Source organism: Sinohyriopsis cumingii, chromosome 10, assembly GCF_028554795.1.
Source record: "Sinohyriopsis cumingii isolate HCF-2022 chromosome 10, ASM2855479v2, whole genome shotgun sequence".
Lineage (NCBI taxonomy): Eukaryota > Metazoa > Mollusca > Bivalvia > Unionida > Unionidae > Sinohyriopsis > Sinohyriopsis cumingii.
This window is the reverse complement of record NC_142970.1, coordinates 93,541,957-93,686,135: the sequence shown is the minus strand read 5'-3', so window position 1 is coordinate 93,686,135 and position 144,179 is coordinate 93,541,957. Positions and strand designations below refer to the sequence as shown.

The window sequence follows — 144,179 nt, the reverse complement described above, 5'->3', positions numbered from 1 at the left end:
TGTGTGTGTGTGTGTGTGTGTGTGTGTGTGCGTGTGTGTGTGTCTATATAGTGGTCAGAAGCATGGTGCTGGAGAGCACTAATATTTCCCGTACATACATATAATGTTTTCAGTATGGAAACATACTTAAACTATCACACTGTTAACATTACTATTCCCATAAGACCTGTCAGGCCTAGGGTAGTTCTTTTTTTTTTTTGGGGGGGGGCGGGGTTTGTTGATAACTGGGCAATACGTGCATCTCGTAGGTCGCTTGCGGCGAGATACCCATATAGCACGATGTGCGCGGGTACTTTACCCCTGGTCGTGTACATGTTTATTTGTCTGTATTTATAGTCCGTTGCAACACCGTGATATGAATTCCGAACTCTGAATAAGAGCCGTATACACTGAAATGTGTTTACGAGGACTAATGGTTGTGTGAATCATAGTTATTTTAATTTGTATCATATGGTTGTGCGAACCATACTTATTTTTCTTTGTATCAGCAGGTTGTCTGTCGATGTAAACCTTCATCTATTGTAGCAGAACGTGAATCAACCTGTACATATACAAGGTGTGGCCTGCATGAATTACCTGTATTAGTGTTCTTAGACGGATGGATGTAGGACGTTTGCTTACAGTCCCGAGAGACTCATGAATAGCTACAATCGTCGTGACCGTCTGAGAGCTATTTATTTTTATTTAATCCATGACATCTTCATTGTAAAAAATAGTTGATAAATTAACTTAGGACATTTCAATCTTTTCAGATTTAATTAATGATTATGAAATTTTCCATTATCGTTATCTTGGTATTCGGTGGATAGAAAAAATGATATTTCCATGTTGGGTATAAAATTGTCTAAAAACAGGACGGACTCGAAAATGGTTAGATGATAATTTTATTGCCGGAGTTCTCATAGATTCTATTTTACATTAAACGTTCACAATTAAGAAAATGTTAAGTTCATCAAGATCAATATGGTCGAATTTGTGTCTAACACTTTGCACTCAGTATTGCTATCATTCATAATGACGATCATTAAAATGGGTGATTTTATGTCCTCTTGTCTAACACTTTGCACTCAGTATTACTATCATTCATAATGACAATCATTAATATGGGTGATTTTGTTTGTTCTTTGTTATCCTTAATCATGGCTATCTTATATTAGTGTCATTCATCGAGAGGGCCATTCCGTCCGGGCAAATGCGTGTGTTATGGAACTAAAATTACAACTTATATTACTAGCACTCATCTAGACTACCCCCGGCCAATTTGTGTGATCCGGTTCCACAATTTATTCCACATGCTCTCGTCTAGATGGTAATTTATCAGTTCTAGTTTGCGCGTTCTATATTTATGATTTATTTTTCATGTTACTATTACAATATATAATACTTGCATTGAAGAGAGTAATTTGTACATTTTTAAAATGCTACTCACTCGATATAATTACAAGTGTATGCACGGATTGAGAAATGGATAGGTCTCTGACACGCATATTGGAACTGCAGATACGTCTTGCTGCTTGCTAGTCTTAACATCAGTGGCGATCTTATTTCTCTTTTAGTTGTTGCCCTGAGGTATTATAACAGGTTAACTTTGATCCATTACGTCAGCAAATACAAGTCCTGTAGCAAAGTGAAGCAACATATTCTGTCTTTTGATGTTGGTTTTTCAATCGAATTTTTTTTAAAGAAATCAATGCAAAAAATAGTGTACAAGGACAACATACATACAAAGGGTCACCATATTTATTATTGACATATCATATTCCTATTTGTTTCGTTATCGTCCTATACAGATGGTAAGCGAACATAATAATAGACTGTATGTCTCTGATTTTTCAACAATAGAATAATGATGATACAGTGCTTTTATTTTCAGCCAATTAAAACATCTTTTGGGAAAATTTTGCAACAACATTAGGAATATGGTACCAATTAGATACGAAATATAAAACTAATATAGTCAACAAATCGGTCAACCGATATATATATATATATATATATATATATATATATATATATATATATATATATATATATATATATATAGTCTCAGAGGAGTGTACGGAGAATCATGTATATTAAATCAATATAAGAGAAAGATTTGCCTTACAAAAGAGTAATTCGTTTAAAATCTTTTCAATCAATAACTAGAATCAAGGTTAGTATAGTCGTTTGCCACAAACCTGTATAACCTAATATGGGAATTCCTTCTCAATGATCCCTATGCCTAAATAACAACCCCTACCTGCAATGATACTGGTATTTTAGGTGAAAATCTCACCTATTTATTAAAACATGTCAATATTTGCAGACACTTTCGTTTTCATACCTCGCTGTATATTCTATAAAATTATCGGAATTTGTCGCGGCTCTTGAGGTACCGTCTGCAATCAGTATCAACACATATTTAAATGTTTGATTTATCATATTATTTAATCCCAAAATAGACCAATCTTAAAAGTCCAGCAAACAAATTATTTTTGACCAGAGGATTTCCGTCTATATGTAAAACGTTGTATGCACGAAGGGAAGGGAAAATAAGCACTTTCGCCGAAACAAATTAAAAACATTAAATGTTATGCAAGCACAACATATGGTTAATAAGCCAGTGTTCATCTTTACCAAGTCCCAAAGAACCAAGTCTAAGTCATCAGTATTCAACTATTGCGTATGTCTGATTTGCATTTTGTTTGCTTGTTGCCCAATGTTATTTTCGTATCGAACATAAGAGTATATGATCATTTCAATAGCAAAACATATGACTAAACTGAATAACGTCGCGCAGTTCCTTTTTCCTCTGTTCATTAATCCCAATGAATTAACTAACGCACATTTATGTAGGCGTCATCGTAAATATTAGAAACAAACGTGATATACCGCTGTAACTTAATTTTATTTTTCTTCCATTATAATAACAGCGATTTAACCTGAAACTCAAACGACACAGAGTGTAGCTTCTTTACTGTTTTCTCTTTCTTTCTAGAATCAATGATAGATAAATAGAGAATTTTCGGTGTATATTTTGGGATTGATGGAAGAGAAGAAGCTACTAATTTACAATGTTTACTATCTACTCTTTTTACTACGTATTACAGTTGAAAAATATAATTTTACATGTGTTATTCCTACATATTAAGATTGAATACTTTACGGTTTTAATTCTGCAAGTAGTGGTGTTTCTGTTTCTATGATTGATTGATATACAAGGGGTTGAATTATAGATATATATAACCAAGATTTGGCCGGGGAAGCCACACCCTACATCCATCTGATTATTGCAGCTAGAAATTGCCATTGGTTGGCATCATATCTAAATATGTACAAGATTTAATAGGTCGTTACCATGTCAGAAATATTGCTATAAGATTTAAGTTGATACATATTAGTTCTGTATCGAAAGTTAATATTGCAGTGGATATTACCAAGACACAAATCATATTTACCAAACAAACTGAATTCCAGATACAATGTGTAGTTGAATTTATGTCTATTCTTCGGTAATTTTAAGCAAAGCCATTTATCCTCCTTGCGTGCCAAGAAATATAAACCTCCCTCATGCAGAACTTTCGCAAAGAGTGAGGTTATATGCACAGTTAAGGTTTCATAGTCTTTCGAAAGAAGAATGGTTAAAACAAGGCAGAAACGTAAAAATAATAGGTGTTTATAAAGTCCGATAATACTGTAATTGTACAAACAAGGCTTAAACGTAAAAAAAACAACATATAAGGCATGACAATACTGTAAGATATGATTATTTTGTCAGAGAAAATTGTAATATATTTATGATGTTCAAAAATATTTTAATTGACATAATTTAAATGATAAATTTATTCGAAAAGAAAACTATTGAATACTTGGAATCGTTCTGTCACGAAGTGAATCAATAGTTGTAATGCTTTCATCTTTGAAACTTAAGACAACGGTTTTGTAATTGTTTGTAAAAAATAATCCCGTACTGTATTAATACATAGATAAGACACTAGACGGTTGATTCCTGGATACCTTAATCAGCCATAGCTCATTGTATACTAGTAATATGCCGCGTCACTGTCAAAAAGCATATAGGAGGGGTATTTGTATGGTTCTGAATATTTTATTATTGTACGTTCATTTTTGTCTCCATTAATTTTACGTTGTCAGAATCGTGCAGTATTTTACGATACTGAACACCTTCATACTGCACGCACATACACGATACGTGTGCCTAATGAAAGTATAGTGTATTAGGATCTACTTTGTAAACAAACTATGTACATTCGTGTAGTAGACGCTTTATGTTTTGGTTGGCTAAATTTGTTTGTGAAACAACTAAACAGCTGTTTCGTCCATTTGAAAGTATAGATGATAAAGTTAACGATAGGGATGAGTTCACTGAATCATAAACTAAACTTGTTAAGACTATGACGAGTGCACTCTAGGATCTAAAATCATAGTACATAAAAGCATATAGATGCCAAGAGTTATTGCACATCTACCAGAGACTTGCCATTTTAAAATCTTTCAAATACTAAATTAGAGAAAAAATAGTATGAAACTAAGAGCCTCATAGATAATAATCCAAGGCGACCAAAAGGCATTATCTTCGCTGGGTAAATGGAATGTCACACAAGAGCTGCTTTTCAATTTTCCCCTTGTAACTATTTTGATACAATGTTAGGCTAGCGATATAACACACTGTTTGATACAGGTCATAGCTGGGGTCCCTCAGCAGAGATATGCAAGTGACAGGACATAAGTATATTTTCTGTAGCTGGTAATAAAAAAGAGAATAAAAATAGTTACATTTATGCATCTTCAACTTCCTCAAATTGTACTTTCTTAGTTAGTTCTTCAAATCCGACATACATGTCCTGCAAAACCTGATACGCACAGAAGCTGTACTGGAATGTCGAGTACCCTACAATTCCAGCTGAAATCCATTCACCTTACTGCACGGAGTTGACCCAATAATATAGCCCCTCATAATCAGAAAACAGAATTGAGTTGGATCGAAACAGCAGCAAAATCCATGCGCATTCATTCACAATATGACTCTAAATTTCAATTACAAGCAGACCAAAACGACAATTCATTTTGAAACTGATGTAGAGCATGCGACACAATTAAAAGGTCGCTGGAAGGAACTTTGTGCACATGAATAATGTTATTTGATATTGATAAATCTACAGTTGTGAACTTATTTTGTAAGGCAATACTCTCTCTTTTGCTATCAAGCCGTAGGTAATTAAACAAAATGAGCATATAATAAAAAGGTAACTCTATTTGACTGGGAGAATATGAACTCGTTTTTTGTCTGAAAACTACTTCACTGCGCAAGGTTGTAAAGTATTTTTCAGAAGAAAAAAAATTATTTCATGTTTTCTGATACAAATGCAGTAACCTATAAGTATAATTATTGTGTCTAGTTGTTTTTAGACTGTCAATACATGTAATGCCGATCGATAGTCATACTAGAGTCCCATAAAATGATCGGCAAGTGCATGTGAGAAACACCATAAATGCAGATTTATGAGTGCGGTGTAAATTACTGCCTAAAAAATCTCTGTTGAAAGTGCACTTCTCCCACTGTGCAAAAAGCATACCTCGGATGCATGGCAGACTTATGGTACATCTATGTTGAACTGGAAGTTTGCCTATGCAATTCTGTATTATATAAAAATTTGAGATAATTTCTTCAATATACAGATGACCAACAATCCATGAAAGATGTACCATATTCGGATTGAATTCGACCAACAGCTACTCCCCAAATATAAAGAGACTGGGAAGAGACGTTTGAATGAGATTATCACAGGTGATGAAACATAAATTTGGAACCAGTCTAAATACAAAATAATATCATTTTGAGCTGAGACAATGACAATAAATCGTTCGACGTAGTCGGACAGTCAGGGGAGTTCTATACGCATTATTGTTCAATGTAAAGTCCCATTTATCCAACTACCTGTGACTGACTCCATTAGTATCGTTGGATATTTTGAATCGGCAATGCTTTTACAAAGGAATTGGAATAATACGAAATACCCCTCTGCAAACCGTTAACTGAGTTATCCAGCTACTCCATGACATCAAGACAGGTGCATAATTCCGCCATCGTGAGAGGCTTTCAAAACTTTGTTACATCCTCCACACCACACTGATACTGCTACAAGTGAGATTTGGGGTGAGAGTTCTTTGAGTGGACGCACTATAGGTTGTGCTTTGAGAAGATGCACCATAGGGTGTGCTTTGAGAGGATGCAATATAGGTGTGCTTTGAAAGGATGCACTATCTGGTGTGCTTTGAGAGGATGTACTATATTGTGTGCTTTAATAGGATGCAGTGGCGTACTGTGTACTAATAAATAGCATTATATTAAAGGATGCTAAGATTCAGGACATTTTAAACACCTCTCGTAAGTGTCCAGCCGTGTCTCTCTGAGTTTAATGGTTGCTCTTATAATACCATCGCTCATTACTCCACTATCATCTACGTATTTCTATTAGCTTTGTTAAACGTTTAAGACATTGCATAAACTATAATACAAGTCACACAGGTCATGAAGGCACCGACTATTTCTGTAATAAGTGTAGTTTTGTTTTAGAATTTGATTCTGAATACCTTTAAGTGGCACGTATTCGCTTCATTGTGATTCCTATGCATCCACATTCCTTTGGAAGGTCATTATTTAGACACTCCGAAAGTGCGTACGTCAAAAATTAATGTTAAGGTACGTATACATTTTTCGAAGAAATGAATCTAATGATGTGATCCAGTAAAATCCTATTCGAATGCTGCGCATTGTAATGTCACAATGAAAGCTACGTGTTTTGATAAATAAATTTGTACTACTCTATATTGTGACGATTGCACTCGAGGTGCTTTTTTGTAGACCGAAGTTTAGTATATGGCCACCATTGTCAAAGTCAATAAAAATCGAAAATTTCGTCTGGAAAATTTTTGATGAGTTAAGGTGCAGATCATTCAATAATCAGGAGTTGGTTAAGGAAAATTAGCGTTGAATTTTGAAATAACAATTAATATTTATTTTAAAGTGAGTAAATGCACATACATGAGCAATGTGACATTTACTATAGCCAGCAACAACTACACGGCGAGCTTGAGAAAATAGCTCCTTACACGGTTACTTTACTGTAAAAAGACAAATAAACGGCAAAGTATAGAATAATGCATGTGCGATGAATGAAAGCGAGGACACAAAGCAATAAATACATGTTTTCTATCTTTGCAAACTGCTAATAGTGACCTCATTCATGGCAATATTACAGTTGGTCACTGGTCTCGGTGTCATTTCCGAAAATTGAAAATCTTTTTTGAAACTGCGAACTTCACTGTTTGGTTGTTAAACAGCAATCAGTTTTACGGATAACCTTTAATAACACATTTGTACAAAACGTTTGATATTTTACACATTCCGTGTGACTTTTCAAAACAGAAGATTTATATGACTGTATCAGAGAAACCGACCATGAAGCCTCTCCGTGGCACTTGCGCTCGTTATTTTTAAAATCATATGTACATACATGTTCTATGCTGAACTAATTCAAGTGACGTAGTTTTAGCATAATTTTCAAATCTTTTTGCACCAGACTTTGTATGAGTGAAGTACAGACGATATCATATTCTAGAAGTGTAGATAACCATGAAGGATTTTTTGTTTACGTCAGATAATGCTATAATTCACCATCCTGAAGACTCTTTATACGTTGTTCAAAATAAGCGTTCAAGAAGACCTCAGAACTGTGAGAAAAAAGTTTGTTTCAAAGAACGGGTTCACGGGAAGGGTGATCTACACTCAAAAGTAGATCCTCACGTCTGTGATGGATACCGAATACCTTTAAAGGTTTAGAGTAATAGGAAATCGAAAGAAGATAAAAGGAGAACAAAACCTTCCGAACGTATACTCTATACGCTAAAGAGACTTGGCAAAAATCATACGTTAAACATAATGCATCTTCGAGACAAAAACATCTGATGAATATGACAGAGAGGTATTTTTGGTTAACGGTAATGAAAAAGATGTAAAATTTGAGAAATAAAATGAGTAAACACGTACTTATGAATAACGTATTCTAAACGTCAAAGGAATATTTTATCAGTATTAGGTAGCATAGGTAAGTAAGCGTGAAAGGCCCATTTTGGTGGCTCTACAGTGCTTCAGGTAAGAACGTCGCTGACGAATGACTTTTATCGCAACAATCTAATGAACATACATGGTCATAAACTTACGTCGATAATGACTGATGTATTCTCTTCGCATTAGTGTCTAAAAAAATGTATCCCTTAGACGTAGAACGTACTGGAAGAGAAATATACGGTTTAACGAAACAACCTATTACCTAAACGATGAATCGTATGGAAGTCCAATGACAAAGAAAGAGGGGCAATGAATAGTTCACATATTTAATGAATGGAGTGCTAAGACCAGACCGTGTGGCCTTAGGAATAAGCTATATGCTTTATGTACTCATATGAAAGAAAAAATTATATTCAAGACTATTAATAAACCTTTCGCCATCAACGTTATTTAAAATTAGAGAAGGAAACAATACTGCTTATTTAAAAAACAATACTCATAGCGAAATGACTATTTATAGGTTACTGCATTTGTATGGGAACACATGAACGAGTTTTTTGGATGGAATATTGCACGACCTTGAGAGTGCAGTATATCCATCCCACAAAACGAGTTCGTATTTTCCCATACAAATTCAGTAACCTTTTTTATTATATGCTCATTTCCTTAATCTACCTAAGGCTTAATTATATAAACAAAAATCACTACAATTAACAACGTAAATGAATGTATGCCGTATTCCACACTAAATACACAAGCGCATATTGATCATTACACAACAACAACATTATTAATGCGCACATAACTCCGCCCAGATAAATTTGAATTTGTCGCGCGCTAGACATAAGTTTCGGAGAAAATGGCGTTTTTGTCTACTTAAAATTGAAATTTAAGTCATATTGTGTATGAATGCGCATTGCAACAATTTTTCCATTTGATCTGGAATGAATAGATTTTTGTATTTTTATCGAGTCTACGAAACGTTGTGATTATTGACTGGATTCATTTGTGCAAATTGTGCATGAAATACATCGGATTGAAACAGCGCAGGAGAAGCGTGTTTACATCTGCAAGTGTGTTTGTTCTGTCATTGTCTATTTGAAATTATAATGTGGGAAATATATGAAGTGTTTCGATTGCAATTATCAAAAAGACGCTATTGAATTTAATGTTTATTTCATTTGAGTGCAGTAAAGAGGATGTAATTGCACTTGGAATATAGTCGAAATTACAGTACAATTTCGAAATGTGTAATCAAGCTTGAGATATCTCGACATGACTCATGTAATTCGGATTTGCAGAACTAAGAAAGTACATTTTGAGGAAATTCATAATGTAAAACTATGTTTGCCATTCTTATTATCAGCTAAAGGAGACAGTTTATGCCTTTATAACTTGCATGTTAGTTGTAGGTAAATAGCAAGGTTATGAAATCTGGCGTCTATCACCAAAATCCGAAACATTGTATCAAAAAAAAATGTTAATGCGACATGCATCGAAGCAGCTGATATGTGGCAGTCCACGAAGCATTTGCTTTAGTTCATTCTGAATCAAATTTAATCAACCAAAACGTAAAGCATCTGCTACGCGAGAGTACATAATTTGTTTACAAAGTAGTTCCTAATAGATTATTGGGCACACGTGTCCTGCGCGTGAGTGCAATATGAAGGTGTGAAATATCGTAAAATACTGAACGATTCTGACCATGTAAAGTTAACAGAGAAATAAACGAGCATATAATAAAATTAGATTATACCATCACTGATAAACAAGGTCACAAAATATAATTCTGACATTTCTCCCTACGATGATAATCGCTGTTTAGTTAATAGCAAGAAAACTTCACCAATCAACTATTCACTCTCTGAAAGCATTGTGCATAATGCATGGTTCCAACCTAAACAAAAGCAGCATTTATGATGCTCTTTGTTAAATAATCAACTATTTAATCTATAATAGAATCTGGTGCACCATTTGCATTCAAAATATTTTCAATTGATAATTTTACTTTTTTGGAAAACGACAACGAGCTAACCACAGGGTATTATCAGAGAGTGTTAAATGTATGTTAAACGCATTATCGAAATGCGGACCATTAAATAAAATTGCAATAGCACAAGCGTCCGAGAGAGATACAGACAGACAGACTTACAGTCAGAAACAGATTAGTGATGGCGTCATATAATACTTCTGTAACAAAAAATATTTGATTCATGAAAATAGTTTTAACGGATTGTACATACTGTATTAAAATACATGAAAAATGACCTTTCAAGGTTTTGGTCTTTTTTAATTGAGTCTTAGACAACATAAAAATGAATGCGGAATGACGTTTTAATTGTAGGCATCAGTTTACACAAGTATAAATGTTGGCAACAGTTTAGAAGAAGCAACATAATCGTTTAATATGTTAATATGGAAAATGTTTACGATGAAAATAATGCAGTACGTGTGGGAAATATGAACCAAATAGTCGAGAGTAGGAAAAAAAGGAATGAAGTCATGATGAAATTTAAATATCGGTTAAATTGAAGATGGGCGAATAATGACCATTTGAAAGTGTCTTTATGTCATCCACTTGATATAATTTCTGTATCATTGCATGCATCAAAAGCATAACACAATTTAAAATTATTATATTTTATGTTACTTACTTTTTGTGTGAAACTGAATATGTTTGTTTCGATCGTTGCAAAAACTGTCTCTAACATGCAACGTATCTGTGTATGTCGACAAATGGTTCGTTGTATCTCCGTCCTGCTATTTGAGTTTGGAATAGCAACTTACAAACTATTGTTGTTGTTGTTGTTGCTGCTGTTGTTGTTGTAGGGTTTAACGCCGTTTTCAGCACACGATAGGCTATACATTTCGGCCAGTATTAATGGTGGAGGAAGAACCCGGGACAACCCCGAAAAGAACCACTGGCCCACGAGAAGTTACTGGCAAGCTTTCTCACGTACCCACATTGGCCGAATCCGAGACTCGAACCCACGCAGACAGAGGTGAGGTGGCAGTAATCCGTAACGGAAAAAGCTTTAGACCACTCGGCCACTCAGGGCCCCACTTATAAACTATAAAACCACCAATAAAGACAAATGAGTCCTTGGACAAACATGGATCAATTAATGAATTGGCCAAACATATATATTTGTACCACTTTTCAAGCAATGTTTAGCGGCTAGTTTGTTTCAAATTTGCATCCTTGGAAGTTAATTCATTATTAATCTAGGCAATAACTGTATATGTTTTGGAGTTATTTGGGATGAAAAAAATATCTAAAGTTGGTTATAAGATGAAACAATACAAAAGCTACTCCAAAACGTAAAGACATCAAAGTCCCCGTCGGCATTAAAAATGTATGAAAATATCAAATACTTTATTTCTGGCTCACAGTCGTCAACATGACTTCCGTTCAATCTCATCTTTCAGCCAACTGATTTGTGCAATTCAGGACATCGGTCATGACAAAAATAAACAGCCTTATCACAACTGGCAGATTCGAAAATCCATACTCAAAAAGAGTTGAGGGAAAGATATATTATTCTTTTTTATTCTTTTTTTCACCACAGAGAATCCCGAAACCAAAGCCAGCTTGTGGAATGTTTTCATTTCATTTTCTTTAAAACACACGTGGAAGTAATTTAGTTACGTCTTATGGTGCTTGGCCGAAGCTCACCAGCAATCTTGCCGTCGGAGAATCGGGTACTTCTCCGAAGAGGTCACTCCCAACAACGAAGTGGTCGTGTTTGATTGCTTTTTTGTTACGTCGCCTACTACCCCAATAAACGTGTAAATTCAATACTATGAGATGGTCTGCGCATTGTAAAAATGTAATGAAACCTTCGACAAAGGTTATCAACCGAACTGGACAACTGAGTTATTTAATATCGATGGCCGTCATCCTCCCATCTATAAATTGAAGGACATGAACGGGCAAATATTAAAAGGAACTTTTTATTTGCCCTAGTTAAACTGAGTGACCCAAACAAGAATACAACGTGTACTACAGGACATGCATCCCACGCAAGTCTTGAACATTTACCAACATCAAAACACTTTTTTAGTCGAAATCCTCAACGAACTGGTGCAAGATATGCTGGACACAAACGATCCTCAGGTATATGATTCCAAAGTACCATCATCGCACAATCCTATATCTGCTGGTCTATGCTTTCAAAATTCTCGTTGGGTATTATTTTAATGTTCAATATCTGATGCAGGTGATCTCGGCCATGTTCAAAAACATAATAGCAAATCCCTCGCCAAACTTGGCAAAATTAACAAAATCGTGTACCACACAGATTCTCATAGTTTTCACATGCCAACATTATCCCCATTGCTTATTGTCCTACTTTGTAATCAGTTTTGGGTGGTATCCCTAGTATTACACCAAATAAAGAAATCCAGAGCAACGTGCAATTTTTTAAGTATTTTCGTGAACTAAACGAAGAAATGAATTTGATGTTTGTGAACTCCGATGTGGTGGAGTACACCGTGGTGGGAAACACAGCCGCACCGTTATTGAGTCATTCCTTTCAAAGTGGACATATTCGCCCATGCTTAGGTTGACAGTGGAAATACCTATAACATTCAAATTGGATTTGTAAATCCTCACTGTTTGCCTGTCAGTAAGGCGTATTTCGACAGTGTCAACATTTGTATTAAACGGGACAAAATATTCCATTCTCGAATGGAAAAATAACGGTCAAACTACATTTTTGAAAGCGATCCTTTAGCAGGTTGTAGGTCAATTATCCTATGTACCAAGTAGCTGTTAGACAAAGAGGACGTGGTTTAGGATATGTGTTCAAATCAGCGTTTTGTATAGTTGCCCCATCTTGAAGCGGATGGTGATATAAAGATAGCATTCTTTGAAAAATGCCGGTTCATCGCAAGGATGCTTCCTTGATAACGAAACCTGACATGTTGGAAACGTTCATCGATACAGCCGTGACAGAATATGGCATATCTTCAAATGTAATATTTAACTACCATTGATAACAAACACCAATTGATGATTGCAACACAAGTATCTGTTGAACGGAGAGGATATCGGCCTGAAACTAAATCGAATCAGTACAGTTATCCGTTTGACAGTCGGTGCTAATGCGTACAAAACCATCTCCCAAGAAACGCGACTTTACGAGTTTTACGCAGAGTAGGAAACATCAGTCACACTTATTGTTGAATGTTTCCCAAGTATCCGAAACGACGACTGGAAGTAAAAACCTTCACCGTTGCATCTGAACTCCGATCCAATATTAAAGATCATCTGTTCCAAGCACTGTACGAAACTTTTACTCATTGGTATCGAAGCCAACAATCAAGCCATCACATAACATCTGTTCCAGTTTAATAACTACAAGCGTACAAGAAATGTCAGTCTAGATGGCCAGGTTTTATGTGCCAGACACTTCGAACATACTTTCGCCGAGAAAACAATTAATTGATATCTTAATGGTGCCTTGTATGAAACCAGATTAGGGACCATTACCAGCCATGGCATTTTGTAGAATGATTATGCTTCATGATATGTTCTGTGGACTTTTAATTTCACTCCAGACCAGAGCAGCAGCATGAGGCATTTCGACGTTATAACATCGAGTGGAACTTCAGTTTGCAGAAGCTGAACGGCCTCTTAAATGCCGAATTTGACAATACCCTGAAAATCAACAGCTTGAGAGGCGTGAGTTTGAACTATTCGATGATATGCAAGAATACAAGTAATTATTAGAAGTAGGTGACGATGATGTGCTTGAGCCAAACCAAGATGAACAAATATAGCCAAGAAAGACAGAGACCGTCACGATGCCAATGCTGTATCATGAATATGACGAAATTTTTGTCTCCTGTTTGCTAACGCCCTGGGAGACACCATTAGATTCCCCATCGTTAACAACATTATATGCAAATAGAGTGAATATAATTCGAGATAGAAGATGATTTGTCACGAAGACAGGTTGCTAATGTATCTAGTTGCCATTGGTGTTTCATCTCGGAAATTGCTATCACGAAATTCCTGACGTTCTAAACCTTCCATTGAGCCACCAGGAGATATAAAGCGGTGCGCACGCCAGTTTGTCCGAAGACTTACTGATCGCCGACATTCTGCTGCAAAAGGGAACAGCTTTTCTCACCAGGACAAAGATGGCACCTCCAGAAACATCTTTATTATATCTAATAAACCTAACTAGGTTGAACAAAAATCAAATGTCTCTTTTACCCAACTAGATTCTTTTATTTTTATCTTTTTCATTTGGGGGTACACTTAGTCCTCCAATTTACAAAGTAAATAAAGTAGAAACATTTCTGACAAAGCTCGTGGATCTAATTATAATGCTGGCAAACACCAAATTGGCAATATATTTCAATCATAAAGAGTACGTTGCCAAATTGGACTTAATTACACTCAGCATTTCGGAAGCATGTTGGTCGATGTATGTGTCTCCCAGCTGGTTTTCTTTCCCAGATAGGACAGCCAATGATGAGTTTATGAGACGATTCCCACTCTTCTAGTAAACAGATAACCAGTTGAATGTTTATGACTGGAACTGGGGTGGATTCTTGAGTGGGGTACTAATCCTCACCGAACGTCTTAATGTGTCGCAAACTGCATCATAATGAGTATGCGCGTTTCTACTTTCACGCATCTTATGTCTCGTAAAAACCATACTTATTATGCATAAACGACTGCAGTAAGTGGCTTTGATTCCCATCACACTATCGATTAAGAAGACAACCATGTGGACATAAGCTAGTCGCACATGACTTTAGTGGCGCTAGCAATTTAAACCAAATACAGAAAGAAATATACCAGTTTGCCTATCCATCTTTGACTCGTCCTCCAGTAAAGACGTCTGCAAAGTTGACCAAGATGGATGAGGCGTATGCGTGTTTTGACGAAACCTTAGCAGGAAGCCAGCAGAACTGGAGAATTCGAATATACTAAACGTGGACAAAGACCTCATCGATGAGGTCGATAGAGAAATAATAAAGAAGGATAGAGAAATAGAGAGAGGCTTTGTAGACTGTAGAGTGGACAGTAAGAATTTCTCCTTCCGCAGAAGTAGGCCTTATCCCGTAGGAAAGTCTGCGACGAGACGAGGCCGTCTCAGAGAAGTTAAGGAGGAAGAATTGCTGAAATAAATAGCCCGTTCTCGGGGCTATCCAGATCTATAGAAACGAGATACTTATATATTATCCTTGTTTGTGCGTTTTCATGTGCGCGTGTGTGTGAGTGTATGTGTGTGCGTGTGTGTCAGTGTGGATCTTGAGAGTTGATGTATATGTTTGCTTTGTCATTAAAAACATTCTCAATCCTGGAAAGTGTTTGTATGGGCTATATTGTTTACGTTTGTAATAGCGTGTTTCCACGCAAAACGTGAATTTCCTATTCCATCTTAGGGACTTGAATGTTGTGTGTATTGTAGTTTGTGTGAGGAAATTCTCCAGTTTACCTACCGATTGTTGACGGAGCCACGATCCGAAAATCAACAGAGCACAAAAGATCTTCTAATTTCAGGTGCACCTAGAGCATAGAGCATGCTCGTCGCCTCCTGGACGAACAAGCACGGGAAGCTTTAGTACTAGAAGCTGCCTTTCAAGAGAAGAATGACATTTCTTCATCTTTTTCTTAGTCAATTATGTCGAGGTGGCACCAACATCAACTCCAAAGCGCTTAAATATACTATAAACTACAAACAGTGACCTGGCGCGGAGGCAGCAGCCACATCCAGTGGAGCAACAAGTCCACAACAAGCTTCATAGTTTTTTTAGATAGACATTTGAGACTCTGTAGCCACCCAACCTTGTCTGCACTCCCCATATTTGATATTGTATTAGATAATTACTGAAATTGTCAGTATGTGTGTGGTACTTGTCCTCGCAAGTACGGAAACAAGGTACTCTGCAGCATATCTTTCCAAAAACAACAAAAAACCTTTTTAAGTATTAAACATGTGTGTTTCTATGTGAGGGTTTAGTGTTTTGTCTATAACAACTTACTAACGTGATTGAGTAATAATGTGCGTTTGTGTTTGTAGGGTTTGGTGTATGGAAATGTTTGGGTTTTTTTGGTTAAACGTTATTTGTTCTCGAATGTGTTATTATGGAGTATATCGTGTTTGTAATTGAGTTTTTATATTTAAAAGTGTGTTTGTATGTAAACAAGTGGATAGAGCTTGTTTTATGTCCGCGCGATGCCTTGTCTTTTTGGTGTTAAAGTTATGTATATGATATGTACTTTGTGTGAGTGATGTTATCATTCACCTTCTTGCTTCAGGCATATAGAACGACGCACTCGCCCGTGGTATGATCCATCGTCAATCAAACAAAATGATAATATGGTAGAAATGTTTAAAAAAGTGGTCGACATAATGTTGGACGTTGAGCAGCTACTGGAGCAAGTAGCAGCCCATTCGTATGAGTTAAGTAGAGTGAAATGGAATGTGACTGCTCTCAAACGAGAAAAGAGCATGATGAATAAATGACGGAAGATAAAAATGAGAATCATAAGACTAAGCGAACAAATGAAAGAATAAAAGGAGAGAAGAACACGAAACGTGAATACTTTAACCGTTAAAATTTAAACTGGATGAAAGTCAGGATACATTTAGAACCATGAGTCATCCTGGAGGGATACCAGAATAAGTTGTTGTTGTTGTAGGGTTTAACGCCATTTTTCAGCACACGATAGGCTATACATGGCGGCCAGTATTAATGGTGGAGGAAGAACCCGGGACAACCCCGAAAAGAACCACCGACCCTCGAGAAGCTACTGGCAAGCTTTCTCACATACCCACATTGGCCGAATCCGAGACTCGAACCTACGCAGACAGAGGTGAGATGGCAGTGATCCGTAACGGAGAGCGCTTTAGACCACTCGGCCACTCGCGGCCCCACCAGAATAAGAGAAAAAGATAATAAATATAGACTTCCCAGGATCCATATGCAGATAGTGCTAGAATTTGACGTCATGGATAAAAATGGATCAAGGGTCCTTTTCAGGACCACTCACATGCCTTGAAAAGATACTCCTTCAGTCTTGAGAACAAACTATCTTGATGACTTTGAGTGTGTGTATGTTTGTGCATGTTCGTGTATGCTTTGTTTTAACTTTACCATACAAGCTTTACCTGTCCCCATCAACCACTTTTATCCATCAAATATCCCCGCATGTTAACTGTATGGAGAAATTTAACATAGGATTTCCCTTGTCCCCCAAGTGCCATGTGTTTTAATATTAATATACTCTTCCCCCCAAATGTCGTTCCGAATTTACATTGGATTCCCACCAAGTGCCATTCCCATGTAAAATTTCCTTTGTCCATCAAATATCTATATGATAATTTCCCCTTGTCCTCCAAATACCAACTCCATGTTAATTTATCCCTGTCCCCCAAGTGTTATATTTATTCCTCAAGTAACTCCTGCACGTTAACCTTATAGACTCATTTAACGTTGGATGTTATTATTAGAAGAAAATGGTATGAAGTAAAATAAATGATGCAACACACCAAATAAACTACCCAACACCCCATCATATAAAAAAATTAGTCGTCGAGTTCTTGATAGTAATACCAAACTAATAAAACTTGAAGATGGCGGGACAAGTAAAATTCACAACTGTTGCAGCCAATCAATAATTAGAATACTGCATGCGAATGTCATCTTTTTATTTGGTCCAATCAGATTCACACTAAGTGATATGCTGATATGCTGACATAAAAAATGTTAAACTACATATGCAAACAATCTGATAAATATTAATAGATCTTGCTTGAAAGAAACATTCGGTATCCACTAAAGTCACGGTTTAATGAAAGAAAGAGGAACTCAGACATATCTCATTGTAAGGGAGACAACTCGGCTTTGGTAGCAGTAAACCTGTACAGGGTTGTGTACTACATCGTGAAGCCGCTAAATCAATAATCGGAAACTTAAAGTACTGCACAGAAGGTTTCCTGTGCTTTGTTCATATAAGCCTCCAGCCAGGATATCCTCATAAATGTAGCACACTTTTAATCAATTTAAAATGTGGATTGCTATTGTTGATTTTAAAATAAAACATGGAAAGGAACTCGACTTAAAGCTTAGCTATATGCTATATAAATAATGTGAATGTATGAAATAATAATAATAATAATAATAATAATAATACAATAATAACAATAATAACAATAATAGTAATAATAATAATAATAATAATAATAATAATAATAATCATAATCATAAAAAGAAGAAGAACAAAAACAAGAACAAAAAGACGAATAACAATACGGCATTTTCCTAGTGTTCCTGAAATATTTTGGCATAGTCAATTTATTTCCATCTTAGCAGTTCTTTTTTGTGTCCTCCTGATATCGTTACTTTAGTTGTCTCGCTTGTTACTAAAATTAGGTACCAGTTATTTTGGAATAATTCGTCTTGTTGAAATTCCTTTGGTGATTTGGGACATCCTACATCTTTCCAAGGACTTCATGAAACTTATTTGTCATAGATCTTTCATGTCTTTCTTTACTTCCACAAGTCTGGCACAATATCAGTGATACGCAAATTAAAAAATCTAAGCATGTCGAAAGTTTTTTGGTCTGTGAAGTGAAATTCCATATCTAATTCATCATCTTCTTTGCAGCAAAACATGCAGGCAAATTTCATGATGTCCTTAGAGATATTTGCTATTTCCTATAAGGTTATTACATAGTGAAAGTTTTACACTGTTTGTGTTCGATTTACTTGTCAATAATTTTCACACATGATCTCACATTCCACGAAAAACTCATGGGATGTGACAGAAGGCTTTTCCAATATCTCATCACTTATAACAGACAGTAAAACAGCATTTTGCGGAAGAAAAAAAACCACGCAGATATATATCTCATATGAGCAGCAACCATTGTCTTATATCGTGGTCATTCAATCTGAATGACCAACAGCGTGGATATAATTTTACCTCATACCAAAAGTGAATAGCAAATGACCAAAATTTATTATTCAACGATGGCGTGGAACAGATGGACACTTAGAGAAAACAAACGAAAAAAATGCTATGATATGTAGTAGAGAAAGGAAATACATTAAACTTTAAAGACTGTTTCACTTGAAAAGAAAACAGTGATTATAAAAAGATTGTATATTGTCAGTTTAAAAAACTAGTAAAAAATAAGAAGATAAAACAATAAATAATGATGGCTTTATAGTACCATAAGTAGCAATGTTGATTATGTTTGTCATTAACTATAATACAGCTCTAATACGATGATGGTGATAAAAGAAACATTCGACAGAGACTTTAACTTGAAATGTTTCCTAACATATTTTGCAGAAATTTATTCCGTCCTGAAAATTCCAAATCCGGTAAGTTATTAATAAAGTGTCTCGATTGGCGGCCTGTCACCATTCAGATGTAACTGTGCGTTCTATGAATATATATCCATTCCAAAAACATTTGGGGCCGATTACCAAACAAAATATTGCATTGGTCCTATGGTTCTATAATCCATTACAATTTTAGCAACTTGATTCATTGATTTACGCATAAACTGATAGCTGTATACAAAACTTTGATCTTTTCACAAACACTGCGCTGCCCCCTTCTCAAAATCTCCCATAAATCTGTCACGGAATAACGTAAGAATATAACCTGGTAGTGCCTTAAAACAACTCTGAGTAAATGCGTTATTTTGACGCGTACAATATTACCTAAGGTAGTTTTTGTTTTCTTGTCTTCTAATCGCGACTGAATAATACATGTATCTCGTCGTTGGTCGCATATATCACGACGTGCAAAGGAGCAATACGCCTGTTTTTATTATAGTATTTATCGGAGGCATATGGACATAAGGAGGCAAAGTGATCGCCTAGATCTGGTCAGGGAGTGACTATATTAGTCTGCTTACAACAGTCATAGTTGCACGTAGTAGATCACAAGAGTCAAATTTTCATTATTGAATCTGTGTTTAAAATGCTTCGTATCGATATACCGCTTTTACCTTGCCTTCTTGATTTTAAGAATTCTGGAAAATTTCACATTGTGTGGGAGTAGAAAATCATCAATTTGAAGTTATTCACCGTTATGGATTTATATTGACGTAGACAGTTGATGATATCATGCAATGAACCACTCCTGTCGGCCTAGTGGTTAGAGCGTCCGCCTCGGAAGCGGAAGGTCGTGGGTTCAATCCCCGACCATGTCATACCAAAGACTTACAAAAATGGTACTAACAGTTGCCTCGCTTTGGCGCTCAGCATTAATAGATTAGTTTAGGACTGGTCGGTCTGGATAATGTGACTGGGTGGGACAGGATGCTACATGTCTGCGGCATGATGCCCCAGTGCTAGACATCACTATAAACTGTCACACTGCAGAAATCGTAGCAATATGACTGAAAAATTGTTAAAGCTACGTTAAAAGAATCCAAATCACACACACATATCATGCATTGTTTTAGTTGTTTGGAATGTTTAGTGCGTTTTTATATGATGGCTATAATGTAGAAGACATTTGATATTGTTAGAGTTTATTCAGTATAATATGATGACCAGCTTCATCTATCAAGAGCTGGAAGGGCAGTAAGGGCTGCAACTAAAACTGAAAGTTCTGGCAGCGTGGCATAATATAATGATAGGTCTGGCAACGTGGCAGTATAAACCTGATAGTTATGCAGTGTGGCAGCATATAGCTGATAATATGATAACATGACTGTACAAAAGGACAGTGAACAGTAACTTTTTATTATAATGACGTATGATTGTATGGACCAAATTGGTTTCTTTAAATCGTATGGCTGTATGAACCATGTTCATTTCCTTAAAGCATATAGTGCGCCATATTCATTGTACATCATAATTACGTGAATCATATGCATCATTTTTATATAATACATGAATCGTGCTGATATATTGATTACATATTCAGTGAATTAGTTCCATATCATTTCACGAATATTCATGTTTATTAACCTTACGAGGATTTAATTGCTACTGCGCACGGTAAATGTTTAGGATATAGGAGCTTGTTGTCTTATATTTATTATTTCATTGAATAACATATTTCATTGGCGCACATTGTGAATAGTATTTTCATTCGAAACAAAATCCATTAGGTTTTAATCCTGTCACAAACTCTTAGCAAACGAGATATAGTTTTCATAGTTATTTCGTTATATCGAAACGTCTTCATCAGGGTATTATTTTATTAAAACTTTGATAATCATATTGGAATCGTATCCAAATCAATTATAAATAGTGGAAATTCTTTTGGATATGTATCAATTAAATTACACGGTAGATGTAAAGGACACCTGCATTTTCCAGTTAAATGATCTCTTAAAATGTAGGTATTAATGGATTAACGGTTTCCTCGTCATAGGTCTGACATCTATTATTGCAATTATAATGTTTATTGTGTATATGTGTTAGGGAATATCGTTCAGCTGCGTTAATTGTTCATAATTCATAAAACAGTTAACCTATGCTACTATGGCTATTGTAACAAGATAACCGGGTGGGATTTTTCGGATTCACAACAGAACACTTTTGACGATGATCTAAATACAATGTTTAATAATGAATGACTTGACTGGGCAACTAATTATGAAACTGTGCGTGTATGTATAATCCAAATATTGGATTTAATTAACATAAGAACGTACAGACTTAATCAAAAATACAAATAAATTAATTTAGCAAATATAAAGACAAGGGGTGAATGGTTCACAACGATTTGACAATGAAACGATTGATATAGTTCACTCAGGTAGTAAACGATGTAAAATTTTACTCATGTAGTAAAATGCATTCACTCAGGTAATGAAATTATGGTGATAAAATGAGGGACATATATACAACTTATCTTTACAGTCCCGAAAAATACACTGGGTTTGACGAACCCCAAAATTAGCCCACGGCTAACAAATTACATGTACGGAGATACACTCCGTCATCAGTACACTGTTTCAGTTCTACAGCTGCTACAATTCAGCTTCACAGCTGCTACAGACTCCGGACACTCGGAACACTTCGAAACACTCGGAACACTCCGAACATTAGACCCTTAGGACATTAGATACTCCGGACATTCCGGGCATTAGACACTCTGGTCACTCCATACACAGACACTCTGGTCACAGACAGACACTCCGGTCACAGACATTAGACATTCCGGACACCATGGACATTAGACAGTAGACCCTCCGGACACTCCGGACACTCCGGACACTGGACATTAGACATTCCGGACATCCTGGACATCCCGATCACAGACACTAGACAGCTCTACAGCTGAAGATGTTCAAGTCCTTGAGGCAGACTGCCCGCTGACAAGACCATTTCGTATTGTAAAGAAATGTACATACGGTGAGGTATTTATACACAGTCTGTGCAATATAGGCATTCGGTTCGTCCCATCGAGAGCACTTCGCACGTGCGTCATGTGATGAACCGAACTCACTATTTCGAAATACGACACAATATACATAAATGACCCTCGGGTGTCGTTGTACACAAGAAACGAAACCCGAGTCCATGTATACAATAAATAAAAGAGTTTAATTCCGTAATAATACCTCCCCCCTAAAAAAAAAAAGTGATAACACTTTTAGAAAAATCACGGAATGTGGACATACACCATTGTTAAAACTTCCAAATTGAATACTGAACGAAAATGATCTGCTAATTACACCCTACTTATAAAAACAGCACCCATATTTTCTGATCCTCGAATTGCCTCGATCCGTAAACTATACGGTTGCAAAGACAACACCCAATGCATCAATCTTGCATTGGCGACATTTGCGTTGTTCAAGTATAAGAGCGGCTGATGGTCCGTTTGTAAGGTATACTCCCTCCCGAAAAGGTACGTAAGGAATTTTTCTATCCCCCATACTAAGACTTGGCACTCCTCAATCACGGAGTAGTTTTGCTCCCTAGGGAGCAATTTCCTACTTGCATAAGCAATGGGCAATTTCATCCCCTCTTGCACCTGTAGTAAAACATCCCCAAGACCCGTATCGGACGCATCAGTCCTCAGCACAAAAGTTGTGTTCAATTCTGGCAACTTTAAGATTGGTGCACTTACCAGTTTATGTTTTAAAGCGTTAAATGCTTTTTCCTGGCATACACTATAGGGAACTTTATTCGGTTGCCCTTTCCTAGTCAAGTCTGTTAATGGGCTGGCAATAGCAGCAAAATTGGGGACAAATTTCCTGTAAAACCCAATCAAATCTAGGAAAGATCTTACTTGTTTTTTTAGTTTTTGGTCTAGGTGCATCGCTGATTGCTCCTATTTTATCTGGGTGAAGTTTCAACTGACCTCGTCCACTTACGAGATGTCCCAAACACTCTAGGCCAGAGGTGGACAAACTTTCCAGTGCAAGTGCCGCATACACAAATTTACACCTCGTCGCGAGCCGTATAGTTCATTAAGTAAAAAAATTAATATTTGAAATAGAAAAATCAAAAGGTTTTTCTAAATAACATCTTAATTAATTTTCAGTTGTTAATATGTTGTTAATATTTGAAAACTTAAACTTAAACTTCAAAAGAAGCACATTTATTTGATAAACAGAGTAACATAAACAGAGTCAGTGCGAATGATGACTTGTTCCTAGGCCGCATGAAAACCCTTGGCGGGCCGCATGCGGCCTGTAGGCCGTTGTTTGCCCACCCCTGCTCTAGGCTTTTAAAATACCCTATACTACATTTGGTGGGCTTAGCTGTAAGATTTGCAGTGTGAAGTCTGTCGAACAGATCCCGTAATGCCATAACGTGTAACGTCCCATGTATGTGTATAAACAAAGATATCATCTACAAAGCTGTCAACGTTTTCCATACCATTTAACAGTTTGCGCATGAGACGAACGCACGACGCACCGGCTTTGACTAAACCGAAAGGCATAACTCTAAATTGATAAAGACCTTTGGAAGTCGCGAATTCCGCTAACTCGCGAGCATTATCAGCGATTGGTATATGCCAATATCCCTTGGTAAGGTCTAATTTGGAAATATATTTATGACCTGCCAACTTTGAAAATAGACTTTCCATGTCTGGCATTGGTTCTGCGTCGAACACGGTGATTTTGTTCAATTGCCGCAAGTCAATGCAAAAACGGTTCGCCCCGTCTTTCTTTCTGACTAACACAACGGGGGACGAGTACGGGGAACTGGAAGGTTCGATCACTTCCTGGTCAAACATTTTCCCCACTTCTTCGTTAATCGTCTCCCGTGCATTAAAGGGTATTGGATATCCTGTAATCCTGATGGTCTCAGATATTCAACTTGATCTTGTGTTGAATCAATCTAATACGGCCGGGTTTGTCCGTAAACACGTCAGGATATTTGGACAAAACCTCCAAGATCTGTCTACGCTGACCCACTGATAAATCCGGGCATACACTGACCTGGTCAATACCTTCTTTTCCTACGTCAATGGGGTATTCATGGGGCATTTCTGTACTAGGAACGAATTCCGATTCGTCACACGACTTATCCTATATCACCGCTACGCATACTACATTCAAGACCTGTTTATCAATTGTTTATCTAGGTCTTTCTATGCGATTTTCAGCATACAGGACCTACCTTCCATGTCATTGACAAAGTTCAATTTCTTTGAGACAGTCTTCTGACAAGCCTTGTACGAACGACACAATCATGCTATGTCACTGTTAATCTTGGGCCAATAACATTCCTGTAATACTTTAACCGTTGTTTTATTCATACTCAAATGGCCGGCCGTACTCGACTCGTGCGCCACCTTGAGTACATGTGACTTAAATTTCTGGGGAATAACTAGCTGAAAGAACTTCCTACCATCAGGCGCAGTATATTCTCTATACATGAAACCATTGCGATGTAGAAATCTAGAGGACCCCCGTTCTTATACTTCCTCATGGTACCCGATAATGCTTTCTCCGCGGTTGCACATAGAGACGCGTCACGTTTTTGCTCATTCTGAAATTCTTCGCGGGAGATATCAGTAATGGCTTCCGGTACATTTAATTTACGTAAAGGTTTGTTATCTTCCTTTACCTGAGCCCTAGTTTGCACTGCTTGGATGATTGGGAATCGGAAGTCTGACATGGTCGGGAGTCTAGATCCTTGTACATTGCCAATCGTAAGTTTATATATTGAGTTGGCTATGCACAAAGCTTCCACGGTTCCGGTCAAGAAAGGTGTTTCGACAACTATCCTTGCGACCGGAACGAGGTCAATTGTTTCGTCTAGTAGCATACAAGGCGATTTAAACCCAAGCAATATATCATCGCAGGCTAGGCTCCGTTTCACGACTACAGTAGTGTACCCTGTGTCTCGCAAAACAGCCACTTCCTGTCCGTCGACAGTGCCATTTGCCGTCGGTACCCGTGCCTCTGGGAAAATACACGTGCCGATCGATTGGATCGCATCGCGACCGATTTTTGCACGCAACACTACTTCCCGCTTACCTTGCTGACAAACATCGATTTTTCCATTTACGAACCGTCTGCCTTCAATGTCTACCGCAACTCTCTGGACTGGTCCCTTCCGCTTAGGACAATTGGGGGATATATGACCCCACTCCTTGAAAGTGAAACATTGCTTGTCCTTGTGCCTTCCCTGGTTATCCCTACCAGGTTTTCCAGGTTCCCTGGGTTTCTGGTCCTTGACCTGATTCCCACCTTTGTTGTCTCGCGTAATGACTTTCTGCGAACCTCCCCGAGCTTCAGCGAATAAATCCGCCTGTGTGGCCATGTCATTTATATTCGTGAAGGATTTTCCCTCAAGAACAAATATAACTCCTTGCCACAAATTACCAATAGTTGGTCTCGAGCAAGAAATCGATAAGACCCTCAAATGTCTTAACGACTTTACCACATTCCACAAATCGCTGCAAGTAATTGCACGTCCTACTGACGAACTGGGTAAATGTCTTGCCTCTCTCGGGTTTTTTTTTTATACTTAAACTTCTTGCAAAACTCTTGCTCGGTTAGCTCGTATTGCTTCAGAAATGCATCTTTCAACGCAAGATTATTCAGCGAATCGGCCACGGATAAACGCGAATACACGTCTAACCCTCTACCTTTCAGCAACGCGCTAAGATGAAGCGACCAATCTTTTTTCTTCCATTTTTGTACCGTGGCGTACTTTTCCAACCTGTTTAGATAACTATCCATGTTATCTTTATTATCTTGAAACAGGGGCAATTTTGGACCTCTGTGTTTAACATCATGTTCCCCTTATGTTTTACTTTGCAATAGCTCAGAATTTCTTTGATATTCCCTCTGCCTATTTCTATCTTCCATCCCCAAAGTTTCTAACCTTACTTGTTTTTCCCTTTCTAAATTCTGATCTTCTATTTCTTTACGCAGTTCTATCTTCTCTCTTTCAAAAGCCCGTTTCTTTTCTTCGGCCTCTATTTCTATCTCTAGTTTCTCCCTTTCTGCTTGTTTTTCTTATTATAAGTAGTGAATGGGGTCACCCTAGGGACAATGGGAATTACCATTAAAAACACCCTTGGGTCACTCTGGGGACTATGTAAATTTAACATTACCCACCCTGGGTCACTCTAGGGACAATGGAAATTTAACATGGGCAAAAAACCCTGGGTCACTCTAGGGACAATGGGAATTTAACATGGGGAATAGAGTTTGGGTCTGTCTAGGGACAAAGGGAATTGAACATGGGGAATAGAGTTTGGGTCTGTCTAGGGACAAGGGGAATTGAACATGGGAATAGAGTTTGGGCTTGTCTAGGGACAATGGGAATTGAACATGGGAATAGAGTTTGGGTTTGTCTAGGGACAAGGGGAATTGAACATGTTAGGAAAAAAAAATATCTATTCTAGGGACAAGGGGAATTGAACATGGGATTTGTTTTTTTTGTTTTTAAAAAAAAATTTAAAAAGGGGTAGGCAATGGAAAGTCAATCTCTTTTCGAGAAATAGAGTGTCCCTGAAAAGGGCCTTTGGTTTCATCATCATCTTCTTCTTTTATTTCCTCCACTTCTGTAGCCATCTTCTAACTTTTGCCATCATTCCTTTCTTCTTCTTTTCTGTTTCCGGTATCCAGTCCGGGTGACCCATGGCTCGGAACTTGGCCTCTATCTTCATCCAGTTGTTATTCAATCTTTCAAACTCTATTTTTTTTCTTCTTATTCTCTTCTTCCTTTCTCTCTTTGCTCCATTTTTCTTTTATCTTCATCACTTCTACTTTCGTTACCTCTCTAATTAGTTCTTCTGCTTTTATCAACTGGTTACAACCCCACTTTACGTACCACCAGTCAGTCCAATGAAAGCTATTTTCTAGGAAGCTCCTGACTTCTGTGATATGATCCAAGGCTTCCTTTAAAGTACCTACTCTCACGTAAGGTGGGTCAATGAATCCTCTGATTCTTTCTACTTCTTCCTCAATCATTCCCCCTATTTGATCTTTTGCTACTCCAAGATTCTTCACAATGTTCAGGCTACCTTCAAATCTTCCTTCCTTATTCAATCTTTCTACTACATAAGTTCCATCCATGATCCAAAAATAGCTATGTCTCAAATCGTTAAATAATTTTGTCACCTCCATCTTCTTTGTTTATTCCTTAGAATGGTTTGAACGACGAATACTGTGGGTTCTTATAGTGAAAGCGCGGACGTGAAGGAAAACATCCCCCTACTTTTCTCATTTCACATAATATACTATCCACATAAGTGAAGCAACATTTAACAAACCCCAAATCTACTATTTACACGCGCAAATCATTAAAACAAAATCCATAATCTACTATCCACACAATCGTACGTGAGCGGTTACAAAACCCAAACTATACTCTCCACATACGCTAAGAAACAATAAACAAACCCATAATCTACTATTCACACAAACTTACGTGAGCGCTTACAAACACAAACACACAAACACATACACTCACACTATAAAAAAAGAGTCAGTGTTTATATTCACACTACTCTACCTACACACATTGGCAAATCGATTGTTATTTCTTTTCTAGAGTATTGGGTAGCCCTGAAACGGGCTGTTTGTTTTTAACTCCAGATGCACCTATCTAATGCTGGCACCTTCTTGGCCTGGCGCCACACACACATCTTCTTCCCAAGTCTCTTTTCACTCTTTTTTGGGGGAGAGCAGAGGCGGGATAAGTGGCTTCAGAATCCCAATTTTCTGTCTCTGGGATTCTGAAATTTCTTCTCTCCTTTTCCTCCTATTCTTTTTTTCTTCTTTCCTCCTCCTCTCCCATCCTTCCCTCTTCGACAATGGCCTCCGCGGCCAGTTCATTCAACAGGCGCCTGGCATATTCCAGGTGCATCTGGAGTTCTAGAAGCTTTACAATTCTGGTATTCATTCTCTTCATCAATCAACAAGGGTAGCTAGACTGCCCAGCGAGTTTCAATTTATAGTAAAAGCGCGGACGTGAAGGAAAACATCCCCTAAAACAAAATTGAAATTACCTATATCATAACCAAAACAACGCGCGGACCTAAAAGAAACACTCACTTTTTTTATACTACCCATCACTATTCTAAAAAAATTTCATTAATCACTTCAATATACTATTCACATACGCAAAGCAATCCAATCCATCCCCAAATCTACTCTCCCCACACCTCAAACAGCAAAAAAAACATGATCTTAATCTACTATCCACACCAACGTACGTGAGCACTTACAAACACACAATCCTATACACAAACACATACCTTCACACTATAAAAAAGAGTCAGTGTTTATATTCACACTCCTCTACCTACACACATTGGCAAATCGATTGTTATTTCTATTCTAGAGTATTGGGTAGCCCTGAAAAGGGCTGTTTGTTTTTGTTTGCTATGGCAATCTTTTAGTTTCTAAGAATGCGACGTCCTCTGAGGATAGACTTTCTGACGATAGGTCTGCTTCTTCGGAAAGAGAAGAAGAACTCGTTGGTGTCGATACGACAATCGACAAAGCCTCTGTCAGGTTCAGGTTCCTGCTGCTGTTGCTGCTGTCTCTGAAGTCTGTACTTCTCTGTCCATTCTTCTTTCTCCCTGTTCATTTCTTCTCTGAAGAGCTCTTCTATCAGGTCTTCAGTGACTTTTAACATTCTCACATTCTCTATCTCTTCTGGCTTCGGTATCAGACTGTGTCTGACCCAATGAAAATTCACGTAGGCTTCGCTTAGCTTAGCTAGTTTGGAGCACATCTTCGTAGGAGGATGAGTCGACAATGGATGGTTAGACTGGAAACTACCCTGGTCAAAGCGCGGACGTGAAGGAAAACATCCCTCTACGGTTTTCGAGCCGCAACGTTCAATGAGTGTCATGAGAGGGATAGTAAGAAGTCAAAGAGCATGAATCAACATTCTTATAGCCAAACAAAAGACAAAGGCATTTTTTTTTCAAAACACAACATTTGTTATTCAAAATCACTTAACACTAACCAACAACTCTAACATTTTTAACAATAATCCAACAATATAACATCAAACATTTTTTTCAAATCACAAACATTTTTTTCAATTCACACTCTACTTTAAACAGGGTTGACAACGTTGTGAATGAAATTGTGATTTCCACTGTTGGAAGTCATTAGGCCATTGATGGACACTACGTTTCCTAGCTTGAGACAAAAGATAAGCATAATGGTCACAAAACCATCGATCTACTTTCACATCGTTTCTTGAAGAAGAACGAGGATCAAAATGAGTCACTAAATGTTCTAAGGAATAGCCCAGGCTGCGATGATGCAGAAAATACACACAGTACTGTCCACACACCAAGGAATCTGTGCCTTGTAATTTCACATTATTGAATCGGGTGGTCTGAGCATTTCTTCTCATAAAGTCAAAGATATCGTCTTCCAAAGGGGGCAATCCGTACGAATCGAAATATTCCACACATCCTTCTTGAGGAAAGTAGACGGCTACCCAGTGGGTTCCTGGGAGATGACTGTCGTCCGTGTTGATGACATAAGCTAGATGGTCTTGAGGTTTGCGATGAGGGAGTTCATCTTTAGCACAGACGACAGGATACCAAGAAGCCGTGTACGAGCTGTGGTTCAAAAGGTAATAAAGTTCCCAGGTATCCATGGTTTTTTTTTTTTGGTTTTTTTTTTCTTCTTCACAGGTAATAATAAGTCATCAATTCGATCCTGACATTTTGCTTGAAAATGTCTGACAAATAACCGTTTCTTCGTTTCGTCTCCCCACTCTGATTCAGGACAGCTTCGATACGATGAATCTCTTGAGTGGTTAATGGTGGACAAGAATGTTCACGCAAGTCTTTATACCACTGATGCAACAGGACTGCGTCCGAGATGAGACTCCAAGCTTCGTCCAGATACTCATCCAATTTTTCTTCTTGACTCAGCATCAGGCATTTATCGTGTTGAATTTGACTGGGATGATCGTTTTGACATCCATAGCACTCTTTCTTGATCAATTCCGTCATTCTTTCGATCAAGTGTTTGGCAAAACAGGAGACTAAATGGGCTTCTTGTTCTGGCCATCTTGACTTCATTAAACTTCATCGTCTTTGTCATGGGATTCTCCTTCCACGGTCTCCTCACATTCCACCTCCAAAGTTTCTCCACTAGGTAAAGCGGGATAATAGTCTTCCATGGCTTCTAATAGTCTAGAATGACTTCTCTCAAACTGTTGATTTCTATGGTATTGTCGAATTCGGCATACAGGAGGACGTTCACCGTCTCTGTTAGATTTGTAGTAAACTGAATTTCCACACGAATCTGGCCAGATTTTATAGGGTGGAAATGTCCCTCGTCGTTGCCTTGGTCTGGAGTGAAATCAAAAGCCCACAAAGCGTAGCCTCCTGCGTAATCCTCGTACGTAATGCCGTGACTGGGTTGATTCCTAACTGACCAGTGGCTTCGTACAGGGACAAGTACGACCTCAAGTAATTCTTCTTGTCAAAGTTAGGTTCGAAAGGTCGGGTACACAAGGTCTTGCCATCGCGACTGACTTCGATCTTGGACACGTCAAAGTGTTTAAAGTGGAAAGGATTTTTAGCCAATGCTCCGTTGAAGGCTGCATTCTCGACGATACCAAGGATCAAACGTTTGGGTAACTGTCCTTGGAACAGATGATCTTCGATCATGGATCGCAGCCCCGTAGGAATGGTGAAGGTTTTCACTTCCACGCGTCGTATGGGATACTTGGCGGTCGTTCTGCTCAACGTCTGACTGATGTCGTTACCCACTTTAGGTAACACTTCCACGCGTCGTACGTAGAGCCTGGCTTCCTCGATGACAGTTTTGCAAGCACTAGTACCTATCAAATGAAAAGCGGCACTACTACGATTCAGTCTCAGGCGGAGATTCACTCCGTTCAGCAAATACTTTTCTTGTAACCACATGTCCAAATGCAAACGATCCATCAGTTCTAAACTATCTCCACTTTTGATTCTGTCTCTTCGTTCTACAAATCCCGCATTGTGTTCTTTGGTTGTACTAATTTCGAATTCTTCAAACTGGCCTGCATCGTCAGCTTCCCATACCACACAGGCATTGAGATGAGTGTTCTTGGCGTCTATTCCGTACGTCAAGAGATTTTCCAGGTACGCTCGATAAGGGTAAGTATCCATGCTGCTACTAACTAGTTTGTTATTCAAGTACAAGTCCACTCCACTGAACAAGGAATGCATGAAATTGTTGACGGGAGCTATTACCTCATCACCATCTAGGGGCGTATTATCCTCATCGACAACTTTGACTTTCAGGTACAAGTAACTGCTATTCAGATCGATGTAATCTTCGGGCTGTCCTTTGATTTCAAACTCGATGGGAGCTGAGGCTGTCAAAGAGGAGACGGGGTGAAATTCCACCCACTGGGATTCTTGCATGGTCGTCATGGTGTGGGGCATGGCAAACAGATCCAGTTCCGACTTGGAACAAGCGCAAGATTCTCGGTGCACCATTTTGTTCTTTCTCAAAAATCGAAAACGTCTAAGTCTCGAACGGTTCTTGTTTTCTTTGCCTTTCTAGCTTTAGACGTGTCAAGTCTGGTGAAAGGGTGTTTTCTTCGTCGTCTCTTTCTGCCTTGTCCTTGCTGAATGCCTGACTCGGTAGCGTGCAGAGCATTTATAGGTGTTTCTCGTCGGCCCAAAAGGTCTTTGCCCGTTTGCAGCAAGACATTTTTGCCCGCCCTCATGAAGGCTTCTTTAGGGTTTTGTTTGTCGATGATGACATTTTGGAGAAATTCTTTGCCTTGTGTCAGTGCCGCATCTTTCAAGGCGTGCAATCCGCGTGTCACCATCGGTTTCAAGACTGGGGCCACCGAACGAAAGGCCGATTTCAGCATATCTCCTAAACCGTGTCCTCGCTGTCGAGCAACCCCTCGGTACACTGGATACATGACTTACGAGTCGTGAGAGAACCGTTTTCGAAAATGGAGTGTCACCGTGACTTTTCCTTTGGTGAATGGAATATTTTGTCCCAAATCTCCTTTTATAGCAATGTTGACCGTGTCCAAATAAGACTTACTGACAGGCAAATAGTGAGGATGGACAAATTCGCGGTGAACGTGGTAAGTGTTTCCACCTTCCTCGTCAGCGTTCGTGGCAGAATCCACTTTGAAAGGAATGACACGCAGTAACGGTACGGAGGTGTGTCCCACCACGTTGTACTCCACCACATCGGAGTACACAAACATCAAATTCAGTCCTTGGTTCAGTTCTACCGGGGCACGAAACAACTTGCTCAAAGACTCGTTGTCGTAAACGATTGGTAATTTGTTTTTCTTGATCATGGCCATTCTCATGTCCATGTCTCCGCCCAACATGTCAAACAATTCAGGACAAAATAAAATGGACAGGATTTTAATCCCGTCAAATTTCATCAAAAAGCGACGACCTGCTTTGTGGTATTCCATGGTGACACTTTTTTGACACTTTCCAAAGCTTTCAGAAACACGACATTAAACCTGGAGGTAATGGTGCTCACCAAATGTTGACCACTAAAATAATAGCCTGGGGGAATGAACAAGTGATAGGTGGTGTACTTTTGATTTCTTGTGCCAGGGGTTTTCTTGTCATATTTGCCATGGGTATCCAAGTACTGTTGCAATTGTTCGTCATAAACTTCCACATCAAAAAAGTTTTGATTGGGAAGGACATTGAGGACTTGGGTCGGGTGAATGATTTCCACTAAAGCCACTTCCCAATGGGCTTCGTGATCTAATGGGATGGCCTGAGGTTATTTGGCCGTGTAACAGCACAACGTGTTCTTGGGAAACACCTCCATGGAACTGTCACTGCGTAAGGTTAAGTAAAATTGGTTTTGGTGACTCATAATTCCAGAGTTCTGTGGCTGTCCGAGGGGTTACTGGACGTCAGAGGCGTGTCTCCGCCCAAAATGGGGTTCTGATTGTGGTTGTTATTAGAGTGGTGACTGGCACTGGCACTGGACACAAGGTTCCCGTGGTTCCCGTTCGAGGAGAATTTCAGGGAGGGATTGGGAAGCAGGTAACCGATGCAACTGCTCAATAAAATGGTCCACAATTGTTTGTCTCCTTGTTGCAAACTCAATTTGGCGATGGCTGCCCCGATGACACAATACACCACGAAGATTTGGCAGAAAAAGACGATTTGCGTTTTAGGCACACGTTCTCCACATCACACCCACAAGGGTTGTTTTTGCAAATCTTGCAGAGAAGAACTGGGTGAAGGAGTGGTCGACGTAGCTGCGTCTCTGTGAAAGGGCATGATGGTCACTTCTTTTTATAGTCGATGACTTGCGAAGCGTCGATCCAAGAATCAAAACTGGGTGGATATCCTTTCCAACGTACTTTGACTTCTTTGACACGTCGTTTGCGCACTTTACGGGTTCTGCGTTCGAGAATGCTTTCGATGTCGTACACGTCTTCTTTTTTGGTGACACGTTGTAACTCGGGCAAATAAAACGTTCCTTTGAGCACTTCTCCGTTCATGTCTTCCAATTTATAGACGACAAGATGACGGCCATGCACTCGTTCAGTGACACGAAACAATTCGGTCGTCCAGTTAGGTAAGTAACCTTTGTCGAAAGTGCGTTTGGTTTTGCCAATGCGTACCCAATCTCCTACGGCCAACACTCCACTTTTCTTGGGGACAGCCCTCGTCGGGGACGTACCAAACAGGCGCTCAAACACCAACACTTCGTTCTCGGGAGTCACTTCTTGCGGGGCACGTCCGATGCTTCGATGGTAATATTGGTTGTACGCTTGCACCAGGTGCGGTAAGATGTCGATGTACTTCAGAGTGTGGTGATGCGTAAAATATTTCCACATGCGTTCTTTCAAAGTGCGTTGAAAACGTTCCACGATGCTGGCTTTGGTTTCAGGATTCTCGGTGGTAAAAAAATGAATGTCACGTTTCTTTAATTCTTTTTGGAAAGCTTGGTTCAGAAATTCGGTGCCTTTGTCCGTTTGCCATCGAAGAGGGTGACGACCACTTTGTTTCAACACTCGTTGCAGGGCTCGCACTAACTCGCTGCTCGATTTGGAAGTCAAGGGCACGACCCAGGCAAATTTGGAAAAGACGTCGATGCCACAAAACAAATATTTGTAGCCACGATTGTAGCTGGCCAAATGAGAGACATCGGCTAAATCGGCTTGCCATTGATGATCGATGCCTTCCACTCGCGTGCGACTTCTGGCAAACTTGCGTCGAATGGGTTTGTGTAAAGTGTAGGTAGCTTGTTCTTGTAACCATCGTTGCACTTGAGGTAAACGGAGACTTTTCAGTCGAGTTTTGGCAGCACGATACAATTTTTGAACTGCTGGCTAAGACTTTTTCCATTTTTTTGTGTTTGTGTGTTAATAAGACACCCACTCTTGGAGGATGCTACTCTTTTTCTCTTGGGGTACTTTCTTGGATTGCAATGCTTTGCGTGTGCGACCGGCAATAGGTATTGAAGAGGAGGATGTCTGAGCGGGGGATATCGGTTCTTGTTTCACTTCTGTCTTCACTTCTGTCTTCACTTTCTTTTTCTCTTGTGATGAAGAAGGGGTGGCCATCATCTTTTTAATCCATCCAATTCTAGAGGTAGGTGGTGTTGTTAACTTGCGTACTTTTTCTGGTGGAGTTTGAAACCCTTCTTCTTCTCCTTTTTCTGTCTTGGTCACTGGTAGTGGTGGTACTGGTACTGGTGATGGTGCTGGACTTTTCATCAAGGTCTTAAAATCTTTCAGAGTGGGTAGAGCTGTTTCGTCTAAAGATTTCTGGTGAAAGAGTTGCAGTCGTTGCAAGAGTTGACCGTGCTTTTGCGATTTTTCTGTTTCGGATAAATCTTGGCGATCCATCAAGGACTGCAATTCGTGTTGTAACTGGGACATGTCGTTCAAATGGGGATTGGGAGGTAAATGCGGGGTGCGTTGTTCTTGCCAACGATGGTATTCCATCCATCGTTTGTAAGGCACTAAAGCTAGTTTTCGTCCTTCCATGGGGTTGTCAAGGGTCGATTCTGAGATCTTGGGACTTCCGAGGGCCTTTTTATCTTGCTCCCACCAGTCCTCCCAACATGGTTCCCAAGACTCCTTTCAGTAAGGAGCCTAACAAGAGTGGTACAATGCCTCCACGTTGGACCAACATCTTCTTCTTTTGACGAATGGGAATTTTCTTTTGAACCATTTGGCGAAGAACGTGACGATGTTTGCCTAAGCATTGTTTCTGGTGTTTGGACAAAGGGATCGTGCCTTTCAAGACGTTCAAACAACATTCGCACACGGTATCGATGACCTCTTTGGAGGCTTATTGAATGAGTGTTTTTCGTAGAGGTTCAGAAGCTTTGGACAGGACAGATAACATGTTCCCATGTTTGACTAAACGTGGAGGTAGTCCTTTTCTTTTCTTTCCTTGGGGCTGTTTAGAAGAGGGATGTTTTCTGGAGGGTGACATCTTTGAGTCTTCAGGAGCACCAAAAAACACTGATACCCCGACTTGGTCACAGGCCTTTTTTATACTGGAACGCGTCGCCACTGATTGTCTTTACGTCGTATCAGTTTGAGGACAGGCATGACACGTCGTGCAGGGGTACGTAACGGACTAAATCGAGCCAGTTCTTGCTTGGACAAATCCAGTAAACTTTGTAACATGCCCGATCTTTCTTGAACTTTGATTTTGGGAGAAGGTACTTTGTGAGCAGCAGCCACTGCCACTAAATTGAAGGGTCCTGCCACTGGGGAAGTTCTTTTTGGGGTCATCAACGGAGAAGTTTTTGGTGTGATCAACGTCTCCAAGTACTCTTCAGTTCTTGGTGTCATCAACGGAGAAGTGGATTAACTTGAGGCTGCCGAAGACGCAGTCACCGCCGTGGCAGGTCGTGGTTTGCGAGTGTAAAGTTGCGTCCTGGTCGAATTGCATCTCTTGCGACTAGTTTTCTTCTGTGGACTTTTCTTTTTCTGGAGGCTTCTTTTCTTTTTCCGGGGTGGCGTCTGGTAAGAGGAGGGTCCCGCCACTGGAGAAGTTCTCCTTGGGGACCTGGTCTTTTTCTTCTTCTTGGAGCTTCGTTTGACTTTTTTCTTGGGGAGAAGTTTGGGGGCATTAGGATCCCATCTTAAGAGAGAGCGAATGATGACCCCTCCTAGAGTACCGCTCCCTCCATGTTTCAAAATGATTTGTTTTTTGGTTTGAGTGTCGATGCGGGGATCGGCCAGTTGGTTCAAAGCGACTTTGTTTCGATCAAAAAAGCGTTTGGTTTGATGAGGAATCTGAATGATTCCTTGGAGTAATTGACGTGCCGTCACCGTGAACCATCGTAAGACTTCTTTGAGACTAGCTTCTAAGACACGAGCTCGTGTTTTTGGATTTTTTTCTCGACTGATGCCATACAAGGCACGAATCAATTTGACGGGAAGATGCGACTGAAGGGACGTCATGTTCAAAATGTGTGTGAGACAGACGAAAAGGGTCTGAGGTTTTTATAGATTTTTTTTGTGGAGTGAAATTAAGTAGAGGACGGAGACGTGTACAGGACAGGCCCTCCGTCTTGGCCCCAGTGGTGAAACAAGTGGGTACGAAATCGCAAATCCTCGGGGGTCGTAGGTTTCAAATCGACGACTAAATAGGCGTGTGGAGTTTGAGTGGCATCGTCGTACGCCTGAGTCAGCCAAGGCGTCCCTAACTGTTTGGCTAAGACTTGCACTTGCGATTTATCTCGAGGGCTTTTAAACAAGACCACGTAATGCGCATTGAGACTGATGGTGCGATGAGCTTTACTTTGTTGAAACAAATTTTGGGTGATGTAAACGACACTGGCATTACGGTGATGCCCTTTGCGCGTGAACCACAATTTAATTTCTTCTTCGTCTTCTCCTAACATGTCGTCAAAAATGACCAAATGGGTTTGACGGGAGTCAGAGACGATGCCGTCGTCTTCTTTAGGAATGCCTTCCACAAACACGATGGAATCGCCTTGACTTTCTCGCAAGAGGCTGTACGCCGATTGCCACTCTTTGTAACACCACACGATCCGCTGAGGTGGTCGATCGATCAAATGATGTTTATGTTCGATCAAACGTTTGACGAATTCGGTTTTGCCTGAACCGCTAGGTCCGGCAATGAGCATGTTAAAGGGATGACGAAGATACAAAGCCTCCCAACTGGCACGATCTAAGTGTTCGTCGATGACTTTGACAGTGGAGGAAGAGGGAGCAGAGACAGCAGAGGTAGCCATAGTGTTAGGAATGTCACTTGTGACACAAAAACAAACAAGACGAGAGTTTATATACTTTTTTCCAGAACACGTTTATTGAATGTTTTAAACATGAATACGAAAGACAAAATAATGCATAAAAGCCAAAGGCTTAAGTACAACGATAAAAGGCACATGATAACCATCAACATGGAATAAACACAAGTGTCTGTACAACATGTTTTGGGTAATGTTCTGACCAGTTCTATAGAGGGGTAAGGTCACACAAGTGTCCTCCCGAAAGGGTCTTTCAGGGATGTCCACGACAGTCCTGTCCTGGGTGACGGGTTCTTCTGGTACTGTCACTAACACAGGTTGAAAAGTCGCAAGGCTCACAGTCGCATTCCACTTCAGAAGCCCCACACTTGAATTGTGCCTTTCTAAACTTGTTTTGTGTTTCTCTGAAACTATTCATCTTGTTCACTTGGTCTTGGTAGTCACAATGAACTATCGATCTTGCCTAGGGTTCCTTTTTATATACAGACCAATACCGATGTGTCCATACGGTAAGGTGAAATGATTGGGAAGTCGCACTCGCTTCTGGTACACGATTTGATAGACTTTTTCCAAGGGTCGACTGACGATGTGGTGAGTGGATAAACGTACAATCTTGTTCGGTTGATAGGTGGTCACTTGATTGAAAGTGTTCATCCTCTCCGGATTGCAAGGCTTCTTTCAATACCCCAAAGTTCACCACTCGACTGGTACAATAATTCAGACTCAATCCGTTCACTTTGCACGTCGTGTGCACTTCTCCTTGTGGGTCCCGGTATTCGTAGCCGTAATTTTTTGGACCGCCACTGACGAAACTTAGAATCTTGTCGTCGGGATGCTCGTCTGTCCAGGCTCCTAAACGGTCTCCTTCGATGTCAGGGTGCTGTTGACTCGGGTGATGGATGTAAATGCAACTGTCTGTGTCAAAGTACAGGACACGTTCCCCTAACAGTTCTAAAGATTCGTACAATTTTAAGCGAGCATGAGCTGTCACGTAAGCCGCAATGATGACATTTCCAAAGGGGTCGTCTTGTACAAAGTCCAGATCTTCTTCGTAATTGACCAAGATCAAATCCTCGCGAACGACGTCCACGTGTTTCATGTATTTGGTTTTGTTGTGAATCATCTGAAAGTAGCGGGAAGGTTCTGTCAAATATTCCGTCTTGGGTAAACACGGTCGTTGTGCCATTTTACCCCACAAGCAATTTAACATCACTTTGGCAAACGATAGCCTGCCTTCGTTTTTCTCGATGTGGTCTAAAGAGATTCCTTCTTGTTCATAGTATTTCTCTTTGAATGTCTTTTCGTCTTCGGAAGTGTGACACCAGGAAGGATAGCCGCTGGCTTCTTGTTTCAGTTTCAAAAAGGCATCCACGTAGTCTGCGAAAATGCCTTTCTGACTGGGGTCACCCTTGTGGTATTGTTGTGTCTTGGGAAAGTGGCAAATTTCGTACACTTCTAACAGTTGGTATCCCATGTTCATAGCTTTGAACAATTCTACGCTGACCCACGTCCCCGTCAAGGCCCGTTCTTCCTGGGTGTGCTGACAAGGTTGGTCTTGGTTGCACGTTTCGGCACAAGTACGGCACAAAGGAAACATCAGTTTGCCTTGGCAATGGTGAGGTAGCACGGGATGGTATAGGTTCGTGGGAGGCAAAACTTTACACTTGATCAAGCCTTCGTATTGTCGAATGTTTTACAGGTCGATGTGTTCCGTCAGCAATTGCGGGTGCCCTGCAGGAAAGCGACAATATTTGCACACGTAGGGATACAGCGAACACACGTCCAAGTATTTGATTTCTTCTCCTTTCTCTTCGTCGGCTTGGTACAGCAAACAGGTGGCATTGGTCCTTCCTCCGTACAAACTATCTCTCGGGTTCAGCGGGTCCATGAACTGGTAACTTTCCACGAGGCGTTTAAATTCGGGATCGGTTTTCATACGGTGATCGTGCTCGTGTTCCCACATTTCCACCACTTGGTATCCTTCCTGTTCCAACTTTAGGCGTCGCTGACAAGTGGCCTGGTACAGGTCTTCCATGGTTCGTTGTAAAAACTGATTTTAGTGCCACGGTCAGGATAACAGACGGGACATCCGTGAAATAAGCAACCGTTAAACTCGTACACGATCTTGGGGTTTTCTAAGTCCCAACCATCGACCGAATACGTTCCGATGGTCTTTTCACCCCATCCGTTGCGGGCATGCTCAATCCACTTGTCTTCCTTGTCGCACAAGTAATGTAACCAACGTAGGGCTTTGACCGAGTATTGACCTTTGACAAAGTTGGTCGTTTAAGGACTGATGACAGCTACGGTGTTTTCAGGCATGAATCGTTGTCGATACACTAAGGAACACGCTTTGGCAATGGTGCAAGCTTCTTTCAAAGGATCGACCCCTCCGTGTTCCATGAACAGTTCTCGAAATTTTCCACAGCAACGTCGTAAAATATCCACGTCGGAACGACAATACTTTAACATTTCTTCCTGAAAGTCGAAAGGGTCGGAGGCGTGAGCCTGGTACCAAGCGTAGAAAGCTTCTCGTTGTTCGGTACGCATGTTGTCAGGGTCGTAATAGTGAGCCTCAGGTAAATGGGGTAGAACGGCATGTTTATTGGCTTCCGTATTGAAAAAGTGTGGAAAGTACCCTTTAGCCATTTCTGTCATTCCAAACGTTTTAGGCATTCGACTCAAAGGCATGGCCAAATAGCTCATCGAATCTTTAAACTGCACTTGTCCCACTTGCATGAAAATTATTTTGGCTCCGTTCAAAGTGACTTTAGGATGCTCGGTGCCTTGTTCCGTATAATACCTCAAAAGAAACTGTCCATCGTATCCGGAGAAATTGTGAGCCATCACTGTGGCATGACGATGACATTCTCCGTAACGTTCGATGTCCTCTTGGCTCCACATCTTGTCGATGGGGTCTATGACCCATTGGGCAAAATCGGCTAACGTGTTCGATCCTCGAAAGATTTTTTCACGTCCTCCAGGAATCTTGCTCAAGTGAGGGCAATGACTGAAGATAGGTTCTTGAATGCACTTCTCGCACGCTCGATGAGCCACGCAGAAATTAGGAACGTGAATGCCAGTCTCTTGCATGCATTCGAAATCGAAAAAGATGAAATTGCCTTTCTTCTTGTGACCGTCCTCTTTCTCTGGTGGGGGTTGGTATTTTTGCACGTAGCATTGATGATCCAAGTCCACGATGTGATGACAAATGTGACATTTTTTTCCTGAACATACGTGTGTCTTGGTATTGTTGGTACGTAGGCCTTGTCCACACGTAGGGCGCAATCTCAGCAGTTGACAAGCACATTTCTGCTGTGAACCTTGCGTCTTCTGATGTTGTTGGTAACAGGCAGGGCTGACAAACGTGCGCAGACAAGCAGGACAATGTACTCTTTCGTGTCCTTCGCTCAGACATGGTGGGGAGGCCAAACATCCTGAGCATTTCCATCAACAATGTTTGTGTTGTTCTCGATTTTTATGGCCATAGTCACATTTCTCACAATAATAAACATATCCCAGGAATCCGGTGATACTGGTAATGGTATCGAAATGGTCATCATGATAATAGACATGAATGTATTTTCCATCCTTAAAGTCTTTCCCTCGAAACAACAGAGGTCCGCGCATTTCTTGAGGGTGCACTTTCAAGGTGTATCGTGGAGCTAGGACATCTTGCAATTTTTGCATCTCAGGAATGCCACAGGGTGTGTCTTTGGACAGTCCGGCTTGTTGTAACAGGAGTTCTGCTTCATTTCGTTGTTTGGCTCGGTCCGATTTTCGAATATTCTCCCAGGCTCTTCTCCATTCTACCGTGTCGTTCTTGTTGGCATAGGTTCGTCCCACCACGATGGCTCGGGCTAAACACATCTGGTCTTGAGGGTTGTTAATTCGGACGAGACTTGTTTTGGTGTTGCGAAGGTCGTCCACCAATAAGACCTTTTTGCGTCCAGTCCCTTGAGGAGGAGAGTCGTGGGCCATTTTCAGTGTGGCTTTACCATCGGTGATGTCAAACTGATCATTAGATTGTTGTACGTGTTGAATCTTGTCCATGACTTTGGAAGGGGTTAGTTCTGCGGGTCTGCTAAACTCGATCCAAACAGGGGATTTCAAGCTGTCGTGATCTATGGATAGTGTCAAGCGATCGTCTTCTTTGGGTTGACATTGTCGCTTGAGTGCGGTGAGCAAAGAATCCCACATCTCGGTGATAAACCCTTCTGCTTTCTCCAATGGTACGTCGGACTTGAAATCTTTAAACTTCACTGTGTAGGTGTAAGCCGTGGTTCTAAATTTTCTAGAGGAGCGCTTTTCCGTCTCTCGAATGGAATAGTACTTTTCAGGGTCGACTAAGGCTGGTGAACTTTGTTTAGAGGGTTCAGATTCTGGTTCACTCATGTCCTCTTCAAAATCACTGGCATGAATTTGTGCCAAGACTTCAGCTCTGGTACGAGGCGATAGATCACGTTTCTGCCTCTTACTTTCTTCTTCTTTCTTCTCGAATGAATAGGATCGTTTCATCTTGAGTGCAAAACGTCAAATGACTCAAGTTTAAACACCATAGACTAATTTATAGTCATGGCAAACCAGCGTATATAAAAGGGTGTGTGTCTTGTCCTTTCACTATTCATTTCACTCTCAAACCGAGCACAACGATGGAAGAGACTAGCCAAATCGAACGTTTCATCAGAGCTTTGCGAGGGGTCATTAGAAAATTCTCTTCAGACCAGCCGACGGACTACTCTCCTTCCTTTCGAGATAAATGTCAAGATACTTGCTATATCTGTCAGAAGAAAGGGCATTGGTCTTCAGAGTGTCCAGACCGTCAAAAAAGAAAAAAAACAGGGGCTAGAAAAGACAAAAGTCAAGATACCTGTTATTATTGTCAAGAAAAAGGACATTGGTCTCCAGATTGCCCAAAAAAGAAACAAGAGGAGTCAGAAGAAAAGAGGGATTCTTCAGAAGAAGAGACAGATTCTTCAGAGGAAGAAAGCAGCCAGGTGAAGAAAAAGAAAGAGGAGAAGAAAAGAAGAAGGGAAGAAAGTGAGGAGGAAGAGGAGGAAAAGACTGTGACGGTGAAGAAATTGAAAAAAAAAGAGAGAGTAAAAAAAGAAACAGAAGAAGTGAATGTAATTTATAAAGTGTTCTGTTGTGAATTGTGAATTGGATTGTAACTATGGAGAAAAGAATACATTAATTATATAAGGTAAGTGTCTTTGAGTTTTGATTTTAAATAAGAAGCTACACTCACGCACTCATACACAGACACGTACTATAAGGGTAAAATGTTTTTGTTTTTTTTGCTGATTTTTGAGTTATTGGCAAATTGAAAGGCTATCTCTTTTCGAGAGAAGTGGGTGGCCCTAAAAAGGGCCTTTTTTCGGTGTAGGGTGAGTTTAAGCAATCAACTTTAACTGCCTTAAGCCTTTGCCACGGCCGAGGCCTACTTCTGATGATGATGATTGGGTTGAAATCACTAAGGGTGGTACGGTAGGCTTAGTCACAGGGTTGGCGTGTTTAGCTCGGTAAGGTCGTATTCTCTTCGGTCGTGATAAAGAAGTCTGATACATTTGTTTCAGACTTCTTAACTCCGCTAAAATGTCCAACAGTACCGTGACCGTTTGATTTCACCCTCTTGTTTCTTTGCTGCTACTTCTTCTTCTTCTTGTTTTTTTCTTACATCTTCTTGTTGCTGTTGCTGTTGCTGTAGGAGAAAAGCTTGTTCCGCTTCCTTTTGTCGTTGTATAAATTTCTCCAGTTCTTCTTTCTGTCTCTGTCTAAAATTCTCCACTTGCGGTAATGAAGAATGAGACGAAGGTACCGGAACAAATTCTTGCGAGGTAAGAAAATCCACAAAATCCCAATGTACCTCTTCTGAAAGTAAGTCCGGGTTCCCTTGGGCGGTCTCCACTGCTGATGCACCCCAGTGAATCGTTTTCTGAGTTTCCGTCATGTTGAATCACTGTCGCATAGATTGACTGCACACAGCCGCTAGCGAATCTATATAGACCACGTGACGTCACAGACTGCTCTCTTCGGATTGGATGCGGGGCTGACTGAATTTTTTCACGCGTGTTTGGATTAGTCAATGAACTCAATCCGTTTCAATCCTTCCTCTCGCTCACCTGTTCTCGGAGCCTCAAGATGTGGACCGACGTTCAATCTTCCACCCTTGTGTCAACAATGATGTTCAGGACGGACATACCCATGTATGTCCGGTCCAAGTGGACTGTTGTCGATAGGACAGATACTAGTCTATGGATGAGAAGAGTTTACATAGAAAGACAAGGATGCCTCAAGAGGGTACTTGTGTATGGACCTACAGTTAGAAGGAGTTTAAGAAGAAGAAGATGTGACAGATGCCGTCTATGTTAATATTAACATAAAACCAAAGGCCCTTTTCAGGGCCACTCCTATTTCTCGAAAAGAGATTGACTTTCCATTGCCTACCCCTTTTTTAAAAAGAAATTTTTAAAAACAAAAAAAAACAAATCCCATGTTCAATTCCCCTTGTCCCTAGAATAGATTTTTTTTTCTAACATGTTCAATTCCCCTTGTCCCTATACAAACCCAAACTCTATTCCCATGTTAAATTCCCATTGTCCCTAGACAAGCCCAAACTCTATTCCCATGTTCAATTCCCCTTGTCGCTAGACAGACCCAAACTCTATTCCCCATGTTCAATTCCCCTTGTCCCTAGACAGACCCAAACTCTATTCCCCATGTTAAATTCCCATTGTCCCTAGAGTGACCCAGGATTTTTTGCCCATGTTAAATTTCCATTGTCCCTAGAGTGACCCAGGGTGGTTAATGTTAAATTTACATAGTCCCCAGAGTGACCCAAGGGTGTTTTTAATGGTAATTCCCATTGTCTCTAGGGTGACCCCATTCACTACTATTATATCTTCTCCATCTCTGCTTCCCTTTCCCATTCTACCCTTTCCTTTTCGGCCTGTTTTTTTTCTTCTTCTAATTCTATCTTCTTCCTCTCTGCTTCCCTTTCCCATTCTAACCTTTCCTTTTCGGCCTGTTTTTTCTAACTTTATTTTCCCCTTCTCTAATTATATCATCTCCTTCTTGGTTCCCCTTTCTATCTCTCTCTCCTTTAACTTTTGATCCCTTTCCCTAGCCTGTTCTTCACGAAAAAAAATCTAAGGGAACTCCCCTCATAGCCAAACTGTTTCCCCAGTTTTACAAGTTCTTTCATTGACGACATTTCAAACGTTTGGTGTGAACAACTTAAAGTGCAGTGTTATGCAAAAATGCGTAATTATTAAAACAAACCGTGTTTTCCTTCTAGAAAGGCAACAAAAATATGAAAAGTATACAAAAAATAAATTAATGTTATGTGTCTACTCAGCCTCACGTTCTTGTCAGGAGCCTTTGAAACACACACAAAAAAGCATACTAATATAAAGAAGCAATATTAGTGTTCCGTTAAATTCGAAATGATCCCACTTCTGACACGATTTGTAACATGATAACCGGGTGGGATTTTTCGGATTCACAACAGAATACTTTTGACGATGATATAAACACAATGTTTAATAATGAATGACTTGAATAGGCAACTAATTATGAAAATATGCGTGTATATATAATTCAAATATTGGATTTAATTAACATAAGAACGTACAGACTTAATAATGAAAAATACAAAAAAATTAATTTAGCAAATATAAAGACAAGGGATGAATACGATTTGACAATGAAAGGATGGATATAGTTCACTCAGGTAGTAAACGATGTAAACTTTTACTCATGTGGTAAAATGCATTCACTCAGGTATGGTGATAAAAATGAGGGACAGATATACAACTTATCTTTACAGTCCCGAAAGATACACTGGGTTTGACGAACCCCAAAATTAGCTCACAGCTAACAAATTACATGTACGGAGATACACTCCGTCATCAGTACACTGTTTCAGCTCTACGGCTGCTACAATTCAGCTTCACAGCTGCTACAGACTCCGGACACTCGGAACACTTTGAAACACTCGGAACAATCCGAACATTAGACGATTCGGACATTAGACAATCCAGACATTCCGGGCATTAGACACTCTGGTCACTTCAGACACAGACAATCTGGTCACTCCAGACACAGACACCGACAGAGACACTTTGGTCACTCCAGCTGAAGATGTGCAAATCCTTGAAGCAGACTGCCTGCTGACAAGACTATTTTGTATTGTAAAGAAATGTACATACGGTGAGGTATTTATACACAGGCAGTCTGTGCAGTGTAGGCATTCGATTCGTCCCATCGAGGGCACTTCGCAAGTGCTGCATGGGATGAACCGAACTCGCTATTTCGAAATACGACACAATATACATAAATCAACCTCGGTTATCGTTGTACACAAAAAACGAAACCCGAGTCCACGTATACAATAAATAAACGAATTTAATTCCGTGACAGCTATGCTGTTGTATCTCTGGATCATACACCTTGTGAGTCGATTTATGATAAGGACAAAATCCACACCGTACCTGTTTTGCTATTTTGTTTTACCGAGTGGTTAAAGAACATGGGTGTAATATGAGTTGTCTTTTATTACCCTTTCTGTCTTTAATGTGTGGTTATGTGTGTTATGTGAGGTCATGTGTGGTTATGTGTGGTTATTAACAGCCAAGTAGACGTAGCCCCCTTTTTTATTTTACATAATTATGTACGTCTCTAGGTTACAACTTCCAACTTTTCTGTCGGGGCCCCGAGTGGCCGAGTGGTCTAAAGCGCTGTCCGTTACGGATCACTACCATCTCACCTCTATCTGCGTGGGTTCGAGTCTCGGATTCAGCCAACGTGGGTATGTGAGAAAGCTTGCCAGTAGCTTCTCGTGGGTCGGTGGTTCTTTCCGGGGTTTCCCCGGGTTCTTCCTCCACCATTAATACTGGCCGCCATGTATAGCCTATCGTGTGCTGAAAAATGGCGTTAAACCCTACAACAACAACAACCAACTTTTCTGTCCACAATTTGTCTTCTATGCATATTCGGTAATTTGAAGAAAACATATTTTATTACATAGGATGGAGAGCAAACATCGATTTTTATTACGAAATTTTAACATATAACAGGCATTGTATATTGAAAGAAATAGAAAAGGGTAAGGCATGGAGAGTAAAGTGACAAATACCATCGTCTTGTACTGGCAGACACGCGGTTAAGGTCATTACTAATTTTCTGCCCAGGAGAATCCCTACACCAGTTTGCACCAGTAATGGAGACTGAAAATTAGAAATAAACTATTTTTTTTAAAGTGTACATATCTGGCCTTTATGAAGCCACATACCAATTATCTGACTGAAATCTGCGTTTTGCAGAACCAATCTTTCATCTAAATTGTTCAAATAATCTCGATATAGTTCTTTAAGAACTTTTTATATGGCCTTTCTCTGCCCTTTAACCTATATACTGTTATTCTGATTAATCGAGTTTCATATCATTGCCAATCATAGAAGCAAGAGCCTGGATACATATTTTAAAACAGGGGTCTCAAACTCAAAGCACTTGATGGCCGCATGAGGGCATTTTCAACATCACCAAATTTGTTATCTCTCATGACACCTTGTGGCGCCAATCATTTTGTGGGCCACAGGATACGGCTTGGCGGGCCGAGTGCTTGAGACCCCTGGATTAGATTATGGTTCGTTTTCAAAATGATTGGGTTGTAAAAAATAATAAGTACTTGATAGTAGTGTAGGTATCATCTTCATACACTGCCTCTAAGTTCTGTTTACAAACATTCGTATTAAGCATTAAAATAAATACAAACGCACTGGTCAAATATAAAAAAGGAACTATAATGACAATATACATGTATTCAGTATTAAAACTCTAAGTGATGACTTCTCTTAGACATGAAACGAAATGCTTACTAGGCAAACGTTGTATGGTACTTATGATGCGACATAAGCTGCTTAGAGCCGACTAATCAGAACGATATGCAATAGTTGCAACACACCATATAGACTACCATAAAAGTCGGGACCAACTTCAAATTGCACAAACCCAGATGTGCCGGCCCATAATGTGCTGGAAGATCTTGGTCTATGCAGCTTGTTAAGATTAATCGTTATAAAGAAACAACACAGATCTGTATCAGTCAGTGCAGTATGCGACGCTATAACAGTGTCTATGCCGGTAACATTTGGATTCGATATCCGAGTAAGCATATACTGTAGCACAAGTATAGAATTAATGTATGTCATGTGGAGGGATCTTTAGAGCATACCTTACAAATCTCGCCGGACGATTTTTGTTAATGAATTTTGATAATTTCAGGAGAGAGAGAGAGAGAGAGAGAGAACAGAAATCACATTACATAATTAGATTTCCGATATTTAGGTCATATTGTCATATTCATGTATGAGAAGCACACACCCATGTTAGAAGATGAGCCATATATGAAGTAGTCTTATTACCGCTACATGATATTTGCTTTTAAGCTTATCAGTACTTGTGTCAAACTAATAGATTTGCGCGTTTCGAAGAGTGGACTGGCTTCTTAAACAATATATTTACATGTTTGTATTAGTAGACTGGCTTAACAATCAGTACATTTATAGGTTTTGATACGTATATTGGATTCTAGACCAGTAGATTTACACGTTTACATTAGTAGATTGACCTCATAAACCAATAGATTTTTTACTGCTACAGAAAAACTATTTATTCTTATTCAGTTTCAACCTATATTATATGCATTTATAGGGCGATAGATGATAATGATGGAGATGACACACGTTACGAGCAAAAATGAAAGCAGTAATGCTTTAAGTGTTGCATATTGAGACGAAAGAAAACAAAACTCGTTGTATAACAAATCTTTGTGAACCGATTTAGTAGTATTAAGTTAGGATGTTTTATATAAATTCTCGAAAATGAGATTTTGGAAATACTGAGTGTATCTGGAATCACTTTCTCTTCTATTTTTATCATACTATTTTAAATGTTTATGATTTGTTGATCGTAAGAAAAAATACTGGTACATATTTTGCAATAACATAGACATAACACATTCATATCAACACATTTTCGTGTTCAAACGAAAAGAACCGAAAAAAAGTGCTTAAAGATTCTCACATTGGTTTTATGCAGAACTTCTTCAACGATCGCTCCATCCCTATTTACAAATACAGGCATGTTAATATAAATATCATAACTCCTGTGTAACAGTAATTCCACTAAGGTATGGTCTACTGTAAATCGGACACCCATCTTATCAGGAAAACAGTCATTCGATCGATGATGTCGAAATGATGCTGATTGTTCCAATGACAGTATCTCCGCTGACGCACTCCTTCAAAAAGAAAACTTCAGTGAACTTAGTCTGTAGAAAGAAATCCATTGGATCGTTAAGTTGCGTCCATTGTGATGTATGTACTTATCTAGAGGTAAAAACGATGCAATTGAAACTATTAGCAGATGGCATAAAGATGTACGTGTTCTATTTTGTCACAAATTCAAGGCTGCTTAAGTAATCCAACCCCTCTCAGAAACCTACTGCATTAATGCTTGCATTGTCCTTTCCGTTCGCAAGTTTTATATGCAGAATGCTGGAAGTTTAGAAAAGAATTATGGTGGGTCGGGTAGGGAAATTGTGCCACGTACTAAATGCAGTTATCCGGGAAGGTTTTACCGGGACGGGTTTCTAATCTCCCATTTTCACAACACCCCTCTCTCGCAGCTATTTTTTAACATAAAACAACGGCAATTTTGTTTTATTACCGACACCCAGAAAGTTGGGGAGAGGATCCAACTGTTCAAGATCAAATATGTTCTTAAAACCCGAGAAGATACAGGAACACCATACACAGGTTTGATTAATTAATTTTGAGCAATTAGTAATGCATGCTCGGAAGACAGCCACAATGTTTGTCTAGTCCTATAACAGAAAAAAATCTCTTACACGTTTTCGTGTCATTTTTTAAAATCAGTTTTATGTGTAAATTAAACAACTATGCTTTGAAATTTAGCTAGAAATAAATCTTGAATAAATGGTGTAATTATTAAGCAATTATTACATTTCTGCAGTCACCTTCATTTCTGTATTTTTGAGTCAAGAGTGAATTTTTAGTTAAGAGTGTTCTTCGGTTTTCGATAACCACCACCATACCTTCACGCTCGTAACGAAAGGTCATAAATTTCTTTCAATAACTGCGCCTTGGAGAGTATTTTCTAAAAAGCATTCGTATAACCCGTCACTTTACGGGAAACGTTCGTTATGTGCACTATGTGATTAATGCTAATCAATATGATAATAACGTAAAGCAGATATTATTTCGGGATTCTAGTAAATATCAAATGGCAATTATCATTTAGTAATTATCGACAGATTCAGAAAATGCAGTACACAAATTTATACAAATGCAAATACTAAAACATTAAATTCCCCGAAGATTTCTAGAAGTGTGGTAATAATAATACAAATTTCAGAAATGAGCAGATTAAAACGACTTGGTGTTACATTTTTCTGAGTGAAATTCTTAACGTTTTACACCAGTTTCATCTTTCTTTTTTTATGTTTTTCTGTGTGTCCTTGCGATGCTTATGTATAAATAAAACACGATCTTAAAAACAAGACCCATATTACTTTCTTTGGTCAGTTTGGTCCAATATCCCTGGAAATGGAAAAGCCTATATATAAAGAAATGCAACCCGCAATGTGTCTTGGAAACATGTAAAACAGATGCAAATTCAGTCGCATTGTACTTATTTTATATATATATATATGTGTGTGTGTGTGTGTGTGTGTGTGTGTGTGTACTTATTATATATATATATATATATATATATATATATATATATATATATATATATATATATATATATATATACATTCAAGATTTCGTTTATATTGGGGTGTAGATCATATACTTTTATTTTGTTGATCGGTGATAGGACACAATTCACATTTGTTTGAAATTCCATTTGTTAAATTCATGTTTAAGTTTTTTCTCGGTTGAGTTGATTGTTGTTGATAGTTCCATGTTAAGAACTTTATAATTTTCCTTATTTTTTTCATAAAATGGTGTCAGATTTGTTAATATTTATTTTGCCTTTATAAATAAACATATTGTAAACGCTGTTGCTTTTGGTGTCTTCCCTAATCCAGTCCCAACTCTACTTTATCCTGTGACATACATTTTAAATTCAACTGGTTTAGATCAAGTAAGAAATATATCAATCGTTTATATTCCTTAGACATTCCAATAAATAACGCTTCTCCTTATGCAAGGATAGAGGTGTCGCTTAAACCAGCTCTATAGAGATATCACAGCGATATTCAATTATTACTCAGCATTGCGTCTACAATCCATAGTTTATTACCATATTATCAATATGTTTTTGAAAACATTAAGTCTGGAAGCAAGTATCCTTTAAACTCTCCTGGTGATGTAATCCCACCTATATCATTAGAAAGATTATTCCACAAACATATATGGCTTAACGCAGTAGTAATGGGAATAATGTGGTTACAAATATGTCAGTATTGCCGTACGAGAAATTGAACACTAGACTTACATTTGGGATGGGTCCTAAACTATGATGGGTACTACTGGAGTTTAATATTTTTTATATTGAGTTAACAGTATTGCATTATATGGGTCCAAAGGGACTGGTACTGTTGCAACTTAACACGAGACTTTCCCTCGACCTACTTATGGATACACGTATGTATGTATGTATGTGTAACACGACATAACGTTTGATCATGAGTAAATAGTAACAGCCATAAAAGTATCTGGAGCGGGCCTGGAAGCACATTCTAGAGGAATATATCTTGAAACAGTGGTACAAATACTTAAATGACTGTTTCCTATCTCCGTTAAGTTCTTTTCAATGAAAGAGTCAGTGTGATATTAATATACCCTTATTACTTTTTGGCCTTCATTTTCTACACAGGTTTCTGGAATATAGTTCAGCGTGATAAAGATGAATTTCTGCATCGGAAAAGTAAACACTTTAGAGCTTATGTTCTGAACGCGCACGATAGTTGTCAACCGTGAACCTATTTTCGGGGTGGGCAGCCCTGTAACCAATCGCAACAAGTGGAAAATTTGCCATGAAAGATTGGTTCTATTTTCGCATGGTTTGGCTAACTTCACTTCTCATTAGCCACATCTGTGGCTACATTGAAAAACAGGTTGCCCACCTAGGACCTATTGGGTAACCGTTGACATTCCTAAAAACCAGATCGTGGAATATTTTCACTCATAGATTAGCCCCTATCAAACACGATATCATAGTCTGTACGGGAAGAAAGGGTGTATCATCTTAAATAATTAAGGTGGTATTAATCAGATGTAATAGTGTGTAGCAGATGCTGTGTACTTTTCTCACCAGCGCAGCTTTGGATTCCAATTAGAACTTCTATTGACTTGTTTTGGATTCCTCTAGACAAGATACGAAATAAAAATGTGGTCTTGTGACCATATCTATTTTTTTCTTTAGCTCTTAATATGCAATGTCCATCGATGGCAAAATGACACCGTTCTAGATCATTTTGATGTGTACTGTTACTTCACAATTTTGTCCACCTTGCAACTATGTTCATATTTAATATTTGTTTATATATATATATATATATATATATATATATATATATATATATATATATATATATATATATATACATATATATATATATATATATATACATATATATATATATATATATATATATATATATATATATATATATATATATATATATATATATATATATATATATATATATATATATATATATATATATATATCAGTTGTACACGAAGAAGAAGGGACTAGCTTGGATCTAATTTATGACGTTGGGGTTAAAGTGGTTTAAGAAAAACTGAGAAAAACAATTCCCTCAAAAAGATGTTGATTTTGAAAACTTGGTGTTGGCAATTCTCCCCTCTCCCTATTTTTAATTTTTTTCTTCAAATGGATGGATTTTACTTCACGTGTGGTGTGGCTCCACCTTATGAAATTATTATTTTTACGTCTGTGTCTCTAGTATCGAAGCAGTGCGCTCACTAGTCTTGCCATTAACCTTCGACTCGATAACAAGTAAATTATCTGCAGTATAATCGGAAAACTAAAAGATCTCTTGTCGTATTTGAAAAGGTTGTAGCACTTTTTGGACCGGTTAGAAGATATAATTTATGTGAGAGAACAACGAACATAAACCAATTCTTGGAACGGGTAAAAGAACCCTTAACGAGTTGCCGAAGAAATAAATGGAGAAAGAAGAGAGAACACGAACAGATGAAAACTGAATAAACCTGCAACAGCAAAACAGGAACTGCAGTAAGCCCGATAGTAACAGTGGCAGTCGTTCAAACAATGACCTGAGCGACATGAACGGCATCAGCGTAAAGAAGAGAACGAATCCCTCATCCTAAGGAAGTAGAACTACAACAGTTACGTTAATCGTCCACACTGTGAGCCATATGTGCCCATTAATCGCATGATTGGAGACAGAAAGAGCCAGGGACTTGATGCATGTGGAACCCGATTTGCGACATGAGGGTCTAAAGAAGAGTGCGTCTGAAAACAAAAGCAATTCGAAACATCCCTTTTCAGAGCCATACAGGTTTCTTAGAACAGAAATAATATTAAGTTATTACCGATCAGCTATGTTTCTATGCGTATAAGTATTTGTTTTCCACATTAACTAAAACCTCGTACCACTCTTATATCCTGGGCTATTGTTTTTCGATGTGAATCATGATAGGTTTATATGAAAAGTCTGGCTCTTTGAATCTGAATATCACGTAACTATCTTTCGCCGTTCAAATTTAATAGTAATGCCATACTCCATCCTACATTCGGATAGTTTGATATGAAACACATTATGGCTGGAATCTCCAATCAGTTTCTACCCGCATTTAGACTAGAGTTATGCTTGTCTCGCGTTGAATTCATTGTCATTTCATCAAGGTGGCGGAACACTGCAATGTGGGCAAGTCGGACGAGGCCTTGAGATTATTTCCGAGAGTATAGCATCTCCTGAACAAAGTGAATAAAAAAGGACAGCGCATAGATTCAATAAAGTAATGAGGGTGAAGAAAAGGAAAATAACGTGTTATCGGGATAACAATAAGAAAGAGAACAAAATTAAAGAGCTAACCAAAACTGTGTCAAATTTCAGCAGCCGTTTAGGGGCTGGTACAGAATAACTGGGTTTGGGAGATACTATGCGGTTTTCAAGGTCTCCGGTTTTACGTGTCACCAAACTATACTAAAGTTTTAAATTTATCAATGTTTCAAGTTTTAATGTCATATGAGCAACAATATTTCCTATACTGTTTTACATTAATTAAGGAAATTACATAATATTTTCATAGAAACATTGTTTTTTTTTCTTCAAATATATCCGGCTGTATTACAAAGAAGAAATGGGCTCTTTGGCTTTCTGTTTAGCCGTTTTTACTTTCTTTTATATACATTTGTGTGGCACGAATTATCACAGATTTTACATCATATCTTTTGTGTCATAAATATTTAGACTTCCAACATTATCTTATTGGTGTCATTTTCATATTATCAGGCCTCCACCTTGTGATCCAGTGATAGCACTTTTTGCTCTATCTGGATGTGTTTTTCTGGGCTGGTCAAATTTATTTTCAACGATTTGACCAGGATGGTTATTTTTTTGAAAAGTCGATTGTTCTACCTGCATTTTCACTTGTCCCAAAATGTCAGTCTCTTGGCTAGGTGTGACGAGATTGATGATCAATATTGAAAACAAAAGAAACAATGAACAACATGTTTATTTCTTCAAAGTGCTTAATACTTCTTTGGGGTTGCTGTCATTTTATGATACCACCAGTTCTTCCGTCATCACGAAATAGAAATTAGTTTACTAGAATTCAGTTCTTTTCTAACCCTTTCGCTTTAGATTTGATCAATGGAAAGAACAAGGTCTCTTCCCCAGAGCCTGTTCTCATACTCAGCACCAAGTTTACGACCTTCAAATGGAGTATATAGGACATTTCCGGATCAGGAAATGGTTTTCCATATTGAGCTGGGGTGCATGTAGTCCTTCAATGTCAGGGGTCCATCTTGATATTTATGTTGTGGGTCGATACTTCCTTCCAAGTTAAATTGTCTTGGAGCGCATATGAAATGTTTATCATTAGAAAATGTTTAGTAGGAAACCCTTGAACGCTGAGAAAAAGAAAATAAGCCGTTGTGGAGAGAACTGATCAGAAGCGAAAGAAGGATGAAATCGTGCCACCCAGACACTGTTCCGAATCAGCAACAGCAAATGATTGCAATTATGTCTGACAGTGCAATGAGTCATCTGCAGGTAAGTACCCACAATAATTCAAACTAGTATCAGTACTAAAAAAAATCCTCAGCTAGTATATATTCCACCGCCTAACTATCATCTACAGTCTCATTTACACTCACCCACCCGTGGATATCTATCAAGAGCATCACTAGGATTTTACACATGTGGAAACACTAACACAAGGTTAGCAGTAATCCACTTGAATAGAATTTACAGAAATCATCTAGTATGGCAGACAAAATAAAGACACCAGACTTATAGTGGGGTAAAGGTTGACGGAATCGAAACTAATGTTTCTGTACAGTTAACGTCACTAAGGAAACGGTTAAACACATCACTAGCAACCATAATTAAGTCCATCAAGCAGATCAAAACATACAATAGTGTGTTAAGCCGTCAGGTGACTGATATCTAGTGTAGGTCAATGTTAGATCATGTGTTGTCGTTTTGATGCTCCAGAAAGAATGAGTAATACTGGTTGTGTGATAAACAGTTCAGGACTAATGCGAATTAAATTAAAATGTCAAAAATGCAAACACAAATACAATGACTAGGAAAATTCACTTGATAATTTTTCATACTTTTCGGAAAAGAAAAAGTGAGAAAAAGCACGCTCGTCACCTGAAGAATACACGTTTAGGATTAAGTGAACAGTTTCACAAAAGAGTGCGTGAAGCAAGAAAATATTTTTTTCCTGATTTAAGAAAAACAAAATAGGTGGAAAATAGTTGGTTCTGATGTTGGATAAACGTTTCCTAAATGGAAAACACGTAAACGGTCAGGCGGTTGAAACGTGTGAAAGGAAACAGTAGCAACAAGACAAAAGCAACCACAGCCAAACTAAAGTTGCATTTATGTGATTTAAATCTGAATGTCAAAAATGAAGAAGAAAAAAAATGCTTGGAAAAATTCACACCAAGAAAGATGCATCCGAATATAGAAGTCTGCATACTTTCCGAATAGAAAAAAAAAAGTTTTTAAAAAAATGCTAGTCATGTGAAGGATAGACAGATCGCATTAAGTAAGCATTTACACTATTGTCTGTAAACGACAATAAAACTAATGCAGATACAGTAAAAATTATTACCATGCTGACCATGACTCGGTTATCAAAAATATGCATTCAGATTAGCCGAACGAAAAGAGAATCGGTTTGCTGAAGATATTGATACGCAGTGTAGAAGGACTTACGGGAGGAAAAAAAATGCTTAATGAATTCATCTCGAAATTTGTCTAATTTACTTGCTAGAAACACAGAATAAACAAAGTGTTCAACATATTTTTATGGATACCATTTATTTCATTTACTCAGAATATTAGTTAATAAGAAAGCAATTGGGCCAATGTAAGTATTGTATTATAGACAAACAAAAGTCTAGCGAAATGTATACCAGTTGTACAAGTCATTTTGACTGCATTTTTGATTACGAAAAGACAATTGCTATTTTAATTTAGCTTATATTCCACATTCAGTGACGCATAACATTTCTAATTTCGATTTTGTATTACACTACAAATGAAAATCAATTATTACACCCATTAGGGAACAGTTATAGAAGCGACTTATCTGAACAAAAGTACAAGTAAAAATGCAGAAAATAACCCTAGATTCATAATGCATAAATGCTGAACTCCAAGTTAATCATGGTACAAACATTATCAATTTGGGAAATCACTTACACAACCAACTTAAGAGAACGGTAAACGTAATATTAGGTGTCGAAGCAGACAAGAGTCAGTACACGTGTTTCACAAGAAATGCAGAAAGTACAATTGATTAAGTGCTGACTCGTAAAAATAATTAGAAACCTTCACAGTACAGAGATAGCTTTACAGAATTTTAAATCAAAGTATGTTGTCTTTCTCGTTAATCACCCGAATTGTATGAAATTTACAATTCAACAACATAAATCGAATCCAAATTTCAATTGGAAGAACACGTGTTGTGGTAGTACTATTAGACTTATAGTCGAAAATTCAATCGGGAAAAAATTTAAGTAATGCTGCTTTTTACTACGCAATGATGCAAATCAGTATTTAAAAAAAATAGCGCATTTTCATGATGAGAAATTAAATGTTTGCATTAAATATAATTATGATCGGTTTAATGATGAATGTAGAAGAAACGAGTTTAATTATAAGAAAGCGCTTTGATTAATTACAATTTCTTCAATTCGGATGCGAATATAAAAAAAGCACACAATGAAGACAAAAGAATACAAAAGTTATGTTCAACCCGTAAGTTATTCTACAATACAGCAAGATTGCATAATTGTATGATTTAAGAAAAAGAAATCTACTTGATGGTTTGAAATGGTTGCAAGAGTCATAAATGTCTTAAGAATAATTCTGATGATTGCTGTCATTTTGTATGAAATAAATCATCAACGTTTGAGGAATACGATTCTGCCATATTTCTTTGAGACTGGAAAATATTGGGATGAGAGTGTTCATTACCTGTTATTTGCTTTTGGAGAATCAATTCAAGAATCTTTCTATCTTATTCTTTTGAAGTAGTGTTTGGGCATACTTTATGTGGACTGTTTCAGTTATTAAAATATAAATTTCTTTCAAATAAAGATTCCAAGATTAATCTTTTTATGGTTCTCTGTTACAAGTGTAGGTTGCCAAAAGATTGTGAAGTAGCAAGTACTAATCTTCACTCTACTCAGTGAAAAATCAAATTAAAGTATATTACATATAGAAAGGAAAGGAATTTTTATCCTAGCCCTTATCCACGTCGATCTAAATGTTATGATCTGTGTACAATTAGAAAGAAATCAAATGCCTTAAATAAAATTATTATTACTCCTGGGAAGTATACAAATACAACTTTGTTATATAATCATGTTCAAGTTCTATTTTGATACAGATAGAATATATCATCTTTCAACTTAATTAATTATTGCACCTGTCCACAGGATGCAATCGACTGATTAAAATCTAAGGCTATTGTGGGTTTAGTTTAACAAGTCTTTAGCATTTACAAATATTAAACAATATGGACCAGACATTTTCACAGCTGCATCCAAAATAAAGAGATAACTAAAATATATCATATCGTTGAGATTGTAGTCTCTACAGCTGTGAAACATCATTACAAGACGCATGAATGCTTTCAACCATGAATGTTTGAGAAAGAAAATGCAATATTACTGGAGAAAGATGTTATAGAACCAAGTAAAAGTGATTGGAATCCAAACTTTTTTATTGTGCCTTAACCAGTTAATGCATTCCGCATGTGTACGGACTATACAAAAATCAATAGTTCACCACAACAGATTCGTTATTAACGCCACAAGAATGTCAATCGGAAATGATAAATATTTCCAGGTTCGATCTTTTAAAAAGATTCTGGACGATTCCACACACTAAAAATGAAAATAAATTTCGGCATTTGCAATTCCAGAATATTATTAACATTATATGATTCCATTTGATATAAACAATTTTCCGTCAACATTTCTTCGTTTAATAAACATGGAATCATTAACAAAAGTAGATGGCAAGATCATTTTAGAACATTCTTGGATATACTCAGTGGTGCTAACGTAACAATTGATTTCGGAAAAGTGAGTATCACAGTGTTGGTGTTACATGCTAGTACACGGTCAAGTTATTCCTATTGAAGTTATGATCAGTAGTATCATTTAAGTACTAGAGCTTATTAATATAAAAAGATACTTCAATTTTTGGATATCGTTGGATATTATCGGAAAATTCGTTCAAATGTCTCCATAAGTGCCGAACCCGTGACAGATATTTTGAGCAACAAATACAAGTTTGATTCGTGTGACAAATGAAAGGAGGCTTTCGATAAATTAAAGACCATACTTGAAAATGAACTAGTGCCGGACAACAACATTGAAATTCGGCACATCAAGTGTCAATCATGATCTGATTACAGATGCATTTGTATTTGTATATAATGATTATATCGATGTATGTACATTTTGACTCATTCATAAGATTTTTTTTTGTTAGTATAATATCATATGTATATGTAACTTTGGATAATATGTAAATTATATTCTAATTTATGGATCAATATTTTTTATAAGGGGATATGTTATGTATTTTTTATTGTGTTAACCTTTGTCTATGATTGTAGAGTGTAACTGACATTTGTAAACATATTATGATTGTGAATTATACTTATAGATAATGACCTCTTGTCAGCAGAATGTTTACTTGGATTGAATTCAATACATTGGTTTTCCCCGTGGAAAAGAACACGGTTCTATTGATTTTCATTTTTCCTTGTAAAACCAACTCCAGCATCGACGTCTCCTCAGTTATTAAGGGTCACATTATTTCCGGTAGTTGGACTCAAACAGGTAACGTTGCTATCGGTAGTATTACGCCTTAGTTCTCTCGACCACTAACATTCCTTAACATGTAAATTAAAACGCATGGCGTAAACTTAGAGTCTGATATGTGTAATAATTTGCATTCTATTTTTAAATTTTTTAAAAATATTTATCTATTGATTGTATTCAGATGATTTATTCTTATATCATTTAATCTTCCATGGAAGGAAATAAAGATGATGATGATGAGTATCAATTTTAAGCTGGCTCCTGTAGGAACAGGAATAAAAGCTTAAAAAATTTGATTAGGACAAATAGTGATGCAAACGTTTTTAACCTCACAGCGTTTTGTGTTTTATGTTTGTCTTGCCCGTGTTTTGTATTTGCCTTTGAAAAAGACTCATTTAGAGGCAAAATCGCTCAGGCGAGCTAGATACTAGTTTTGCACTAGTTGTTGTCAGTGTATTGGATGCGCATACATACACACATACATAGATACATAGATAGATTAGATAGATAGATAGATAGATAGATAGATAGATAGATAGATAGAAAGATAGATAGATGGATGGATGGATGGATGGATGGATGGATGGATAGATAGATAGATAGATAGATAGATAGATAGATAGATAGATAGATTCGAACTTAAGTGGGCTTTCAATCTTGGAAGATATATTTTTCCAATTAATAGGTAGTTAACTTTTTTATATTTCAAAGGTTTAATCCACAATTACGATATATATATAAAATATTAAGTAACATATGTTTTCCATCATATTCCTTTGTTTGGGTCGCTTTCGACATGACATCTTGAGTAGATACGCACATTGATTATGTGGCCACCTTTTGAAGAAGTGTGATTTAAACAGACAGGAAGTTTTTCTTAAAATGTTATATAGTTTGTTGTGGGCCAGAAAGTCTAGCAAGATCTGATAAATCGAAGGAATATTTTACAGGATTTTTTTTTTGTCCATTGATCTCTTATAACATGAGACTAATAAACTTCATCTGCATGAGTATTGGATTGTTTTTTATCCAATCCACAGCAATGCTCTGAATAAAGTTAAGATCTAATTGTTTTTGAGCAATTTTTGATATGCTAATTCTTTTGTAATACAGTCAGAATGTATACCCACTTCCGTGTAATTGCAAATGGTACTTAATTTATTGACTAGCCTTGCTCTGGTGATTATATGAATGATGATTTGTCTCTAAATATGGTGGCAAACCTTTGTAATCTTTTAAACACCTCTTGTTCTGGTGGGGCGATGACTCAATGTTCATCAGCAAATTTTGATTGTTTCTCAGAAATGTTTCATATTTGCATCATCATTTTTGAATAAAGGAGGGGTGATGATAGGTAAAACCTTTGTCAACGTCGTCACCAAATATTTGTACGTCCAAAACGGCATATCTCAAGTGTGAGTCTACATTAGAATCATTTAAAGATATGTATTAAATAAATATAATGGATTTTTCGGAGTCGGGTACTATCGGCCTCGTACCTTAATCAAATAAGGTCGCGGCCAGTAACTTGGGACATTGATCGTAACATCACATTAGTTATCATCATACCGTGTTATAAAACCCTCATTGCAATGGTTTTCATGCTATCTCAGTATTGGATTACATGCTGTCAGTTACAGATATACAGAACATTCCCATGGTAAGTATCACAGGGATCAATTCAAAGCCTTATCTCGCTCATTGTATGTATACAAGATTTAACAAAAAGTAAAAAAAAACTTCAATAGCGTCGATCTATGCAAGTAATAGCTCTCAATATGTTAATGATAAAGCTGTTAGTGTTGCTGAGAGCAAGCTAAACGAATATGTACAATGTGCTAAGAAATGAATGTTTGACAATAAAAACTTACATTTACAACCCAGTTAATGCGTATCAGGAAAGCACAATTAACAACTACCTGTAGAGAATTGTACGTGAAATTAAACGGTACAAAACTTAACTCGTAAATGCGAGAAACGTTTTGTTAGCTTCACTGATAAAACTCTCTCATGGTCCGACCACTTTGAAACACATGTATATAGCTATCTAAGAAAATATACATTAGAACTAGGTTTAAAGGCTTTATGTAGGATTAATCCTGAATGGATATAATCAGGGTGTTTTGTTACATTGAATGTACAGTCGTAATGTGTAGGGAAAATTCTTCTTACCTGCAGCATATACAGCTTAGAGAAAACAGGGTGATTTTAAAAGCCAAAGATATTTCAACATCTGAATCATCTCATCTCAACATGACGAAATCGATGCCTAATTTTAGAAAAGCTCCTCTAACTTTCAATTTCTTTTAAAGTTTAGGGAAAAGCGACACCACTGAGTGAAAACAATGATTTATACAATCCAAATGTTTGGACATTTAAAAGAAATTTTTTGCTTTCGACAATTTTATGAAATATATTGCACCATGATATTTAAAAATGTTTAAGCATTACAGAATTATACTTCGTCAAATATCTTAATCTGATTTGTTGACCGCATGCTATATTTTCTTGGTAGCAGTTAAAATCTATATGGTAACTATATCCCAATCTTGTATAATTTCATCAAGCCTCTATTAGTTTTGTATTATTTAATGCGGTTGATTTATTTTAATTGTGTTTATATAATGAAATCTAGCTATTAGTTCTTTAGGTCACTATACATAAGAACAGCATATATGTATTATCATAATTTTTCATCATTATCATCATCATCTTCTTGATTTTTTCCTCCTCCTCCTCTTGTTGTTGCTGTTTTTGCGTTTCTTATTCTTCATCTTCTTTTAATTCTTCTTCTTGTTTTTCTTCATCTTTTTCTTCTTTTCTTCTTCTTCTTCTTCTTCTTCTTCTTCTTTCTTCTTAAGTCTTTCTTCTTTCTTCCTTATTTTTCTTTCTTTCTTTCTTTTCTGTCTTTCTTTCTTTTTCTTCTTCTCTTTCTTCATTTTTCATCTTCTTTTTCTTTCTTCTTTCTTTCGTTTTCTTCTTTTTCTTCGTTTACTTTCGTTTTCCTTCTTTCTTTCTTTTCTTTCTTTTTCTCTCTTTTTCTTTCTTTCTTTCTGTTTCTTTCTTTATCTTTCTTTTCATTTCTTTCTTTTTCTTTCTTTTTTCTTTCTTTCTTTTTCTTCTTTTTTTCCTCTTTTTCTTTCTTTTTCTTTTTCCTTTCTTTTCCTTCTTTCTTTTTCTCTCTTTCTTTCTTTTTCTTTCTTTCTTTTTCTTTCTTTCTTTTTCTTCTTGTTTTCTTTCTTTTTCTTCTATTTTTCTTTATTTATTTTTATTCTTCTATATTTTTCTTCTTCCATTTTTCCTTATTCTAATTTTTTCTTCTTGTTTTCTTTTGTCTTTCTTTTCTTCTTATTTTTTCTTCTTTTTTTCTTCTTTTTTCTTCTTTTATTGTCTTTTTTCTTCTTTTTTTCTAATTTTTTTTCTTCTTTCTTAATCTTTTATTCTTTCTTCTTTTTCTACTTTCTTCTTTTTCTTCTTTTTTGTCTTCATCTTTTTGTTCTTTTTCTTTTTCTTTTTTCTTCTTCTTCTTTTTTCTTCTTCTTCTTCTTTTTTTCTTTTTCTTCCATTTAATTTTTTCTTCTATTATTTAATTTTCTTCTATTATTTAATTTTCTTCTATTTCTTAATGTTCTTCATTTTCTTATTTTTCTTCTTATTTTCTTTTTCTTCTATTTCCTTTTCTTCTATTTCTTTTTCTTCTATTTCTTTTTCTTCTATTTTATTTTCTTCTTTTTCTTATTTATCCTATTGTTATTTTTCATATTTTTCTTCATTTTTTCTTTCTTCATTTTTTTCTTCTTATTTTTCCAATTTTTCTTATTCCTCGTATTTTTCTTATTTTATATTTCTTCTTCTTCTTCATTTTCTTCTTTTTCTTCTTATTTGTATTCGTCTTTTATTTCTTCTTTTTCTTATACGTTTGTTCAGTTGTTTCTTTTTAAATTTATTTCTTCTTTATAGTCGTTTTTATTCATCTTTTTGTTCACCTTTTAATAATTTACCTTGTTATATTTTTTATTTATCTATTTCTTCATGTTCTATTTCATTTTAATTTTTTTCTTTGTTTTATTTTTTATAATATTTTTTTATTTTTTATTTTTCTTATTTTTTTTAATTTTTTTTAAAAATTCTATTTCTTGTTAAAATCACTAATAATACTAGCAATTATTTTATGAGTCGTATTTATAGGTATAGGAAATTTAGAGTGACACTGCACAGTAGCAATGTTCTGATTGGATGGCAAACATTCAATAGCCATGCGCATTCTGATTGGCTAAACGTTTGCACACCAGTCTACAGCACCTGGAGAGTCGCAAATTGTGTGAACAATACACACTGAGTGAAAGTGTCTGTCAGACATTACCGACTTTGTGAGGACTTTCACAATAACGGGTAATTCATCTCTTATGATCATTCTCAACCGTTTGCCGACGAAACATTTCGAGGACTGGTGTGTAAGTCCTCACAGTGTCCTGAAGATGTTGGTGTGCATTCAAACTCAGGTCCTCGCTAGTATACCAACCCTCCATATATATATATTTGAACTTTAGTGGGCTTTCAATCTTGGAAGATCTCTTCTATTCCAAATTATAGCTAGTTAACTGTATTTTTATAAAATGTGTAACACAGAAGTACGATATATATATATATATATATATATATATATATATATATATATATATATATATATATATATATATATATATATATATATATATAAGTAACATATGTTTTCCTTCATGTTCCTTTTTTTCGGTTTGCCATCGACATTACATCTGGAGTAAATCCGCATCTTGATTATTTATGTGGCCACCTTTTGAAGAAATGTGAATTAAACTGACAGGATTTTTTTCCTAAAATGTCAGTTAGTCTGCTGTGGGCCAGAAAGTGCAGCAGAATCTGAAAAATCAAAGTAATATTTTCCAGCATTATTTTTTTTGTCCATTGATCTCATATAATATGAGACTAATAAACTTTATCTGCATGAGTACTGAAATTTTTTTTTATCCAATCCACGGCAATGCTCTGAATAAAGTTATGATCTAATTGTTTTTGAGCAATTTCTGATATGCTATTTCTTAAGTAACAAAGTCAATATGCATACCCATTTCCGTATAATGGCAAACTGTAATTATTTTTATTGACTAGCCTTGCTCTGGTGGCTCAATGGCTGATGATTTATCTCCAAATATAGTGGAAATCCTTTGTACTCTTTTCATCACCTCATGCTCTGGTGGGGCAACGACTCAATGTTCATCAGCAAATTTTGATTGTTTCGCAGAAAGGTCTTGCTCTTAAGCTCCAATGTTTCATATTTGCATCCTCATTTTTAAATAAAGGAGGGGTGGTGATAGGTAAACCTTTGTCAAATTCGTCACCAAAACTTTGTACATCCAACCCGGCATATCTCAAGTGTGAGTCTATATTACAAATCACTTAAAGATATGTATTAAATAAATATAATGGATTTTTCTGAGTCGGATGCTATCGGTCTCGTACCTTAGTCAAATAAGGTCGCGGACAGTGACTTGGAACGTTAATATCAAAATCACACCAGCACAATTCTCCTAAATAACAGTCGCTGTCACCAGAGTGTAAACTAGTGAATGTCATGCTTAAGTTTGATTGTTTGGCTAGTATATACAGCTTAAACAAATCTCTCCAGCTGGGCCAATTAGCATATTCTTGGACTGTAGAAACCCTGTTTTTCTTCTACTTCAATGCACAGCTATTTTAATGGTTTTATAATTTGGACGATGTAGGAACATACAGGGATATCCAAAATTGCCACCACCATCACCACTGTCGATACAACGGCGATAATAATAATAATAATAATAATAATAATCATTGGCGACGCAGTCTCGAAAGACCATGCGAATAGCGCCCTTGGGGTATTGTCTGTCTCTGTTGGCATCGTCTGCTGTGGCTGTGCAGGCCTATACGTGAGTGACAGTCCCTACTGCAGTTGGTGCAGACATGCTGGGAAGTCAGCATTACTGTGGTTGCTGCCGCGTTCTTCTTTCTCTTACGTTTCTCTGCCGCCAAATGGCCTCTCCTTGCATCAGCGACTGATATGCCATTGTTTACCGTCAGTCTCCAGGTGTCTCGGTCCTCGGCCAGCTCTTCCCAGCCATCGGGTGAAACGTTGCATGCCTTCATGTCCCTTCTGCATACATCCTTGAAACGGAGTGAGGGGCGTCCGACTTTTCTCATGCCAGTGGCCAGTTGTCCATATAGTATGTCCTTTGGCAGCCTTCCATCCTCCATGCGTCGGACGTGTTCTAGCCATCGAAGGCGGCGTTTGCTCAGCAGGGAGTACATGCTGGGGGTACTTGCACGCTGCAGGATCTCGCTGTGAGGAACACGGTCTTGCCAGCTGATTTTCAGGATGCGTTTTAGGCACCGTATATAGAAGGAGTTGAGCCGGCGTTCTTGCCTCATGTAGGTACTCCAGGTCTCACTTCCATATAGAAGGGTGCTGAGAACGCAGGCCTGGTAGACTCGGACCTTGGTGTGCTCTGTCAGCGCGTTGTTTTCCCACACCCTCTTCGTTAATCGAGCCATGATGGTGTTTGCCTTTCCAAGCCTTCTGTCCATCTCCATATAAATCGAGAGAGTGTTGCTGATGGTTGACCCTAGGTAGGTAAAGTTGTTGACTGCTTCCAGGGTGACACCGTTGATTTTGATGGAAGGGGCAATGGTGGTATCTTGTACGCTGACATTTGTTTTTTCCAAGCTGATGGTGAGACAAAACTGCATGCAGGCATCAGCAAAACGGTCTTCCAGTCTCTGGAGAGCTTCCTCGGTGTGGGTCACAAGAGCTGCGTCATCTGCAGAAAGCATCTCCCTGATGAGCACAGCTCTCACTTTGGTCTTTGAGCGCAGTAGTGCCAGATTGAGAAGCCTCCCGTCGGACCTGGTGTGTAGATATATGGCATCGGTGGACGTGTCGAAGGCGTAGGACAGGAGCAGGGAGAAGAAGATCCCAAAAAGTGTTGGTGCTAGCACGCAGCCCTGCTTCACGCCGCTGTTAATTGGGAAGGAGGTTGAGGAGGATCCATCATACAAGATTGTTCCCTTCATATCTGCATGGAAAGAAATTATCATGCTGAGAAGTTTTGGGGGCAACCGATCTTACTCAACCGATGCAACGGCGACAATAATAATAATAATAATAATATAGTAAAATCTATCCAGTCACCTTTACTTAACGGCCACCTGTTCCCAACACCCACTATGACCCTCCATCTGATTTCCTATATAACTTTTTTGTATATAACGGTCCTGTGACCAGGTGTGTCCTAAATCAAATTATGGTTTCTCTCTGCCTTTTGCGGTAACTGGATCGTATCTGCAGTGAACGTTCAGCTTATCCAAAGTGGATGTTTACTACACGAGGAAGGCATTGTTGTGATAAAAAATATGTGATATTGTTTTTACTCGTAATTCAAATCATCATGACAGAGTAAATCCAAGGTGTCAACATGTCACACTAAAACGGGAAGCAACTTTTTATTATCAGTGTAAAGGTTCAAAGACATTCGTTTGCTGAATGGTTGCGAAAGAGTCGTATTATAGCAGCGGAAATGTATCAGTGTGATCAGGTTGGTTTGATATCTTCATATATTTGCCTGTGAATTAAAGATACCTCGGAAGAAAACTCACATCTTTGAAAAGAGCACGAGTTAATCCCCATTTAATTAGAGTCAGAGGTCTTTCGATATTTAAAACGTAGATGTTTTATAAAGTCACAAACAATAGTTTCCATGATTTCCAATTCCTCACTGGTTTTTCACATAAGCTGAGAGCCTTTACTGTTGGTGAGTTCTGCAGAAAGTTTATCCAGATATTATGGTTCCATCATTAAAATACATGTTTTCAAGTGAATCTTACACACGTTGTCACACAAATAAATCCTCTGATTTACTGTCATTTGTAAACTCTATGTCAGTAGTGAAAATATTGTTTTGTCGTGCTTTACAAAATAAAGATTGGTGATTTTTTAAATAAGTGATGATTTAATTTATAGGGTTGAAATGTTAGTTTATTAAATGGAATAACGTCAGCAAATTAAATAATCTTATGTGGAATATAAATTCGGGGGAGAACATATTTGAATATTGTATGATTTTATTGATAACATAATACTAATAATGACAATAATATTACTAACGATGATATTGTGTGCATAGTATTTGTTGAAAAATAATTTCTTAAATGCTAACATGTATACAACAGACACCCGTGTACAGCAGCGAGTTTAGATCTTCCAAATAATAATAATAATAATGACGATAATGATACTTTTGTTCCTTGTACTTGTTCAAGAACGAATTTTGAAATTTACTAACAAACGTTGCCTCTACCAATGGATGGAATATTTTGACGGTTTAATAATAATAATAATAATAATAATAATAATAATGATAATAATAATAAACAGTAATCTACTAAGAAAATGTCTATCATCTGAACAGTAATGTTCTTGTACAGAAAGAAGAACTAGTGTTAGATATGTATCATTCTAGCATTCGTCTAATCCAATTAAATATGTGAAATCCAATAATTTTATTTAAATTGTTCTAGCTCTTTAGAAGGGTTCTCCTACGTTTGTCGAGAAGCAAGAAACGTGTATCTGCTAAGATTTATCTTGCGAAGTAGGTCAGTATATATCTCGTGACGAGTACAACTGGAAGTATTCCCACGATCCAGACCAATGGTGACATTTGAGACCATACAATTCCGCTAATCAGCTATACAGTTGGCGACTCTCACAATAATGTGGCAGCTTATTCTTCTGGTAAGTTTCGTTTTGTTTCGCTGGAAATATTACGGTATTATGAGAGGCTAGGCAGTCTAACATAGATGGTCTAAGAAAGAGCTTATTATTGCAATCTCAATCGGTGTGTAAGCGACAGAGTAATATACATTGTTTAGTCTTTCATGCAACCAGGTGTGATGTCTGGCTATTTCTAAATTTCTAGAGATAATGCAAATGTATTTGACAGGACACCAATACAATCGTCTGGTATAAGATAATTATTCCATTGTTATGGTACTCTGAGATATTTCACATTTTGTATGATGTTTGGTGGAAGGCCACTATCTTTCGGAACGTATATAATCTGTAGAGACCTAAGTATTGTACCAGTTGTAGCAAGATTTACGCAAGGTGATGACTTCAAACTTCAAACTTCAGACTTGAACGGCATTAAAAAATCTATACCAGTATATAGAGTACGTATCAGTAGAATCTTTCCGTTTTTAATGGTAACCTTCCATAACTTATTCCAAGAATAAAACACGTGTTAACTCCAGCAGTGAGTTTGAAGTCTCTGCATTAAAAATTTGGGTCGAAAATATTTGTTTCATTTCCATTAATTTGACATACTGACACAATACAGAGTCAGTTGTGACATGTTCTATTGGACATTATTTCAGTTCACACACAGACATAGAGCCATATATATATATATATATATATATATATATATATATATATATATATATATATATATATATATATATATATATATATATATATATATATATATATATATATATATATATATATATATATATATATATATATATATATATATATATATATATATGTGTGTGTGTGTGTGTGTGTGTGTGTGTGTGTGTGTATGTGTCTGTGTGGTTCCATTAAATTACGTATTTGCACGTTTTAAGGTAAAGTTCTTGTCCACTGAATCAGAAAATTTGATAACAGAGCACACACGATGGATACAAATCACATCTTATGGTCAATGATATATAAACGATATCATTCCGACCATCGCATGATCAGTTTCCACAGCAGTATTTTATTTGGATCCAGCCATAGCAAGGAACAGCGTGCAACCCGACTTCCGAAATACGTCGCTGTGCTTGAGTGGTCGCTGCAGAGAAATCAAAGATGGAGTTATGGTGTCAACAACACGTTGTGAAAAACATTGTTGTTATGAGTATTGTGCAACCCTCCTCCTTTTCCCCCTTCAAGGCCACGATTCTGCAATCCGAGTTTTGTAAAAATATTGATTTCGTTGTTGTCAAACACTAACATGAACTATGTTTGTAAGCCTAGTTGGCAAGTTGAAATGGTCACAACAAGAGTTAAGACCTAGGTGTGATCTCGTGATGCATAGAATATAATTAATGAGCAAAAGTAGATGACTACGCCAAGCTGAATGATGCTTTATGTACTATTGCATGTGTAATTGTTATAATGCAAGATGAGTTTATGAGTTTCAATCTGTATTATTCTGATTTAATTTGTAATGAGGCACACACCCCATATTAGTGCATTCACTAAATACTGTACACTACTATATATACACCAGAATTTTATTTTTTATTATACCGTTTTGTGCAGCTGAATTAATTATACCATCTGCTACAAGCTTCACCTAATCTATATGAATATCAACAAAAAGAATTTCTGCAGCGGTCATTGATTGCAATTATTCGCCTGTCAGCAAATTAAAAGATTTATCTAACGGCGCATTTTTGTTTGTTTTCCTGTTCTTCCCCGTTTACTATTTTCGCTCGGTGTAGTATCTTGAATATTTCCTAGATGATTATCGAGTCTATCCAAATTGATATGGTTAATAACAAACCATTATTGATTCAGCCGTTCAAGCATTCATTTAAAAAATCTGTGTGAGAGATATATTGTCTCTCCTACACCGAGCATGATGTAACCCGTATTAATGACAGCGCCGCCCGGTCGACGCAGTTGACAATGTCTAATCATACTTTTTCTCCTATTAATAAGATTATTTTTCAATCATGCAAAAGCAACTGATTTAATCTTTGGCATCTTATTTTTTGACACCACCTACTTCATTTCGTAGTTCATAGTATCTTTTTAGATCTCTATTTTCTTCCACCACAAAAAAAATACAGAGTTTAGATATTCTTCTAACGCTGATCCCACATTTTACACACGGTTTTGACCCTACACGTCCTCGCCGGAAACTAGCTAAATTATATGTACAATACTCATAACAGCAAGTTTTTCACGACGGTTTGTTGAGCTCATCGCTTACAATTATCTTTGCTCCTGAATTTATTATATAATATTCCGGGATAATATTCAGTTAGAAACAACCTTGGCCTAATTATATAATGGGTAGGCGGACTGTAGAAAAACAATTGCAAGAACAACATTATGATCTCACCGGTGTTAGACTGACCCTTGTTAAGTCAAAACTTGGCCAAGTATATGTATGAAATAAGATTAGCGCGATCACAACTACGAGAGAAGAGCTTGCAAGGTTATCTATGATTCAAGCAGCCACGGCCAGGTTTGATTCTGATAGAGCAACTGATTAAAAAAAACGTCCACCGATATAATTACAATTACACGAATATATCAGAATGGCTAAGGAGGATTTTAGGCGCGACGGTGCAGCTCACGTTTGGTCAAAGTTCCGGATAGATCACGACGGTATTTTCAGTGATGCTACGGTGAATGGCAAACTGTTTTGGATGATTAGTGAGTGTCTGGTGGCAGCCAGGATGGTCAGGATGGCCCAACTCGACGCTGCTAAAGAATCAGGTGGACGGCGTGTTGTTACCGTCGACAATACTTCTGCACTGGGAATGCTGACGGAAATTGACAGGCCATATTGAACTTGCCTATCCTGTAGCTGATGATGTTTATGCACTTTATCATTTAAACGAGCCTGATATTAATGATCTTCAAACGATACGAACCGGTGTCTCATAGGATCATGGATCATTTTTTGAACGCCCGACAAGAAAAAAGAAAAACAATATAACGAATAAAAAAACAACCGAATGAGCAGAGCGTTTCAGAAACAAGAGACCCCTCATTGAAAGTCACTGTAGTGCTGGAAAAGCGATTATAGTTTCCGCTAGTAGTAAAACAATTACCCACGGGTGTTTGTTCAATACCTAGCATATATGCAACATGAGGCGAACCTGTAGTTATAATAAATCATAACGCTCATGTGTGGACGGCATGAGAAAAAACTAATAGATTTTATAACTGCAATAGTTTTGAGGGCATTTATAATATTAGTAACTGGGACCCTATATCGATCTGGCTGTTTCAAAGTAATCCCTGAACCGACGGTGTATTATCGTTTGATTGGTTTGTGCTACCGTCGAGTAAACTTTATAGAGAAAAATCTATCCATACTAAGATGAAAAAAGTACCGTTACAAATACAACAGAGACGAATAGAAGAATAGATCATTAAATATTCTATAATCTCGTCTGTGCTTTCACATGTCGCCGGACAAAAACAATTCATGGTGTCAAACACCAAGGAAATTTGATAATGATATATCGCGTTCACGATTTGAATTTGGACATGGTGGCTTTGAAAAACAAAATATAATCTCATTGATTAGCTTCAGTTGATATGATAGCTTTGTTACCTAGCTAGTTTTCTTGGTGAATGTTTGGTCATCCAAGACACGAAATGGCCCGAGTTTCAATAAAAGGTCCTCTGCCAGAGACTGGCCGTGGAAATCTCATCGGTCTAACTGGATGTGCCGAGATTCAATCATCTGAATTTACAGGAAACGTCCATCTGGTTATTTTTACATGGTTTGTTTGTCATTTTAATAAACCAGACACCAATTTTAATATGAATGGTTGTTGCGCAAATTATGAACGTGGTTGGGCTACAATAGTGCTATTAAGATATATGCTGGATACAATGATACTGACATTATTGACAGTGAGTCCTTCGATAAATTTATATTGGCCACAATAAGACAATAAGAAGTCTATCTTCCAAATGACTGATGATGCTACTTTTTTAAAAGATATAAGTCGATCATTATTGGCTAATTTACCGAGGTTAATATAATTGCGGATACGGCAGAAATGGATGTTTTAATCTCCAAAATTACTAAATGTAGCCATGATCGGCACCATCGTCAGCTACTGCAACAGTGATTCACCTCAATGTACTCATCTTAGATCTTTAATCCTTGCGTATGCTTCAATAAACCGAGTTCCAAATGACGTTGTTAGAGTCGACACTGACTCATTTTATGCAATTAGATCAAGCATGGAACTTCGAAACATCTTTCGATCATCTATTATGTTCCATGTGGTCATTGAAGAATGTAAGGGGGGGGATTTTTCTGGGGGTGACTTTTGCTGGGTGCTCCGCTTGACTTTGGTTTCGTTATCTAGGGGTTGACCGCCCTCGATATTATTGCCCGGTTCGAGTAAATATAAATATAAGTGGTGAAACTTACAGATGAAATATATACAGATCTGATCAGGTATATAGGACTAACCAACACGAGCCCCCGTGCATGTAAACAAACAATTTAATAAATTACATAAAACAACCGTGAAAATTCATTCCATCAGGAATATACTCCGCTTTTAGACATAAAATTTTCACCGAATTACAAAGAAAACGCAAACAGATTTAAATAGAAAAGCCGATCTGTTTACTGATATATTTAGTTCATCATATGATCGAGTGAACAATCGAAGTCAACGTCTTGCACGATTGCATAACCTGCTCGTCCTCAGTTTTTTCTGCTTCCACTGTAGCAGTTCAGACCCTTGGATCTCAGGATGATACCTTCCACCATCCGTCTCAGGATACTTCCATAATACGTTTCAGAAATTAATACGCCGCAGGATTACGTCAGTGGATTGTACGTCCCACTGCACTTCTCTCTATACTTCTCGGTGTGCGTCTCAGAATAACGTCACATCACACGTCCCAGGATAATACGTGTCAGGAGCTATTTTCCCCGTTTTAAATAAATATAAATAGAGACAACCTAAATTTCCTGTTATTTATGATACAGGGGATTTTTGCATTATTCTCCCTCGTTATCAGATTTTACTATCAGTGTTAGACAGATGATATGGCTATCAATCGACTCCACATGTCCTATAATGACCCTAGTTAGTCAAATGGCTAATGGCTAATTCGTTACGCCTTGACCTTACACATTAGCGCACCATACGAGGTCTGGGGTCCTGAGCCAGCCTCAATTTTTACAGCGAATAAATGGGATACGTTACATCAATTACCACATCATTTCAGTCAATGCACACTTCATCTTAATCATACGTGAAATCTTCTAAATTCGGTGAATTCACACGATGTCGCAATTTTAAAACCAAGAATATTTTGTGTGGGAAATACGCCCCTTATTTAACGTAACTAATCAGAATTAAATATCTCTGCCACCTTTTTCAGAGGCGCCAAAGTAGGGGTCAGCTTGACCTGGTAGTTTGAGTAACAGTGTGTCTGCGATTTCTCAATTGTGACAACTTTACCCTGAAAATGAAGTTTACTGTGCCCCTAATAGTCCGTCTGGCTGCTGTATAAAAAAACGCTTAATTACGAACAAAATTCTCCCTCTAAAGGACATTACCGGAGATGGTAGTATGGCGATATGCTACGCGCCTGTCTCCATGAATCTAATTAATGGTACTCTGGTCTCAACTAAGGTATTCTTGTCAGATCGCCAGAAATTTGCCCCTTCACAAAGAATAAGACATAAACGAATACGTAATTATTCTCAAATTTGCAGATTATAAACCAATCAGCACTTATTATTGCATTAATAAATTGTCACAGCCAATATCAGCACCATCAATAAATGATCCATGCACACGACACATGATTTATCTCAATGGTCGTGGTCGTTCAGGTAAAACAATGCGTGTGAAAAATGTATTAAAACATTTAGACATGATTGTATTAACAACAACTCACCGACGTGCCAGGACGATGAGAGAGAAAAAACGACGATAAGTCATGCACGTAACACATATCCAGTTTATTTCGTTGGAGTGTTGATGTGTAGACTCCCGAGCGAATGAGTGAGAAATATATTCCGAAAATCCTCATTTGGGACGAAATATGTACGTCGTTAGCTGGCATTCAGTGAGATCATAACAATAAAATAAACGCGAGTTTGACCTTGATGCTGAATTTATCATAACCTGAAGCAACGACAAAATAATCACTGCGCCTGCTGTAACACAATAATGCTGTGGAAGTATTTTTCTAATGACGTAGGAGAATTTAGCCTGAACAGAATCGATAAAGTCTAGGCCACACGCACAAACATATCATACTGTCATGTCTTGAATGTACAGCTGTCGAGTAGCTAGTGTACTTTGCTGGCGCGAATCCAGTCTGGAAGTAATTGTTTATTTTCAGGAATCACTTGTACTTGTTCACTGACAAATTGACGTTTAAGAGCTGTTGAATCTAGCCTAAAAATTGTGGGCATGCCCGTAGATCTTTCCACGTTGAAAATTTTATTGGCGGTTACATTCCAGACAAGATCGGTTGTTCTTTTTGCACCACATACAAATTTACCAGGCTATATAAATACCTGACTGTCACGATGCTGCCCAGCACTTACCTCTGTGATAACTTCACCCGCAAGTCGCACCGCTTAACCGGGATCTTTTCCTTCGCGATTACATCGACGGGTTTCACAGCAATTTTACGCACGACTTCGTTGTTTAACGCGGCTATTACGTGCAGTGGTCCTGCAACCCATTTTGTCCTTGCCCAGTAATTCTTGGGAGCACCGGTATAAAAAATAGTCGCTCAGAAAGTGTTCGATTACAGCAATTGCCAGATCACTATGTAACGCTGTGTATCCACGTCTGATTTTAACGTTACGTTAACACCAAAAACTCATTTGACAGGATCAGCCTGTAGCAACTGTAGTCATTATAAAGGTCCACGCGAATAAATTCGTTCAAATGCGTATGCGCCTTCATTTGTTGTTATAGTCGAGAGCGGTTCCGCTTCCTTGTATTTTGCAAGGCATGTGCGCCGTTTACGTGATGTGCCAGTGACGTCATGTGGTGCAAACAAGATATCTGCCTGATAAACTTTATTGGGAGTGCTAATATCAAACCGGTTATGCTGAATCGTTTTAGGACGCGGTAATAAAATTGCCATATTGCCTGTCGAGACTCCCAATCTGCGGAACCATTAAGCGCGAAACCTGCTGCATCGGCAAGTTTGCTGACTGCTGCTGTAAATTTCATGCATCCTCTTGGATTATAATAAATCGACTCCATTAGTATAATTATGAGTCAATTAATTGCCCGTTCCCACAGCTAACTGAAGACTCATAGCCGATCTTATCAGTTAGTTGGAAAGTGTAGCCCTCATATTTGTTTATAGACTTCAGCGTGTGAATCAACTTGATATCAGCGATATGTCGTTGTTGCAGATCTTTATTTTATGCGCGACATCATGAATATGACACGCCTTATCAATCGCATTTACTGAAAACGCTCCTGGGTTTGGTATAAAGTTTTCGTCAGGTCTTACATCAAGTCAATTTCCAGGGTCAGGAAGGTGTTTTTCGCCTGGATACTTAGCCCATGGAGTTCCAGGCATTTTCCCAAATGTCGTGACGTATATATCACCGACTGCAATGCTAGCATTGCTGCTCAGAAACGTATATTTTTATTCCCCATTTTACACATTTGCCTGTAGGTGCTCGCCTGTCCGGCTTTCGTCAAACACAATATAAAGTCATGATTATGAATATTACTGTATTCTTACAAAACGAACATAATTGACTATTCAGCGACACACGAGCTTGCACCGGTCAACCATCATCCAGTATTACCAAATTATATTCGAGCCATTATCATTGGTCTGTCTGGGTAAGGTAAAACTCGGTTGTTGCTGATAATGAAATGGTTCAAATGGGACAACTTAATTTGGTAGCACCATCAGCAGACGACCAGTGATGTTATGATGTCCTCAAGGAATTCAGTGAAGCTGCAAATGATTCCCTTCATCTGATGCAGCTGTTGTTGAATGATTAACTGACATCAATGATGCACCGTCCTTCGATGATCTTGATGGTGACGTAAAGACTCTTGTTGTTTCAGTGATGTCATGCTTTGAATAACAAACAAATCCAGACAGAATATTTTCACGAGGCAGACATAAAGGCACGAAAGACATTTACGTTACAAAGAGGTACGCTCAGATCCCAAAGTAATCAGACATAACTTTACTATTTTGGTTTTCTTTAACAGCGTTGATATACGTACCCTGCAAAATATTCATCAGACTTGGTGTCCAAGCGACACGGACATAAATAATTTCAGAGAACTCTACGTGGATTTATTAAAATCAGTTTACACGATCCAGTAACATGATGCCATATTGGTCTAGATAAAATATGTGGTTGACCTCCTCCTCCGGAACCCCTTGTGAAATGCTTCGCATTCAGCTAACAACAGTGACATATCCGTAGGTCAATGACCTACACAGCTAACAGTAACACAGCCTACGTTGAACAATATACCTGTTCACACGCTGTTTGTTTTAAAGCACTTATAACACCTATCACTAACAGCCTGGATGCAAATTTGTATTTAAAGCCTTATCGCCTGTGCAGGCTTGCGATCCAGGTATTACAAATGATAGTATTATTTTCCCCCTGAACAGAGCTATGTTCGAATTATGGTCAGTTAGTAGAAGACATGTACATCATAGAGTGACTGTTGATATTCTAACTGTTAAACAGACGGGGTGGGGGGGGGTGATCACGCAATATACACAAGACTCATCAAGTGTGATTTCTGTTTTAATTGCGTGGATAATAATATAATTATAAATTCTCTCTCTGTCTGTTTAATCTTTCACTCTGAGAAATTACAAATTCTTTGCATGTCAGTTTAATGTTACAATGTGAGGAATTATAAATTCTCGGTTTAATCTTACACTGCGTGGAATTGTAAATTCGGCCTGTACGTCTGTGTGTTTAGTCTATAATAAATTCTCTCCGTCTGTTTAGTCTATTACATATTCCATCTCTGTCTATCATTTGATGTAAATAACACCGCTGTAATACTATATATATATATATATATATATATATATATATATATATATATATATATATATATATATATATATATATATATATATATATATATATATATATATATATATATATATATATATATATATATATATATATATATATACTTCCAGACATATTCTTTGAGCGGCGTGTTAGCGAAGAAGTTAGATTGGACGACAATATTCGTTCCATGGTCGCATTGTGAAACTTCGTTGTGGTACGAATCCATTAGACGGACAAATCTATTTGCGTTTGTAAATATGTATTACAAGTGTGTGGGGGAGCGCCTGGATCAAAAGTCAGCAGAATATGTAATAATCATTGATAAATCGCTCCTCATCACGTTGAGCCCTGTAATGGTCGTTGCTTTTGCATCCCAAGGGTTCACCTGAGGGGAGATGTGCAAAGATTATGAATGATCAGTAGATATCCTGTTGACCGTTGAGCGCATGTGCGGTGATAGAATTATGGCCTAAACTGCTCTCAAAGATTTGGTTTGGCATAAGATTTATATTGTTGCTGATGTCTAATATATGACAATCATGACGGGAGCCATCTCTCCTAATATAACTGACAAAACTAAAGTTAGTAAAAATAGCTATTGTGGAAAAATAGTTTCATTGAAGGGAAACCCATGACAGGAATCTATGAAATGGCAGTGAAATCTGGCAAACAAATCAAAACCTCATTAAAGTGTACCTTATGAAACGACTCCAAGAAGGCAGTGAAAATCTGGCAAAATATGCAAAACAATACCAGTTAGACATATATTTCGCCCGTTAAAATGGGCGTCTATTGAACATAATTATCTATTGTATAATGAACCAAGAGAATATTTCTGAGATTGGGCAATTACAAGAAGATAGTTTCGCTGGTTCAACTTGATGTTGAAAAACATCAATGATAATTTTGAAATGAGACAGCCACGACTGAAAGAAGGTAGATATACACTAACGGCAGAGTATATTTTTATCAAATTACTACAACGCTTTTAGTTAACGATGAACGTGACACAAATAAATTTGTTACAATGGCAAGACCCACAGAGAAATTTAGATCAGACCTGTCTCGCCAATATGAAACTTGTACGGCTGTAGGTCTGCATGCTAAAAATCTTGTGATAGATCGGGTACAACGTTGAGGAATCCTGTTGAGATATCTGGAAGCCGTGTCGACATCCTGAACATACCCAATGAATCTCATTACACTATGATATGCCCGTGCAACGTTGTTTTGTATTCAGATGGTTCTTGATGGACATTTATCCTCAGCGAAATCATTGACACTGCTAATCTGTCAAATACCATTAGATTTGGTGTCCGGTCATTTTACCTGGTGGCACTCTGAAATGCAAAGATTATATATTGTGGTGCTGAAATACCTTGCTGTGATGCAATCTGCCAAGAAATTATTTCCATTGTGCCTTGGGCTGTGTCGGTGATCATTGTCAGCTAAGACGACGTTGATTTACAACCACTGTCCATGAATAATACTAATCGTTGTTCTTCTGTCAACAACGGAGTCATTGTTGGTATTCATAAAACCCGGTTTGTTAGTGTTACTTTATCAGCAGCACCCCCAACAATCCCAGTGCATCAGATTGCATCACGGTATGTGCCCTTTCGAACCAGTACAACTGTATGTTTTGCTCCGAAGATAACTTTTCTATCATGTATACAGAATCCAAAGATATATGATAACGCTATCACACATGAAAGTCCACCATCTTCGTACTGCAAATCCCAGGTTCGATTATGATTTAATATTATACAGTATCTCAAAATTAGCGCGGTGTAGCGCTATCATTCCACCTCGATGTGAATCAACATAGCTAGCCTGTGTTAAGTGTACCATGAGATAAAGCCTATCATCAGCGTTGTCAATAACGTCCTTGGTGAACACCGTCGACTGGCTTGCGGTCCGTGAATATTCATCGCTGTATTGAGCTAGCCCGACAATTGTCTCAGCAACATCAAGGTTTTTGAGACATTACTCTATTTCTCTACCATCGATGATATATATGGCACTGTTAAATACCATTGTTATCGAATCCACATTGTTCATTTACTTCATATGCAGTATCATCATTTTTCACAACTTTACCCGGAATTTCAGTGAACGAATCGGAGTGCAAGAAATAGAAAGATGTATGATGGACATGTATTTCGATTCCAACACGTTGATTTGGTTCGTAGATGCTCCACTGATGATTTCGTGGGAATCGTTGTCGGCTCGTCTTCCACCAATCAAAAGTTCGAGTCGGTCAACATCAGCTAGGATATTATTGGGACAAAATATCTCTTCAATCGTCGACAATTCAGGGATTACATAACCACCTTGTTTTTACGACCACGATGTATTTGTGCATCACAAGTTATCCCCTCTCCTGTTTTCTTCACTCTACTAGGGAGCCTTTGACGTAGCATTTCCTTTTTCCTTACGTGTTTCACATCTAGTTTTTACACCCGATTTTCTTCTTCCTTCGTTTCGCTTTTTCAAGTTGGCGCTTCATCTATTCACGTTTTATTTCCCCTTCCCCTCCTACTCTTGTAACATGTTCCTACCCTATTTGATTAAACATTTCAAAATCATGGTCGTGGCTTCTGACTTTAGAGCAAGAGTAATAGTAGTAGTAGTCTTTGTAGTAGCAATATAAGTATATCTTTGACCCAATCGGCGGATTTTTTTACTGTAAACATATTCGGACTTCCTAGAAACAAGGAATCACCGAAGCGTACCCGCACGTTTAAGTGAAGATTCCATCAGGGACAATCCGCTGCTTGGTGTCCAGCACAGACAAACTTACCTTGGTGCAACGATAAACGCCGATATTTCTTCCCTGGCCGAACAAGCTTTTCTGCATGTGTGAAGTCATGTCTCTGTTAATGACACGCCACCTTCTTGTTGTGCTTGACTACCAACCACCGAACTACTTTAACTTTCGCAACATACTTACCAGATTCAACCACGGTCTTATATTTTAGGGTCGCAATCTCACAAACTCCACAATAGATTTGCCCACGAACTTGTATTTCTATTTTCACACTACGTTCTTGTTGGCATTGCTGAAAAGTGGATGGTCCATGGTGTCAGACTTGCCCAAGAATTGCCCGATGTCCGCGAAGAAGTCATTGGTGGAGACGTACATCAGAAATGAGTACGCATCAATGTACGCCATCTTGATGTCGTCGAAGTACTGCGGTCGGACTTAATCGTTGTAGATCTCGCACATGACTGATTTTGAATGATCAAACAAGTGTTGATGCCAATGGGTTAATTAAATTGTAGAGCAAATATCTTGATATGTACAATAATTATCCGCCATTAAATATGTTTCGTGAATTGAATGTCTTGTCGACAATCAACCTGTGAACGTTTCATTGATCACTACCCTTGATAGGTATGGCGCTAATTATGCATGTTTGTTTTTCGAAGAAAGTTTTGTTAATGAGCTTGAAGAAGTCCCCAAATTCGTTCGTTGCGTCCTTTTGCAGATAAATATTCATCTGAATGTGAAGGTCCATCCAATGTACATCTCCACAAATGACGTCTACGCGGACATCGGACAATACTCGGACGAGTCTGACACCAAGGACCATCTACATGGCACACTTAGCGCCAACCTCACACGCTTCTGCTGGTTTTCTACGTAAAGATGTGCACCAGAAACGAATCTGCATCCATTTACGCCATGTTAATGTTCTCACAGTACCGCGGCGTGACTGAATAAGTGCAAATCGCAGATGCTACTGCAGGTTTCGTACATGGACGACGTCATTCAGCTTTTGGTGGAAATTTCGAGCCAGGTTTTAGAATTCGACGAAATTCTTACCGGAATCCTCCATAATGGCACACTAGCAAGGTGATAACCACTCACTGGCAATCAACAACTCAGCCGATGCGAGTGAATAACAATTGTAGTTTTGGCGAAGCTGGGTATCCGAATTCGACTTCGAAAACGTATCATTGGTCGCTGGTCACGCGAGTAGGACTGGCCCGTGTAAACTACTTTACGGCCATCGTTTGCATCATAACCGTATTTGACGTAACTGTTTGGGAAGGTTGTATCATACGTGTCCTTGCGCCTGTTGACTCACCATTGAAATCCCACCATGAACACTACGTTTGATAAACAAATATTGGTTAATCCCAGTGATCGGCTCTAACTCAAACTGGTTTGCCTCGGTACAGCATTGGTGGCTCAGTTGTACTGTTTCAGCAAAAAGCGGTGTAACAGACCTGCATATCATTAGTTCTGCACATTCTGTCTTTTTTAACGAAAGGTGGTGTGGGGAGGGGATGAAGACTACCCGAGTAATGTATGGAAATCCCACATAAACAAACTATGGGATATTCAATTTTAATTGCACAGATATGGATTTCAGAATGTTCCTGCCGGGTTCTGACAATATTTTACTTTGCGGATTTTGATAAGTCGACGTGTTCCTCTTCGGCGACCAACTTTGCGATTTCATACCGTGTAGCCCATGAATAAATATTGATAAACAGCTACGAGAACGATGCTAACTACGGTCAACTGTGGCTCATCTGGAGGAAGTCCTAATAATGCAAGTATATGTACATTTCTTCCTCTATATTAGTAGGCTTTTTCTATTAACTTGACCATGCAAACGTAGTTACTATCGATACAGCTCCGACAAGAAATATCGGATTGGTGTGCTTATGACAGTCGCGTAAACACAAATGCCGCCAAACTAGGGATGTTGCGGTAGCAGTCTAAATATTGTTTTCGTGACAACACACAGCGTTTGCATTTTACGAGTGCGACTTTTTCACTGGAGGTTTCATCTAGTACCTGTTGATCCATTTCAATTATATGTTCTCTATTTGGTAGCTCACGTCGGTAGCTTTGAGTGATCATCACAGTTCCTGTATTATAATTGTCACCGCATAGTATAACTGTCATAAAAGATGGAATTGTTCAGATGTAACACAAATATGTGCTTAACTTGAACAACTCTCCATCGATTGTAAACAAAAGTCTTTGTGTAACATTTATGTATCCGTCGTGCCACCTCGTTCACCTAGAACTACGACGTTCATGCCATACCCTTTTGCCGCAAACGAATTCGCAATCGGTCCTTGTTTGACATTAGTTTGGATCTTTCTCAGCCGGTCTTTTTAATGTTAGCTCTAAAATCATATAGGAACATTTTTATCGTTGTGGATTTATTGGTGAATATCACTTCGTCGTTTTAGAAACAATCCCGCGGGATGTTACACGTCCTACGATGACGTAGTTTCCATGGCACTTTGGCGTTCTAATGTGATGGTTTCAAGCTGGTCTCCAGTACATTGGTACATCAGAGAGCTTACTATGGTCGGTTTCTATTTGGACCTAATTTAGATTTTGTGTGACTGTATAGAGGGGTATCTCATCTTCATTTACGCGCAAATATTAGTGGACAAACGGCATAAAATCGTCATTAATGTTGCAATGCAGCCTGATCGATGATACCATCGTTAACAAATACAGAGACCGCCTCGTCCGCAAAGTACACAAGCTTTTCTATTTTCATCACGGCGATACGGCGACAAACAGCTAGAATATTTCCCGCGACTTAGCGACGTTCGCATTTTTCTGTTTCGAACGTTTGCAACTTCGTCAGTGTCAACACAGTGGGATGGTTCTAGATTGCGTATCCGTGGGAAGATTCATGTTAACTTTGAGTTGAAAGTGACTCAATGTGACAAATTTAAGTCGTTGCGGCTTTTTGTTGAAAAACGTTACAGGTTCAGTTAGAACTGCTACGAATTTCCCACAGTTGCATGAGGATTATCCTCATTTGTCCAAATGAATCTTCCAATAATACTGCCTTCCATATGCATTTGTAACTGGTGCCGGAAACAACAGTAATGCATGCTTTAAAGTGCACGTACTATCCGAATAGGTCCTGATGTTCCAACGAATAAAAAAATCGGGTAAAGCAGAGAAGGTATGATGGGAAAAGTTCAGGCCCGTGTCCTAATTGGTTTAATATCATTACACTACTGGTCTGTTAACCGAACATAGATCAATGCAATGGAACATTATGTACAGGTTTTTGCAGATACCATGTTGCGTAATTATTTGTTATGGAAATGCTGAAAGATGTTTGCCATCGAGTCTTTGGTGACCTTGATAAATGATAACATTATTGTTGCTCCAGACTCAAATGGCACCAACCACGTTTCTATGACCAATCATGGAGTCATCGCAATCATCTACAATGTCAATTTTACGGAGACAAATCGACCAAAAGGAATGGAATCGACATGCCAAATTGCTTCGTTGTCATTGCACTTTCGAGTTAGCAGGAAGTGTGAGTTTGGCACCGAAATCAATCTAGAGGACATCTCTACAAAACACCTCTGAGTGAATACGGCGGTCAAATTGTCATATGGAGTCAGCGGTGCCGCGAATAAAAAGTATGTCATTCTTACCAGTATGTTGTGGGTCAACGAAAGCATTCCACAAAGTTGATAATTGTTATGTTCGATATAATCTACATCCCAGTCAAACATCATTGCATAATCGGTGCTGCGTGACTATCAATACCGTCATGGCAACATTGCCGTTTCCCAAACTTACCTCGATTTATTCCACAAATCTAGCCTTCACATTGGTGTTGTAACTGTTGCCGTTATTGGTACCTACAAGTTTTCCCTCCATTTTCAAAATGGTATCACACGTGTCCTGCACTTTTTATTCTCTTTGTCCACGCTGATTGAGTTAGTATGGAACAAATAATACCAATACTCTGGGACAGTGTGATCTTGCAAGAGATTATCCATTTGAGATCCGATACATATTTTAGTTTTGTCACGGCGAGACTTCAGCTTCGATATTTTTCATATTCGGTCTAAATTAATTCCTTTTGCGCCGCTACTTATTGGCAGATTTGCAATCATCAAATTCGCATTGATCTGAGCCAAATTAAGTAGACATCGTTGAACAGCTTCATTGATCGCTTTACAAACAGGGAATGGCACTCTCTTGATGAAGATTTTGCACCCGATGTACCAACCGTCGTAGCCGATCTTGAATGTGATTGAGCTAATCGTCATACCACATTTTGTAACCAATTAACAGCTAATATTGAAACTTGTCGAGCCATCAATGCAGAACACGAGATCAGACCTGCGAGAACCAAGGACACTAATGTGATTATCCCCTTACGAACAATTTAACTGTCAAAATTCTAAATTAGCAAGAAATAATATTAAAACAAACAGTTAATACATTATCATATTTGTATAATTATAATCCCCATTTCTAGCCTAAGTTTGTGATACAATGAATGATGCCAATTCATTAAACAGTTTTTGCTGCGATATTATTTCAAAATCGGTTAGTTTATTCAAAGTTACATCCTTATCATTATTACAAAGTTCGCTTCTCTTTTGGATCCTTAATATTGTTTGGATCTTCTCTACTTCATCATAATTTGAACTCTGAACCCTACTCGGAGATCTAATGATACAAAAATGAATGCCGTAAATTTAGTTATATATACTCTTATTTCATTGTAATTAGGAAATAATGTATCGCAACCGACTTTACAAATAAAATTAATCTGTGTTTTACTAATGATTTTATCATTAAACATGATATAATCTAAAATCAGCAGCAATAAATGAAATGGAAATGTAATTTAAATGTCTTATATGCATCTGGAATATTGAATGATACACTAAATAACCAACTGACGTATTATTTGTTCATTCTAATGTCAGTGGAGACGATTATCATTAGTACCAAGTCAAAACCAGTCGCTAGTATGTGATTAAATTTTAGGATTTTAATGAAGAAATCTTACCGCCCCAAAAAGAAGCTGCACTGTCTGACTTGATTGTAAGTATATCCTTGGGAAACATTATAATATAATAAGATATATTCAATTTTATATTAACAAATTAGATATAGAGATGCATATGAAAAATGAAAAACGGTTTTGAAATAACGTCGTTCATATCCACATGTGTTTTGGCCACTGAATAGTTTTAAATTATACCCAATATTTCTGTCGAGTATATTGATTTTAAAAATATAAATATCAGTATTTTGACACTATTAATGTAAACGTGTTTCCTACACTTACAAAGGTTTACGTAAGATTCTTGGAAGTGATGCATTACATTTATTTTGATATGCAGTTATTTTTAGCGAAGTTCTAGATCTTTTAACCTCCTCCCTAATGCACACTATATTGTACAAGACTATTTTGCAGAAAGAGGGTGATACTGTATTAGAGTTTCTATCTTTCGATCATTTTATACATATACCTCTCTATCCGCAATTATTTCTAGTAGATAATTCAGAAATAAATTGTTTCTAATATATGGACGAAGTTTGGTATACTCATATATTATCATATAAAAGTGACAAATATTGTAAATCTCTATCCGCAATGAGAAGATAAATGATCGATATTAAATCGTAAGCTACACATTCCTTTCTGCACTATAAGACTGAACCCCTTGAAACTATTGAAAATGTACGAAACGTTCATATTCCTAACTCGATACAAATACATTTCTGTACAGTTGATTTTGTTGTGATAATAAGGATGTAATTTTTAATTTGATTTTAAACAAATATCAAAGACAAAGTTTGACCAGGGTGATTTCTGTCATCTTGAAAAACGGGTCCCATGTTGTAATGGGATCTCGTCGTAGACTACCTTAGATTGGGGTGGGGTGCTCCCAGTATTTTCTTAAATTATTACAGAAAACCCACCTTGGCTCGTTTTGGTTATAAATTGAAGTAGTGATAGAGGTGCAAAACTCCGAGCCCCCAATCAGAGACGCCGACCGTTAAATTACTGAATACACAAAAGGTGAAATTCAAATAAACAACAAATGTAATGTCATTCAATTACAGATAGTCATTCTTCAAATGAAACTCAATATTCAAAACCCTATCACTCGTCTTTCACTTGAACAAGTGACGGCCTATTTCATCATCTCACTTAGTGTGATAGATTTTCCTCCTGTCCCGTGTTTCTATTCATCTGTAGTATTTATTGACTTGTAACCAGTACTCCTTCAGTCCGACAACCACGTCCTTCAACCTTCCACTTCATCCACTTCCATTCTCTACTTCTCTTGTCTCTCAGAGAATCGGAACCAACTGTACCAGGGTATTTCCCTTCTCTGTCTCCTACAGCTCATCCGGTCCTTAAAAGCTTCCTGTCCGAACACACACAAGAACATTAGTATATTCCTCTAGCTATCTAGCCTCACACGTAAACAACAATCTGTCATCAGATAAGCCATTACATTCTTTGGTCACACATTCGTGCACATCGAAATACCCATACTTTCTGGTTTGGTATAAACGGTATCAACTGCTTATCATGCATATATCAATAGATTCCATCACATCAGTATATATAGATTCTCAATCTTATAATGCAGAACAATATTACATAATCATACGCATTTATGTACATTACACTTAGACAAAGTGTACACAGATATCCACATATCCATGCGCTGATATATCCTTACACATTATACTCCTACAAAGTATACACAAATAGTCAAATACTCATATTAACTAATGTTGCACACTGCAACCATTATACAAAGTTATAATTCAATTCAACATTTGCAAATCTAGAATATCACATGAATAAATGCACGAGGTTATTATGAATTACCCAAATAGCGAATTGCAACATTAATTCTTTATATAAACATTGCTCATATCTCAAAATATGTATGTAGATCAAGCACTACAAATGAATCAAACCCTACAAATGGTAATTCTACGTACTAACGATTCTAGTAATGAAGTATACATACTGCACATAATTAAAGTACAATTATCTTGCCGTAATAGATTGTGACAATCGAGCAAATAAGTCACTGACCTTTCCAAAGCTCCTTTATAATTCCCAGAATAACAATGTTTCCCGCCAATTTCGAATGACGTCGGAGTAGCTTAGAACTTCCTTATGTAATTCCTGCAAGTTGGTAAGGCGACTACTGACGTTTAGTTTCAAGACACTAGAATTAAATTTGCAATTCCAACGGTGGCCACGCCTTGCTCACTTCCGAGTGTACGTCGATTCACCCATGGTCTACATAATTAGCAGACATTGCCCCCTCCACGGCACTCTGCCAAGGGTGGATTTACGACCCTCATTTGATGTTCTTTTGAGCACACCGGCAATTCATGCCATTTACCTGTGAACCGCACTCAGAATATGGCGCCAGTAAGAAGTTCCTATGGCCATGTTATACACAACTGGCTTCCCATCCGTCATTTTATGTCGGCTTACACTCGCAACATTTATGAAGCGAATAATTAGCCTCAGGGTCTAGCATATACATGCTGCAATCTGGCTATTGTTCATTACTTATGACGTGACACATGTAAATAAAACATATACTTGGTTTGCTTATCATCATTCCTTTTATCATATTTGGATATTTGGAAATCAGTCAACCATACACAACACCAATATCATGCAGAACAATTTAATACTGAAACAGTTTAAACTTTCGTTATGCGTTTACAAAACGACGCATGCTGATCCACACGAAATTTAATGAAGTGTAATATTTCATGATAAAGGCAGAATGACGTGTATTGTGTTCTTTTTTAACCATATTAATTAATGTACGCAAATATTTGACATAAGCATGATCCGTATGGTTATAGCCACGATTAAGCTACGTAAAAGAAAGAAGTAAAGCCAACATATTTTGTAAAACTTAACAAATAATTTGATTACCTAAGGTATAGAACGTAAATATAAGAGGAACTGACAATATTAACAAAATACAAAATTATCCAACAAGTTCTATAACAAGACTCAGATAATCGGGTTCCGAATGAATTTCAGTACTTGAATGTGCTAATGGGCCAATTATCTTAAATGTACTGATGTGGGAACATTCGGCTTTATCACAATAATGTAATCTAGAGGAATACAATAATTCTAAAATAGAAGTTTGGTCCAATATCAATCAGCACATTGTAATTTCAATGAAAACGTTAAATAAATAAATCAATTAGTTTTCTCAAATTACAGATGCAGACAACTAAAAGACTGATATCAAAATAAAAACAAGATTGGAATAGAAATAAGTGTTCACTACTGTCATTATATGCATCTCCACGACTCTATTACGATTCAATGCTGCAATTCATCCGCACGTGACATGCATTGCAATTCATCCAGACATGGTATATACCAGATTACATCATCACCTGGCATCCCATAGGAAACTTACTTCAAAACTGTAAACAGGTTCATTTTATATAACCAAATTAAACATCCTATTTACAATTCGTTATCTTAAAACAAAATCTATAATCGTGGAAAACATTTGATATATATTATCTTGGTTATAAATGATTCATTACAATCTACAGTCACTGACGGAAAGTGAAGTTAATGATGCAAGATAGATACATACATACATACATACATACATACATACATACATACATACATACATACATACATACATACATACATACATACATACATAGTTAGATAGATACATAGAAAGATGTGTCAACGTCAGAGATGGATAAACATAAGTATTGCTAGTAAAACTATATCAAATGTATTATGGGCTAGGCAAAGTTAATATGTGCAAAATGATAATTTGAGATTATTGGTGTATTAATACAATTTGATGAATCGTAGCCATTGCATACAATAGGTAGAACTATTACTGTGCTATACCATATTATTATATGCATGCCGTTCAGTTCAATTATTGTCTTTTTCTCTAACTTATTCACATCAATATATCTGTTGAGACATTTTCTAAAAAGTTTAAATGTAGGCTTGTCTCATGGCACACACACACTTATATATATATATATATATATATATATATATATATATATATATATATATATATATATATATATATATATATATATATATATATATATATATATATATATATATTACTTCCAAAATACTAATTTAAATCATTCCAGAGCTTTTTCAATATATCAGTCCCAGACTAGATTGCTATTGTTTCTGTTGTAATTATGGAAAGAGAACGTTTACTGTTACTTGATAGTCGAGTTTGTGTATATTACATTAATTTGTATGCAGTAATTTATATTGTAAAAACGTTAGATTCGACTCCTTTGTAAATGCATCCAATGAAACTTGTTCGGTAGATTTAGATGTATTTTCCATTTAGTTATTGTTTTAGTTTCTAGTATTTAGGCATCTTTCAACAAGATGATATGAACGTGTTTGCACCTTTTGTCAGTTTATAATAATACATTATTTGCAATCCATAGGTGTTATTAGGTTTTAATATATTCATAAAGAATCTCACTTAGATAACGAATACTGAATATTTCATAATGCTGTTCGCACCATTATATATTTAATTTACTTTATGTCATGAAAGAAATTATGTTATACTGGGCAATATCATTAATAATAATAAACCTTTATCCAACCATTTAGATCATCCAAAGTTGATATAGATCTAGTAAGAACCTCTGATAACGTTTTTGAATAAACGTTTAGGACTATAATTCCTCAGCTTGCACAAATCTAATAATATTAAATAAACCAGAAGAATCTAGAAATGTAGGAGTGCCCGGTATGCATAGTACATACGAGGAACTAGAATATATGCATTATATTTAGTCAGGTATTCTCTTACAACTCTATGGTCTTAACCTAAGTAACAGGAAGAAGCGGAGCCAACGATTTCTGTAGTATTCAACAAACAATTTATATCTAGAAGATGCAAAGTCAAAATTCAAAAGGCGCTTGCAGTATTGTAAACTACTTCCCAAATAATAATAAATGTTCTATCACCCGTCCAAAAGAATAGATATTTCCTAATTAATTCAAATAATCTTGAATATTCTGATGAACCGCGAGTTTTAAATCTCTCTTCGCTTGAAGATGTTGATAAAGCAATATATCATCCATAATGTCATTTAAATGAATTGATAACAATCCCAAAGTAGTGTTTAAGTCCAAAATGACGGTGAGCACTTTGTAATTCCAAAAGTACGTTAAATAAATGATTCCTCTCAAATTATATCAGAACACACCTAACAACTCTGATGATAAAGTCCCAAACACTGCAGTAAAATATATGAATATTTATTTACTATATCTTCTTTATATATAAACTCTCGCCTCACGTATGGCTCAACATAATTTTATGGAAAACTAAAAATATCTAACGGCGAAATTTAACTAATTCATAAAAAGATCAGGCCTTGAACTCTTAAATTTCCGTAATTATTTTGTTTACCAGTTATATATCAGACAGATATTACGTAGCAATAATCAGGTAGGCGAAATTTACATTCCACAAAAACGGACAATATGAAATACACAATATAAATTAAAAATACACAACACTTCTCCACGTAAATAAAAAGAAAGATTTAAACAAATTTTGTATTAGTCAAATATACATATTATGCTATAATAATAAATTTTGCATAGGAGTGTCAGATGACTATCTCAAAATAAAGCAGTGTAGTATTTCTATATTCATGAAAGTATGTGTACAATAAGATTATATCCTCCCTCGATTTGCCCAATTTCAATATTGTATTCCTACAATATCAAACTAACAACATCTTAGCAAACGTCCAATTTGGCTTTTCATTTGCATTTTATTAACGAAAGTAAGTTGCTTGTGATCACTGAAAAATATAGCCAGAAAAGTAGATGAACAAATGTGCACTTCATATAAAATCAAAACAGAATTTTCCCTTAAGGAATAATTTCTCTGGTGCCTGTTTAGTTTATCAGAATAATAACACATTAGAAAATCCAGCATGTTTTGTCTCCTTGAATCAATTTTCTAACATCCTCTACTTCACTTGCTCCAACATAGACTTTAATTATTGAAATATCAAGCTGAAACAACCCTTGCACTCTAAAGCAACATTGCCATACATTTAACAAAAGCCTCCTTACATTTGTAAAAACAATGAGACTTCCATTTCTTATTTAACAGAGTTATCAGTGGTTCAGCAATTAGGGAAAAAAGGTGAGCAAACTTTCCGATGGTATTTGTTAGCTTAACTCAACATGTTCAATTAGACAGTGACCTCCGTAAATAAAATAAAAACGTTAAACACGCACGGCAAAACTCACCTTTACCACCTAGAATCGTCAGAATTCCGTCACTAAGTCCATACAAATTTACGAATTGTTTTCAAACTAACTTTCCACGTATCGTTGTAGATTATGATTGATGCATGCATCACAAATATCTCGACAATATATTATCATGTTAAATTAGACGCTGGAATGCTAGCAGAATTTTTCGTACCAGGCGGCATCAGTCGCAATTGTCAAAATTTATTTTTCCCTTTCCGTGAGAGGAATTTCCCAAAAATCCTTTTAAAAGAACAACCTTGGTGAAAGATTTTGCATTTTCAATTTTGTAAATAAAGGAATATAATTAGCATTATTAATGAATATGTTTTGGTCACACTATTGACTTTCGTATGGTCAGTAGACATACAGGATGTATGGTCTAGATTAAGTATAAGATAAAAGGTGAAATCAAGTTACTTTACCTGGTTCTATAAAATCCGTCTCCAGAAAATACTAAATTTTGTTTTAAACATTCCTGCTTGTGACGTCTCATCCTGTAAATAGATGAAGTAAACGATAAAATGCAATCCGACTGTAGTGACTTAAGTTAAAACAACCTTGACCAGAAACTTCCGCATCTATGACCACAGGAAAAGAGGGAACTCAGAAAGATATTAAGTTAATATGAGCACATGTTTCCTGATGCTCCTACATGAGTAAATACAAATATTCATGATGTTGAGATTGTATACTCTAAACATGTGATACAGTACTCTTACATGATGAATTATCTCAACAGGAATGATTAATAACAGAAGTTTAATATGTAATGGAGAATGATTCATAGAACCGAGTAACGTTACCGGAGTTCACCATTTGTTCGTGATGGAAACTTTCAGCCACACAATTAGACCTTTGATCAGACTGGACAGATTGGGAAGGCCATCAACCTTAAATAAATTTTTATGACAGCTTTTACTATGGTTTTTGTATTATTTTTTTCTCAGTGGAATTATCTCTGAAAATCTTGGAGGCGAAAAAAGGTATGTTCAGCAAGTATTGTTTGCCTGACTGACTTGGTCTTAGATAAGGAACTAACACAGGCTACCATTATTCTGCTTAATTATTCGTTAACTGCAATAACAGGTTGCAGGTGAGACTTAGATATATTATGACTGGGATTTCCTACCATTTGACATGTGATAATATGTACAATATTTAGAACAAAAATTTTAAGTTCAAGCAGTAAAAATGACTCGATCTATTATGATAAGTGTTACTGGCTGAAAAATTACAAACCAATGACATTTTATGTGTCACTGAGAACGAAAATGATGATTAAAATTTTTTATTTCCCTAGTTTTACAAATATGATAATGGTTCAGTATATGCCACTCTTTACTTGGGAATGGCTCAGGATATGAGAAATGACTAAATTACATCTTTGACTGGATCTATGAAAAAACCTATGACTGGGTTTAGACAGTACTTGCTTTTTAGGCAAAACAATGAATGATGCATTATGAAGCTGGTATTGCGTCATACGTGATAGTTGCATCATGTTATCCCTAGAAGTCATGGATGATGCAATCATAACTATGCTTACATCACTCTGCTAAACAAATTCATCTATATCAGCTCTAGATATCATAAAGTGTTGTGCTCTCTTATATGTCAGTGTTTTACTTTGCAAAGAGACACATTTCTGTCTAGCCAAAGTGAGAAGAAATGCCTCATATTTGTGTGAACAATGCAGATAACTTTAGCTATTTTTGAGGTGAGGTGACTTTTGCATCACAAAAGCGCAGTGTAACAACTATGGTTAAGAAAGTCTATCACCACTAGTTTGGCTGCAAAATTAGAGATCATGACAAGAGGCTGGCCATACACATTTGCAACACTTGCACAAAAAATCTTCGCCAGTGGTTGAACAGGAAAAGGAAATGTATGCCCTTTGTAGTGTCAATGATTTGCAGAGAGCCAACATATATCAGCTATTGTTACTTCTCTATGGTGCCTCCAGTTGGGAATGGAGTGTCAAAGAAGAACAAGTGGATTGTGCATTATCCAAACATTCCATAAGCTATACGCCCAGTACCGAACGGAGAAGGACTGCCAGTTACTGATGCACCAGAATTATTCTCAGTTGAGTTAGACGAGGAAGACGGAGAGGATGAAGATTATAGTCCTGAACCACCAATGTCACATGACCCATATGTTCGCCCATCTTCCTCCTCTCTACCATACTTTATAAGACAAGGTGAACAGAATACCCTTGTCAGGGATTTAGAACTATCCAAGAGTAAGACAGGGCTGTTAGGCTCCAGATTACAGCGGTGGCATCTCCTGGCAGGTAATATTGCGGTTTTTAAGTTCCGTGACCATCAAATGGATCTTGTTTATTCTTCTTCAAGGAAGGTGATCTTGTAACCTGCACGAACATCGATGGTGTGATGACAGCCATCAACATCGTTCATGATCCAGATGAATGGAAGCTGTTCATTGATTCACAGAAGAAGACTGTTAAAACTGTTTTGCTGCATTATGACAATATTTTGCCATCAATTCAAGTTGGTCATGGAGTCCACATGAACGAAACCTATGAAAACATGAAACAACTTTTGATGTGCATACACTATGACCAACATCTATGGCAGCCTGTTCGCTATTTGAAGGTTCTCGCTATCTTGTTTGGTCTGCGGAATGGATACACAAAGTACTGCTGTTTTCTCTGCGAATGTGATTGTCGTGTCAGAGATTCCAAATAAATCAAGAGACATTGGCTGCTCCGACAACCATCGGAGCCTGAGAGAAAAAGTATTCAGCATCCACAATTGTTGAATCAAGAAAGATTTTGTTATCACCCATGCACATCAATCTGGGTCTTGTCAAGGTCATGGATAAAACACAAGCACCTTTCGTGTACCAACGTAGAAAAGGTGCAAGGTTAAGTGAAGCTAAGATAACGGAAGGACTTTTTGTTGGTCCTAAGCTTCATGAACATCTTCGAGATGATGCATTAGATAGTGCACAGCTTGGCAAGGAAAAGACTTAAGGAAAGCCTTCCAGTTAGTGGTAACACATTATTTAGCAAACAACGAGGCATACAACGACAGAGTGTTGGTGGAAATCTCCTCAAGGCGTACAACAGCCTTGGTTGCAGCAAGTCACTAAAGATACATTGTTTGCACTCGCATCTAGATCTTTCCACCGAACTTCGAAACAGTGAGCGGTGAGTACGGCGACCTATTTCACCAGGACATCTCAACAATGGAAAACGCTATCAGGAGAAATGGAGCCCATCAATGCTTGCAGACTATTGTTGGACGGTAACAAGAGATGTTCCAGTTAATGAATACTGAAGAAAATCCAAGAAACGCCAAGTAGACACTCAATAAGGACTAAACTATGCACATATATATATATATATATATATATATATATATATATATATATATATATATATATATATATATATATATATATATATATATATATATATATATATATATATATATATATATATATATATATATATATAGAACATTAGTGCTATTTTTTAAAGTGTTACATAAACAGGGCAAGTGAATTTTATCATGTAAAACAACCATAAACACAAGAAAAGACCTAGGTTTACAATTTATGATTAAAATTATACTATATACACAATATATATAGACGTAAAGTCTAAAAACTTATATATCTTTGAAACAGGACCAACCAGTTGTTTTAATTGTCCTAACTGAATTCAGCACATCAAAATCCGTAATAAAAAAAATAGCAAATGTTATCTCTGATGCAGACGACTTCTAAACAAATTTTAGACTAGTAGTATGACCTGCGGTCAAGTTAGAGGACTATATAATGCTGTTTATCTTTTAATTTTTCGTTCACGGTGCAAGATCTAAGCATAATCAGTTGTAGTATAGTTGTGGCCAGTATTTCATTTGGGCTTTAATTTATTTGTTAAATTTATTTAATGCTTGCTATCCGTCTCTGGAAATACAAATAGTTCAAAAATAAATTTATTGGAAGTAAAGACATGGATTTATAGTGAAATTCAAAGCAGGACGTATTCATGAATAGTATTATAGTGAATCAACAAAAGACCGTTGCCATACCATTACTATTTAGGCCATCACAGGCACATCAGCACCTTGAATTTGTTTTGGAATAACACTAAAGTTTATTCAGACTTTAATCATTAGGAGTTGTGTTAGTGATTCGATGATTATTTCTGATTTATTCGCAATACTGTTGGTTTTTTGTTTACATTTTCACTTTGTATTTAAGGAAAATAAAATATTTGTTGAATGTTACAAAATGTGTTTATTTTCGTTCTTTTCTGTTACTTTGTTGAGACCATAGAGTCCTAATAACCCTGAGGAGCGCATATTTCCTTTGCAGTTTGAATAGGGACTGGCTTAGTTGAATCACCAATAAGCGAACGTTTAGACATGAATAGTTCATAATGGTCCATGATACAGTCACACTAGAGATCATTTGACCCAACCAATGTTTTGGTTTCAGTTCAAGATTGTGACCTAGTCCTCTTTGAAAAAAGAGTGTTCGCAAAAGCTCTTTCTCTTGTTTCTTATTTTTCTAACTGACAGCAATCAAACATATATCGTGCCCTTTCTTTTTAAAATTAGTGCCATTAGGAAGAGGTGAAGGTTGGAGATCAATTTTATAAGAAGTTTGATTTTTAAAAGCTGTGCCAGTTTGAGATTATTCGTATGTGACAGAGATTATTAGCAGCAAGCTTAGATCAAGATATATTGACAAATGAAACTTTATGCTCAAAGAATAATCATCAGTTGTGCGAGCAGCATTTTCTTAAGTTTCCAGCTTGTTACTCATCAAGTTAGGTCTTGACACCACTAATGATACAATTCTTGAACTCTTGATGTAATGTTATCAGTGTGGAGATATCATAGTCGTGATGAAACTTCATAGTTGAACACAACTTATGAAATCTTTGATCTTTTTCACTTGACAATTTGACTACGGTCTGTCCGGGGTCTTTTCTACAATTCCTAAACCTGTCGATATCCCTCACATACCAACTAAAAACCCTTCCAGGTACATTCCTTAAGCACAGCACACGATACTCAGCACTTTGTTGTTCAAACAGTGAAGTACAGTCTTCACGAACGTTAACAATATGTACTCTTGTTCCAATAAAGTCGAATGCTCTCGTCGCCATTTCAGATTTGCAGTAATGATCTAGAATGATGAAAGTATTTATCTACGTCTTTAATTGTGGGTACTAACATAATATCTCTGGTAAAATAGAGACCTGAAATTTTGTTTTAAAGATTAAAGAGTGTGCTCAACCTGCCAGATCTTATTCTTTTAATCTATCCTAAATATCCCTTTCTTTTTCTATTTATTTCTGCATGTCCCTCTATTCTCTCAGCATCTGTGATTCGCTTATCTTCTATTTTGTGCCTATTCTAATCTTATCTCTCCAACTGTATTGAAAACTGCATCCAGTAATTAGAATGAACCAATAGTGTGATGAACTCAGATTGTGGTGGAAAAACGATTGGCAGTTATAAACTCTAACCACTCATGGAGTTTGCTGAACTACAATGCGGAGACCTTTATATATTATGGGCCCAATGACTTCAAGCTTTACAGTCTTTTTCTTTATCCTTAATGAAAACCGTTCACAAAGTGTGATTACTGTGGGGAGAAAATATATTAGTTCTTAATCGGAAACCCTAAACTTGCTAAAGTTATATGGACGGACGAATATATCGAAAACATCTCCGCCCTATGTCATAAGTATACAATATACTGTTTATATCTAAAGAGCCCCAGTCCCTATTCATATCCCGACATTTCAGTGTGTGCCTACAATGGTCTTGGAAACGAGTTGCTACGATAGTTGTTGGTACACATCAACGTGTCTTGTTATTTAAATTAACGTACCCAAGACAAGTTCTAGGGTTGTTTCCTAGCGTTTTCTTAAAGTTAATACTATGTACTGCACCTGTTGATTCCGTTATGTTCATTTTACTAGCTTTAGCATTGGTACATTATTGGGGAAAACACAATATATCTGATAGAGCCAGTGATGCAAAAAGCGAAACTGTTTTCATTCATTGCATATTTTTCTTTCAGCTTTTGCTTTCAAAAGATGTTTTTGCAGACTGGAAGCATGACAGTTCATGCAAAGAAACGCTCACAAGTAAGTGGAAGCAGCACTCAGTTTAAATTTTAAATGAAAGAAAATTGTTAATTTTTTAAAGTGGCAAAAAGTTTTGACTCACCTGTAGTAAAGTTAAAAATCTAAGAAGCCTATATGTTGCTCTGCTCCTCTTGAATCAAGAACTGGCATTTAAGTACATATCAACTGTATTAACTCACAAGAAAATAAGTAATATAGTCGCCGAGTTTTATTCAGTAGCTGGATTGAAATTATAATTTTATAATTGTACCGCTCCAGTGGAATATTTAATGTGTTATTAGTTGTGTATTCATTCACAATATAAGTTTTGAAACATTATCCTTTGCTTGACAAATTATTAATACACTTGACATATTTACTAATTTATATTGATGTGGTTTCATACAAGTTGTTTGGATGCCACACCAGTTGAAAAAGTATATTTCGTTTGAATACAACAGTGCGCTTGTTATACATTAGCCAATTGAAAAAAGTCTTCTGAAAATCTAACAAAAAGTTTCCTCAGTCAATGATTTTGAAAGATGTCTTGAACAAATGAATACGTGTCCCTCTAAGTGATACGTTTGCTCTTAAAAATGAAAACCTAGCATATATATATATATATATATATATATATATATATATATATATATATATATATATATATATATATATATATATATATATATATATATATATATATATATATATATATATATACTGCTTTACATTTATTGCAGGTAACAAAGGATCCGAATTTATTTTAGCGTTTCCAAGACTGTGGTCAAGTTCAGACCGCGCAGATGTAAAACTGTTTGCTTCATCAAGTAATTACGTGTCGATTGATATCGACTCTCCCCTCCAAGGTTTCAGCCGAATAAGTACCGCTACTAGCAACGGTACAATACCTATAGTTCTCGGCAGCATCTTTGAGCTGATAGGCACAGGCACAAGCAACAAATGTGTTCTTGTGCGGTCCTCCTCTGCTATATCCCTCTATGGTCTCCGTGATAATTTATCTTATCTGTCAGAAGCATTTTTAGCATTGCCAGTTGAATCATTATCAACAGTTTACGTTGTCGCATCCTATACTACAGCGAAATCTGGCGGGTGGACTTCAATAAGTCAGTTGTGCGTCGCGGGTCTTGAAAATGGTACATTGGTATCAATCAAACTTAATACTACTGGCATTATAACGTATGAAAATATCAATTACGGGAATGGTGATTCTATCTATTTAAATATTAGTAGACTTGAAACATTTGCTTTAGAACACACGGAAGATTTATCAGGGACTATAGTAACGGGTAGCAAGCCCATTGCTGTGTTCTCAGGTGGGATTACAACAATACCCGATGGTACTAGCGAAATAGATAAGATGGCATCCCAGCTCGTGCCCGTCGAACACTGGGATACAGAGTATATAGTTCCTCCGCTTTATCCTCATAATGATTCAATAATTAGAGTATACTCCTTTTACCCTAACACCAGTATTTCTTTTGGAACTGAAACTAGCTTTTCTACCAGTCATCTAGCAGCAACGGGTTTCATCGAACGAGTACTCGGGAACGAACCGGTAGTAATCAACAGCAGTAAGCCAGTTAGTGTGGTCCAGTATGCCTTTTCAAATAACCATGATGTATTATTGAAGGGTGATCCCCTAATGATCATCATACCAGGAATAAATCAGTTTTCCTCGGAATACATGTTTCTATTGCAAACAGATGCCGTGTTCGATCATTATGTCTCAATTATTATCAGAAGCAATCTATTCTCAGGGCTTTGGTTAAATGGACATTTCAATGCGGATGTATTGTTTCATACGCACTTTAACGGTAATGATTACATCGTCGCTATTACAAGGATACCAGGAACATTTCATATTTTAACACATGCTGATACCGCTGTCAAGTTTGGTGCTCTTGTTTATGGATTTTCGTACAATCGTGGCTATGGTTTCCCGGCTGGAATAGAATTCACTAAAACCAGTATGTATCTCCACCTTTTAACACATAAAAATAATATAGCTTTTTGCTTCCAGCAATATATAAATATATTGATGTCAGAGCGTATCATGCTATGAAGTTGTCTGTTAAACCAGCTGTACCTATTCATGTTTCCACACAAAACGTTAATTATATACCACATGAATTGACGCCCAAAGAGTACAGCAAACATTAGATACGTGTTCTTAGTCCATTGATTTTGCAATTAGATTTTGATCGAAGAGGTTATTTCGTATATTTTAGATACTTTCACAAATTTATTTGAAATCTTAAAGAAAACGTTCCATAGCGTCAAATGCGTTGTAGCAATTACTCGTTTGACTGATCATCAGTTTATTCTCGTGGATTAGACAGGTCAACATATGTATATTATATTAAACCTCTTCTTCGAGAAGATTAGAAATGTTTAAGTCAATGTCAGCCCATGATTTTAAGGTTAACACTAAACATGCCTACTCTCCGGGTTATAACTGTAATAGTTGTATATGTGTTTATGAATTAATAGTAATGTGAGTGTTTGGTATAAGGGTATGTTGCACTTTAACACTGTGTAGCGATGACTTAATGCGTAGGCTTTATTTCGAAATTTGTCTAGATTATTACATCAATAACATCAACCTTTGCACGAAATGTTGGAGTATGATTGTCTGCTCTGCACCGACAATGCGTAGCTGTGACCTGGTGGCTAGGCCTGCTGCGTACTGTAGAACAATTTTGCAGGGATCTAGATTACGTAGCCCATTGAACCAATTAAACCGTGGGTGCAACGCGAAACGAAACATTTAGCTGATCAAATCTGAATTTCTGGGTCCTTAATGTCAAAATATATTGAACCACGATGCGCTGGTCCGGACTCTGACACCTGTAATGTTTGAACTATTACTTTGAATATGTGTCGTAAAACTGAACTGCTTTTCAGTGATCTATTTTCAGCGCTATATAATGTTTGCTTCAATATTGTGTATAGACTGATAATCACATACATTATCAAGAACATTTCTCATATTTGTTAAGAGTTGCATTTTCGTTGAAGGTCATGTCACACTACTACTACTATAATAATAATAATAATAATAATAATAATAATAATAATAATAATAATAATAATAATTTTATTTGTAACTTCAGCCCTTAGATAATTAAACTAAATTAAATATAAACAACAATATTAATACAACAATTTCTTCCAAGTAGCAGTTATCGATGAATTACAACAAAAAGCAAAATGAAACACTTCTTTCAAGTTTTTGTTATTTCTACAGACTATTGTACTTCTAAACCAGCATCCTCACATTCTTAGCAAAACGTAAAGGCGATTGATATTGTTGCTTTCACATATTCCTGAAGCAGGTTGACGCCTATCATACTTCATTAAAACTCTAACCGAATTGTTGCAACAGACATTTAACCTCGTCAATGTAGAACGTGAAAAATTTGCCCATAGAAGAGCACAAGACAAATTCATACAATATGATTGAAAAAGCAAAACGTTTACATCTGTACAACATTTTTCCCTTGTATGTCATTATCATATAACACATTAGAACGAATGACATGCCCAAGGTACACATACTCACTGACAAACAGAGTCGTTTCTACGCAAAGCATAACTTCAGGCATGAACACCTTTTTTCAGATTTTGAGGTCTGAAACACATACATACGGTCTTTTTTATTTGATCTCAGTACCATATTTTACTGCAAATTGCTCATATATTCTATAAAGTTTTTGTAATCCAACGATACATTGGATAGATATAGACATATTTTTAAAACTGAAGTGATTCACATATAAACCGCCGATTTTGCATCCAACAGAAGACCGTTTCAAATCACGATTAAGGTCATAAGCATATACATTCAATACAAATGAGGATAGAATACCTCCTTTCCGCATACCATTTCTCGCAAGGAGAGAGATAGTAATCTGACCCCACTTTGCAAAAAAGTATTATTTTTGTCGTACCAATTAAAAGCAAACTAACAACATATAACAAGATATAATGGAACATTCGTATCGTTTAGCTTTCTGAATAGGATCCATTGGTTTATTCGGCCAAAAGCCCCCTCCGCATCTTAAAAAAATACATGAAGTGGACTACCGTGATCGAAATGATACTTAATGACTTCCTTGCAAGCAAATCGATACAGATTAGTGGAAAGATATTGTCTAAAGCTAAACTATTTGTCTTGAATCTGTATTTCGCATTTTTGATTTAAAATTAGCTCTAATATGGAAATCTTTTATACAGTCATTCGATCCTCGTACTAGATAAGTTTTGCTTGTATCCCTCTCTACCACTGTCCGAACCCTCGGGTTCAGTTATATTGCGTGTTGTCTCGGGTAAGTTAATAATGATTCATAAGTCTCACATATCCCAAACAAATTTTGGGATATCCAACTCATTATGACATTTGAGTAAATATCGAAAATAAGGATTAATGTTAGGAGCATTTCAAATTGGCCAGTATCTTCAGACAGAAATCTTATAACAGTATCTTCAGAATCTTCGGTACCCGCTGACAAAGGAGCGGGATAGAAAATAATATCTTCTTTGCTCCTTCTATATCACTGTCAGTGTATGTGTCAACACATAGTTTATCAATGGGCTTGTGTAGTCTGAACATGTTTCGACTTTTATTGCAATACAGCCTTTTTTAATCTTGTATTCATTATTTCTAAAGCTCCTTAATCTATTTACATACCTTCAAGGTCTAATTTCATGTTAAACTGTTTATGTGGCAGTTTCTGCAGCAATAAAATATCCTCCTAATTCTCTTTCCTATTTTTGGAATAAGGCAATTGTCAGCATGTGGATGAACTCTGCTATTATCTTTGCTCTAGTTTTTTTATTTGCTAGACATATAGTTCAGTTATATCAGTTATGCACCTCTTTTTCCTAGTTTTCTTTGTCCAATAGTATCTAATAATTCCATTTATGGTTACCAACCAGCACCTCTAATTGTAACTGAAACTGACAAGTACGAACATGAATTCAACATTGCAATAACAAATTGAACTTACAAAGAGATAACGGGTAAAACCTTGTGCGAAGGGGAATTGGAAAAAATAGCTGATACACATGTCAATACAATATATTTTGTCAATACATGGGCTGGTAACAGATCATTTTAAGAAGTTGCAAACTGCATTGAGACATCGTAAATCAATTACATTAAACACATTCTGATCCTATATACTATAAATGAAATAATAGACGACTACGACATATATGATGGAATTATATATATATTACCAGATTTTGTCCTTTAAGCCACATCTGTCTCTATCCTCGTTAAGTGCTGTTTTGATAATATTTAAGAATATAGGTTTCAAAAAGACAACAAAATACAACGAGAACATGGATGTTGAAAACACCATCGATATTTAAATAACAAACGGTTCTTTTTCTTCTCCTTATTCGTGTTTGACTTTATCCACACTAATTCCAGCAGTTGTCATTAGCGACTGGTACTATGCAGTGAAGTTATACAATAATAATACTTTTCAAAAACTCAAAAGTAATTAAGCGGCTCGTCTTGAAAGATTCTACCTTACGTTTTGATCCTCAATCTCTTCCCTGCACTAGGTTTAATTACCCTGGACATTTTTTGGGGGTTGACAAACTTTATCACGAACTTACAACTGAACGCAAATACTCTCATCCTATTAAATAAGGCATATATAAGGCATTATTATGTCCAAGGACAGAATTAATAGAAAAGGTTGCATACTTCTGGGCAGATACTAGGTGTAAGGTCTTATTTCAATAAAACTAAAAGAAAATTTATATTCAGCACATGTAGACGTTAATCTGCTTTCTATCTCACTGTAGTCAGCTGCACAACCGAACGAAGCAGTATGCCTGTGACATCTGTCCCTTCTCAAGGTAAGTGGAAATTAAATATTTATGATAACCTATCCTCTTGCATGATACACCAATTTGAAAACAATTTTTCAGCGTGCCTTAGCTTGACTGACAATTTCTATCTTAATATATAAAAGTAGAGACCACCAAACATAAATTGTCTGAAATATGAGTATATCTAACACATATTTTGCATTGTACTGCGACGTATAATACTTATGTCGTGTGACCTGGAGCAATGCGTTGAAAGGTAGGTTTGTATTTATGTTGATCGCTGTAATACTTGCAATAATTTTCACAGCATTTTAAAAGATCAGCATAAGTTGCAGTAGCTTTAAAGTTTACTGCTTGCACGAAAATATTTAAGCTATTCTCAGAATAAAATCTGAAAATTCGTAGTAACACAAGCACGACATAATAAATCTACGACAAGAGAATTTTCTAATTACGCCAGAGTAGATTCAGACATGTGTTCTCTGCTCTCTGATTTCACTGTATATATATATATATATATATATATATATATATATATATATATATATATATATATATATATATATATATATATATATATATATATATATATATATATATATATATATATATAATTTCATATCGTGTGCTAAATCTTTACACTAACACTAGATAAGTATTTATCGGTATAATTCATTATAATTCTTATTATATTTGTAGTTTCATGGACTCAAAATGCTTGCTTTTCTTGCACGGGAATGACCCATTTGAAGCACTGTAGCGTTGTAGAAAATTGTCCTGAAAATTTGGTAAGTCCTATGTGTACGGTGCTGACACAATCTCTCAGTGTGACCCTTTTGTTGCGAGCGGGTTTACTAAAGGTATGTGAACCATTTGTAACAGTTAAGTAAAAATTGGGTAGATTGTACGCGTAAAAAGGAATCTACGACAGCAAAGCCCACTTGACCTGATATGATTTTGATATCAACGCTAACAAAACAAACGTGTATCTGACGATAGGAATAAGAACATAGTTGTTCATGTGCTAGCCGACATCCTTGTTATATGGAAATGGATACATACAGGAATCAGTTCTAATGACTATATGAACAATATTGTCCAAAGAATCCCACCTAACATGAAAAGGCATACGTCATCAATACGTTCTTTAAAGATACCTATTGTTTTGTATGTGTCGGAATCATAGGGATACATGAATGTATTAGGTTTCATAACTGTATAAAGCAATGGTGCTCATGTCACTGACCTTAACATTTAACTGTTTAATAAGCAATCAAGCGTGACAAATAATCACAGTGATCTTTTGCGATAAAGTGGTGTAGTCTTCTTCCAGATGCATTCATTGTTTGGTATATATTAATTATTTTGCTCAAAGCTTCAACATTTTCACGGATGCAGGACAATTATATTGGCGTTTTCGCATTGCGTTTCACTTGCTTATCTTGATAAAGCGTGACTTACTTCGCCCCGGCTGAACATGACATGCAATGGAAATGAGTAGCATTCTGTGCAACATGACAGTATACTCATAGTCTCACCATGTGCCCAATATCACCTACATAACTGGCACAACAATGCTGTCGTTCCCACCCCAAATCCTACTGGTAGGCTGACACGATGTCCCGCGAAACTCATTTTAACTTCTTAACTGTTATGAACCTTCAGTGGTAAATACACTTTCAGTCATTCAACATGCGAAATATTCAGCCATGAAAATTTGTCAACTCATAATAACAATAAATCGCATATGTGGTTGTGCACTCCCCATGCCTTGAAGAACTTGTATTACTCAAAGTGATGTTAGTAACAATGAAGGGCTGTTAATTAGCGTGCTTCATTTAAAACACCCTGATTCAAAATGTGATTGCGTTTATGATTTAAGGTCCGGTTTGCATTAGAAATGCTCGTATGCTAAACAATTTTCTTTTTTACTATCAGCTACGTATAGGAATTATATTAAGGTATCTGAAAACTGATAGGTCTAATCTTAGCAAACGTTGTTCTAACCAAGCTTATATTGCATCTCAATTCAAAGTCTTTTTAGCAATGTATAGTCTTCAACGTCTAATTCTGGTATATGTTAGTTGATATACAGCCCTATTATGGTTCGTCCGACTAACTTATCAGGACACTAATTGTGCCCATAAAATTGAACATGTTCAATGCCATTTGATCAATGTTTTGGTGCTATAAATATATCTGTTCTAAAGTTCAAGCTACCATCCAAGGCAAAAAGAGGTGCATTACCCAGGTGAAATTATGGAGGACATGCAACAAAATATACATGAAAGATAATAAAACAGAAGCCATCATAATCACCACGCAAATACTTCCTCATTCACATACGTTACCTCAAACAATAAATATCAGCAATACCAATATTAACTTCAAACAGTAAGTACGAAACCGAGGTGTTCTTCCCTATAGTACTATCTAATTACACCAACATGTCATGAACAAATGCAAAGATTATATCCAGATCTGAGAGTCCATTAGTAGTTTTCTTGCAGCTGATGAAACTGAAATACTTGTTTCTTCCTTAGCACATTAAAGATCGGACTAGTTTAATTTACTTCTATCTGGTTCGCTTTAGTATCTACTACAGAAACTTCAAAAAGTTCAAAACACAATTAGTCCTTCGAGTACGAAAAACTGAGCACGCCTTCCATTTGATCTGTAACCTCCACTGCTTGCTTGTTCGATCTATAATGATCTATAATGAAACACAAAATATGTTCTCTCTGTTAAAACTAATTCATAGAGACAACGTTATTTTAGTTACCAGGGCCCAGCTACGAATTGATCTTAGATCTAAGGACATTGTAATCTCATTCACGATTGCTCTTAAAATTGACCTATTTCGACTACAAGAATAGACTTAAAGATTTAATAATATTTACTTTCTTAATTATTGCCAGCATGTTTTTGTTTTGTAATTTCGTGGTGTTTGCTTCTTTAATCATGTAGTTGTTATGAATTTGATAATGTTCTCAACTCGACTTGATCCATAACTCAAGATGAAACTATCAAAATAATAATAAAATGAACTCTCATGACTGTGGGTGCATCATTGTTCGGGAAACGAACCCCAAACACAGGTTATATATTAATATATTGATGTAAGCAGTAAAGTGGTTAAGGTGGCTAAATTCTGGTATAGTGATATCATACTACATAGGATTATGCACATGTGTGTTCATGTGAATTTGATTTTTAACGCAACTTTAAAAATTATTCATTGATAAGTTAACATACCTCGTATTATTTTAGTGATTACAAATATTACGATATTGAAAGGTAACACTGGGTACATGGTATGCAAACATACTTATGGCCCTATAGCTCGTACGATAATTATTTTTAAAAAACATTTGAAACTATTGTTCTTAAATGACGCGTAGTCTCAGTTGCCTATAAGCAGGTTATTTTTAACAAGCAACATTCAGCAGATTGGTAAGCCTCCGGGGGACTATGATAAATTTGCGAGTGATTAGATCAAATGTACACATCGATAAATAACCAACCACGATCATCTAATCCTTGTAATGTTTAGTTTCGTCATTTCTATCATCAAATCAGCCTATGCCCCCAGCAATTGATTCGAAATTAAGTAGCGTACACTTTCCTTTCATTCACCGCTTCACATCTTCCGTTTATACGTAACCTGTACAGAATCACAAGAATAGATTGACTACTGTCACAGTTACGTTTGTTCAGAAACTTCACACGTTTCATATTCGGCATTCTTGTTTAATTTTAGTCAGTCCCATTTATTACGTCAGGTGACCATGACCTTAAAAAATAACTGACAGGACGGATATATCAAGTGTGCTAAATGAATCTCCGAAGCCAACCTTATATCGTTATGGATTTTATTAATGAACAACAGGGAAATATAAACAAAATGATGTTATCCTTTACCAAAAAGGTAATAACTAAATGCATTTATTATTGGAATAATATTTTATATCATTTCAACAGCGTTAATACTTAACATGACCCTCTCAGTCATCTAATGTGAAATGAAATGTGAAGTTGGTAAAGGTAGAGTTACACGCAAATCGGGTTTGGTTGCATAGTTGAATGTTGAAGTACTGGAAGACTGTGCGATTCAAGTGCTTGAACTTGGAGATTTTTTATGGTTGCTGAATGTAATCTGAAGTGAAATGGGTGTTGGTTTTAGGGCATGATTCAGACAGAGTTCGACCGCCATTAGCCATAATTTCAAAACAGTGAACTAAAGAGTTGTTTTTGTTCAGTGCTAGGTCCTCGACTCATCACGTTTGTGGTCTGTCATTAACAAAATATTTCTGGTTGCAAACCCAGCATAACTCATAGCTTGAATTACTGTTTCACGGAGTGAGTGACCAGCATAGAATTGCATTCCTGCATTCTTGCAGATGTCTGGCATGAATGATGAGAATTGCTTTGGTTTGACGCTTCACACATATACCATTTTTCATCATTTTTAAATTGTAGGGAAGTTGATGTCAGTAGATGGTGATATTATATACCTCTGATCATAACATAAATAGCAAGCAGATACCGTATTCTACATCGACGGGCAACAGGGTCAACAGTGCAATTACTCGATAGTGCTGTGATGGACTTGAAACACCTGATTTTAAATACAATATCAGTTTTTCATTTAACATTGGATTAGCATTTTTGAATTACTGATCTTCGACGATGTCAATTTTTTTCCAATGTCCTCCAAGTATTTGTTTATGGATGCAAGAACACTATTCAAGGAAGTCTAGTGATATTATTGCACCTAATCAACTTGCATTTTTGTGACTCTAGATGATACAATTTGGGTTGGACCTCAGCATAGTACCTTCTTAAGTGGCCACTCAGCTCGTCTGGTCTGATTGGGTTAAAGTCAGGTTTGTGTCCTGTAATGTCGTGCACCAAGCTGTAAGTGAATAGAAAAATATTTATAGCAATACAGTTCTTATACTTTGCAAGATCATTTTGAAATATATATAAAGAGAATATTTCCTGCAATTTGTTCACATATTGCATATATGTATGGTTGTGATTTATGTATCTAATATGGTGATATTAGTAATTATATCCTTCAACATCTTAAATGTTTCATGTTTATACAGAATAAAAACATCCTGAGAAAAAGAGCAGCAAAGCAAAATGTTATGTAATTTCGTTTTCATTTAAATGAATGACTACACATACAAAATAAAATTTAGCAAAACAATCACCTTTATGGATTATAATACATATGTTTCGACAGTGTTGAGTCGCATTGGTGGAGATATCATTATAAAACATTGTCATGTCAACAAAGTATACATATGTTATTAAATATGTTCTAGATCTGTCCATAAAAGATATTTCATAAACGTAATCTGATTATCTTCTTCTTGTTTTTATCATTAAAAATTGTATTCAGTCTTTGAATAATGGTCTAATAATTTTTTTTTAAAGTGGTCATATTCACACCATGCCACCAACACCAACACACGTTTGAAAGTAAACAACAAAAGATTTTGCTTTAAAAACTAATTACAAATTTACCATTGCAAATGGCAATGCCCCATTTTGTGCTTTGTTTAGTAGCCTCTAATTTTGATTTATTTCAAAAGCTTTTGACTCCTCTTCAGATAATTTTTTGAATCTTGGTTTATATCCCTCGTCGACATCAAAAATGATAGCCTTAGTACCTAAGCTATTATTAGTGTTGTTATGTATGACTAGGGTGACTGAGATCATTGGGAGCTCTTGGATTTTATCAATCTCTTCTTTTTCATCCATTACAATATCATCTAAACCATCTCCATCTGCATCCATAATTTCTTTTAACTCTTTCCCATATAATTGTTCAAACTATTCAGCAGACTATTGCCGTGACAAATCACAGTAATCAGACATTTTCCTTTAATATGTAGCAGACGAACGCCATATTGTATAGTAAACTAGCATAGTTTATCATAGCATTTCAGTCAAAGAAAATATTGGGAAAAGGAATAGAAAGGGTATAATTTATATTTTTATTTGCTGAATTAAAAATGTAAAAGATGAATCAATCGTTTCACACTGACGTATCTGCAATGTTCATTTATATCGCAAAAGTACAAAAACCGAAAGTACTCCCAGAATTTCTCGAAATGTAAGAAATTTCAGATCCGTATTACATGACGGATTGCACCCAATCATATAGCAGAAAATCCTTTTCATTCATATAAATTGGAATCATTACCGGATAATATCATTATGTCGTTTGATATGAAGGCGGGAGATATTTCTAACAACACCGTGGTCAACAATTTGAGTGGAAGGAACATTACATTTTTTAAGGATGAATCACTACAATACTTGCGTTATATATTATGGTTTAAAGAAGCTCCGACGAGCAAAGTACAATGAATATTACGGTCAGAAAGTTGCGATGAATGGGATGTAGCAGGTCAAATGGAGACACAATATCTGTAGAGTGTTTGGGGGTGTCTAGGAGTAATTTTAGAATATCACTCGACTGTCAGATATGAATAGATCATTTTCCATTGTTAATTTGTGCTCTTTCTTAGGGTGTCAGACAGATACGGAATGGGAAAATCTAGACAAAGAACTGAAGAAAACGTATGCATTCAGTTTGTAGTGTTTAACACACATATTCCTAAGTTATTTTTAAAAACATCACGTATCAGAAATTTCGATTTATTTATTTTATATTTTCTGAGTGGTTTCATCTTAAATGAAACATTACATTAATCAAACATTTATAATCATCATTTGAAAATGCTTGAATCGTCCGGTGATGAGTTAATGGTCCTTGGTGGTGTAGATGTGTTATTGAATCTATCTAAACTTTCCATGCATTCGTTTGCGTATTTATCATTTTGAAAATATGTCTCTGACATTTTACAAACGGTATTTCAGCATAAGACCTCATCCTGGCTTCGAACTGTTTCAGTGTGTCTGTAAACTGTTCGTAACATATTTTTACTGACATATCTTGTAATGACTGTCCAATCTATCGGTAAGATATATACATATCTGATCAAAGTGTAGTTTGAATTACGTTTTCCAAATTAGTGTTCAAGTTTCAAATTGCTAGAAAGGAAAGAGTGAAATGGCGATAAATAGATGTTTTATTCTTGTTTTATACCCGCCTGCTTTGAAGCTTTTTTTTGTTGCCGAATACAATATAAGTAAAGATGAATATAATCAGACTTCAAAGTTGCCGGTTTAAGTGTAATTTGAATCACGTTTTCCACATTATTGTTCGAGTTTCAAATTACTACTAAGGAAAGGGCGAACTAGAGATAATTCGATGTTTTATTCTTGATATACGCCCACCTGCTTTGAAACCATTTTTTAATTGCCGAATAAAATTTAATTAAAGATAAATATAATCCCAGGTCGTTACAGCTTGTGTGCAATAAAGTATTCATCGCCAAAGAGTTGTTATTTAATGCAATTAATGAGCTCCGTCGCATGAAAATGTTTCAAGTGACTAGTGTAACGTGATAACATCATGCTCAAAACAAAGACGACTGTAGTGTTAGTGGACCAAAATGACTGAGAGAAAGTCTAATAGTACTCTTTTCTAAAATATGTAAATGAAGAAGTCCCCGCGCTTCGCCTACTATCTCGTATCTTCTTAACATTTAGGGATAAAAGCGAACTTCGGGAAGTATAAAAGTAAGGTGTTTTTTCAAAGATCGTAAAAAGAGAACAGACGGTATAAAGGATAATGATTTAAATCCGTATATACTATGAAGTAAGCGTACAGCAATGGGTTATGCCATATCCCTTAACCAAAATATTGGTCATATTTGCATTGTTTGTCAACGAACAAAACATACACAAAGATAGACTGTGATCAGTTACATTGTGCACATGGAACGAGAAACAAAAATGGACTCAGAAGTTAAGAAATTGCATATGAATACTTATCCCAATGGCCCATATCACTATGATACAGTAATCAATATCAGATATAAAAGAATTGTGACATTCAGCAGGAACTGGTCTAATCGAACATATCCTTAATTTGGAGGTGGTGTTGAAAGTCTTAGTGAGATCGGATTCAGCACTAATTTTAACAAATGAGAGTTCTTCAAAAATACAGTTATGTAACGACAATATGTGACAGACAGCAATGGTTTACAAAAGCGCCATTGCATATTATGTGCTGTAAATCGCTGTATCAGATAATAGTAAGCAAGTTATGACTTTTATTTTATCTGAAAATTGGTTACTGCATACCTGTTTATAATCTGGATAACGTTGACCAGCAAGTAAATACACTCCTGGTGAAGCACGAAATATAGAGTTTGTCAAACATTTATCAGTTTGCATTCGAAACCCGAAGAAGCAAATGACCTCAGTTATTTGCACGTTCTGTTCCAACTTGACCTGTAAAGGTTGCTTGTGTTACCTACTGTCTTGAAGCGCTAATGTCCCATGTCTTTAGCAAAGACATGGAATGCCCATCGCCTGTGCATAAAGTAACTAAAGCTGGTAGAGAAAATGTATAACTCTCAAAATAAGCGCTAGTTTTAATATCAGAGAGGTGTGCATAAATTTCACTCTTATCTCTATCGACGCAAGTTAATGCTTACAATTGTACAAAACAGCGCTCGTTTTAATATCGGCGAGGGTAGCATAAAAGTCATTCTTATCTTTATGGACGCAACTGGTTACATGCTTCTAATATAGACCAATAGTCAAACAGGCGTAACATTACCGTTATATTGCAACATTATGGCTTATCTCTCTCTGGTCTGCACAACAACATTGGGTAAACCAATATACCAATGCAGAAGGTCTCTTATGGTGTGACACTCCTGCAAATCAAAGACGGATGTAGTGGTTGTATTCCATTTGCAATGAGTCCAGTGCTTCAGCTTGGGCATGAGAAGGACCTTCATGTGATAATCGTATGTGTTCTGTGCAGGAGAAAACAATGAACGGCTAGACAGAGCCTGTATGACAAATGTACGTAACCTTTCAGCAGAGGATGCAACTTTCCTGTGCATTATGATTGTATTATATGGAGAACCAAAGATAACTCGGGTTGCTAGAAAAGCTGCAAGAAGACCGCTATAGTGTAAGGAAGACGAAGGCCCGGATTAGACGCAAGGGAAAAACTGACCCAAAATGAAGTTAACAAAGCGAACTTAACGTCATACACTGGGCTATCGAGCAAATACGATAAAACAAAAATCGCGTAGATGTTTTAATTTCCATAGTCATACTACATGGGAACATGATTCCACAAAATATTTCTTTTTTTCTCTCGATAAAACCTCCATCAAATCAGCAGTGTGCTCGGTTAATCGTTCCTTGTCCAACAACGAGGACCATACTCTGCCTTTCTTTTACATCCATATTAGTCCAACTTCGTCAAGAAATTATCAGTTATGTACCCTTTGTTTTAGATCTCATATTTGTTAATTATATCTAGAACTCAATTTGAACACAATATGATGATGATAATGATAATATCAATACTACTACAGCTGTTTTTTCTACTCTCATAAACAAAGAAATAACATAAGAGTGAGAATAATAAACATAATAAAGATGACGAAACAATAATTGCGGTTCTAATTTTCATGCTGATTTATATGTTTTTGCTGTTGCATTCAATAGTGAAGATGTATTATTGTTGTAATAGTCGTTTTCTGTATCTTTGTTTTAGGGATGTTTTGTTGAGACATATTATGTTGGAAGTCATTTGCGCTATAACTCAGGATGTGTCATGTCATATTCAGAGGTAAGTGAGCATTTCTCCCAATATAATTTAACATATTCTAATTTATGCTATTCTCCTATCGGATCAAATTCTCAGACATAAGTTGGACTTTCCATTTAGTCATTATTAAAATTAATGAGCAGATAACACTGCTTTATTGATCCAGTTTTGGATGTAAACATGTGCAGTTTATCTTAATATTGATATTGAAAGGAAACGTAGTCCAATTTGTTTGCAATTGTTTAAATTGTAGAATATTTTATAAAGTACAGAAAATTTCGATACATATACGTGCGCCTATTTGAAGGTAATCTCAAAATATACATTACATTATACTACCATATGTATGATATGTTCTCCATCTAATGGTAAGCAAAATATTCATTGCTTTCTTTGATTTCAAGTTGTGTCAGACGAACAATAACGTTATCGGCCGTTGCATCAGATGCTGTAATACATCATATTGCAATGACCATGGATGTGGAGATGATGGTAAGGTGTAATGTCTAAGCAGTTTGTAATTAATAAACATTCATAAGTGTTATAACATAATATCGTAGTCACTCCCAGAAGCAGATAACATTACCTGAATGGTTTGATAGCTGTATAGGCAGGTATGTAGAATAAGTTCTTTAATGCACCACTTTATTATTAGTGGAAAAGATGTCACATCAGATGCCTAATTTTTTTGCGCAGATGATATTTGTTTTGAATTTCTTACGTTTTGTCTTAGGCTATGTCGTAGATTTTTTTCTCTTCATTGCTCTCAGTTACAGCTATCAAACGTGTGACAAAAACTACAGAAAATACCTCGTACATGTTTAACTTTAAACGTGTTGGGAATTACTGTTGTAACGTTGTACTTGTACAATTTAAATCAATTTTACCCAGCAACTTGATAGCAATGAATATTCTGCAATTAGAAAGTATATTGTGTGTTTATATGTCATCATTAGCTCATAATTATCATAATGATTGAATAATGTCCTTCCTTACCAATATTGCATTCTAAAACACACCAAAATTACTTGATCACTTTTCTCGCTCTTTTGACGATATGATCTGGAGGATTAATTCTACTGACTTACAAATGACAAATGTAAGGGACCACTTCCCTACTATTGGCATTACAACTTCTTAATTACTTATGTGCTATTTCATTTGAGAAACAAACAAACTTGGATCATCTTTTTCGCTTTTTCCATTATTGGTACTTCGGATTGTTTTGTGAATAACATCACCGTTTCATAAGTGACAACAATAATAATAATAATTTTTGACAATCCACAGTTTAGAGCTTTCTGCATCACTAATGTTCGTAGCATTTGATAGAAAATTACCTACCCGACCCACACTGAAAAAACTGGATGAGGTTTTTCTGTTACTATCCTAAAATATATGTGTCGTAATAAATTAAGCATTGCTGTATATATCGTTAGTGTAACATTAATACACTTTAAAATATAGCGTGAGCAGTTTAATATTTTTGATATGATAACATGTTGATATATGACTTTATGAGATAATGATTTGTCTAACTAATCCCATGACATTTTGTGAAGTATTATCTTCACTGATTCGCTGCGTTTCATATTCCTTATGTACCATCTGAAATGTTTTGTGTCTAATATCACAATCACCATTTTAGCGGAAAGTTTTCAAACCGAATGAACAAATGAATAGATAAAGGTTACTTCTGTGGGAATATGGCAAATATAGTCCATAGTAGTTCATTAAGCAATGTAAGAGCTACAAAATGGCGTTAAACCAAACGAGAACAAGAACAAGAAAAAAATTTAAGGACATTATTCAATTGATAGCGGGCGAAGGGTAGAAGGGTTGGGTATGCTGTTTACTCGTAACCTGGAATCTACGATATGACAAACGTGTTTTAAATGTTTACTTGCAGCAGTAATTTTTTTACCTTTGTTCAAAGAAGAATGTAAACATATACCGGTTTCCCAAATGAGAAATATTTATCACATTACATAGCTTTTGCGCGGTAATATTTATTATTATGTGATACAGTTCCTACTCTAAATACAATTTGTCTAAGCCTACTGTAGATTATTGTTCCCAATCAAACAATACAAATAACATATTAAATTTGAATTTGTATAAAAGCTACTGGAAGAGATCAAATTCATTTGAAACCGTTCAAAGCTACGAAACCAAATTTGTTGGGTCGTATTCCAGATCTAAGTAGCAAAACGTTAATCAAATATGTTTTTTATGATTGTTTGAAGAAAGCTCAAGCTGTCCGACTTTCCAACCGAGCAATCCTCTTGATAAGACTAACCATAAACCATTCAAGTGTCTTACACATCATATCCAAACTGTTTGAGAAATCAATTAAGACCAAGTGAGCATACATGTTTGAGAACATGTTTTAACAAAACACTTGCGTACCTTTCGTGAATGTCTTTGATACTAGGTCAATAGTTACATTTATTGAAGATGGAGTAAGACTCTCGGTATCTACGAATATGTAGCTGCAGTTTTTATGGATTTACTAAAGATATGTGCCTGTTGTCCACATGATATTCCCAATTACAAGTTGAGGCACGTGGTTTGTCAGTTTGTAGGAGATTGCTTAGCAGACCTCTCACTGAGCTATCTGTCAGATATTAAGTCAGCCAATTGTGATGTATGGTGTCATGAACAGTTGAACTGACATTCAAAACAGGAGTTGCAAAGGGGCGAATCCTCAGAATATTACTTTCTATTTTTCAACGTGATATTTTCTGTTTTGTTAAATATGACTCTTGATATAATTATGTTGTACTAAAAAGTGCCATACTGGTATATGTCCTTGCCTTACTATCAAGTACCATATTTTTATCATTCCTTGTCTTACTAACAAACTCCATACTGTTATCTGCCTTTGTATTACTATCACGTGTCATACTCTTATCAATCCTTGTCTTACTAACAAACGGCATAATATTATATGTCTTTGTATTACTATCAAGTATCATAATGTTATCTGTCCTTATCTTGCTATCAGGAGCGATATTTTTATTTGTCCTTGTTTTACTATCAAGTGCCATACTGTTAGCACCATTTTCATAGTAAGGAGTAAGCTGTATCACAGTATACATTTAGTCATAATTTTATGCTCCTTCATTTAATTCAATTTTCGAGTTTTAACAATAATTACTTAGAACTGTATGTGGTACACTTGTCATTAGACACAGTTATTGGTTTGCTGGATTAATATATAGAATGTGCTGCATTTCTAAGATTTACGCAGTTCTCGCTTATTTGCTGCGTCTGCCATTCTCTTCAGTTTAAGTCGATATTTCCAGTAGAGGTGAGACTCCGCGTGGTGGAGCTATTCCGTGCGAGATCTCCCCAAGATACAGGTCAATGATGAAGTGTTTCAATGATGACTTGAGATAATCTTTGATGCGTTTCTTCTCACAACCCTGAGATTACTTTGCCTCCTTCTCGCCGTGGAAGATCGTTGGTACATGTTTCTCTGACATCCTGATGTTGCGGTCTCCGCGTTACGCCTGTGATTTTATCAGCAGTGCGTGTATGCTTGAAATGCTTGTTCGTGTTATAATCTCAGTGTCTTGAACCCAGTCGTGTCACTTTATGTTGACTAGTGTTCTCTGGCAACCCATGTGAAAATGGTAGATCTTCTTGTCATGGCTTCTATACACCGGCTGGGTCTTTCATGAATACAGCAGGGTTGCAACCACAATGACTTTGTAGACCTTCATTTATGTCACTAAACTTATGACTCTGATCTTCCACACATTTTCTCTTCAATGTGTAGGTTGGTATATCATCTCTGTCATTTTGAAACTGAATGTAAAACCAAAATTATCACATGCTGAATAGAAATAGTCCGTACTCTTATGCATGTCACATACAGATGTAGCATTCAGGGAACAATCTTCAGCAAAAAGGAACTCATGAATAATCACCTCCTGTGACCTATCTTATGCTTGTAGTTTCCTTAGAATGATAAGCTTGACTTGTTCCGGGTAACACAATTTTGCCAAGAAATTCGAAATGCTGACTGTGTCAGATGTCTTTGTCACATCTACGATTGCCATGTACAGGCTACATTTTTATTCCTTTCATATCTGCCCGAGTCGGAAAGCTGCAGACACAATGTATGTGGTCCCTTGTCTTTTACTGAAGCCACAATGACTCTAGTACGAGCCCGTGATTGATGTCATACACTAGGCGATTTAGCAGAATTCTGGCGAGGATATTCCAGGCTAATGCCGTCAGTGAGATGTATCAATGGTTGCTTCTATATTATTTTATGCTTTTCTGCTTGTACAAGTGGACGATCAAGGCATTCTTGTAATCATGGGGTAAGGTTTTTCGAGTCCACATTGATTAGAGGAGTTCTGTCAAATTATGCGACATGTTTGATTCACCGGCTTTATAGACTTCTTCTGCATAAGCATCTACCCCATGTGCTTTAAAGTTTTACAACAAGTCAATTGCTTTCTCAGTTTCAGAACAGCGCTTGGTAATCAGTTAAGTATCTCTTCACTGACCAACGACCGTTGATTAAGGATGTTGTTGAAGTGTTCTGCAGAGCCTTGAAAGTATTTTGTTTTCACCGTACGTCAGGCTAACCTGGGGGCCATGATGACTAAAATCATCTTTGCTCAGACTATACACAACAGCCGTCGGGACCTCTTTGGAGAACTTCAGCACAACAACTACGTTTATTTTTATCGACGGTGCGGTGCTGGCCGCTATAGCAGTTGGTATAATTATATATAGAATGCGTTTGTATCTTTGACAAAGTATCTCATACTTCTGTCTATATACTAGTTGTTTTTTATATACATTTCTTCTTCTATTCGTTTCTTCTGATACACATTTTCTCTACTGTAAATAATATATATATATATATATATATATTCGTAGTTTTATCTGTAAATATATAAATATATTTTAAAGGATTTGGAAGCAGTACCATGCGAGGACCCCTCTGCTATGACTGTCAACATGTAGACAATATATCAGAGTGCATTGACATTATGGAGTGTGTGATTGGAGAGGTAAGAAAAAAGAAAATTATTGAATATGTCATTCCTAAATTCATATTTTGCCTTGTATACATGTTATATCGTTTGTTGACTCCAAAACCCCTGCGTTTGTATCGTTGACAAAGTATCACATACTTATGTCTATATACTTTTGTGTTTTATATACCTTTCTTCTTCTACTATAAACAACACTACCAACAGAAACAATAACATGATAAAGTAGATCATTCAATAAGAAATGTGAAATACTCCTGACAAAAGTGAAAAAACTACAAACATCTCACAGCATTTCGCTGGACAATCTAATGATTACGCAGCAACATAGTTGTATATGTCTCTCGCTTGATAACGATTCCCTTTGTTCCACAAATGCAAATGTATTTTCTTTTGAACACATACATTTCTTTAAGGACCATAATTATACTCTAGAAAAAGTAAACAGCCATTTCGTTTCTCCACATCATGGACAAGGGTCTCCACAACTGAGAGTACATTGAATACACATAATTTTAAACTTGAGTTTCATTGTTGAGAAGCATCTTTCTATGTGTTCTAGGGTCTTTAAGAGACTATCCTTATGAATTACGTTGATTCTGAGCAAACCAATTATTTGGTGTTTCTTTGCTTTGACGAAACATGTATGCCCATCTCTACCATACAAAGATCTCAGAGAAGCAGTTGATCAATACATTTTACCAATATCAGCCACTTTAAACAGCATACCTAATAAAGTCAAACCCTCACGCACCCTTCCACACCAACTGTCCTTCATCGAGGTTTAAGAAGTTTAGATTACAAGATAGATTCATATTATCAATGAAATCTGACTTTCTTTTCAACTCTCCCATCTGCTTCTATTTACCATAGGATCCGAAACCTTTGTTTTAGTCCACTTGTTCGTGTAAAATATGCTCAAACTCGTAATCTTTCCTCCGTTTAGAAAGAAATATTAGTAACTGATGCAAGAAGTGATGGCTGCTTTCAATCGGAATCGATACGATATTCACAGGCAACACTGTAAATTTGATATTTAATGTTGCGACAATATTTTCTATTACACTAGACTAAATGTCACACAATTTGACCTATAAATAAGTCAATTTACTGTGTTCCCTGTCTATGAGAAATATAACAGAGGACAAATAATAATCTAGAAACAAGACTGTTAATGTCACTCATTATTTCACATTCCACATTATATTTACGGATGACGTGTGTGCAATTTGCCTGCTTATTTACACATCCGGTCAATAGAGTCGTTTGGATATATTCGATAGAAACGCAACATTAATTTCATAAGATGCTTACTCCTCAAGCCTAAGAGAATAAAAATATTGCGACAGAAATAGTTGGAAATATACAGTTCATAGCAAAATTGTTTATTAGTCATAAAATGTTAAAGCAGTATTACATTTTTTTCTTGGACTGTCTAATATTACACAAATTAACCTGAACTTAACAATAAATATTGTATGATATATGTATTGACTCCAGCTGATTTGAATAACAAAGTCATGTGTGCATCTGCTTATTAAATTGACAGATGCCATGTTTGACAGCTTTAATGCTTACTTCATGTACGAATAATATATGTCACAAATTATGAAGAGCTATTGTTGGAGGAAAGTATTGACAGACTTGTGAACCGTAGGTGAAATTTAAATACAAATGCACAACATATAAAATAATAATGATTGTCTTCATAATAAAAATAATTCTTTGAAATGACTGCTCAGTATTGAATCACTTTCCTTACCAGTGTATATACTGAAAAAGAATAATAGGCCTTGAAGAAAATATTTATATTCAAACTGAATATTCAGGACCATAATACAGGATCACTTACACATGTGATTTTGGGCTACCTTATAGATTACTGACGAAACAGGCAAATAATATCGTGCTCTCGAAATCATATTGGTATCTCAAAAGACGGAGGAAATTTATAATCAATTATTGAAACTGAAAATAGGAACAGTTCATACCAACATTGCATCACTATATAACAATCAATAAAATAACATTAAAGTATTAATTTTCATGATGAGCTGAAACATATAAAGGAAGTCATATTCTTGAAAATTACGAATAGCAATGATATTTTTATCTGCAGTTAAATATGTACACGCCAAATGATCCGAGTGATCAGTTGATGAATAAGAGAAATATTGTAGTTCAACAAGCGCATGTTATACCCAGCAGATAAATATCTAAAGATCACGATCGCCTAATATTATTTTAATTTCAGTTGGACCAAACATATCCAGCTATTAATGCATAACTGGTCAAGTTCGTGAAAACTCTTTTAAACCATGATCCTGATAATAATGACCGTAATTGTATATAGTGTTGAGTTCATGAACCGCTCATTGTTAATACTTTTCAAATATTTAAATGTTGACATGTTCATTTGCAAACATGAAATCACATGTTTGAGAAAGATACTTACCTATATGAATAATGTGAAACATTCAGCGAAACATCCTCACAAAGAAAGTTTAATTTTAGTCTAGATGACTAGAACATTGCCAGCATGTACCCGAAGTGATGTGACGATTCAGATTAAACATGCAAGGCGTCATGAGCGACTACTACGTAAAGAAAAATACTTGCATGTTTTGGTACCTTTCTAGTAGCTTATGAGTCTGTCTCTAGCAAGTCACACACTTGAACCAGTTCAACAGTGTAGTGGTACAATCATCAGTGACAGACTCATTTTGTGCATTGAAATATAAAGAAAAAACAGCAACTATAGCTAGAGATACACTTAGAGTTCAACGCCAATTTAAGACAGAGCTACTGTTCAGTTTGACAAGACTTTTCAAAACTCCAAACGCATGCATAAATCGGTGTATTGCAAAAAGATGTGACATTAGTGATAACAGTTATTTTCAGTGGAAAAGATTTGTTTCTAATATATAACAAGATATATAATTTTTCGATATAATAGTTAATATAGTGAGTACATCTGAGGAAATATGTGATTTGATTGCTGATCAGTAAAAAAATAAATTGATCATGCTAACCAAACCTGTCGCGGTTATATTTATTGTGCTGAAATCGTTTAACTGGCTGATGTATAAATTCTGAGACACCAAGCTGAAAAGCAAAAACATTCACCCACCGCTCTAATCGCAGCAAACAGTTACAACTCAAAATTAATGGTGCATTAATGTTGATATAGACAACTTTTTACTTTCAAATGACGGACGAAAGCATAACGTTTACGACACAAGTGACTATGAGTAGAACAATGTTTCCAACAAATCAATACAAATAAACCCACTGTTTTTGCAAGATGAGTCAAATCGCAAATCGGAAAGAGATTTCGTGGGTTCAGGGTAAAAACTTAATTATGCACGATTGCCAAATATGAAAACACATTAGTAAGATATAGAATTGAAGTTACAATTTTAGATGCATAAAGAGTTCCTTATCACAGACAATTAATTGTCGAAATCACCTGAAGCATAGTATAGATTTTATTGCATGATGACTAGAAGGTTGAAAACTTATAGGTGGTATGTTCTTGTCAAATCAATAAATTGCATTGGAATTGACATTTTAGTCGCATTGCAAGTGTTTCGTTTGCTGTATTTCAAATTAGTTGCACTTTGGGTTCATTTGATCTCGAACTATGTCTTTCTTCTCAAACACGTTTGACACGGTGTTTGTTGACCTTGCAATAAATTCTTTGCATTTCTTCTTCAATCTTTGTCAGAGAATAGTAGTTTAAAACAATCACCTACACCGATGTATCAAAAAGTTTGCCGCTACAGTCTAGCATGGGTTAATTAGTTTCTTTCTTCTCATTGCATTAAGATTTGAAACTTGATCAGTTTGAGAGAAATCATTGGGCCCTGAATACTTATAAACCAGTAATTCTAGAGTATTTCCAAACATATTGTCTAAATATGTTGCAATCCAGATTTTTTTGTTATATTCGCATGTCAATTTTCTATAGCTAGTTTTGATTGGGGAAAAAAACTTCTAGTTATTCTCAACACATTGAGTGCATACATCACTTTATAACAAATCCTGATCCAACCCTAAAGCAAGCTAAACCCTAAAGCAAACCTAAACCTAACCCTAACTCTAAGATTAAATGGTTCTCGCCAAGGCAGCACCTACCTGTTTGTTGTACACTGCAGCAACGTTTATAAAGAGTTTTGTTTCAAATGTGAGTTCTTTCCTGACCAATAGCCAATTGTAAACATCACTATTGTCAAAAAGAAAAATTATATCTTCAAAGATTAAATTGACACGTACAAGCCAGACATCTTGAGCTTAATGACGTAATGTTGCAAATTGTATTTCTTGCAGTATCGAAGAGAATATACCTAAATCTATCATTGTTATTTACATTTTGAAGTTTGGTATCAGAATTGAACAATTTAGTAACCATTTCGTAACTTCTGGTACTGCACTAATTTCAGTATTAGAGGAATTGTTCTATATACATATATCTCAGCAGAACAATAAAATTAATGTCTTTGTTTCACTTTTCATGAATATTATGATTGCCTGATTTTGTTTTAATCCATTTTAATTTCAATTGCAATGCTCTTTATTTCGTGTTAATTATACCAATTGTAATATTCATCTCGGATGGGGTTTTGTTTGGGGTATTTTCTTCAGTTTTTTAGTTTATATCTCAGTTTGATATATCTTAATATTACCACTGAGATCTAATGTATATTTATCTATTTTAGGCCTAAACGTATCTAAAAGATATTGTGCACTTTGGTCCCTAAGATTGTACAAATTAACAAATATACTGGCGTATGTCAAAATATATTTCTTATCCAGTTTCATTTTTATAACTGACATTAAATCGGCAAATGATTTTAGGTGCCACAAAACACTTTACGAAACAAACCCCAGGAGAAGTACACTGGTAACGGCCCTAGCGAACATCATTTATAAATAAACTGTAATCGTTTGTGTCATTTATTTGATCGCGGAAAATGTATGATAGGAATTCTAGAAGTTTTGTCTTAACATTTGAGACGTCAAGTTATTTTATGTTGTGTCCATTTTGGGCTGATTGTTTTTTAGTTTCTTCAAATTAATGAAATTCGAGTGATTCTTCTCCATGGAAAATACGTAATTGCTCAGTTAATTTGTGGACCAAGACATTCCTTGGAAGTTATACAGAATTCAAAAACTGGAATACTATTTAATGTAGTTCAATAAGAAACTCTTGACACAGCAGAACAACACTATTATAGACGTCATCGCCTTCCATCTTCGATTTCATCGGGATTAGAACTCTGATTCACTTAGAACGTTTTATTGATAGAACTTGTGTTTTTTAATTCTTTTATTATTTTTTGACTTAATTTGCAATACCGTCAGTTCATTTTCTTATTGTCTTAGTTAGCATTTTAGGAAAATAAATTGTTTGTAAAATTTTACAAAGCATGTTATCTTCACTCTTTTCTCTTACTTTTTTAAGAGCATAGACCCGTAGCAATAGGCATTGGATACTGACTCAGAGAAAACGGAATTATAAGTATCTGTATATTTAATCAATCGTAAACTTTCAAGACTTCTCTAAAACAATAGTGTATGCACATATGAGAACATATTAGAGTGATGTATCAATATAGAGGATTGTGTTCAATGTGCGTTTCCTTTCTCTCGACATGTTATCATTAGTATTCTTACCATGATTCTTTCTATCTCATCAATAACGATAATTTTACATTTTAAAAATTCAACTCTCTACACCCACAAACACGAAACAAAATCTAGGCATTGACGTACAGTTACCCCAACTGTAGGACACATTGATTTTTTAATACGATTATTGGCTCATCCAAAAAATACTAATTTTGATCTTTCAGGATACAATAACTCTCCATCACGAAAGAAAAATAAGTAATGACATTATTTTACCCAGATCAAAGTTAAAATTCTACTGCACAAACTATTTAGTCCGATATCTTTTGAACAGAAAGCTTAGAAGGAGTCTTAGTAGGGACACAGCTTGTCACCCTTTATTACATATATTTACTAGATTCTGGCTCCTGTAGTAAACCGTTTTCAAGCGAAATATGAATTTTGATATTGTAATAAGCCATTTTGCCATTTAGAAAAGATACAATATTAGCTTAAATACATTGATTGCATACGGGTATGATTAACGATTCAGTAATACGTATATTCCCGGTATGGGAAATATTGTCATTCGTTCTTTGAATATAAAGATGACAAATACAATTGAAGATTCAGCAGTAAATTACAATTCATATTAATAATCTGTGATAATGAAAAAGCAATGAATTAACATACCCGTATATTGTCAATTAGTATTAAATTAAAAGTACTGTGTATCTCAATAATGATACTCATTACGTGATGTGATGTATCCGTCTAATCACAATTATTCCAGTCATCTATTATTTCGCAATTGAAACGATGTATGTAGATAACTAACAACACATGCATCATAACTGGATAGCAGATAATGGATAGGTATATATTTCTTCATAAGGTCAATACAGAATGGATATTCCAAGAGAAAATAATAATCATCTTCTAGAAACAAGCATAATTACGGTTTCTGTGAGTAATATTTGGACCATTTTATATTACAGTAACGTTTTCCATACTAATGACGCTGTTAATGTAGTTAATGAAATTAAATGTCCTCGCCTTAATGTGTTCTAAAAATAAATGACATAATCGATTGTCAATACATCTCTAGAATGTAGCTCCTGATCAATTTGAGACATCATTCCAGTTTTGAATACAATTATTAGAAAACTTTTTAGTTTTACAAATCTAAGAACAAAACTGATATCACTAACATAAACCTGAATTGGTAACTAACCTGGGTAGCAACTGTAATACATTGCTATAATCCAACATCATAGTATAAACAATATATATAATCTAATAAGATTAACGCATTATTCAGGCATATATATATATATATATATATATATATATATATATATATATATATATATATATATATATATATATTTGATAGATAGATATGTATTATTTTTTATATGACTGAGTAATGTCTAACCATTAATTAATTATCATTTCATATCGCACAATAATGATTGGCATTATGATCCAGTCACTATAATGTCTGGCGCCAAGTAAAGTGTCAAAGAATGGTAATTGATCCCTTCAAAAGATTTATAATTTCATCCTTCCCATACGTCTCTGAAATGTTATATAAAAATAAAAATAAAAACGTGACTTACAGAAACATTGAATGATTAAATGTATTAACATCAATTCTCAACATTTGTTTGTTTTTAGATTGACGAGATTGGAATTATTGAGATCCTAAGAAAATGCACCAAATGTTAAAAGCGATACATAAATAAGAACGCTTTTTTCACAATCATTTTTACTTTACATAATTAATGTGCAATTGCCATGTATTCTTCGAAACCAAACTTTTTTGGGAAGTCAATGAATTCGCAATTAACTATTCTAACAACATTTATCATATGAATAATTAACCATTCAGAATGAATATATTATCATAGACTCTGTTTTCTTCTAAAATCCTAAGTACAAGTCAGAATAAACATTATGTTCTTCTGTTCGATTCATCCTTAAAGTTATTCGGGATAACGTTTACAAAAGAACTCGAAAGCAATACCACTGAAATCATTAATAAAGTATTTCGTGTGTAAGAGAATAACATATTAATAAAACCATGTTTTTGACCCATTAAAATAGTGTGAAATGACCCATATAATAATAACACAAAGGTCAATTAAATTATTGTTCTTAATATTTTCGTATTGTGTTTCCTTTCAAAATATCACCATGATACCTCTCAGTATTTAATTCATCTGATGTGATTTGTAACTCACCTTTACGTAGTGTTCGTTACAATCACTAATATTTCCAATCGAAGTATAAATCGTATCTGAAAATTGTTGAGCAGGGAATGGGAATGAAATATTTGTGTTCTTTTTTAGGACAAGTTACAAGATTTAATATACTCCCAGATTCTTCATCATTTCTCGATTTGTTTTCACACAGTTTCTTGGTTGTCTGCTTAATACAGTCCAATCTTCATTTCATTGTATTATCGTACTAATTTGTACGGAATACAGACACAGTATAAATTGCTTGACGCAATCAAAATATCTTCATCAGTACAGTTATGCGTTACCAAACTATAAACCTCCTCTAACTGTTGTACGATATTATGGGATTTTAGAGCATTTATACGTTCCTGTTTATCCATGATATTTCTAGCACGACTCCAATCCCGTCGCATGCATGATTTTCTATTGTACTGTAAAAAGACAGGAAAGAAAATGATAAATAAAGCCGTCATTGTTCTTTTACATTGTTTGGATCATCAACTAGAAACATGATTATATACATAAATAAAAATGGACTAGAAATATAACCGCTACTTTGTATGAATATAATTTTGGAAACCATTTATCAGTCAGCTTAAACATTCATCATTCAAAGACACGTTTGTTTGCAGACATTGAGGACCACTTGACTTTCTGAATTTGACATTGTTTCGTTTTGTGGTGCGCATGAAAAAATTTCATCAGGCTGATAATATAAGTAAATTGTTATGTGTGTTGATTTGTGATCAGTATCTTAATCAGCTTCGACTCCAGTCATCGGATGCACATCACCAAAAACCATACCTTCATACGCATTATTTGTTTTGCTTTAAATTTCATCATATCAGCTAATATTTTATTAAAACACATACCCTTTAGAGACTGGCTCAATAAAGCATTTTCTCCATATCCTTAGTATGTACTCATGCTTTAACATCGAGATGAACAATTTTAAAATGGTTAACTAACGGCAACCATCCATAAGGTGTTCGTTACGAAGGCGATCATGACACAAAGCTTTTGACCTTTGTATGGATAGTTCTTGCTGAGCGATTTCATGATCTCAATAGTCTTTCAAATATACGTGTATTTTAGAAAAATGTTTGAAGTCACGACACAATTAATTATTGCAATATAAGATCTTTTGTCTTACATATCATCATTATGGCTTGTATAATTCAACGATACAAAATCTGCTAAAGCACCAGCTACCAAAGGCGGACCGGAACAGATCTTACCACCATAAAATATTGCAACACAACAGTTGTATTGGTTTCACTTTTATAATTTGATGGCAGAAACGGGCGTAATTCACATCAGACGGTTTCATGGAATTCATTTTGGAGATTATTACGAAATGTTTATGTCGCTATTTTGTGAGCGTTCCTGAATTCATGCTTTACATTTATATATAGACGGTATGTTTTGTTATGCTAGCATATTTGCTACTATGTTTTACTCAAACAATGAGCATGTAATGTTCTAATGTATGTCTTTAATGCTTTAATTCCATTAACGCTAGGATATGCATAACCTCCAGTGATAAGGAAATCTACTGATAAGTAATTGTTCCAGCAGTAAGGATTAAGTGGAGATAGTGTTAGTTTTCTGTCCATTCAATATAACAAATGGTGTTTCAGTAATGTTTTCCGGTGGATGTATGGGGGTTCGCTTCTTTCTATACAACTATTAAAATGTTCGACATCGATTTAGATGCAACAACTGGTTTGCATTTTTATGCGTGGGTGCATATTACTCTGAAACCGTTATTCCTATTATTAATTTAACAAGTGGTCTGCATCTTTATTCAGCTATCCGATATACCTATGTTACCTTCAACTAAATTAGTAGTATGCTCGGAATATTTCTTGGTCTCCGCTGTCTACTCCACAGAAATAAATCTAACATACTAGTATTTTTCTTTAAAATGTTTCTGTCTCCATTTCTTTTCTTTTTGAAAGCTCACATATTTACTTATATCAGTCCAAATTACGTAAACAATAAAGACTTCACATCTGATCGGTTTTGTTCTTCAAAATTTTCATTGATATTTTCATATTTGGAAACCAATGATTTTAATGTAGTTAATTTGACTGTCTGGAGCTCTCTTTGCATTACTGGATTTTAACAGTCATAATACAAACATTAAATGGGTTAAGAGCAGATCGAATCTATATCCATGAATAAAAACATATATTTTAATCTTAATTAAATCGGAGTATGCATTAACATTAATATTGTAAAAAATCATTTTATATTTCAGTTGTGCTTCATCGATGAGAATGTATGGGGTGCAAATGAGAAAGTCTACTCTATGGGATGCAGGCCAAAATATGTATGTAGTGCCGTAAATTGACTTCGATCATATAATTCTACCCATTCTATCAACTTTCATTGTGGCTATTTAAAATGTATTGCCCTTCTAATAGCAGGTTTTAATTTTTGAGCTTATTATTATTTGTCAATGTTATCAGCAAACTTTAACAAAGAAATAACGTTAAAGACATTATAAGGATATACCCCATTTTGTGGTAAATAATTAGTTACTATACATGTATTAACATGGCATATTAGTATTACTCTGTGAATACAGGTGAATAAATATTTTTGAAAGAAATTCAAAGGGCTTGTCCATTTTCCACAACTAGTTTGGTGTGTATGCAATAAATTAATTCATACTCTAATTAATAGCTGCAAAGCTAATTTATTAAAAAAATGTAACGTCTCATTCATTGCTCGAGTAATAAAATACCGTTATTTTTCATAACACCAATTTCAGTTATTCGATTAAAAAAAGTCTTAACAAATTCCATTTTTAATAGCAAACGAATCCATTAATTTAATTCATGTATGTTAATGTCAGATATAATGGAGAATGTTAAAAACATGACCCTAACTAACAATTAAAAGGTGTGTTTAGAGTTTGTATCTATTGATATCTGGGTTTATGCGTAAAGGGATATTTTGTTTTGACCAAAGAATCATGTAGTTATTTTATTGTATAGATTATAAGCCTTATTTGTGTCTGGTCTGTTCGAGGTTATGTTTGCTTCTTGCCTCACTGTTACAATATTATGCCCCTGCAACATTGTCTGCACTATTATTATTACTATTATTATTATTATTATTATTATTACATGCATTCACAGTAAGTGACATGCCTCAGGCTTTACAGTGGTTGCGTTTTGGTTGTAAGTTCATATTGCAGAAACATAACGCTCTGTGTTTGCTAGTGCTGTACCATTATAAAGAAAAGGTTTATTTGTTTAATAAAGTTTAATCAGCTGCGTAACTCATGACAACCAAGGTTTTTGTCAACTCAGTGTTTGCATACAACAACGTTTAAACTCAGAGACGTACATATACCCGTTGAGTTTTATATCTCTTGATTAAATTAGGGCATGTTTGAAATATTACCTCAGCCACTAGTTCAGCTACAATTGCAATAGCTGTGTGCATCTTATTTATGTTCCTTTCAATACAATATCAGGGCCCCGAGTAAACGAGTGGTCTACAGCGCTCACCGTTCCAAAACTGCCGTGTTACCTCTGTCTGCATGGGTTCGAGTCTAAAACTCTGCCAATGTGGGTACATGAGAAAGCTTGCCATTAGCTTCTCGGACTCTGCCAATGTAGGTACGCGAGAAAGCTTGACAGTAGCGTTAGTGCTAAAGCTTGATAGTAGCTTTTCATGGGTCGGTGGTTCTTTCCGGGCTTTTCCCGGGTTCTTCCTCCACGGTTTATACTGCCCGCCATGTATAGCCTATATTGTGCTGAAAAATGGCGTTAAACCCTACAACAACAACAACAACAACATAAACATCATCTTTGTAACCCTTGTTTAATGATGTATTGAAACTGGTAAGCCTATTAAATTTAACTTATAATTTATATACGATGTCCATTTTAACAAGCGAATAATTCAATTGTATGAATATTGGGTAATTGGATGGTCACACACATTTCATTAACAATAGTTGTACAACATTGATCATGGCATGAAGGGACTGCTTTTCTATAGTTTGCACGATCGATGCTTAACGAGATCTCGTCTTGACTCTATTGCTGAAGAAACTCTCTGTTGGAAACAGTTAACACAGTCAATGAGAAAATGTAGGTTTCACATATACAGAAGCCGTCCACTCTGGTAATAAGTGTTTACTCATTTTGGAATATGCATCCCCGGAGCTACCAATATAAGTAATAAATCGGAGCGAAACTGACCTAATAACACAGAAGGGTACTGCAGGTGATTCAATAATGGATCTCTCTTAATTCTATTATAAACATTCTCTCTTTATGTCCCCGAGTTATATCTTTAGCACATACATCATGATTTTAGTTATTTTAGCTTGTTTAGTTTCCTTCAAGTCTGAGTAAATAGATTCATTTGACACTTGTTGAAACAAAATAAGATTTTATTCGTTGACTTCAACTCTGTATTCAAATATATGAATCAGACTGACGCATTACAAGCAACACACATTATTAACCTTGAAAATAAACATTTCTTAATATAAACTTTTATAACATAAAAGCATTCTCTTGGTTTTTTTTTTCACATTTTGCATTGTTCGATGTCAGTTTCTTGTATATATATATATAGAGAGAGAGAGAGAGACAGACAGACAGACAGACAGACATACAGACAGAGACGGACACAGAGAGAGGGACAGAGGGAGACAGATTTTATGTTTAGGAAACTATCACCGTTAATGGTGGATACTAAAAACATAACAAGGGAAATGTACTGACAGAGCAGTTGGGACTATTTGGCACGCGATCACTCTAAAGTCATAGTTGCCTGAGGAACCTACTGCACTTCTGGGTGAAAACTAGTTAATATATTGTCTTTGGGGGTTGTTGCGCACTGCCTTCGCAAGTATATGCACATACGCTAGTGTTGATTCCATCCATCATGACATCATATTGTTCTTACATGAATGCCAGCTTAAAGCTCCCCGTGAGACGGGGTCAGGTAAAGGCTGTTTCTAAAGGCGTAATCTAGCTTGGAGTTAGTATTTGTGATTGTGTCCTGATAATTAGTTATCGGTCTTGAGACGTCGCCAGAGTCTGAGATTTCTGCATTTACGAGCAGAAGATGCTTATTATGCTCATCAAATGCATTATCTAATTTGATGATCTAGGTGAGCATCTGCCCAAACATGTAACTGGACAAAATCACTGAGACGCAAAAATCGATGCTAGGTGAAACGTTATGAATTGTTTAGCATGCATTTTCTCGTCGCTCCCTCCTCGTCTTGCATGCAATATGAGGAGCGTTGTTTTACTTATGTCGGCTCTCTAAACATATAATGCTTGGTTGTATTTATATTGTCTGGTCAGACATGTGTGGATGGAGGTTTTTGGATATTCCTTACGGAAGCCTTTGCTTTCAGAACTGGTGAAACATCAGGAAACAGGATATATCCAATCTGCGCAATCAGCCGGTGGCTACGCGCATATAAGACACAATTTATTTGATTTATTAATATCTATTTTCTGAGCTCCTTTGGTCATAAATCTCTTTCGTCTTGATGTGAGGTAACGTGAACGTTTCGAACATGTCCAAAACTTTTTCGCATCTTAATGAGACGTTATCCGGCACCTACACACGAAGACAGAGCATCAGTTCGTGGATCTTCTCTCTCTCTGTATAGTTATAGTTAAGGACGCCACCGGCATTATATTACGCGTTGCCTCGCTATTAAAGCGTAGTTCTTCTGGCAATACCTTCTCACTGCGCTAGCGATCACACAACTGCTGACAATGTATGTCGTACAACTAAACCTTAATTCGAATATGTGGCTCTAGAACGTGTCATATGCACCCACACAAACTTTGCGCTTGTTACTACAGGAAATTACAAACATCAAAGGTTGGTTCTATATATCAACTGCGCTTGATAACAACAAACAAATATATTATGAATGTGTTTCAATGTAAAGCAACAATAGGGGCGCCATTTTCCCGGCATTTATCGACATTACGCGGCTTTATGTCCACCTAAATTAGATAAACTAACGAGAATATTTCTGGTGCAACAAGTTGTTCAAGTTGTTGTCAGGCCTACAGGGACACGTGTATAGAAGAACATGGATCTCAACATTTACGCAGATTACCTGATTGTGCTGTCTGTGACCTCTCGATATAGTTGACACGGTACGAACTGTCTGTAATACACGTTGCTAAAGCCTATTCGAAGAGGAATGTGTACTTTGCGTCCACGCAATTATTTTACTTGATGATGTTATGAGTAACTTTATCGTTATGGGTTCAACGCAAGACATTAAAATCTTGTGTGGATTTATCCTCAGGAACGATGATGAACCATATCGTATGCATGTTGCGACGTAATTGCCTTTACTGGCAGTACTGCCGTTCCGTATATCACCCAAAAAAAATGCCTTGCAACTGATCATACATCAATGTTTGCATACGGATGCATCATTAGGGCGACGTTCACAGTAACAAAGCACAGCAGATGAAATTTCCAGCCAATCTGAGCATCCTACGTTTGGATGGAATGAGAAGCAAAGAAGAACAATCTTGAGCTTAACGGTCACTATGTGCATCATAGGTCAACGCACGGTCCGCTGGAGATAATTACTCTTTTGCAATGGAAATAAAACATAACTAATCTGCCCTCTGGGAGACGCGCGTAATGCTGCTACAAGGTTTAGTGGTCAAAACGCTTATAGCAGAGCCCTTGCTCGTAATAAAGTTAGGTCGGGGTATGTAGCACCCTCTATCACAGAACTCGTTAAGGAAAGAAACATAAACGTGGTTTTCGAAGAAGCTACGTTCTGATGGGTTATGGTCTTAAAACTAACACTCGTAGGAAAATAAAAACAACAAAAATGTATTGGTGACGGATGATTCTATATCGAGGTTTCTAAAGATATCATGGAAACTAACATTTTATTTCATTACATCACCGTGTTGCCATTATGTCTTCTGGAAAGGTTAAAAATTAGTACACGTGTGATATAAAATCAGGTACCCTCATCCCACAAGCCGAATTAAAATGTGATGTCACGCTGCTCATAGAGACGTTACTTTCACATTATACCCAAAACTTAAGACTCACATAAGTTTCGTTTTCTAAACAAATATCTGTGAATTTTAAACTTCCTTACATGCAGAACGTGAACCGCAGCACACTCTGTGCAGAACGTGTAAACGTATCTGATGGTGTTGGCATCGTACTTGTGGCTGTATTTATGGGTAGTGGTGTGGCGCAGATTAGTATATTTTCAATAATCATTGAAAACTCCTTCGTGGTTGCCCAGCTTTAGGCTGTTGGCTGCATAGTCAAAGCCATACACACGTCTTAGGTACAGCGACATTGTCATGAAGAATGAAATAAGGTCTACGTTTCGCAAGAGATACGCTTCGGTTCTCATATACGATGTGGCAAAATGAATTGATAACCCGTGAGAAAGATGAAGCAGATAGAAATATTCAGTAAAATTATCGTTTTCATATTTCCAAAAAGCTGTATTTGGTCTGCGGAAACCGTGGAAACAAATCTAACAGTAGAATCACGAAATACCATCACCGTATGATACATTATGCCTAAATTTGTAGTACTGCTTATATACTTTACTACACATCATTGGGTTGCCGGATAGCCACGGATAGCTGAGGATGTCCCCGGCAAGATATGTTTACCCAAAACTACCAGTTACTTCCTTCAAGTATGGCGCGACCCACAAAATTGAATAAAGCGACTTATATTACTTGCCAAAGAAAGTTCTGCCACTCTGCGGGTTCCTGTGCCTTTGCTAAACATAAAGGATACGTGCTAGCAGCATACCCGTTATAACGATTATATATTTTTAAAGTGCATTATCACTCTTGGGGTAAATGCTGCTGATTCTTTGAGGGTGTTTTTGTCGCACACTCATGCGACACACAGGAACATCAGTAAAGTCACGTACCAATGTTTTCTTTTGGTCGGCTTTTGTCTGGACCATCGGTCTTATTAACATCGTCTGTATTTGTCGCTACTGAAGTGCAGCTCCCACAATAAGTAACATTTCTTATAGGTGATACAGTTAGCATTGCAAAAGCGTCAAGAATCAAACAGTCCGTACAAATGTTACCTCTTTAATGTTACCTACGGTAAGATATTTGTTTAAAACATATAATGGTATTTATACTTGTATGTGTAATGATTACATTACATATAATGTTTAACCAAATAGTAATAGGTACAATCATTCGCAAATTGTGTCTGTCATATCAATAGTCCATTGACCATTCGGAGAACCAAGAGACTGTCAAACCATTGTTGAGTAAAATTGCATGTACATACGATATAATTTATATAGGTCGAACTGTCCAATTGTGTATGCACCGCATTCCTTATCCCGCTAGAGCAGAATGAGGTGACAGAACCAACATATATAGGTCTACTTTACTTTTCATTTGAGTGATATTTAGTTGAATGGTGGTGAATGATTATCATGAATCAATATTTTCTTTTAAGAAATGAAATACATGCTTTTGTTTTCCTTATAATTTGGTAGGTTCTATATTCATCACATTTAATGCACGATACTTCCACTCACTTATAATATTTATGTTAGGTACAAGTTCTTTGCGCATTATTCTCAATGTACCGCTGGCTATACCTATGATAATAACTAACCTACATTGACCTAAACTCACCTTTGATTTTGTAACCTTAATGGTCACCATTGTATTACATTGTCCAGACTGAATCAGCTTTTAACATTTATAAACTGTTTCAAACAAACTCGGGTGGATACGTGACCACTATTGGACTAACTATTGCAAAACGAGTCGCTACGACAACTAGATGTAACAAAATCCTACAACATAAACGACATACTTTGAATAAGATTATAATATAATCAACAAACTCGATAGCATGGATATTGTAATATTCAAATCTGTAATCTTTATACTTAATGGGCATAAAGTGCACACACAACAATTCTGCAAATAACAGTATATACTAAAGACAAACGTATTTTAAATATTATAGCGTATTTTACAAGTACAATTCTTGGTACTGTAGTAATATAGGGTTGGAAAGTGGATCAGATGCTTACGTCAACTGCATATATAAATCCCCGGACTTTACGAATGTTGACGGCTTGCTCCACTCGAGTCGAAATATACATACATACATACATACATACATACATACATACTTCATGGATTCTTTTATTTCACTTAGTCCTAATAATTATATTGGTGGTTGATTTCAAACAAATCATCAGTGAATGCGACATCCACTACTACTGGCTGTAAGAACTGACTGAATTCTATCCAAGGAGGGTCTAAGTGCACAAACCAAAGGAAAAACACCTTGGGATTAGCAATTATTGGTTAACTCATCACCTTCTACACCCCTCTAGATACAATCTTGTCTCCCAACAATTGGTGATAAAAGTCTCCCACTGGGATTTTTATAGAAGTTAATGATCTACTCTCTCAATTAAAGATTTCTACAGAAACATATGTGATATTACGTGGGATGCAGAGCTTGTGGGTTCGTTGTGTTGGAGGGCGGGATGGACGGTCGACCGGCCAGAAATTCGATTTAAGGATTTTCTTGGCGGACTTCGACCTATTGAAGATATACCATGTTGCTTGTACTTTGAGTAACTGATCTTATTTCTTTTATGATTCCCAGCACTGCCATTCTCCTACAAGTGCTCTGAACCCGGGTTTTGCTGTCTTTGAACGATCTATCACTACATGTAGTCAATGCTGCGAGGGAGACTTCTGTAACACTAACTGCACATCACCGTTGTTGACCCCCATTATAGGTGAGTATCATATAAGAAAAGCAACCGCCAATTCAAACAATAAGAGCATTATTAATATGATCGGTGGACTTAAATTTAGATTTGATTGTGCACATTGTTCTTTTACAATATTACACTTGCTTCATTTGACTAAACGTTAGTCCTGTACAGCGCATACTATCTTTTCACAATAAAATGTAACGGAGGCTGACAGTATTCACCATACGATGCCGTTTGTAAGTTATTAGATTAAATACAGAAACTTAGCGTATAATCAAAAAATTATTAGTGAATACACATTTGAGTCTTCCATCATCCAACCATCATACTAATGCATAAGATTTCATCAAGTTCAACCAGAATAATCGGAAAACAAAGTTGTTTATAACAATTATTTATGCAGCAAATATATGCATCAACTAATATCTCACTCGACTATTTCTAAACCGTTTAACAATGTTGTTTTGAAAAGCCCAAGATTATCAACATGTGACCGTCACTTTTTTCAATATATTTCTGCAAACTGTGCTCTTTTGGTAGGATTACTATGTTAAAAGTTTTATTTCAGAAAAAAACTTGCTCATCATCAAGTAACCCTCTACCATTTTGTAGATTTCAAAATAATTTCGATCACCAGCATGCGACCTGGTACCATTATGGTTTTGACAACCCTTATCCATCATGTTCGAAAAAAAAAAGTCATATTTATTTTTGTTATGGAAAGTATTTACAAACGTAAAAATGTTTCCACCATGGAAGAAATTTGTGATTACAATGTAATGAAAAGACTTTGAGTGTCAGACAAATATGATATTAATGAATTAATCCAAATTAAATGTGAAAAATTCAAGTCATTTTAATATTTAAACTTTTTTCATCCTAGGTCGAAATAAAGATGTAAGTGATGTAAAATATAATGACATATAAACATGCTACTGTATATCGGTAATCACGAGTCCTTTACACAAAGGTACCTTATTAACTAAATATTTTTAGCCATTACTTCAGCTCGGTTTAATACAAAATCGATTTTATGATCATTGCATAACCATTTAAACTAAGTAACTATTACCCGGTGTCCTTTTGTCATTAGCAATTATTTATATTACTATAATTTTATGCATTTTACTCATGTTCTAATAAAAAAAATGGTTCAAAGAAACATATTATCGCTTTATTAATCTTAACACTACTACTTAATTATAGATAGTTTTCCAAACTTGCAAAATTACATACTCCAATTGAGTGTTTTGTAAATTCATTTTCTTTGGCAGATGAATCATTCTTAATCGATTTAGAACAATTATGATGTTTTTTATTTAAATAATTTTACTTTTTGCTAATATCTGAGTAATACTATTTTACAACCCGATACTTTTAGACCAATCAAGACTGTGTGTACGTAAACATTAGTCACTGTTGTTGCCTTTAAAGTCATCCAAGGATATGCTATAAAATTCATAAAAATATATTACACTCAATCAAGGAACATATTAACTAGAATCAAGTCGATCTTCTCTCTGCACACTAATCATTGTAGTCATCGAACAATAATTTTAAATAAATAGATAACAAGAACTATCAAATAATTATGACCCGATAAAACCTGCCGCATGCATTAATATCAAGCACTTATAGAAAGATGTTGAATATTTTCGGCATTTTAAAGGAAGACATAAGTGTTAGATAGATTTTTTTAAAAACCAAACCTGCGATGTATAAATAATGTACAAAAAGCAGAAACTAATATATAGATAGATATTTTAAAAGATAAAATTCATAAATGCACCAAGAAAACCAACAAGTGTTTGCTAACAAACATGACACAAGTTGAAGTATCCCGATTATTAGCAAACCATATGGTCTGAAAACCGAATTTAAAATTGAACAGAGTAGTATGATTTTAAGATGCAAAACAAATTTAATAGTAGAGGATCTTATAAGTTTTACAGAATATGATTTTTAAGACCAGCAATGTAATTGCACATAATTTAGACGATTGCAATTATGAATAAATTAAGAGTCATTTTAATTAGATTAGATATCCTATGGCACTAAACCTTATGTTATATGAGGAGGAGGATTTCCAAAGTCAAAACTTCCATTACATAAAGGTTACTTAACCAATCAAATAAAACACTCTTATAACAATTCTGCAAAAATTATGTTGACAAAGAATCATTGTGTAATAAAAACTTTACTATAATGAGATAACATTCCAAGATTGAAAACAGTATTAGACATTTTCAGGAAGCTTTCTAGAAGACGGGAACTTAATATAATTATTTACAACAAAAAGCGTGTAGCAAAATTATTAGCAAATCTCTTGTAGAAACCATATAAGCACATATTGATTTATGCAGGCTTTAATGAAGGTCTGTATATATTTTGATGATGTTGCTGTTTGTTAGGACAAAAAGTAAAATGTTTACGACATTACGATCTAGCATCGTTCAACTTGATTTACTTGTTGTCTTAGCAATACGTAATCAATATAACGATAGTGTTCTAAATATTAACAGGAACCCAGGGTGGTCTAGTGGTCTAAGGCGCTCGCCATTAAAGATCATATCCATTTCACCATTGTTCCCATGGGGTCTAGTTTCGGGCTCGGCCAATATGGTTATGTGATTACGCCTTCTAATGTCTTGACTTTGGTCGTTGGTTTTTCCTGGTTTCATAAAACAAGTTATACGGTTAACCATGTATATCATATCATGTGCAAATAAGACTCGAAATATCTAACATGTCAAACAGAAATGAAATGGAAATGTTCCAATACACAAATCAATATAGAGTAGGAAGGATGCACATTTTTATAATTAGATAAGTGCATGAAGATGAATGTAACGTTCTGTGTAAAATGTGTGAATTTGAGAGAGACTAAAACACTATTGAAGAAGCGAAATTAAACACTTATGAAAAACCAGTAAGAGCTGTAAAATAAAAACAGGGGAAAACGCAAATAGATAAGCATATGACAAGTTATGGGTAAAATTACCATTAATCTGTTACAAAGTATTTGTCCAAACTAATATCTTCACTTAAATTGTTATGCACTTGTGTTAATGAAGTTGACAGTACAATTAATACAATCACACAAAGAATCTGTGCTAAAGTTAAAGTTATCAAAATAAATTAAAGTACCATTTGTGTTCTCTCGTGATTTTGTGATTATAAGTGTTCCAACAGATAATTGCAAACATAATCCGAATACGGTCAGGTTTATATCAATATGAGCAAACAGTTTACAGAGGAAATCAATATATAGTGTATGAAAAGTTACAGTTAGCAGAAACCATCTATGAAGGATTAAGACCTAAATTCACTAAAGAAATCATATTTACAAAACAACGATAATAGAACAATATCTTTAAAATTTGTGAAGAAGACGCCATAAAGGAAAATAGAGTACATCCATCAAGTCCACTGTAAGAGACACTGGTAAATATAGAGGTCCATATCATAATGACTGTACTTTAATTTATAAATTGCTACATATATTCAACCATGTCTTAAAACTTTATCTGAACATGGTTCACATTCTTGTCACAAGGATGTTGTTAAAAATTATCCTGAATTATATTAATATTATAACAAATAATTTAGATGTACATGGTTATGGCGTAACAAAAGATACACTAATGATGAGTGACAAGCACTTTTTGTTAACGAAGTTAGATCAGAAATAAATAACAATAAGAATCATCATGTACACTATTTTATCTCACCACTTGTTATCTTCATTGCTTGACAGAGTCCCAATTAAATTCAGTAAATAATGTCAGAATGTCAGTTAAAAAATAGATGAAACCCATTCAGGTAATATAATGCATTGGTAAGATTGTAATAAATATTGTGGAAATATTTAAAGTCGATTAAGACGTGCCCGTACAAGTTCATAATTATTTAAAAGAAAGACTACTCAGTAGCACCCATACCAGTTGCTCCAGATTTGTTTGAATTATCTTCATTACCAATGAAACAAAAAGATGAACAGATAGGAAGTAAAAATTGAGTAGAGAATTTATATGCAAATCCAAAAATTGGAAAAAAACATCATCTTATGCGTAATCTTAATTCGGAACTTCATGCTCATTTAAGATTAAATTTTAACATAAATTCAAGGTGATGCATAATTTGATTAAAATTAAAGACATGATAACTGTGCTATTTTGGATTATATAGATTCATTTAAAATTATGAATATTCATTATATCAAAAACAAATGAAAGATCTTAGAGAACTAAATAAGTAATTTGTACAAATGAACATATATTCTACTGGAAAATACGATAATAACTAGAATAAATTAAAGATATTAGCAAATATGTACAATCCAACAAAGAAACTAACAAAATCAATATATATATCGGTCTTTATTTCGAGCTTATGTAAATGTTTGATGTATGACTTCTATTGAAAGAAACTAAAAACCAATTATCGTGATAAACCGAAACTTCGAATGAATGAAACTGATTCTCGTTGCATCAATGAAAAATAAATAAATTTTAATATGACAGCAATACAAACATTGAAAATTTCCTCTCATGTGACAACAAAATATGATGTGGGATCCAACAGGTAACCAATACAATACCAGGTTATTTCAGATGTAGCATAAATGGTATTCCAATGCAAGATTTAGTGGTTTTAGAAGTACACTTCATGCATTTACGATTCGCATAGATGATTAAATTGTAAGCGTGTAATTAAAATGCTCTCAGATATATACGTACAAACCTTCCCTGATACTAATATCCTATTTTAAAGCTCAACTGTCTATTAAAAACATATTAAGAATGTTTTATAGATAAATAAAAATTGAATTAAAACATAATCATTGTGCTATCACTTTTCAAAACACAAAGACATTCTTCACAGATAAATTAGTAAGGATTTGTTTTCTCTCTGTCCTGTTAACCCATGGGCTAACTATAAACCTGGGAACTTATTATCCTATACGGGGAACATAAAGGTACATTTTGTGCGCGTCTCATTTTTATTTTATGTTTAATGGCATATGTATTGCTTGTTGAACATTTCATAATATGTTCCCTGTTTCATTTAATCAGTTGTGTCATGTTCTTCTTAGACGCAGCTATGAACAGTGATGATTTGTGTAACAATCTAGCAACAGTTATGGTACAATATTTCAATATGCTTTTCTTGTACATTTAGTAATAATTGTTTGCTTTATGAAATTGATGCTACATTTTACGTCATATGAATAAGAAGATACAGTTGGTATATTTCTTTCGTAATATATTGCTGTATTTTACAAATAATTTAATTCTTGCGTAATATTAAACACGTACGAAGAACTTCTAGTATTATAAATTAAAATTCAAACTAGTTTTAAAATGTTATATACAAATTCAAAGGAATAGGGTTCTGAAATAAATACAGGTAACCGAATGTGATGCTGCGCCAACATACTCGATGTATCACATTGACATTGTCCGAAATTCCTTTAAATAAATTCAAAATTATCCGGGAATAATATTTTAGTCAATAGTCAAAAAGCACTTTGTTATTCCAACGAACAATACAAAATTATGATTTTGTCTCAAATTATATATAAAACACAACATTAAACCCATCTGCAGACTGATATTAAAACAAGAACATAGGAAAAAAGAATAAATTACTTGTTAAACTTTCTCTGCTTATATACAAACTATGACTTTATTACGACCCTTATTTCACAATACGTTCTATGTGAAATATGTCACAATACCCAATGTCTCCACAGAATTCACCTGACTGAAACAGCCAATGGGAAATAATCGCACACTTGCCGACAGATTCATTAAATTTAAACTTTGTCAACACCTATATATATCATATACAATCTTTTTTGACACATAATACATTATAAAAGGATGGCAAACAAGTTCAGGAGGAAGTTCATATTGTTAGACAGTTTTCGTTTCGTTATCATGAAAAAGTACAAATTAGTCTAACAGGACTCCTTTAAGTTATCAATTTAAAAGAATTAAAGTAGAATAACTTATAGACTATGATGTATTGAATACAGGTTTAGATAGTACCAAATAGGGACGATAAAGCAAGTTGCTAGTAATATGTCGATGTCGAAGGTGAGAGATAATGGTTAACATCATAAGTAAGGATCAAGAGCATTCACCTTGTATATTTATGACAAGAATATTTATATGGCAAATTAATGCCCTTCATAAATGTTATTGGACGCAAAAAGAGCAAACTAAGGTCTTCAAGAACAATACAATGTCTTGTAAAGTTAACCGATGGTTTGGTGATATTGCCCATGTAGATTTAGAGATAATAACACATATATGTGATTATTTCAAAGTCTACCCATTTATACAACAAAAACTAATTCCAAAAGAATAGAATGTGATTTATCACCTTTATATAAAGAAGGATAAGATACCAAGGCAATAATACCTTAATTATTATGCCGACTGCAGCACAAAGAGTGTCACGTTAATCACTACCGCATTTGAGGTTTATGTTACGTTAGGTTCAAAACTTACAAACGTACATAGATTCGTTATGTTTAAACAAGCAGCACGGTTTGCTTACATTTGAATACCACTTACATATTAACTGCTTTCGAAAAGAAGGTATCTGACTTTATGTTTATTTTATTGCGTCTTAAATTCTTTAGTATCTGGTATACCATTTAATAGTCCATTATTTTATAATTTCTTTAAAATTGATTACTACTACAATATTAGCATTTCCTTTCATCTTTACATCAAAATATATACCGAAACATAATCTAGAAATAATCTTCTCATCATGCCCAGGTTTATATGTTACAACGTGCGTTATTGTTACTGCTTAGAGGGGGGTGATGCAATGACATGTTAGATTACAACATTTAAAATCGTGTTGTATTTTCACTTATTAGTGAAATCATGTTTGTTTGCCATATGTTGAAATATGTTTAGCTAACTGATATTAATTTTAACCGATATAAACATATTTAGTCTTAAAATTAGACTGTGTTGATGAAAGATATGAATATATGAAATCATTTGTCTCGTGTATTTCCTTTGACGCACCTGATCCTGAACGGCAGAGAAAATAATTTCATTCTCCAATCGAAAGCAAATGATAGCGATTAGAAATGAAACGCGCCTAAATGAGGGATATCGAACATTTCAAGTGTTAAATCATTAAGTGAGGCAAATATACTTCTAACAGAATCTCAGATGCAAACCTTAAATTTCTGACTAATTAATGTTTTATAAATATCAAATAATGATCGTGTTTCATTTTTCTTTTGATTTTTTTCCAAGCTATTTCAGTAAAAGAGTTTACAGTTATTTCCGTGTATTTATCGTCTGCTTTGCTAATTTTCAACTCTTGTCTGTATTTTTTTCATTGATGTATATCACATCATGGTTTGATGAAATATAACAAGTACTGCAAACTATGCTAAATTGCTAAGGATTTATAGTGTTGTTAGTTGGATAAACACAATTTTTAAAAGTACCACATTTGTTCATTCGAACAAGAAATGTCTTGTGTTATTGTAAACATGAGACATGTTCATCAAATTTATTAACACTAGTTAAATATCCCCTATTAAATGTCAACTTGCTTTAATATAATTAAGTTACTTTGTATATTAATTTGAGTCTTTTTATGCTCTGACGACCATATGGATATTTGTATCACTCAAATAGCGATGCAATAATAACGTGGCTAGTAGTGAAATTATGCTGATCAGTGTAATAAGTCAGCATTTCGTTAATCGGTATTCGTTTTCATAGCATAGTGTTGTCTGTAAAACGTTATAACCGTGTAGATTTATTGTGTTAAGGTATCATCATTCAATACACTAGTCTAATCCAGTATTTGAAAATTTGTCTTTTTCTACTCGATTGTTTCAGAATCATGCTCTTACTTTTGTAAAATTGCATAGCGCAATACATTAATTCGAATCTCTTTTTGAACTTGTCATGAAATAACAACAACACTGCTCTCGCCGCTACATGTATTAATCTTTATTATTATTATTATTATTATTATTATTATTATTATTTATTTATTTATTTATTTACTTATTTATTAGTACGTGATTCTTTCAGGCTAGATACAGGAAGAATGTAGTAAGATGAATTTGGAACTCTCGTCGAACCTGTCTCTTCTCACTTGGCCATAATTATTATAATTATTTCAATTTGGTAAATATTCATTTTAAGACCTCCGTTTTGTCAAATCAGTTGCCTATGGAATGAATTATGGTATATTAAAAGCTCAGTACAAAGTTTTGCCTGTCTTTTTTTCTTAAATTTATTTATTCATTCTGATATGAAGTTGATATCAACATAAGTTTTTAAATATGTACCTTCTTAAACGGATGATGGTTTAATATTTTTGAAAGATTTTGTAATAATTATCTTATTTTTTCTGAACTTGACAAACACGTACCAAATATTGAAGATATGATTATTTGTGTTTGGAGTTTAGATCCAAAGAACTCATGTAGGTTAT

The 144,179-nt window shown here is 36.1% G+C and overlaps 1 protein-coding gene across 1 annotated transcript; it reads left to right on the top strand.

Annotated features, from left to right (window-relative positions):
• Nucleotides 1-68,038: 68,038 nt before the first annotated feature.
• LOC149790599 (peptidylaminoacyl-L/D-isomerase-like) lies at nt 68,039-143,887 on the top strand. Its single transcript, XM_089971427.1, has 11 exons — nt 68,039-68,119; nt 97,397-97,463; nt 98,183-99,430; nt 103,284-103,337; nt 104,010-104,098; nt 112,978-113,052; nt 113,436-113,523; nt 117,967-118,067; nt 128,169-128,240; nt 135,575-135,710; nt 143,774-143,887. Exons 1-11 carry the CDS (start codon nt 68,099-68,101, stop codon nt 143,776-143,778), a joined length of 1,956 nt encoding a protein of 651 aa, XP_089827553.1. The 5' UTR covers nt 68,039-68,098; the 3' UTR covers nt 143,779-143,887.
• Nucleotides 143,888-144,179: the final 292 nt, after the last annotated feature.

Excerpts from the sequence above, each read along its gene's own strand:
- LOC149790599 (XM_089971427.1), top strand. The coding sequence starts at position 68,099 with ATGTGGCAGCTTATTCTTCTG. Across the intron at positions 97,464-98,182 it reads ATGCAAAGAAACGCTCACAA|GTAACAAAGGATCCGAATTT; the intron begins GTAAGTGGAAGC and ends CATTTATTGCAG. Across the intron at positions 103,338-104,009 it reads GACATCTGTCCCTTCTCAAG|TTTCATGGACTCAAAATGCT; the intron begins GTAAGTGGAAAT and ends TTATATTTGTAG.